General features: G+C 38.5%; 8 protein-coding genes and 1 pseudogene across 15 annotated transcripts; 3 read left to right on the top strand and 6 right to left on the bottom strand.

Annotated features, from left to right (window-relative positions):
- Positions 1-7994: 7994 nt before the first annotated feature.
- LOC131950516 (growth/differentiation factor 2-like) lies at positions 7995-9143 on the top strand. The gene is made up of 2 exons (XM_059312707.1): positions 7995-8181; positions 8320-9143. The coding sequence occupies exons 1-2, from the start codon at positions 7995-7997 to the stop codon at positions 9141-9143; spliced, it is 1011 nt and encodes a 336-aa protein (XP_059168690.1).
- Positions 9144-17518: 8375 nt separating this feature from the next.
- LOC131950515 (uncharacterized) lies at positions 17519-18106 on the bottom strand. Its single transcript, XM_059312706.1, has one exon. The coding sequence runs from the start codon at positions 18104-18106 to the stop codon at positions 17519-17521; it is 588 nt and encodes a 195-aa protein (XP_059168689.1).
- A 4987-nt stretch (positions 18107-23093) lies between these two features.
- Positions 23094-32114, top strand: LOC131950502 (derriere protein). Its single transcript, XM_059312695.1, has 3 exons — positions 23094-24090; positions 26718-26883; positions 31097-32114. The coding sequence occupies exons 1-3, from the start codon at positions 23878-23880 to the stop codon at positions 31975-31977; spliced, it is 1260 nt and encodes a 419-aa protein (XP_059168678.1). The 5' UTR covers positions 23094-23877; the 3' UTR covers positions 31978-32114.
- Positions 32115-39487: 7373 nt separating this feature from the next.
- Positions 39488-61791, bottom strand: LOC131950531 (uncharacterized). Of its 7 annotated transcripts, XR_009388320.1 has the most exons (19): positions 59727-59923; positions 54394-54592; positions 53832-53971; positions 52576-53418; positions 52014-52112; positions 51293-51445; positions 50643-50710; positions 50132-50249; positions 49738-49815; positions 46154-46318; positions 44792-44938; positions 44291-44359; positions 43672-43809; positions 43307-43390; positions 42568-42718; positions 42234-42392; positions 41243-41280; positions 40862-41009; positions 39488-40824 (listed from the first exon to the last, which is right to left on the bottom strand). XR_009388320.1 is itself a non-coding variant. In XM_059312726.1 (18 exons), exons 2-18 carry the CDS (start codon positions 54542-54544, stop codon positions 40914-40916), a joined length of 2697 nt encoding a protein of 898 aa, XP_059168709.1. In that variant the 5' UTR covers positions 54545-54592; positions 61568-61791; the 3' UTR covers positions 39488-40913. The 7 variants fall into 7 exon arrangements, 6 of the variants coding, with proteins under 6 accessions (XP_059168709.1, XP_059168713.1, XP_059168714.1 ...); XM_059312726.1 differs by lacking the exon at positions 59727-59923 and adding an exon at positions 61568-61791 and having other exon boundaries at positions 39488-41009; XM_059312730.1 differs by lacking the exon at positions 59727-59923 and adding an exon at positions 60056-60079 and having other exon boundaries at positions 39488-41009.
- A 5693-nt stretch (positions 61792-67484) lies between these two features.
- On the bottom strand, positions 67485-76229 carry LOC131950532 (dynactin subunit 4). 2 transcript variants are annotated; one of them, XM_059312732.1, is made up of 14 exons: positions 76088-76229; positions 74610-74680; positions 73207-73388; positions 73004-73047; positions 72702-72803; positions 72558-72622; positions 71874-71983; positions 71624-71733; positions 71274-71347; positions 70132-70186; positions 69818-69922; positions 68240-68343; positions 67827-67905; positions 67485-67688 (listed from the first exon to the last, which is right to left on the bottom strand). In XM_059312732.1, the coding sequence occupies exons 1-14, from the start codon at positions 76214-76216 to the stop codon at positions 67566-67568; spliced, it is 1353 nt and encodes a 450-aa protein (XP_059168715.1). In that variant the 5' UTR covers positions 76217-76229; the 3' UTR covers positions 67485-67565. The 2 variants fall into 2 exon arrangements, 1 of the variants encoding a protein (XP_059168715.1); XR_009388321.1 differs by having other exon boundaries at positions 67631-67688; positions 68141-68343.
- A 1760-nt stretch (positions 76230-77989) lies between these two features.
- On the top strand, positions 77990-80946 carry LOC131950523 (uncharacterized). Its single transcript, XM_059312718.1, has 2 exons — positions 77990-78426; positions 79583-80946. Exons 1-2 carry the CDS (start codon positions 78020-78022, stop codon positions 79890-79892), a joined length of 717 nt encoding a protein of 238 aa, XP_059168701.1. The 5' UTR covers positions 77990-78019; the 3' UTR covers positions 79893-80946.
- A 229-nt stretch (positions 80947-81175) lies between these two features.
- LOC131950522 (isovaleryl-CoA dehydrogenase, mitochondrial) lies at positions 81176-87312 on the bottom strand. Its single transcript, XM_059312717.1, has 12 exons — positions 87060-87312; positions 85021-85110; positions 84826-84877; positions 84454-84623; positions 84236-84329; positions 83884-84020; positions 83703-83799; positions 83329-83422; positions 83023-83104; positions 82702-82806; positions 82014-82086; positions 81176-81680 (listed from the first exon to the last, which is right to left on the bottom strand). The coding sequence occupies exons 1-12, from the start codon at positions 87186-87188 to the stop codon at positions 81547-81549; spliced, it is 1257 nt and encodes a 418-aa protein (XP_059168700.1). The 5' UTR covers positions 87189-87312; the 3' UTR covers positions 81176-81546.
- Positions 87313-89407: 2095 nt separating this feature from the next.
- Positions 89408-91446, bottom strand: LOC131950507 (uncharacterized). Its single transcript, XM_059312700.1, has 2 exons — positions 91352-91446; positions 89408-90491 (listed from the first exon to the last, which is right to left on the bottom strand). The coding sequence occupies exons 1-2, from the start codon at positions 91402-91404 to the stop codon at positions 89564-89566; spliced, it is 981 nt and encodes a 326-aa protein (XP_059168683.1). The 5' UTR covers positions 91405-91446; the 3' UTR covers positions 89408-89563.
- Positions 91447-95947: 4501 nt separating this feature from the next.
- Positions 95948-98512, bottom strand: LOC131950514 (sodium/potassium/calcium exchanger 1-like; annotated as a pseudogene).
- Positions 98513-112797: the final 14285 nt, after the last annotated feature.

The following is a 112797-nucleotide window of genomic DNA, read 5'->3' as shown; positions in this document are numbered from 1 at the left end:
TAGACTGGGTCCATTGTTATTATTCTAAACCATCTCACTTATAATGTTTCTAGCTTGATTTGTTTCTTTTATAAACAGTGGATTTAAAAAAAAAATTAGCCTAATCATTAACCTAATAATAATAATGTGGTTATTTGTTGTTGGCTGGTATGATCTAGATTGTACTACTAGGCTACAAAAACTTAGTAGACCAATTACTAGATATGAATTTGAATTTAATTAAACTCAGTCCAGTATCAGATACATATTGCTGTAAAAAGACAACAAAGTAGGTAGGCCTTAGTAATTTATTAAAGCCTTCTACTACAATAATATCAACTACATGCTTGTATAAAGTTTTTACAATTTAATTTAAGTAGCAGATTCTAGATCTAAGTCTAGTCATATAATCTATTTCAATTTCAGAAAATTTCGTTTGCTAAAAAAATGATTAGATAATAGAGCGAGATTTTAGATCTTAGAGACAATTAAATGCTTTATTAGGCCTATTATGACTACTTTTGATTTATTATGGGTGTATTTTGAATCGAATGTAGATCTAAAGTAATTAAATTTAAGTAAAGAAGTAGATTCTAGATTCTATGTCTACCCAGCGGAGCCAGGTATAAGCCTACTATTAGATCTTGTTATTCTTATTAGCCTATAATATTACTTTTGACTTTGTCTTTTACTATTAGTATTTGTGAAGGTCGAGCATATTTGTTTTATTAATAGTTATCTTTTATAATTAAAATGAAGTTTATTATTTTACTGTCCTTACATGAAACAAAGTATCGAGAACTGCATTTGATCAGATTCGGCTACTTTAACTCTAAACGCAAACAGTATTACTAACAGTAATTTTATTTAGAAATTTTGTCCACATATTTATTTATACGAAACTGTCAATAACAGTATAAGGATCTTCAATTCCTAAGAGTTCAAGTTTTTTAACGTATTTTTCCTTTTCCGCGGGTGCGGTTCTTTACATACAGTGAACGCGTCCAGCGCTGGTGAACACGTCCAGCGCTGGCGAACAGCTGATTGTGTTTACGTCTTGTGTACACCACTGTGGCGGCGGGCGTAGGTATCACGAACGGACGTGACGTCATATGAAAGGACTCTATTGTTATGTTAGTAAATTTAACATACATTTTTATTTCCTTTTAAAATATCATTTTTCAGATATAAAGCTTGTTTTTATGTAATAATATTTTATATGTAATAATGTTGCAATTCTATGATAAATATTGCTATTTATAATCTTGTTTCAGTTTACTTCATTTCCTACATTTTTACATTCATTTTATTTTAGTGTGTGCTAAAAGATTTTTGTAATTCTCTGAGATTTAAAAAAAAAATCTAATTCTTTATTTTATACTTCCAAAAGCAAAATGTGTTTGTTATCAACGGGTGTGAGGTGTGTGCATGAAGTCCACACATCAATACTTGATACTGATATTGCTGTAAATAGAAACTTTGCTTGGCTCAAGATTTGACTTCCCCTTTGCTCCATAAAATTTTAACAATGTATGGGGCGTAACCACGCCAAAGTTGGCTTTTTAAGTTTGCTCGGATATAAGGGAAATAATGCGTAAAACATTTTAAAATTAATTTATTCTTGAGTTATCTCTCTTTCAGAATTACTTGATGTTTTTAATATAAGAACAAATGGTTGAATTAAAATGTTATACATTGTATCAGTTATCGCCTCCAAATGTTAGCTAGTACTTGTAATGTCAGGTATGTCACATGTCATGTGTCACCTGTCATGTCAGGTGTGTCATCTGAAATGTCAGGTGTCACCTGTCATGTCAGGTGTGTCATCTGAAATGTCAGGTGTGTCACCGTGGAGAGTGTGACAGACAACAAATCGTATTTCTACATTCCTGTTGACCAAACTCGTCTCTTGTACATTATGTACCTACATTTTGTACGTGTGTACCTTATATTTGTACATGTGTACATACATGTTGAAAGAAGTGAACTCTTCTAATGTACACAAACATTTGAGTTTGTACTGACTGTGTTGGCTGATGTTGTAAGTGATCTGTAGGTTGTGTGTTGTTATTTAGTGCAACTTCTAGTGTATAGGGCTGGGCGTGGTTAACAGACAGTAGGCGTGGCTTATTATCAGTAGTCGTGGGCGTGGCTTACTGCCAGTCAGGTAGTGTGGCTAACTGTAAGATAGTTTGACTGACGTATAGATCAAACTTGAGATACGTCCCTTAGCCGCATATCTGCCAATTGTGCGCGCTATTTTGTTTATTATTATCAAAGATTCTAGAAACTATTTCTTAAAATATATGTGCAATTCTTCGATGTTATATTGAAATAAAGACTGAAATATTTACATCTTTGTTGTGTTTTTTGTCTAATGAAATTAGAATCACTGTCCGAACAAATATAGATCAACTTGTCGGATGGCATTTAGAATCACTGTCCGAACAAATATAGATCAACTTGTCAAACGTCGGATGACATTTAGACACGAACTCCGTTTTACCAGTTAGCACTCTGTGTTGTCCATGTCGGCGCCCGGTTATTTAGCGCCCTAGGCAAAACTAATTAAAACGCCCCCTTTCACACAAATTAATTTTTAAATAATGTGTATTATAAAACAATAAATTTAAATAGACAGATTGATTTATTATTAATTGTATAAACGTTACAAGAAGATTGCAAAATCAAAATATAATTTTTCGTGCCTTCTTCCTCGCAAAAGTTTCTACTAATTCCTTTAATTCTAGTGTCGAAGCGTAATCCCATTCTAATTTCTATTGAAATTGTTGCTGTCCATGAGTCTAGTTTGCGACATAGCAGAACGCTAGTAAGTTTTGATTCATTTCAATTGAAAAACTGCGTTCTCCGCTAGCCACGGACACTGGAAGTATTGATGAATGCAAGTAGATTAGTTCCCAGCCATATCAACAAAATCGATTAGTTCCCAGCCATATGATGATTTTAAAATCTTGAAGAGAAGCCTAGAACAAATAGCCGCCATCAAAGGGAGTCCTCTTTACAATAATTTATTTCGTTTGAAAATGTAAATCTCTCCCTGGCTAATGAGATTTGTAATTTAAAGTGAAAAAAAAACGAGATTTAATAACCCTAATTTAAAAAATAAAAATCGCAGGTGTTTTAGAATACCGCGTCATGCGCTGGAGCGATCCCTAGATCAACATTAAAATTAGACAACCATCTGAAATGTTCAAAATTACAAGATTTATTAAATACAATAATTGTCTCATTATATTATCCTGTCTATAGTTTTTATAATGTAATGAGAGTTATTAATTATTTGTTAATTATTTGTTGTTTTTTAAATAATGGTGATTACACATTTTCGGTGTATCGCCCACATAAATGTGATTTTCACCGTGGTTGGTGTGTACAAAATCGTGAGACACAGACAGAAAACACATGTACACATTTTTAAAAATGTGTTAACTTTTCTTATATGAACACTTTGAGTCCTACTCTTCCTGAGAAGATTTAATTAACTGAGCCAATTACCTTAATTTTACCGCAACAAGTTATCGCTCACATTCGACTTACGTAAGAGGCTGACATCAGGCGAGAGAAAATTAAAACTCTCGTCTGCTTTCACACGCAGAAGATTGGGATTCGGCTGCTGGTGCTATTGTGTTCTACCCGAGAGTTCAATGCCCTTGCAATAACAATCGAGTGACCGTTCCTTGATGACAAGATAACCACGGTAGGTAACTCTAGGTAAATGTTGGCCCTGCTATTGTCGCGTTAGGTACACACCCGCCAAAATGGAGAGCGTTGATGTAAGGGAGGGAACTGATACATCCGGGGAATCCTTTTCTCTGGGTGCGAGTTCTCACGCTTAGAGCGGAGATAAGAACCAATATTTAGACGGCTTCAAATGTTGCTGTCGTCTTGTTTGAGAACTGCTGTCACAGAATTAGTTTGTGTCACATCAGAGAAAATTGGGTCCCAAAGATAGGTGTGACACTGTGATGTCACCAACTGTTACTCCGTCAACTTCTGCTGTTACATGGAACCAATTTCCTGTGGGTATTTCGTTTCGTTGCTTCTAGTTCGTGCTTTTGTCTCGCTCGGATTGAATCTACTATCTACCCTACATAGCTGGATGTAGGCAAGATCAATGCTGATATATATTCTTCACGTGGGGACGGCAAATCTTCTTGATGTCGTCTATAGTGGCGGCAAAAACATTTCCCTGTGAGGGAGGGGGGGGGGGGGGCTGGCACTTCTGAGTTGATGGGTCGTGTTAATTTAATTAATCAAATCAATCAATCAATCAATCAATAAATAAATCATACCTTAACCGAATTGAATGACAGTCTACTATAGTCGTATGCTACGTCATATGTTAGGTCATACGTTAGGTCATACGTTAGGTCATATGTTAGGTTATATATTAATTCATATGTTAGATTATATGTTAGGTCATATGTCACATCAGAAAAACTGAGAAGAAAAAGGACACACAGTGGCATAGGGCATCAGTTGTGTAGCTGGGGCATTAGTGCCATAGGGCATCAGTTGTGTAGCTGGGGCATTAGTGGCATAGGGCATCAGTTTCACGCCGTAAGTTGTGTGAGGTGGGGGAGGGGAGAATAATTTTTTTTTCTACCGCAAATGTTTGCGATATCAAAATGACGTCAGAGATTGTGATACAATGACCTTCACCCTTCTATACTTAACCAGGTTACGACGAATCGGTTATTTTTCTCTCCATCGTCAGCCGCAGCCGTTTGTAACGAATATTTTAATTGGTTGGTTGATTTTAAAAGTACCTACAAGTTACTCATTAATTATCTTGATTGATTAAGATCTTTGAAAGTTTGAAAAAGTTACATCAGTGAATCAGCATTCAACGGATGAATTACATAGCCTAGTGGTTTTTAAATCAGATATTTAATTGTAAGAAAATTACAAGAGTAAAGTGCGTGTGTGTGTGTGGGAGGGGGATGATGTCGGAGGGGGTGATTTGGGGGATGGGGTATGGTGGACGGCTGTAAGCAGGAAGTGAAGTCCTGCTAGTGATGGGGTTGGGGTGTGACTCAGGGTGTTACTGGGGGTGGGGGCAGGGATTAATCTTGTCTCGCTACTAATCTCCCAAACAATGTTTTGTCTCCAAAATTCAAGCAAAACCCTCCCACCTCTCCCCTCCACCCCACCCCCCTGCCTTGATTGAGCCCACCAGTCCCTACACCGTTCTCTGAGGTCTGATCAATGTTCACATCGATGTCCAGTTAGTGAGGGCATGCATGGGACCAGGTCTCGTCCACACACTCGCGTGCTAGGGCGCCCCACACAGATGGTCGAACTACACCCCACACAGATGGTCGAACTACACCCCACACATATGACTACAGGACGCCCCACACAGGCTCTAAGACGCCCCACAAATAAGGAACCAGGACGCCCCACACGGATAGCCCCAAGACGCCCCACACGGATAGCCCCAAGACGCCCCACACGGATGACTACAGGACGCCCCACAAATATGGAACCAGGACGCCCCACATTCAAAGTTCTAGGACGCTGTATCAAGTTGTTGTTGACGGTTATAGTGGCAGTAGCTGGCATGGTCGAGGCTGTGGTTGTGGTGCCCCCATCTGCCCCTCCGTCTGCCCCTCCGTCTGCCCCAGTGGCACCACCATCAACCCACACCACCCACACAACAACCCAACCAGCAGCTGAACTACAGGAAAACGAGGTCTGTGCCTTTAGTTTGACTTGAAACATTCTCATATTAATTTCAAATTAGGTGTAGATTATGCTATTAATAAATATATCAATCAATTACATGATATCCTATTTATACATTACGGTTAATTCATGCTAATTTTATCTATAAAATACAGATAATTATATTAAAAAAAAATGTTTTGTTTAAATCCGAGTATTTTACATATCAAGAATCTTTAAAATACTCGTTTTTTAACAATGTATTTTAATTACCTGTAATTTATAAACAGCATTTCTAGTGCTTTGAGTAGAATTAACCGTCTTAAATGACCATAATCACTGGCAATTTATAGATAAAAATTACCTTTAATTTTTAATAGAATTCAGTTGTTTATAGACCTATCTGTAATTTATAAAATTGCCTTTGTTAACAATCACATTTCTTACTTGTGTACAATCACTGTGGTCAAAACTTTTTCTATTTTTGCTTTTTATTTCTAAAAATGTATTAAAATCTTTTTCTAAAAATGTTTCCAAAAGCAAGTGTGTTCTACTAATTTTTCAATTTTACTCAAGTTTCGGTTAATTTATGCTAATTAATTTACTCTAATTAAAGTTGGCAGATAACGGCACATAATTGTGGAACAATCTTCCTAATAAAATTAAACTATCTATATTTGAAAATATATTCAAAACTAAACTAAAACAACAATTATCTAATGACTTCCTTAACTGACTCGTTGAAACATTTCTCATTCATCAATTATATTCTTATAACTAGAAAAGTTTCCCGCGCAAAAAAAAAAGAAAAATATTTTGGGCCCCCATATATATATATATATATATATATATATATATATATATATATATATATATATATATATATATATATATATATATATATATATATATATATATATATATATATTTATATATATATATATATATATATATATATATATATATATATATATGTATGTATGTATGTATGTATGTATGTATGTGTGTGTGTGTGTGTGTGTGTGTATCCTGCTTCAGTAAATTTTTAATTAATCTATTTCCTAAGTTAGTAGTTAAACATATTTTATTGCAATCCTCGAACAACAAAATAGACAAAAATATGTCCAAATTCATTTCGGGTCTGAAATAATCGTGTTTTAAAACGTTTGTATCCCAATATTTTATGTTTGCCGAAAATAGAAAAAAAAAGCCGGTCAGAAATATATAAGCAAGGAAGCTTGATTTGTGTTATTTATTTTCTTTTTTTTTTTCTTTTCGTTTTTCTTTTTTTTTTCTCCACTGTCTAGAGGCATGCTAGTTCCTCCCGTGCTGTTATTATGTGGTTTTTTTTTTTTAAACGGCCAATGTGGAAAAAGGCCTCCGTGCCTACTGTTGTTATTGTTATCGAATAAATGAATAAATAAATCTCCAAATGTAACTACACCACTAAAGTTTAGCATATTTATAAGCGGTACAAGAATACACTAAAGTTGTTGGCTTGACCTCAATATAATCGACACGGTTAAATTGTTTTTAGGTTTGTTTGTTTTTTTACGGGGATTTTAAAAAAAAAATTAATATTTATATCTAAAAACTGTATTGATCCATATTTTGCCGATACCATGCTTGTTAAACTGTTAAGTGATCCTAGCAAAGTGGATATTTTGACAAGTCGTTGTGACTTGCTGTGTTTTATCTTTTCTCTTCTGCGCGATAATTCTCTAAACCTACTTCTGTAGATACCCTTAACCGTCTAGTTTCCTCTAACCCTAACCGTCTAGTTCCCTCTAAACTAACCCTAACCGCCCTGTTCCTTCTAAGCCTAACCGTCTGGTTCCTTCTAACCTAACCCTAACCGCCCTGTTCCTTTTAACCCTAACCCAGTGGCGTAGCTAGGGGAGGGCGGGTGGGGCGGCCACCCCGGGCGCCGACCCTAAGGGAGCGCCAAAAGGGGTCGAAAAATAAATTGAAAAGCTCATTTTAAGCTGAAGTATTAAATTATATACAGTCAAAGTTACGAAAATAAACGACTTCAAGGCTTTTCACATTTATTTAACTGTTTTCTGTATTTATTTTGTGGCACCGAAATAGAAAATCTAATGGGATAGTAACTGGTAAGAAGATCCACAAACCTTTCCAATTCATTTATTTACTTTGGGGCGGGGGGCGCTTTTTCAAAGGAGGGGAGGGGCGCTTTTTCAAAGACAGGAATAACTATAAATAGAATGGGAGGGAGGGGTGCAAAAATGTATATTCCCCCCCCGGGCGCCGGAATCGGTCGCTACGCCTCTGCCCTAACCGTGTAGTTCCCTCTAACCCTAACCGTCATGTTCCCCTGCCACCCCCAGATCCTATACCGCCTGTACCGGAGCGGCCTGGGCCGTGCGGCCTACCAACGACCGTCAACGACCTTCATTGTCGGTCTCTTCAACCAGCTACAGCGGGGTGCCAAGGTCAAGGTTGGCAGCAGAAGGGAGACGGTCACGGACACGATTCGCAGCTTCAGCGGTCAGGGTGAGTACACTATCAGCTACATCACACACACACACACGCATGCACACACTCACATATGTGTCGTTTTTGTTTTCTTCGTCCAATTTTTTTTATTCCATTGTAATGAAATCTTTGACTGAATTAAATTCTTTGTTTTAGTGTCCCGGCCCTCTAGAGGCGGCCAGCCCGTGCTGAGGTACAAAATACCGACCCTGCCGGAACATGAGACGCTGAGTAACGCGGAAATTCGTTTCCTCCGGAGGTCCGTGGACGCCTGGAACATTCCAGACACGTACGCTCTCAAGGTCAATGTCCGCAAAAACCGGAAGCTGGTCCACAAGTTTGTCATACGGGACCACGCCCCCTCCAGTCACGGGTATGACGTGTTTGACGTCACCAATCACATCCACCCGTGGATCAACCTCTTCCACGGGAACGTGACGCTGTACATCCGAGTCATGCGTCATCAGCACAACGTGACGTCAAACATGGAGTCACTGATCGCGCTGTACCTGGAGGACAAGGAGTTTCTCAACACCCTGGGGCTGACTCATCTGGTCGGCTCTACTGCACCTGCTCCTGTAAACGTGCGACCAAGACGTGACGCCCACCCCTGGGCGCTCCCCCAACCCCCCGTCAGCCCCGGCAAGTGGCGCCGTAACGGCAAACGTAAGCCTTGCCAGCTCTACGACTTCGAGGTCGACTTTGACGCCATCGGGTGGGGCCAGTGGATCGTCCACCCCAAGAAATTCAACTCACGCTTCTGTTTCGGGTTGTGCCAACCCCCGCTGGACGCCCAGTACCAACCCAGCAACCACGCGGTGCTCAAGTCGCTGATGCGGCTCAGAAGGCCCAGCTCGGCGCCCGCGTCCTGCTGTGTGGCCTCCAAGCTGCGGCCCATGAGCATGTTGTACTTCGAGCTTAATGAGATCGTTGTGAGGCACCACGAGGACATGATCGCCCACCAGTGTGGCTGTACCTGACGCACCTGTACCTGACACACAACTGTACCTGACACACACCTGACACACACCTGTACCTGACACATTTGACACAAACCTGTACCTGACACACCAGACACACACCTGTACCTGTACCTGACACACCTGTACCTGACACATTTGACACACACCTGTACCTGACACACCTCTACCTGACACATTTGACACACACCTGTACCTGACACACAACTGTACCTGACACACACCTGTACCTGACACATTTGACACACACCTGTACCTGACACATTTGACACACACCTGTACCTGACACACCTGTACCTGACACAACTGTACCTGACACACACCTGTACCTGACACATTTGACACACACATGTACCTGACACACCTGTACCTGACACAACTGTACCTGACACACACCTGTACCTGACACACCTGTACCTGACACACCTGTACCTGACACACACCTGTACCTGACACACCTGTACCTGACACACCTGTACCTGACACATTTGACACACACCTGTACCTGACACACCTTACTTGACACACACCTTACCTGACACACACCTGTACCTGACACACGCCTGTACCTGACACACACATGTACCTGACACACACCTGTACCTGACACACACCTGTACCTGACACACACCTGTACCTGACACACCAGACACACACCTGTACCTGACACACGCCTGTACCTGACACACACATGTACCTGACACACACCTGTACCTGACACACACCTGTACCTGACACACACCTGTACCTGACACACCAGACACACACCTGTACCTGACACACCTGTACCTGACACACCTGTACCTGACACACCTGTACCTGACACACCTGTACCTGACACACCTGTACCTGACACAACTGTACCTGCACACACCTGTACCTGACACAACTGTACCTGCACACACCTGTACCTGACACAACTGTACCTGCACACACCTGTACCTGCACACACCTGTACCTGACACACACCTGTACCTGACACACACCTGTACCTGACACACACCTGTACTTGACACACACCTGTACCTGACACACACCTGTACCTGACACACACCTGTACCTGACACACACCTGTACCTGACACACACCTGTACCTGACACATCTGTACCTGACACACACCTGTACCTGACACACACCTGTACCTGACACACACCTGTACCTGACACACACCTGTACCTGACACACACCTGTACCTGACACACACCTGTACCTGACACACACCTGTACCTGACACACCTGTACCTGACACACACCTGTACCTGACACACCTGTACCTGACACACCTGTACCTGACACACATGTACCTGACACACACCTGTACCTGACACACACCTGTACTTGACACAACTGTACCTGCACACACCTGTACCTGACACACACCTGTACCTGACACACACCTGTACCTGACACACCTGTACCTGACACACACCTGTACCTGACACACACCTGTACCTGACACACACCTGTACCTGACACACACATGTACCTGACACACACCTGTACCTGACACACACCTGTACCTGACACACACCTGTACCTGACACACACCTGTACCTGACACACACCTGTACCTGACACACACATGTACCTGACACACACCTGTACCTGACACACACCTGTACCTGACACACACCTGTACCTGACACACACCTGTACCTGACACACCTGTACCTGACACACACCTGTACCTGACACACCTGTACCTGACACACCTGTACCTGACACACCTGTACCTGACACACCTGTACCTGACACACCTGTACCTGACATACCTGTACCTGACACACACCTGTATCGGACACACCTGTACCTGACACACCTGTACCTGACACACACCTGTACCTGACACACCTGTACCTGACACACACCTGTACCTGACACACACCTGTACCTGACACACACCTGTACCTGACACACACATGTACCTGACACACACCTGTACCTGACACACACCTGTACCTGACACACCTGTACCTGACACACACCTGTACCTGACACACACCTGTACCTGACACACACCTGTTGCAACTTAAACAGCTTTTGTCAACTTTCGAAAACCAAAGTAGATTTTTCACACACACAAACAGACAAACAAACACATACACACTCATACACAACAATCATGAACCTACATAAAGACACAGATAAGTACAAACAAGCACCCACATCAACTTACAATGACACACATAATCTAGCTGGTTGCTGTTGGTTTGTATTGTAAAACTATTTTATGTGTCGCCATGTATCGCTATGTGTATGTCATGACCATTGAAACAAAGCATATGTTTGTAAATAAAGTAACGAAAACAAAGATAAATCATGTGTTGACATAACAAAGTGTACACGAGCTGGCTGGTAAGTTGTACGGTAGCTGCTAATGTACACCCTGTGTACACTTTTCGCACTTTCTCTGTGAGAAAACGAACATGGTTGAATTAAACTTTTTATATATGGGGTCATTATATCAGTTTATGTAGGTCATTTTTAAATAGCTCAGTTAGACTAGGTCACTTTGTGACTACACCCTTGTGAAATCTACGCCTATATTATATAGAGAGGTGCGGTATATAATATACAGATGTGGGGTGTATAATATACAGATGTGGGGTATATAATATACAGATGTGGGGTATATAATATACAGATGTGTGGTATATAATATACAGATGTGGGGTATATAATATACAGAGGTGGGGTATATAATATACAGATGTGGGGTATATAATATACAGATGTGGGGTATATAATATACAGATGTGGGGTATATAATAGAGAGAGGTGGGGTATATAATATACAGATTTGTGGTATATAATATACAGATGTGGGGTATATAATATACAGATGTGGGGTATATAATATACAGATGTGGGGTATATAATATACAGATGTGGGGTATATAATATACAGATGTGGGGTATATAATATACAGATGTGGGGTATATAATATACAGATGTGGGGTATATAATATACAGAGGTGGGGTATATAATATACAGATGTGGGGTATATAATATACAGATGTGGGGTATATAATATACAGATGTGGGGTATATAATAGAGAGAGGTGGGGTATATAATATACAGATTTGTGGTATATAATATACAGATGTGGGGTATATAATATACAGATGTGGGGTATATAATATACAGATGTGGGGTATATAATATACAGATGTGGGGTATATAATATACAGATGTGGGGTATATAATATACAGATGTGGGGTATATAATATACAGATGTGGGGTATATAATATACAGATGTGGGGTATATAATAGAGAGAGGTGGGGTATATAATATACAGATTTGTGGTATATAATATACAGATGTGGGGTATATAATATACAGATGTGGGGTATATAATATACAGATGTGGGGTATATAATATACAGATGTGGGGTATATAATAGAGAGAGGTGGGGTATATAATATACAGATTTGTGGTATATAATATACAGATGTGGGGTATATAATATACAGATGTGGGGTATATAATATACAGATGTGGGGTATATAATAGAGAGAGGTGGGGTATATAATATACAGATGTGTGGTATATAATATACAGATGTGGGGTATATAATAGAGAGAGGTGGGGGATTGATGATTCTATATTCTCAAAGAGAATGAACACAACCGAGAACCGTCTCGAAATTTTTCGAAAGGCCCATTTATTATTTTTAAAATCATATAAGGTGTGATTAAAATAAATATGGTTATAAAAAGCTCGTCAACTCAATCATGTTTGATTTTGTGGATTTAATACAAGATTGGATGTATTTGATGTTTTTATTATTTTTGTAAATAAACACAATTTTAATGAAAAAGACAAAAAAAAATTATGTGTTTACATTTTAAACACAAATGTAAACAAAAATGGTAGAACTATTTCTTGTGGTTTTAAACATATCGATTTTATTTTATGAAGTGGAGTTCCTGTACATCAATCAATGTTTGTCTTACGAAAGTGGAATATTAGGTTTTAACTTTGGCTTGATGAAAATAAATAGAAATGTAGCCTTAAACTCATCAAAAAAATTACTCTCAAGTTCTCTGGATTATAACATTGATTCTAAATATATTGTAAAATATTTTTAGACAAGGATTTTTTTTTTACAGCTGCTTTGATGGCAAAATCTAAAAAAAAAAAAAAAAAAAAAAAAAAAAAAAAAAAAAAAAAAAAAATGAAAAAATCACGATTTTTACCCACGTTAACAATAATAGTGGAAGGATCATCGTGAACTCGATCGTGTCCATTTGACATGAGCTTAGAATGTCATTAGCCACTAACAGCGACAGCTGCTGTCGCTGTGGCCTGGTGTGTTGTGGTATGGTGTAGCTGTTGTATGGTTGCCTTGGTATGATGTAGCTGTGATGTGGTGTCTGTGGTGTGGCTGTGGTGTGGCTATGGTGTGGCTGTGGTATCATGTAGTTGTGATGTGGTGTGGCTATGGTGTGGTTGTAACCCAGGTCCACACCTCACACCAGTTGTGTTTCTCACGAGTCCCCACCACAGTAAAGCCCCTAAATCCCGCCATCATCCCCCCACTATTTGACTCATTGTTCCCCTCGCCTGCCCTGCTCGACCGCTGCCACCAGACCTGGACTCCATGTTGATTTAAAGATCCCATCCAGATCCACCATCCTGATCCACCATCCAGATCCAGATACCGATACATCCCAGGTCAATTTCCAAACGGGGCAAAAAAAAATTTGATCCAGTGGTTTCCGTACAAGCGCAGCTCCATGTGTCGAGTCATAGAAGGGGAAAATCCGTTTCTTTTGTCCGCAGGTGGACTAGGAGATATATTTAAACATTCGGGAAATCCCGATCACAAAGGGGAACTTACGGTGACCGCTGGGAGGAAATGGTTTTTTAGATAATGACTTATGGAAACTGTAGAATGGAACTTAATTGAAGATGGTTGGATAAGATGGCGGCGATGTTGGATGTTGGACCAAGCGTAGAGAGGGTTGTTGGTGCATGGACAACAGGGGGAGGGGGGGGGGAGAGTCCAGTGACTTTAGGTTTGGTTTTCGTTGGGGCTATTCTGACTCTGACGGCATTTAGGGCGGGGGGGGGGGGGGGGGGGTGACAGCTTTTACAGATACTCAGGGGCAAATCAAATCTCTGTTGTAAATTTCATAAATATCAGAATACATCTCTCAATTTATGTTACAAATCAAATCGACCTGATTAGTTAACATTTCAATAAATGCTTTAAGAATAGACGTCAACATAAAGTGAGTTCAAATTTGTAGAATAAAATGTAGTCACGTGTTCTCTAAGTCCACTCATTCGAGGAATGTTACACGGACATGACTTTAATCCCCAACCCCTTTTTTCTCAACCAACCACCTCCCCAACCACCTCCACAACCAACATATTTTCTTCCTCACCAGTCTAACCCCCCCCCCCCCCCCCCCCCCACACACACACACACATACAACACAGCGACCCCCCCCCCCCCCACTCCTCATGAAATAATTACAATTGTTATCACCAATATCTTTGCCATGATTGGCATGACCGGCATAAAATTGTGGAAAACGTCACCAAAATGGCGACAAATGAACGTCCATAACGCAAGTATTCTGTTGGCTAATTTGTCCCGCAGTCCCTTGGGTGGGGCTGGGTGGGGCCAATCAATACCTGCTCGTGTTTGACAAATGTTTGGACTACAGGAACTCTGTGTTGGCTAGCCCCGGGGGTCGGGTCTTTAGTGTAATCCCCCCAAGTTTGGCCGGCCGGCCGTGCATCCCTACGTGTGACTCTCCGCCACCTCTGCTGGGTGAGGTGACACCCTAGGCGGCAGAAATCTCGTCCTGACATCCGTTATGTGTGACCTGGTGGAACCTGCTGGAGTCTGCTCGCTGGCTGATCGCTGGACAATACACCAGACGATCTGATCGCCTGCCCGGGCCGCAATCGTCCCGTCTCGGCCCTGGGGCGCTCCCGTCTGCTAGATGGGCGGGGAGGGTCAGCTGATCTGCTCGTCCCCGTCTGTTAGAAGGTCCACTGACCCAGGGGCTGAATCTACTCGCACTTTAGACCCTAGCTAGATAGACGCTACCTAGACCCTAGCTAAACAGACGCTACCTAGACCTTAGCTAAACAGACGCTACCTAGACCTTAGCTAAACAGACGCTACCTAGACCTTAGCTAAACAGACGCTACCTAGACCTTAGCTAAACAGACGCTACCTAGACCATAGCTATAATATAGACGCTAACTAGACCTTAGCTAGATAGACGCTACCTAGACCCTAGCTAGATAGACACTAACTAGACCCTAGCTAGATAGACGCAACCTGGACCCTAGCTAGATAGACACTAACTAGACCCTAGCTAGATAGACGCTAACTAGACCCTAGCTAGATAGACGCTAACTAGACCTTAGCTAAACAGACGCTACCTAGACCTTAGCTAAACAGACGCTACCTAGACCTTAGCTAAACAGACGCTACCTAGACCTAAGCTAAACAGACGCTACTTAGACCTTAGCTAAACAGACGCTACCTAGACCCTAGCTAGATAGACACTAACTAGACCCTAGCTAGATAGACGCTACCTGGACCCTAGCTAGATAGACACTAACTAGACCCTAGCTAGATAGACGCTAACTAGACCCTAGCTAGATAGACGCTAACTAGACCTTAGCTAGATAGACGGTAACTAGACCTTAGCTAGATAGACATCATAACCTAGACATAAGCTAAACATACGTTACCTAGACTAGTTGATGACAAGGGGGGGAGGGGGGGGGGTGACAGGAGCTACCTCACACAACCCCACTCTCAATGCTGGATCGGGTGTCGCCCCACCACGGGACTCTGTTTAAAATACCACAGGAGGCAGTCACCCCCCCCCCCCCCCCCCCGTGTTTTCAATATACAAAGAATGCTGTCTTTACCCAACCTCACAACAGCGTGAACTGTCATAAACAATCTTACCTTTTATACGAGAGGGGTTTTTTGTATGGCATGGATAAAGACGTTAGCAGGATATTAATCTTTCCCATTGCGACACACTAATCTCTCCCATTATAACACACTAATCCACTAATCTCTCCAGTTGCTCTAACTGCACCCAATCCTCACAAGATATTTCACCCACTTTCTTCGCCACATCAGATCGCTACAATATAAAGCTCAATTCAGTATGTGGTGGGTGGACGGTAGGACGGGCGGACCTGTTGTAATAAACTGAATTAAGCAAAAAAAAAAAAACAAAAAAACTAAAGTTGATTGCCATTGTCTAACATATCTAAAGTGCTTATTATCAAAATTAATAATTTAAAAAAAATAATTTTGAAGGTTTTCTAAAACAACTTTCATTTTTCAAACTTATAGTGTTAATTGCAGCATGTGCATAAAACATAATTAAAGAAAAATGTATTACCCTTAACAAAAATTCTAATTGTGTCTGAAAATTACTTACTTTTGTCCTTTAGCACTAATTACTTCCCTTGATAAATTACAAAAACACAATTACTTCCCTTCAAAAAACCATTACTTCCGGGGGGTGGGGAATTCTTTTTATTACTTTGTTTTGGTGTTGGGGAAAAAATATAATTGCATTATTAGCATGAATTGTTAAACAGCAATGTGGTAGGTAAAACACGGATATTTTGGTTGACCAGTGCTGTTGTTGACCGGTGTTGTTGACCAGTGCTGTTGTTGATCAGTGCTGTTGTTGACCAGTGCTGTTGTTGACTAGTGCTGTTGTTGACCAGTGCTGTTGTTGACCAGTGCTGTTGTTGACCATTGTTGACCAGTGCTGTTGTTGATCATTGTTGTTGACCAATGCTGTTGACCAGTGCTGTTGTTGACCAGTGCTGTTGTTGACCAGTGCTGTTGACCAGTGTTGTTGTTGACCAGTGCTGTTGTTGATTAGTGCTGTTGTTGACCAGTGCTGTTGTTGACTAGTGCTGTTGTTGACCAGTGCTGTTGTTGACCATTGTTGACCAGTGCTGTTGTTGACCATTGTTGTTGACCAGTGCTGTTGACCAGTGCTGTTGTTGACCAGTGCTGTTGTTGACCAGTGCTGTTGACCAGTGTTGTTGTTGACCAGTGCTGTTGTTGACTAGTGCTGTTGTTGACTAGTGCTGTTGTTGACCAGTGCTGTTGTTGACTAGTGCTGTTGTTGACCAGTGCTGTTGTTGACCATTGTTGACCAGTGCTGTTGTTGACCATTGTTGTTGACCAGTGCTGTTGACCAGTGCTGTTGTTGACCAGTGCTGTTGTTGACCAGTGCTGTTGACCAGTGTTGTTGTTGACCAGTGCTGTTGTTGACTAGTGCTGTTGTTGACTAGTGCTGTTGTTGACCAGTGCTGTTGTTGACTAGTGCTGTTGTTGACCAGTGCTGTTGTTGACTAGTGCTGTTGTTGACCAGTGCTGTTGTTGTCCATTGTTGACCAGTGCTGTTGACAAGTGTTGTTGTTGACCAGTGCTGTTGTTGACCAGTGCTGTTGTTGACCAGTGCTGTTGTTGACTAGTGCTGTTGTTGACCAGTGCTGTTGTTGACCAGTGCTGTTGTTGACCAGTGCTGTTGTTGACCAGTGCTGTTGTTGACCAGTGCTGTTGTTGATCAGTGCTGTTGTTGACCAGTTGCTGTAGTTGACCAGTGCTGTTGTTGACCAGTGTTGTTGTTGACCAGTGCTGTTGACCAGTGCTGTTGACCAGTGCTGTTGTTGACCAGTGCTGTTGACCAGTGCTGTTGTTGACCAGTGCTGTTGTTGACCAGTGTTGTTGACCAGTGCTGTTGTTGACCAGTGCTGTAGTTGACCAGTGCTGTTGTTGACCAGCACTGTTGTTGACCAGTGCTGTTGACCAGTGCTGTTGTTGACCAGTGCTGTTGTTGACCAGTGCTGTTGTTGACCAGTGCTGTTGTTGACCAGTGCTGTTAACCAGTGCTGTTGTTGACCAGTGCTGTTGTTTACCAGTGCTGTTGGCCAAACCATCCAACCAAATACAACATCCAGCTAAAACTTGAACACCCCTTTATAACAGGCGGTACACTTGATCTGTCCAGCCTGGTTACTAGGGAGTCACGTGACTAAGTGGTCACGCCTTCTGTCCACTTGACGTCCGTCAATAAACGGCGCGTGCGGACCGCTGGACACGATTGCAATTAGGGCCTCAGTTTGTGCCGCCATTAAATCACTGGAGCGTGGCGAGATCCCACACAGCGCGGCCTGCACCGTTCCGCTTCAGTGACGTCATACTGTCCCAACCTTGAGTAGCCAAGGGGTGAGTGGTGCCAGAATTAGGTTCAGTTGGAGGTTGCTCACATAGGATATTGATCTAAATTAATTACAAAATTATTTGTGTTGTGCTAGTTAATTAAAAAGTAATTGTATTGTGCTAATTAAGCACAAGTAATTGTGTTGTGCTAATTAAGCACAAGTAATTGTATTGTGCTAATTAAGCACAAGTAATTGTATTGTGCTGATACAGATGTATACCCCACTAGGCGGAAAGAAGCAGGTTTTGTGAAGTAGGTTTTGTGAAGCAGGTTTTGTGAAGCAGGTTTTGTAAAGCAGGTTTTGTAAAGCAGGTTTTGTAAAGCAGGTTTTGTAAAGCAGGTTTTGTAAAGCAGGTTTTGTGAAGCAGGTTTTGTGAAGCAGGTTTTGTGAAGCAGGTTTTGTAAAGTAGGTTTTGTAAAGCAGGTTTTGTAAAGCAGGTTTTGTGAAGCAGGTTTTGTAAAGCAGGTTTTGTAAAGCAGGTTTTGTAAAGCAGGTTTTGTAAAGCAGGTTTTGTAAAGCAGGTTTTGTGAAGCAGGTTTTGTGAAGCATGTTTTGTGAAGCAGGTTTTGTGAAGCAGGTTTTGTAAAGTAGGTTTTGTAAAGCAGGTTTTGTAAAGCAGGTTTTGTAAAGCAGGTTTTGTGAAGCAGGTTTTGTAAAGCAGGTTTTGTAAAGCAGGTTTTGTAAAGCAGGTTTTGTATTTCCCGTATCGCTGACCTTTGAACTCACGAGTCACGGCAATCAAGACGAGGCTACCTGAGGTCAAACGATGACCGTCTGTGCACAAACAAACCGGGCACGCGATCTGGCCACTGGCCATTTCACACGCTGCGGCCACCGCTGACCATTGTAAGGGCGGTAATCCCTGGCTCTCTTGTTTACAGGGAGACAACTCAGGGAGACAACTCACAAGGGGAAGATAACTCGGCCCGTGTAAAACATAGATCAGTGTTGTGAAGGAAGCGACAAGGGACGGTACTCTGATGACGTAAGAGGGGGTGGGGGCGGGGTGGTGGGGTCACATGTAAACGGGGTTGTCTGCCGCTTCTCACGACCCCAGCTGTTGTGATGACACAAATGTTTTCACAGTTGTGGGGGTACGGTGGGGGGGGGGGGGGGGGGGGGGGGGATGGGACCAGCTACCGATAGGAAGGACAAACCAGCAGACCACTTGATTACATAACACGCAGCTTATTGTATAGGACCTAGGGGGGGGGGGGGGGGGGGGTGGAAGGAGAGGGGGGAATCTTTGCTCATGTTTCTAATTCGAATTTTCTAAGATTAAAAACGACAGTACAGTTGTATCTGAACCCAGGATGTTTATATGCTCAAGAGAAACTTAAGATTTTTTTTTCAAATTTAAACTGAATTCATAAGTCACAATCCTATTTAGTAGTTAGGTGAGGGGGGGGGGGTTGCAGAGGCGTCGCGAGGGGGTGCGGACCGCATCGGGTGACACTATTTAGGGCGGTGACACCAAGGCAAAAATAAACAAAATATATGTAGAAAAAATTATCTTTCCAGTTAAATAAATGATTAAAAAGAGTTAAATTGTCATTTAAGAGCAATGTTGACATATCCCGTCAAGAAGGGGGGGAGGGGTGGGGTGGGGTGGGGGTGGGGGTGACACCATGACGTAAACCTGCGATTTTTTTTTCGATAGAGAAAACGCTGCCACGTCCAGCTGTATTAATAACGGACTAAAGATAATCATCGTTTGTATTATCTGTGCACAGCTTAAAGCTATCACGGGGGGGGGGGGGGGGGGGGGGTGACACCAACTTAACTTTGTAACATTTGCCTGAAGAAAAGGTTTCGGTTTTGTAGAGAGTTCTAATAACTGATATGTCTATCGACTTCTGGCGTGGGGGAGGGTGACACCAAATTTAATAATGTACTACAACAACAATGATTTTTCCATTCGCATTTATAACTGTTCTAGGTGGATTAATATAGATTGACGCCATTCGACAAAAAAGTTTGCGTTGAGGAGAGGTAAAGGGGGTGACACCAAAGTAAAGAGTGGATTGGGTTGAAAGTGCATAGAAATTTACAAATCTACATGTCAATAGACAATAAAAAGTTGTCACATTGACACATTTTGGCGCTTTTCGTCAGCCATGAAAAGAGTTGCCAAAAGGTTCTAAAACAATTCTCGCCTTAAATCAGTTTAATATTTACATTTTGTGTATTATGCAATGGAATATGTAAAATTATAGTAATTTGATTACAAATTTAGTATACCCATAAGAGGTAAAGAGCTTCTAGCGGATTCAAACGTTGTAAAAAAAGTATTTGTATTTTGGTCGCTATGTTAATTATTTTCCTATACATTAAAAAAAAAAGCACGAAGTTCAGCCAAAAAGTGCGTAACTTCAAAAAAATTTAAATACATAAAAAAGGAAGATATACTTAAATACATATACACATGCGCACACACACACACACACACACACACACACACATATATATATATATATATATATATATATATATATATATATATATATATATATATATATATATATATATATATATATATAAGCACAAAATATATATGTATAATTTTTAGCGCAATTTCCATACTGACAATTGCGATTATTAATTTGTTCTGGATGGATGTGTGTCCTCCTCACCGAAGCAATATCGAGGACTAGTTCCAAAAGCAATTTTGTTAAGCAAGTTCCGATGATGATTGTGGGCCAAAAAAATTCCCGGAATTCCTTCCTGGATTTCCCGGAAAAGCCAAAATACATAGAAAAAATGCAGTTTATGGCCCATATCTCGGCAACCAGACCACTTAGCGACTTGAAACATTTACCAATCGATTCCTGCCAAAATTTAGAAAAATATTGCCGAAGAAAGTTTTCAAAAATATACTTCCGTTCGGTCACAAAAAATTAATTAAGGAAGTTGCGCTTAAATTGTCACTAGACTTTTTATTAACTTGTTTTCGTTGTGGGGTGGGTGACACCATTAGGTGCCGCACCTCTTGACACCCGACCTAGCGACGCCACTGGGGGAGTGTACGAGTGTTGGGTTGGGGGGGGGGGGTGTGGATGGGGTGCTGCCTTTTGAAATAGGAAGTGTATTGTGTGTGGTCTTCTGACATGCTTCACTTAATATGGCAGCCATTGCATCATGTTATTTTTAATCTTTAATCTGCTAGGGGGCGAAACGACGCTGACGACAGCAAGATCTGCGACTTACAAATACAACAACTGTCTCATTTCTGGTGAAAGGTTGGGCAGCAGTCAGGGAATTCCGGTGACTGGACCATCTTTTTACCTGGGCAGGTTAGTACCACATCCACATTCGCTCTTCATACAATGTACATGATATGTTTGTTATACATACACTTTGTTCGGGTGACACATAGACTTTGTCCTGTTTAGTGGTGACATACAGAGTTTGTCCTGGTGACACAGACGCTTGTTGTGCACTAACCTGTGTTAAATCCCGTGATTTTAGAGAAACTGGTTAGTGCTAAGGGTAGCCTAGTCGTACAATGGTTCACCATTTCATGTGTAGGTCGAATCTTGCACCCTCCCTCCCTCCCTCACTCCCACCCACCCACCCACCCACCCACCCAACCACCCACCCACTCATCCATCCATCCATCCATCCATCCATCCATCCATCCATCCATCCATCCATCCATCCATCCATCCATCCATCCATCCATCCATCCATCCATCCATCCATCCATCCATCCATCCATCCATCCATCCATCCATCCATCCATCCATCCATCCATCCATCCATCCATCCATCCATCCATCCATCCATCCATCCATCCATCCATCCATCCATCCATCCATCCATCCATCCATCCATCCATCCATCCATCCATCCATCCATCCATCCATCCATCCATCCATCCATCCATCCATCCATCCATCCATCCATCCATCCATCCATCCATCCATCCATCCATCCATCCATCCATCCATCCATCCATCCATCCATCCATCCATCCATCCATCCATCCATCCATCCATCCATCCATCCATCCATCCATCCATCCATCCATCCATCCATCCATCCATCCATCCATCCATCCATCCATCCATCCATCCATCCATCCATCCATCCATCCATCCATCCATCCATCCATCCATCCATCCATCCATCCATCCATCCATCCATCCATCCATCCATCCATCCATCCATCCATCCATCCATCCATCCATCCATCCATCCATCCATCCATCCATCCATCCATCCATCCATCCTCCTATTTATCCTAGCCTACTATCTCTCAATTGATCTTTTGCTTTTCTCACTAACTTTTTCTTCAATGACCCCCCCCCCCCCCCCCCATGACAACGTTCGAATTGTTTCACTATACAACAATGACCTGACATAACCTCCCCCCCCCCCCCCAACCCCTGGGTCAAGAACTCGATCCCCTCCGTCACCCGGCCCGCCCGCCAGTGTCCCAGTTAGGGCGGGGTAGCCCTCATCAGGGTGGATCCGGGCCCACCCCCACCCCCACCCGTCCACGCAACGTCCCGAGGTCCGTCCACCCGACGTGTCATTAGACCTGACAAAATCTGACGGCCTGGCCTGCCCACCCTCACCGTCACGTGACAATGATTGTTGTCACGTGACAATGATTGTTGTCTTTAGATCACCCCGCCCCCATTCCTCGCCTAGATAAGACAGTCAGTTGTTCGCCCTCATACACTCCTTCTGATTCACTGTCTTGGTTGTTGTCTGCTGTCTGCTATTTGCTGTCTGCTATTTGCCGTCTGCTGTTGGTTGTACACCAAGTACACTACATCAACCAGTGCACTAAGCCGACCAGATCTATATTCCACTGGATTAGCAATCTGTTAGTTGAAAGGGGCGTCACATTTGTTAATACCTGGAGAGACTGTGTCATGTTTCATGCCGTTAATAATTTGACGTGAATTTTTTTTTGTGTCAGGTGGTTGGTCTACCTTCGTGGCAGACGATATCACGGTAGCAGGCGTGGGTGTCATATGCACACTGATACAGCTGCACTGTCAATTTGACATCATTTAGCTTTGGTTTCAAGAAGCATCTGCGACATTCTGTTAACTGTTGTTGAGTACCTAAGTGTCTAGCCTACACTGTAGAGATTGTGTGTATTTAAATATTCCAAGTTTCCTGCTGCAATCGTGAATTGAAATTTATCATTCTAATTAAAAGTGTTGCACAGAAAATGTCCTTAAGGACAAGATAGGACCGTGTAGCAAGAAAGTCAGGGTGTGATTGGCTATCTTAAACCTGGTGTCGTCTGCCTTCTTTATCGTCCGGCGATACTCGAGCCGGAATGATCTGCGGCAGAAACGCGGCCTGCTGATAGTGATATGGACAACTTCAAAACGGTGATATGTTCGACGCCTTTGTTGATCATCTGCTTCAAGCACTCTCGTGTCGTCTGCGCGGCTTCACTCGTCACCGGAAGTTGACTCGGGCCGGCTATATTTAGACCAGTCGTGTCAAGAGCCGGGACTGCTATGGAGGCGAATGATGGCGTCACACCAGGCCTGTACTCCCTCTCAGTTCTCTGCCTGATGCTGCTCTGTGCCAGGGTGGGGTGGGTGGAGGCGCTGACACCCCGGGGCTTCCACCCCAGTCAGGTGCTGACGCCCGTCTCCTCCCTGTCGTCGGTGCCAGAGAAAGATCTGGTCGTCTGGTCCAGCCCGCCGGAGGAGGTGAAGGAAGATGAGGTAAGTGGGTCTCGGTGACCTTATTGCATTGTTGACCTTTAGCTTGCTAGTAAAGTACTCTGACCTCATTTTAATTATCAACTGCCATTGTGTTTAAATTAGCGCCAGTTGTGCACGCGTTGGTTCATACGGCGAGCCAATTAAATTTGAAAAACTGAGGCGTTACATGGCTATCTTTCTCGCAGTTCACGTCGGCATGTGTTTCAAATTGGAACATGTTTGTTTCTCGCGTTTGGATTGGTTTCAAAAGTTAAAGTCCGACAGTTTTAGAACTTGTGGATATATGACATTAAATAAGTGTAAGGCAATGAAGTCATAAGTCATACATTAATGAAGTCATAAGTCATACATTAGGTTTCAAAAAATTTCTTGAAACTTCGTTATATCTGCCAAACCGCTGTATGAATTATTTTAAAAAAAAACTGTACAGTGCTAGGTATATATTGCTAAAGTATAGGATCAATACCGTATTACAAAACTGACAACAAATATTTTAAAATTACTAACATATCGATAAAATAAGAAGTATTTATCTTTTGGATTTTCGTCAGAAAAATGTCCCTTTAATCACATTTTCTTATGGACGTAAATGTTTAGTAAAAAATTAATATTTTGGGCGGAATTCTGACTTCATAATCTCTTTCACTCTTTCTGTTATAAAACGCAAATTGAAGACGATTTAAAAATCCTGAGCCAGGAAAGATTAGTTGAACCGAATTTTTTTATGCAAGCGATGTTTTTGACTACCGACAGCTAGGGAAACATTTCTAACTAGGACAGGCAACTTGTTTATTGTTTTAAGCTTCAAATCCTGGCCCCAGTTTTGGTTGCTAATTAATTAATCAGGCAATTACTCGGCTATGGGTGCGAACATTAGGATCAACGTACTATTATGTAGGCCCGTTAGTTGCAACATACTTTTAGATGGCCAGACATACTGAGGCGGGTACCATGTGAATTCATCCCGTCAACTCATTAGTCAACCCATTAGGTCAGCCCATTAGGTCAGCCCATTAGGTCATCCCATCATTAGGTCAGCCCATCATTAGGTCAGTCCATCATTAGGTCAGCCCATCATTAGGTCAGCCCATTAGGTCAGTCCATCATTAGTCAACCCATTAGGTCAGCCTATTAGGTCAGCCCATTAGGTCAGGCCATTAGGTCAGCCTATCATAAGGTCAGCCTATTAGGTCAACCCATTAGGTCAGCCCATCATTAGGTCATCACATTAGGTCAGTCCATCATTAGTCAACCCATTAGGTCAGCCTATTAGGTCAGCCCATTAGGTCAGGCCATTAGGTCAGCCTATCATTAGGTCAGCCTATTAGGTCAACCCATTAGGTCAGCCCATCATTAGGTCATCCCATCATTAGGTCATCCCATTAGGTCAGACCATTAGGTCAGCCCATTAGGTCAGCCCATTAGGTCAGCCCATTAGGTCAGCACATCATTAGGTCAGCCCATCATTAGGTCAGCCCATTAGGTCAGCCCATTAGGTCAGCCCATTAGGTCAGCCCATCATTAGGTCAGCACATCATTAGGTCAGCACATCATTAGGTCATCCCATTAGGTCAGCCCATTAGGTCAGCCCATCATTAGGTCAGCACATCATTAGGTCAGCCCATTAGGTCAGACCATTAGGTCAGCCCATTAGGTCAGCACATCATTAGGTCAGCACATCATTAGGTCAGCACATCATTAGGTCATCCCATTAGGTCAGCCCATTAGGTCAGCCCATTAGGTCAGCCCATTAGGTCAGCCCATTAGGTCAGCACATCATTAGGTCAGCCCATCATTAGGTCAGCCCATTAGGTCAGCCCATTAGGTCAGCCCATTAGGTCAGCCCATCATTAGGTCAGCACATCATTAGGTCAGCACATCATTAGGTCATCCCATTAGGTCAGCCCATTAGGTCAGCCCATCATTAGGTCAGCACATCATTAGGTCAGCCCATTAGGTCAGACCATTAGGTCAGCCCATTAGGTCAGCACATCATTAGGTCAGCACATCATTAGGTCAGCACATCATTAGGTCATCCCATTAGGTCAGCCCATTAGGTCAGCCCATCATTAGGTCAGCACATCATTAGGTCAGCCCATTAGGTCAGCCCATTAGGTCAGCCCATTAGGTCAGCCCATTAGGTCAGCCCATCATTAGGTCAGCACATCATTAGGTCAGCACATCATTAGGTCATCCCATTAGGTCAGCCCATTAGGTCAGCCCATCATTAGGTCAGCACATCATTAGGTCAGCCCATTAGGTCAGACCATTAGGTCAGCCCATTAGGTCAGCACATCATTAGGTCAGCACATCATTAGGTCAGCACATCATTAGGTCATCCCATTAGGTCAGCCCATTAGGTCAGCCCATCATTAGGTCAGCCCATCATTAGGTCAGCCCATTAGGTCAGCCCATTAGGTCAGCCCATTAGGTCAGCCCATTAGGTCAGCCCATCATTAGGTCAGCCCATTAGGTCATCCCATCATTAGGTCAGCCCATCATGTACCTGTTTCAAGTATCCCCTCACCTGACCTAAGACCTAACTCTACCAACAGGTGATGTTCCACTTCTACCGTAACCCCTTCAAGTATCCCCTTACCTGACCTAAGACCTAACTCTACCAACAGGTGATGTTCCACTTCTACCGTAACGGCCGCAGCAAGCATGACTACAACAAGCCCTCCACCCAGTTCATGCTAACCCTCTTCAAGGAACTTCAGTCCAAACGGAAATTATTTCTCAGCCAGTCGGAGACCCCCGTCACCGACACGATTCGGTGTTTTTCCGGCAAACGTGAGTACATCTAGCACGCTGCCACATTTCATTAGGTCATCTCATTTTAAATACACGTCTGGTATCTATTTGACGTCTGCCGTCATCAATTTGACGTCTGCCGTCATCAATTTGACGTCTGCCGTCATCAATTTGACGTCTGCCGTCATCAATTTGACGTCTGCCGTCATCAATTTGACGTCTGCCGTCATCAATTTGACGTCTGCCGTCATCAATTTGACGTCTGCCGTCATCAATTTGACGTCTGCCGTCATCAATTTGACGTCTGCCGTCATCAATTTGACGTCTGCCGAATTCAAAAGCTGAGTGCTGATAGCCGTGCGAGTACAAGAGGTACCGAGTAACTAAAGTACCGAGTAACTAAAGTACCGAGTAACGAAAGTACCGAATAACGAAAGTACCGAGTAACTGATGTACCGAGTAACTAAAGTACCGAGTAACGAAAGTACCGAGTAACTGATGTACCGAGTAACTAAAGTACCGAGTTACTGAAGTACCGAGTAACTGAAGTACCGAGTAAATAAAGTACCGAGTTACTGAAGTACCGAGTTACTGAAGTACCGAGTAACTAAAGTACCGAGTAAATAAAGTACCGAGTTACTGAAGTACCGAGTTACTGAAGTACCGAGTTACTGAAGTATCGAGTAACTAAAGTACCGAGTTACTGAAGTACCGAGTAACTAAAGTACCGAGTAAATAAAGTACCGAGTTACTGAAGTACCGAGTTACTGAAGTACCGAGTTACTGAAGTACCGAGTTACTGAAGTACCGAGTAACTGAAGTACCGAGTAATTAAACTACCGAGTAACTGAAGTACCGAGTAACTAAAGTACTGAGTAACTAAACTACCGAGTAACTAAAGTACCGAGTAATTGAGCAATACTTGAAAACATAAGGCCCAGACAATGACAGAATAATTGGCTGCTAACAAATTTTAAACTAGTAAATAAAATAATTAAGGAACGGCGTGACATAGCGGTAGAGCGCTACACTGCTAACTCCGAAAATCCGAAAATATTAAGTTCGAATCCGAGTTCAAGTCAGTAGAATGTCCATGAGTCCACCCAGCTCTGACGGGTACCTAACCCACGTTAGGGAAAGTAAAGGCGGCTGGGGACAATTCTGACCACACTAGTGACACTGCCCCTTCATGACATCCTCAAGCTCCGTACGAAATAAATAATTTTTAATGGACATTTCTAAACTATCAAATTTCTGATTTTTAATGGACATATATAAACTATTAAATTTCCGATTTTTCAAGCTTTAATGAGTACACTGTAATGCGTCTAAAAAGGTCACATTAAAGACCGACAAAAACAGGTTTCGTATCAACAATGCTGAGACCGGGGACAATCCAATACACTAGACACAGACAACCAGACATCCGGATTCTATTTTCGTCTGTTGCTCGACCAGTTTAACACATTCAGAGAAAAAAACATGACGTCATGTTTTTCACACCCTCACACCCACACTCACACACCCTCCCCCGACAGGCTTCGTCTTAAACACATGACGTCATCCCTAACAGACGTGTAACAAAAAGCTGAATAAAATAAAATTAAAAATTGCTAAAATGTTACTATTAAAAATTATTCAATGCCAAATACTTAATACAACTCAATGAACACCACATTTTAAAAATGATTGATTCACCAGTAAATCGATCTTGTTCTAACGATTTTGTATTCCTAAATCATGTTTTATCTCGATCTTTGCACTGAGCAGAGCCAAATACATATTTATCATAACATTTATTTTATGCCCAAGTCTCACGGTGAGCTGTGAAATCTCATTAGAACGTCAACAAAAGGAGAATTATCCCCCTTATCTGGGCCGCCAGAGAACACAGACCGGGAATATCCCAACACACATGCGGTGTTCGGTGAGAAGATACCCGTAGTTAAAAGCCCATCTAACTTCCCCACCATCGCCGGCTACCCTTATCGTGGATTAGTGCGAGATTTAATGCGCTAGTGGCCCAGCAGTTGTGAAATACAACAGGCGATGTATCAGTTGAGCTCAGCTAAATGACTGCGAATTCCCGAAGCTATTTTTAGCGTAATGTGGTTTCCATATAAAAGATTGACCGGGAAAAAATCTGGAGTGTTCAACTAATCCTCGGTCAACAGTATAAAATTCCTGCGCTAATCCCGCGGACAAAACCCGCTCTTCATCAAATTTCTCCAACATTAATAGGTGAAAACCTGGCACAGTCGTTGTCTTGAGAGTTTGGTGTTTGGGGAAAATGGTGTTTGGTGTTTGGGGCAATTTGTGTTTGGGGCAAATAGTGTTTGGTGTTTGGGACAACTGGTGTTTGTGTTTAACAGAAATCTTTCAAACATCGATAGAAACCTTCGCATATATACACACACACACACAGACATACACACAGACATACACAAACAGACATACACACAGACATACACACAGACATATATACACATACATACAAACACATACATACACACAGACATATACACAGACATATACACACAGACATAGACAAACAGACATACACACACAGACATACACAAAACAGACATACACCCAGACATACACACAGACATACACACACAGATATACATACACAGATATACACACAGACATATACACACACACATACATACACACAGACAAATACACACAGACATATACACATATAAATACACACACATTCATATACACACAGACATATACACACAGACATACATACACACAGACATATACGCACAGACACATACACACAGATATACACACACAGACATATACAGACATATACACACACAGACATATACACACAGACATACACACACAGATATACATACACAGATATACACACAGACATATACACACACATACATACACACAGACACATATACACAGACAAATACACACAGACATATATACACAGACACATACACACAGACATATACACACAGACATATACACACACAGATATACACACAGACATATACAGACATATACACACATTCATATACATACAGACATATACACACAGACATATACATACAGACATATACACACAAATATACACACAGACATATACACACACACACAGATATACATACAGATATACACACAGACATATCACACAGACATATACACACACTGACGGGCAGGATTGGAAAAAAAAGTATTTTTTTTCTTGTCCCGGAATGTTCTAAAACGTCAAACTTTGTCAAAAAATCACACTTGAGACGGTCGCGCGATTACAATACATCTTTTATATTCCGTACACGATAAAGTGGGGTGGCGTTAACGTCGAAAATGTCAAAATCTCATTCAATTTGTGTACACGATTACAATACTTCTTCTTCCATATTACAATACTTTCTCTACACGATTACAATACTTTCTCTAGACGATTACAATACTTTCTCTACACGATTACAAAACTTTCTCTACACGATTACAATACTTTCTCTACACGATTACAAAACTTTCTCTCTACTCTGTAATCGAGAGAGTAAAAAGAGAGAGACTGATTCATCAAGCTAACTTGTTATTTCAGCTTTAAAAAGCCTACAATTTACATTGAATGTGCATCCAATTTAAAAAGTGAGCACCGTTTACACTGGCCGGTCCATTAGACGCTGGGACCCGTATGTGTGGGAGGCTGGGACCCGTATGTGTGGGAAGCTGGGACCCGTATGTGTGGGAAGCTGGGACCCGGGTGTGTGGGGGGGGGGGGAGGGGTCCACTCTAACGGTTACAGAAAGTTTTAAAAGATCCAGATAAAATTCCCGCTTAAAAAAAACTATTCTATAACAAGGTTTGGACTGACCTAATGAAAACTATTCTAGTAACAACGTTTGGACTGACCTAATGAAAACTATTCTAGTAACAAAGTTTGGACTGACCTAATGAAAACTATTCTAGTAACAACGTTTGGACTGACCTAATGAAAACTATTCTAGTAACAAGGTTTGGACTGACCTAATGAAAACTATTCTAGTAACAAGGTTTGGACTGACCTAATTAAAACTATTCTATAACAAAGTTTGGACTGACCTAATTAAAACTATTCTATAACAACGTTTGGACTGACCTAATTAAAACTATTCTATAACAAGGTTTGGACTGACCTAATGAAAACTATTCTATAACAAGGTTTGGACTGACCTAATGAAAACTATTCTATAACAAGGTTTGGACTGACCTAATGAAAACTGTTTTGACCACTCAGATTCCTGGACCAAGAAGAAAGGCAAGCCCGTGGCAGAGTTCCAGATCCCCTCCCTGCCGTTACAAGAGAAGCTCAGGACGGCGGAGATTCGCTTCTTCAGGCACGACCAAACCAGCGTCAGGCACGACCAAACCAGCGTCAGGCCGCGCGAGATGAAGCTCCGCGTCAGCGTCAGACAGAACGGCAAGCTGCTGCAGAAAGTCGTGGTCCGGGAGCGCTGCGTTAGACAGAGTCAGTACGACATTTTGGACGTGACTCGACTCGTTCACCCGTGGGTGAGTAGCCAGCACGGGAACATCAGCCTCAGCTTTCGGGTGAGCAGCCGACTTGAGAGGTTGATGTCGCTCAATGCGGGCCCGGACCGTGCCATCATCGTTCTGTATCTGGAGGACAGCGAGTTTCTCGCACATATGTACTCCAGCTTCACGGAGAAAGATGGTAGAAAAGACAATTTATCTGCGCATTTTTCCACCAAAGCGAGGAAAAAAAGATCGGCGACCAAATCTCCCGCTACACCGCTAGCAGGTCAAAGTTCACCGCGCAGGCGCTGGTCGCGTCCAGGGAAAAAAGAAAACTGCCAGTTACATAACTTTGACGTCGACTTCAACACCATAGGGTGGGGTCAGTGGATAATTCACCCCAAAAAATTTAACGCCCGATTTTGTTTCGGGACTTGTCCGTCTCCCGTGGACCCCAAACACAAGTCGACGAACCACGCCATGCTGCAGGCGCTGATGCGCATGAAGAAGCCCAACATAGCGCCCGTACCGTGCTGTGTACCGACCAAGCTGAGTCCGCTCAGCATGATGTACTTTGAGTATAACGAGATCGTGGTCAGGCACCATGAAGACATGATAGCCGAGGAATGTGGCTGCAGGTAAAGTTTGGCCAACTTTAGACATTTTTTAAAAACTGGAATCTTCGATCGAATAAAATTAATGATATTTTAAAAGGCAACTAACTAAAGATGATAATCTATGCAACTGTGCCTGTGTTGTCTCGCATAATTAATTAATTAATTAATTAATTATGAATTGCTTAATATTCCGTCCCAGTACCTAAAGTAAAAAATCGAAATAATTATTTTACGATTAAAACTTACGACTGTATCCACAGTCATATTCGCACTGAAGTATCGTTTCATTAACGATACTACGTCATCAATAGACACTAATGCTCATCCAATTTTAAATGTTAACATCAACAGTTTGTTTTTTAAATTGTTGTTTGTTTTTCAAATGATAAATCCTGTTAAATCAAATTAGTTCTGACATTATATTTGGTGAAACGATTATTACTTTTTCTGTTTATGAATTACGACAACTTTATACTGACGTTATGAAAATGTGCATTTCTGAGGTAGATAGTTGGTAATCAAATCGAGTACAAGAAATAATCGATCACAATCTAAAATAAAAGACAGACTTAGAAACTAGATCCATAATTTGAAATTAGTTTGAAAATATTAAAATCGTGATAAACAATATCTACAAGCGATACCACTCGAATCGATTACCAGACGTCGAATCGATTCCACAAATACCGTACCTCGACAATATTTTAAATCGCCAGCTAATTGTAAATAATGTATGTGATAAAATGTTAATAAAATGTTGATTAAAATGTTAATAAAAATGTGAATCCAACAGTCAGTAACTTTCCAGCCAGATGACCGCGTCTGGTTCTGTTGTTGCGAGAATACTGCGTCGTCCAGACGATACGCGACCAAATTATTTTGGAACAAAAAATAAATTAATATGACCTGCTAATGCACGACCACATTATTGTGGACCATTGATATGACCTAGATTTAGTTGTTCATAACTAATGGTTAGGCACTTCGTGTTTTTGAAGCAGAGTAATTAGAATATTGGTCACTTGGTCACTTGGTCACTTGGTCACTTGGTTTCTTTTGGCATAAAAATCTGGACACCTCCAATATTACATACTTGAATTACAAATTTGAAACTCTCTTGGTAATTGTATTTAGCTTATTCACTTATATTCACTGTTAATATTTGAAAAAAATGTTTATTACATTTCAAGTCGTGATTTTCTGTTATATTGTAAATAATGTGTATTATTTTTTTTAATGAAATAAATTATCTACCTGAACAATTTTGTGTTTGAATTTTGTAAAGTTATTAAAGGTGTAAAAACAAATCCCAACCAGAACTGCCGCATTTTCTCATACCTTTCACCTCTCTTGGTGTGTGTGTGTGGGGGGGGGGGCGGGTGGGAGGGGGTTCGGGCCAATAAACGTAGCTTATTTTGATGTTAAAGTTTGCCTTTTGCAGAAAAAAAAAGTATTATGCTTAAATTTGCACACATTAGACACAGGCCATACCCTGGATGGGGGCGGCACCCAAATATAACATATTGTCGTCTGTAGCTGAAGGGTGACACGAAAAAAAAATCGAGATGAATGTGTTTTCAGGTGTTGAGGTAACATGTGTTAGCGTAACATGTCAGGTGTTGGGGTAACATATCAGGTGTTAGGGTAACATATTTGGGGTAACATGTCAGGTGTTGAGTTAACATGTGTTGGGGTAACATGTTAGGTGTTGGGGTAACATGGCAGGTGGGGTAACATGTTAGGTGTTGGGGTAGCATGTGTTGGGGTAACATGTTAGGTGTTGGGGTAACATGGCAGGTGGGGTAACATGTTAGGTGTTGGGTAATATGTTAGGTGTTGGGGTAACATGTTAGGTGTTGGGGGTAACATGTTAGGTGTTGGGGTAACATGTGTTGGGGTAACATGTTAGGTGTTGGGGTAACATGTTAGGTGTTGGGGTAGCATGTGTTGGGGTAACATGTTAGGTGTTGGGGTAACATGGCAGGTGGGGTAACATGTTAGGTGTTGGGTAATATGTTAGGTGTTGGGGTAACATGTTAGGTGTTGGGGTAACATGTCAGGTGTTGGGGTAACATGTTAGGTGTTGGGGTAACATGTCAGGTGTTGGGGTAACATGTTAGGTGTTGGGGTAACATGTGTTGGGGTAACATGTGTTGGGGTAACATGTCAGGTGTTGGGGTAACATGTCAAGTGTTGGGGTAACATGTGTTGGGGTAACATGTCAGGTGTTGGGGTAACATGTGTTGGGGTAACATGTGTTGGGGTAACATGTGTTGGGGTAACATGTTAGGTGTTGGGGTAACATTTCAGGTGTTGAGTTAACATGTGTTGGGGTAACATGTGTTGGGGTAACATGTTAGGTGTTGGGGTAACATGTCAGGTGTTGGGGTAACATATTTGGGGTAACATGTCAGGTGTTGGGGTAACATATTTGGGGTAACATGTTAGGTGTTGGGGTAACATGTCAGGTGTTGCGTAAGTCTTAATTGTCAGGTTGGGATTGGGAGGGGGGAAGATGGATGGGCGTTGGTTCATGCACCTTTCAGTGTCAGATATCACGTGATTTATCATCTGACACATACAGGTGTCAACGCAGGTAGGGATTTATCTGTCTAGTCCTGATTATGTGAGAACCTGCTTCCATACATCACAAACACAACATTTGCAGTTAAAAGTTACCATGACAACACAAACACAATATTTGGAGTTAAAAGTTTATTCATTAATTAAAAGCAAAGAATAACTTATAAGAAAAAAATTAAACATCAAGTTTATGTATTACACATGTAACGTAATAGAAATTTTTTGAGTTGGAACATTAGTTTCTCCTGTTTGAAAATGATTTAAACGTAGAAAAAAAAACCTGGATAATTAGTGACTACGACTGAAGGATTAGAGTTTTCATTAAATGGGATGTTACAACATCCGGTTACAGTCAATGTTCAGGTCACCACTGAATCAAAGAGTTTATTAGTTGTCTGTATTAAGTAGTGTCTGATCTGTGTGAAATATCAGATCAATATTCCCAGTTTCCGCGTATACTAAAACACTTAAAATTTTTTTTAAAAACTTGTTTAATTGGTCGATATATGACATTTTTAAAAGGCTTGTACCTAGATAATATATTATACGTTATAAAGGGGAGGTAATGATAATATAAAGAGCAAGCAGATGTGCAATACACCAAAAAAATAAAAATTTTATAATAAACGAGCTGTTGAAAAATAATTAATAGCTCCTAGTCAAAGGTGTAATATCCCATAATTGATACGTTTTCAGTACACATTGTGTTTTTTTTTTTTTAAATCATGTTTCAATATCTGTATTGATATATAAAATACGATCTGGTGCAATGTTTCTGTTTACACAAACAATACAAGATTGTACCGTTTTTGTTCTCCCACAATAAATGTTTAGATAAAACAAACAAAATATCAATAAAATAATCAAAATTTAATTTAAAATACACACCTAAATAATAACAAAAAATTACATGTTTTTTTTTCTTTTTACTAAAAAAGCATTGTAAATGTACAGAGAAGAAAAAATTTTTAAAAATAATACATAATTTATTTATTTAAATTGTTATTGTGGGGTTTTTTTTGTTTGGAAAATATTTTTTTATTAAATTAAACATAACAATAATAAATATAAAACAATGGTAAATTCTGTAACTAAAAAGTTAATTTGTAAACATATTGTACATAAAGGGTTAATAGTTAAACATTGAAGTTGCAATATGAAGGATTGGATTAGTAAGATAAAAACAAACAAAAAGAAGCAAGTCAAAAGTAGTGCCTCAACACACAGCAATAAAACAAATTTTTGTTGAAGATTTTATTCTACTAGTTTAGTAAGTGGCGGAACAGTTTGAGGATTCCATCATTTATATGGGGTGAAATTGAATAAGTTTACAGTAACAGATCCAATGGTAGGCCAACTAGAAGTTTACAGTAACAGATCCAATGGTAGGCCAACTAGAAGTTTACAGTAACAGAACCAATGGTAGGACTACTAGTTGGTGTATCCAACAATTAACTGATCTGTGCTGTTTGCTTTTGTGAACATACTCATTATACAGCCCAACACTTGCTTCTAAAAATATTTTTTCTGCACAATTTTTACTGTCATGTCAAAGTAAGGTCAGGGGTTGGTGATGTGAGGGTGGTTGTCTCACAGCAACCATCTCAACCATTAACCATTTTCCTGGTCAAAAAGACTCGTTCTGGGTCTTCTGAAAGAAAAATGGTGAAATGGTTGTCCAGGTGGTTGTTCTGCAACCACCTTCACAACCACCGCCTGGTTGTGACATCATTCAGGGTGGAAACAAATATTTCGGAATGAGTACTGTTGTTGGTTAATACAGCTAGAATGTTTATAAGTGCTGTAGTTGGTTAATACAACTAGAATGTTTATAAGTGCTGTAGTTGGTTAATTCATCTAGAATGTTTATAAGTGCTGTTGTTGGTTAATTCACCTAGAATGGTGCTGTTGTTGGTTTATTTACAGCTCAACAATCAAATGTCCTCTCAACTGTACAATTTTGTGATTTGTTTCATCCAAATATACCAGCTCTTGGGTTTTTATTATACAGAATGTAAACAATGTTTTAGATGGAATCTTTTAAACAGATCTGACCTTTGTTGTGTTGACATAAATTATTGGATGGGAAAAATTTGAGAGAAAAATTTGTAGGCAAAAAAGGCAAACTAGAAAACTGTAAAAACACAAAAATGGAAACTTAGGTGTAACAAAAAGGGAAAGAATTAACAGGTAAAAACATATTTAAAAGACATAATTAAAACATATGAACTATATAAAGACTTGATCCTAAAACCAAAGAAATAAAACAGGCTGAGAACAGTTTGAACAGGAGGGAATCTTTTATCTCCAGTCAAACTGCCTGTTTTTATTTCTTTGTTTTTCTGACCAAGTTTTTGGTCAAGTTCCCAATTTTTTTCTTAGATTTTCTTTTTTAAAACAAACGGCGTATTTCTTATATTTCTAACATGACAAAAGGTTATTTCATATTTTATAAATTAAAGGTGATTTTGTATTGCCATATGTCATCATTAAAAATAGTTTGAAATGTTTGTGAAATCACAACAAACAAGTCATATCAAAACATTGGTCCAAATCTAATTTAGCTAGGGGAGGTAATACATTACTCTGTTATTAACAAATAGTTTTTGGAGTGCACTAATTTTAAAATAATACATTACTGTCATGATGTCTACAATATTTAAAAATATATCATGGAAATTTCAAAACTAAAGTTACCCATACCAAGAGTTCTCTGAAAAAAATATAAAGAAAAATAAATTGCAAATTTAAAATTTTTCTGAATGTTCAGTTTTGGTTGTTTTAGTGTTTAAATAGAATTCAGAAGGGTGAAAAATAATTTTTGTTTAACGTTTCCAAAACCAGCTGCATACAAGAGCTTCCAACTTTTAGAAAAATAACCAAAGTGATAACAGTCTTAACAGACTTCAGTTATGTTTAGAAATATTTTTATTAATTAAAGATTTAATTTAAATTGCAGCTTTGGGTGTTTAAAAAAAATTGCTTATACTGCCAACAAAATATGTGCTGAACAAGTTTCTAAACAAATTCATACATTTGTACATGTGTCAAGTTGACTGTGTCAATTGACTGAGATGAGGCTATAAAAAATTGTTTGAAACAAATTGTTTGACTTTTCTTGCACGCATGTGTGCTCACCTTTCAACTATGTTGGACAACACTGCCAACGTACTGCAAGATTTGTAGCTTTATAAACATAAATAAAACTACAAGAGTATTGCTGAAGAACTCGACAAATTTTAAAGTGAGCACTTTCAAAATAATCAGGTTTATATAAATACCAGCAAATGACAAATTATACACTATGAAGTGTAAAGTATGTCATAATTTCTGGTGTAAAGCATAAGCTTCCAGATAGTGGCATGGCACTGATGTCACACTGCCACTAGACTGACATGCAAGTCATTGGACTGCTATGTGACATGGACTGCCATGTCAGACAGATGACACCATGTATCCAGGTGAGGAGGTGTTCCCTCTAACATGGACCAACTTGTCACTAGCCTTGCTTTATCAGCTCAACCAACAACAAGTAACAAGTATGTCAAGTCTATGTACAAAATAGTTTTAGGCAAACATGGAACAGCCCAACGAAGCTGGGGGTAAAGTCAAACATGGAACAGCCCAACGAAGCTGGGGGTAAAGTCAAACATGGAACAGCCCAACAAAGCTGGGGGTAAAGTCAAACATGGAACAGCCCAACGAAGCTGGGGGTAAAGTCAAACATGGAACAGCCCAACAAAGCTGGGGGTAAAGTCAAACATGGAACAGCCCAACAAAGCTGGAGGTACAAACATGGAACAGCCCAACAAAGCTGGAGGTAAAGTCAAACATGGAACAGCCCAACAAAGCTGGAGGTACAAACATGGAACAGCCCAACAAAGCTGGAGGTAAAGTCAAACATGGAACAGCCCAACAAAGCTGGAGGTACAAACATGGAACAGCCCAACAAAGCTGGAGGTAAAGTCAAACATGGAACAGCCCAACAAAGCTGGGGGTAAAGTCAAACATGGAACAGCCCAACAAAGCTGGAGGTAAAGTCAAACATGGAACAACCCAGCACAGCTGAAGGTATCAAAACTTATTTTATAAGCACATCTCAGAGCACAATTCATGTTGACATTTTAAAATTTGCCTGGTTTGTTGATCAAATGTTAATTTAAAATTTGCCTGGTTTGTTGATCAAATGTTAATTTAAAATTTGCCTGGTTTGTTGATCAAATGTTAATTTAAAATTTGCCTGGTTTGTTGATCAAATGTTAATTTAAAATTTGCCTGGTTTGTTGATCAAATGTTAATTTAAAATTTGCCTGGTTTGTTGATCAAATGTTAATTTAAAATTTGCCTGGTTTGTTGATCAAATGTTAATTTAAAATTGGCCTGGTTTGTTGATCAAATGTTAATTTAAAATTTGCCTGGTTTGTTGATCAAATGTTTTGTAGAGAAGCTGTTGAGCCAACATGTTGGTGGCAGTATAACCAACCATTGCAGACAGCTGAATCCTGCTGTCTAGTTTTGTTGGTGCCAGTATAACCAACCATTGCGGACAGATGAATCCTGCTGTCAAGTTTTGTTGGTGCCATTATAACCAATCATTAGGAACAGCTGAATCCTGCTGTTTTGGTCTCTAGCCTTGAGGATCACGGTTCAAATACTTCCCATGCCAGTACTTTAAAAACCCAATGTCTCTGAGCCCGTTCAGCTCTTAAGTGTTCCCACTCCTCAATGGGAAGATGCATACCCATAGAAACAGATAAGTTGAAATCACTCTCCATTTATGGCCATAAATCTTAAATCTTTTCTTTTTATATGAAAAATTGTAAATATTAGACTTATTGTAAAATTGTTTCAATTTTTTAAGTAGTAATCATTAGATAAAAAAAATAAATTAGTGCAATTTAGAATTGATCTGACATAAAAAGTTAAGAAATCCATGCCTGTTTATACAGTCTTTAGGGAGAAAATGTCCAGTCAGCTGTTCCTATGGAGCATGTTAAAACACAAACTACAAACAACAAACAAAACTGGAACAGGAAAAACAAACGAAATAAATCACAAAAATTACACCAAGCTGCCAAACTTTCAGTTACACAGAATCTTGATATATGAGGCAAAACAACACACACAAAGTGCTTTTTGTTTTGAAATAAATACAATAATTAAAGTGTAGCAAAATAAAATAGACTAAAATGTTATCACAAGCATAAAAGTTTCAAATTTCTAAAAATGTGTATAGAAAGTAAAAAATTTAACCTGAGTAATTGTTAGTGATAAGCTCTTTCAGTTTCAAACAAATACCTATTTTTTTATACCTTACCTACTTTCTATTCAAAACAAATGCATACACACTTTTTATAACTCATTTTTTCTAGTAAAGTTTTTTTTTTAACAATAGACCACAATCATATGTTAACTTTTTTTTTAAAAATCAGAAAAAAAAATCAAACAATCAAATATTTAAATAATCTGATGCTCCAAATGGTATAGTTAACATTTTAAAATTTTCTTGTGAAAGTTATATCTAATTTTAAAATTAGGAGCTGATAGTCATTCATGATAAATTTTCTTTGTTAATCATTAACAATTTTCAGTAAATAAAACAATACCAATGTCTGATATAATATTTCTCTGTCCCCAACTTGTAGGGTATAGGTTGATCACCAAAAACAGTTGCAATTGTTATTTATGTTTGCTGTCTTAAAATCTTGGCGAGGAAATTTTATTCAGCCAAATGTTTGTATCCTTATAGTAAATTCCCAATGAATTATTTCCGGGTACATTAAGAATAAGTTTTTAAAGAATGATGCACTTATGGCTGACACATATCCTAGCTGGCAGAGTCAATACAATAAATGGTGTCTAGTTCACAGCCATTGGTACAAGCACAATCAAGCAGAGATCTGGATTGTTTTCAATCATGGTGGCCACATCCAATGCAACAGTTGTACAACTATTTTCTCCATCCAGTGGAGCAGTTGTACAACTATTTTCTTCATTGTGTAGCAGTTGTACAACTATGTTTTCCACCCAGTGGAGCAGTTGTACAACTATTTTCTCCATACAGTTTTTGTCTAATTATTGGGCTGATTAAAAAAATTTCCTAACAGAAGGTCAGTAGAGAAAATCTTGTTTACTGATGCTGCTCAACGCTTTCATTGGCTGCATGTCACATGTCAGCTACAGCTGAATGTCACATGTCACCTAGAGCTGCATGTCACATGTCACCTAGAGCTGCATGTTTTAGCATACAGAGATGACATGACATCAGATAAGACCATCAGACAGATGATGAGACATCAGATGAGACCATTTGACATATGACATGACATCAGATGAGACCATCAGACAGATGACATCAGATGAGACCATCAGTTTTTTTTATTTCTCCAGTGGTGTGTTGGGTTCACCACAGTCAGCGACGACATCTTCCACATCAAACCCAGCGTGCAGCCTGTCTCCCCTGGAGTGTAGCTCCTGAAGGTAAAACATTTTAAACTTCAGGTTATTCACAGCTTGTATGGTTTGGTCAAATGTACACACAAACTTAACTGACATACAGAGACTATATGCTAGGTGTGAATACATACACAATCAAAACAAGAATGCTTAGAGTAAATGAACATAGAAATCATGAGTTAAACAGACTATGTATACAGAATACATGCGTTGAACAGGCTATGAACATAGAAAACATGAGTTGAACAGACCTGTCCACCAGTTTCAAAATTTGAAGCCAATTCACCATCTGAAATAGTTCCATAGGCAAATTAGTTTTAAAATTTACATAAACAGCTTTTTTCAGATAAATAAGACACTAAATAATTTACAACAAAAACAATCTTTGACTATAAGAGAAACAAAACATTTGTGAAACAACAAGCCTAATCTTGGCCAAGTGTACTAGTGGTACAAGTGCTAAAGTGGTACAAAATAGAATTGTCCATTTTGTCAGTTCCAACTTGGGTTTTTGGATCAAGTCCTTACAACTCAAGACTTACTGCCAGCATTGATGTATCCACAAAACTTACTGCCAGCATTGATGTATCCACAAAACTCAACACTTACTGCCAGCATTGATGTATCTACAAAACTTACTGCCAGCATTGATGTATCCACAAAACACAACACTTACTGCCAGCATTGATGTATCCACAAAACTTACTGCCAGCATTGATGTATCCACAAAACACAACACTTACTGCCAGCATTGATGTATCCACAAAACTTACTGCCAGCATTGATGTATCCACAAAACTCAAGACTTACTGCCAGCATTGATGTATCCACAAAACTTACTGCCAGCATTGATGTATCCACAAAACTCAACACTTACTGCCAGCATTGATGTATCTACAAAACTTACTGCCAGCATTGATGTATCCACAAAACTTACTGCCAGCATTGATGTATCCACAAAACTTACTGCCAGCATTGATGTATCCACAAAACACAACACTTACTGCCAGCATTGATGTATCCACAAAACTTACTGCCAGCATTGATGTATCCACAAAACTCAAGACTTACTGCCAGCATTGATGTATCCACAAAACTTACTGCCAGCATTGATGTATCCACAAAACTTACTGCCAGCATTGATGTATCCACAAAACTCAAGACTTACTGCCAGCATTGATGTATCCACAAAACTCAAAACTTACTGCCAGCATTGATGTATCCACAAAACTCAAAACTTACTGCCAGCATTGATGTATCCACAGATATCACAGACCGTCCTGTTGGGGTAGTTGATGTAGGTGCAGTCCTTACACTTCCACGCCCCCGCCAGGTGTTCAGGGGACAACTGGCGCGCTGGCACCACGGGTCTGCTTGTAGAGGGTGAAGTGGGTCGCACGGCTGCAGGAGAAGAGACAGGCATTTGTTCAGGGAGTTGAAGGAAGGGAAAATTTATTAGCAAGTAGAGAATTATTTTTAGCTCAGATTTATCAGAGGCTAGTTAAATTTTTACTTTGACTTATCTGTGATAGTTCAGAGTGGTAAGATTCATTAATGACTAATTAAATTTTTTTACTTCGACTGATCTGTGAAGGTTCGGAGTTGTATCTCTCCCCACCACTGGTGTAGAACAGGTGGGTGCTGGGCCCGTGGTAGGTGGATGTGGGTGGGTGGTAGCTCAAAGGTTGCTGCGCTGCTAAGGCTGCCTTTCTTTGCTCACTTTGAAGCTGAAATGATTAAACTAGAATGGTCAAGACAGATAAAACAAAAGCTATTGGAGGACTTCAAACTTTTCTAAAGTCTAAAGCTGAGGATTGTGATCAGTGAACCATGGATGTGTCCATGTTTCTGCTCCAGCTTTAGCTGAGGATTGTGATCAGTGAACCATGGATGTGTCCATGTTTCTGCTCCAGCTTTAGCTGAGGATTGTGATCAGTGAACCATGGATGTGTCCATGTTTCTGGTCCAGCTTTAGCTGAGAATTGTGATCAGTGAACCATGGATGTGTCCATGTTTCTGGTCCAGCTTTAGCTGAGGATTGTGGTCAGTTAACCATGGATGTGTCCATGTTTCTGGTCCAGCTTTAGCTGAGGATTGTGATCAGTGAACCATGGATGTGTCCATGTTTCTGGTCCAGCTTTAACTGAGGATTGTGATCAGTGAACCATGGATGTGTGCATGTTTCTGGTCCAGCTTTAGCTGAGGTTTGTGATCAGTGAACCATGGATGTGTGCATGTTTCTGGTCCAGCTTTAGCTGAGGTTTGTGATCAGTGAACCATGGATGTGTCCATGTTTCTGGTCCAGCTTTCCTTACCTGAAGTTTGAGGTCATCAACTTGGTACTGGAGCTCCACATTCTGTCTAGATTTCATCCTGACCTCGCCCTCAAGTGTCTTCAACTGGAACACATCACACTCACAGTGGACAACATTGACAGAATATTTGCTTTCATTTTTTATTGAAAGCAAAAGTTGTAAAGATAGTAGAGAGAAGAAGAAAGAAAGTAATGCTGGCTGGAAAAAATAATCTCACTTTGTGTACCTGAGGGTTAAGTTTTTTTAGTTTGTACCTGGGAGTTAAGTTTTTTTAGTTTGTACTTGAGAGTTAAGTTTTTTTAGTTTGTACCTGAGAGTTAAGTTTTTTAGTTTGTACCTGAGAGTTAAGTTTTTTGAGTTTGTACCTGAGAGTTAAGTTTTTTTAGTTTGTTCTCCAAACTTTGTTTAATGTGATCTTTTTCTTTCCTGTATTTCTCCAGTTTGTTTTCTGCAGTTGCCCGGTCCTGGCGTTCTTTTTCAAAATCTTCGGCAAACAGGGTCAGCTAAATATAGAACAAACATGGTCAGCTAAATATAGAACAAACAGGGTCAGCTAAATATAGAACAAACAGGGTCAGCTAAATATAGAACAAACAGGGTCAGCTAAAGATAGAACAAATAGTGTCAGCTATATATAGAACAAACAGGGTCAGCTAAATATAGAACAAACAGGGTCAGCTATATATAGGGCAAACATAAAATAATAGCTTAAAAATCAGAAAGTTTAGTGATAAGAAAATAGCTACCACACTAATATCATACTAAAGGGAACCACAAAAATGCGCAACAAAAAACTGCACACCAAAAAGTGTGCAAGGGCATTTTGTTTTCATAAATCAATCATTTACAGATATTAACAAAGAATGATCACATGTACATATTTCCACGAAATAAGAGAACATTAAAGTGTATTAGTATCTTTAGATTGTTTTGCATTTTTCTAGGAACCCGGTCAGTGCCATGAGAACAGGCGGACATGTTTACCTGTTGTTTGAGGAGTCCAATCTCAGTGTCCAGGCCTTTCTCTTCTTGAGCTTTTGTCTTGCTGGTGTTCTGGAGGAACAAAGTTGGAGTGGATTCATTTTTCACAAACATGTCATTTTTAAATAGCATATTTTGTTGACGTGGTATTTTTTTTTAAGTTTTCAAATCTAAATTTTGGTGATTTAGCAGTCAAACTTTTATGGGTGTGGTATTGTGGTCAAGATCAAGGGTTGTAAAGATCTAGGCGGTTAGGTAACAGGTGAAGACACAGGTAGTAAAGAAGATGGTGTTTAAAAAAGATGGTGAAGCATCCAGGTGGTAGTGACTCAGTCGTCAAAGACAGAGAAAGGACAAACAGGGGTGAAATAGGCTAAGAAAAAGTAGAATGGCAGAACACAGCCCAGCCAAACTGCTCACACAGCCCAGCCAAACTGCTCACACAGCCCAGCCAAACTGCTCACAAACTGCTCACACAGAAAGACAAGAGATCACTGAGCTCACCTTGAGTGAGTTCAAGTCTGCAAACAGCTTCCTCTTGTCATTGGTCAGCAGCTGGACGTCAGACTTCAGGGACTCAACAAACCTCTCCAGCTGTTTCTTCTCGGATTCTAAATCAAAAATCTTCTGACCACTTTCCTGTTTGTAGGCCTGTTCAAGATGAAAATAATCAGTTCATCCATCAAATGAAAACAGTTAAGTTTTCAAAAGGTCACATGACACGACACCTACCACACAAAGTAGGACATGACATCTACCATTGTGTCCACTAAATCTAGTGACCTACCATTGTGTCCACACAAAGTAGGACATGACATCTACCATTGTGTCCACTAAATCTAGTGACCTACCATTGTGTCCATACAAAGTAGGACATGACATCTACCATTGTGTCCACACTAAATCTAGTGACCTACCATTGTGTCCACACTAAATCTAGTGACCTACCATTGTGTCCACACAAAGTAGGACATGACATCTACCATTGTGTCCACACTAAATCTAGTGACCTACCATTGTGTCCACACTAAATCTAGTGACCTACCATTGTGTCCACTAAATCTAGTGACCTACCATTGTGTCCACACTAAATCTAGTGACCTACCATTGTGTCCACACAAAGTAGGACATGACATCTACCATTGTGTCCACACTAAATCTAGTGACCTACCATTGTGTCCACACTAAATCTAGTGACCTACCATTGTGTCCACTAAATCTAGTGACCTACCATTGTGTCCACACTAAATCTAGTGACCTACCATTGTGTCCACACTAAATCTAGTGACCTACCATTGTGTCCACTAAATCTAGTGACCTACCATTGTGTCCACACTAAATCTAGTGACCTACCATTGTGTCCACTAAATCTAGTGACATACCATTGTGTCCACACTAAATCTAGTGACCTACCATTGTGTCCACACTAAATCTAGTGACCTACCATTGTGTCCACTAAATCTAGTGACCTACCATTGTGTCCACACTAAATCTAGTGACCTACCATTGTGTCCACACTAAATCTAGTGACCTACCATTGTGTCCACTAAATCTAGTGACCTACCATTGTGTCCACACTAAATCTAGTGACCTACCATTGTGTCCACTAAATCTAGTGACATACCATTGTGTCCACACTAAATCTAGTGACCTACCATTGTGTCCACACTAAATCTAGTGACCTACCATTGTGTCCACTAAATCTAGTGACCTACCATTGTGTCCACACTAAATCTAGTGACCTACCATTGTGTCCACTAAATCTAGTGACCTACCATTGTGTCCACTAAATCTAGTGACCTACCATTGTGTCCACACTAAATCTAGTGACCTACCATTGTGTCCACACTAAATCTAGTGACCTACCATTGCGTCCTGCAGCTGTTTCTCCAAGTTCTCAAAGTCTTCCTGTAGTTTCTGTTTCTCCTGAGTGACCTTCTGAATGGTTGCCTCCAGCTCGTCGTTCCTCTCCTGGTTTTGGCGCCGCAAGATTTCCCATTTACTGTGCCAGTCTTTGTTGGCCATGAACAGCTGGGGTGGCGGGGGGATTCAGGGTTAAACAATTAAACAGGCTACAAGTATAGACAGGCCACAAGTATAGACAGGCTACAAGTATAGACAGGCTACAAGTATAGACAGGCAAGTATAGACAGGCTACAAGTATAGACTGGCCACAAGTATAGACAGGCTACAAGTATAGACAGGCCACAAGTATAGACAGGCTACAAGTATAGACAGGCTACAAGTATAGACAGGCTACAAGTATAGACAGGCTACAAGTATAGACAGGCTACAAGTATAGACAGGCTACAAGTATAGACAGGCTACAAGTATAGACAGGCTAGTATAGACAGGCTACAAGTATAGACAGGCTACAAGTATAGACAGGCTACAAGTACAGACAGGCTACAAGTATAGACAGGCTACAAGTATAGACAGGCTACAAGTATAGACAGGCTACAAGTATAGACAGGCTACAAGTATAGACAGGCTACAACCACAAGTATAGACAGGCTACAAGTATAGACAGGCCACAAGTACTGACAGGCTACAAGTATAGACAGGCTACAAGTATAGACAGGCCACAAGTATAGACAGGCTACAAGTATAGACAGGCTACAAGTATAGACAGGCTACAAGTATAGACAGGCCACAAGTACTGACAGGCTACAAGTATAGACAGGCTACAAGTATAGACAGCTAAGTATACAGGCTACAAGTAGAGACAGGCTACAAGTATAGACTGGCTACAAGTAGAGACAGGCTACAAGTAGAGACAGGCTACAAGTATAGACTGGCTACAAGTAGAGACAGGCTACAAGTATAGACAGGCTACAAGTATAGACAGGCCACAAGTATAGACAGGCTACAAGTAGAGACAGGCTACAAGTATAGACAGGCGACAAGTATAGACAGGCTACAAGTATAGACAGCTAAGTATACAGGCTACAAGTAGAGACAGGCTACAAGTATAGACTGGCTACAAGTAGAGACAGGCTACAAGTAGAGACAGGCTACAAGTAGAGACAGGCTACAAGTATAGACTGGCTACAAGTAGAGACAGGCTACAAGTATAGACTGGCTACAAGTATAGACAGGCTACAAGTATAGACAGGCCACAAGTATAGACAGGCTACAAGTATAGGCAGGCCACAAGTATAGACAGGCTACAAGTATAGACAGGCTACAAGTATAGACAGGCTACAAGTATAGACAGGCTACAAGTATAGACAGGCCACAAGTATAGACAGGCCACAAGTATAGACTGGCTACAAGTAGAGACAGGCTACAAGTAGAGACAGGCTACAAGTAGAGACAGGCTACAAGTATAGACTGGCTACAAGTAGAGACTGGCTACAAGTAGAGACAGGCTACAAGTATAGACTGGCTACAACTATAGACAGGCCACAAGTATAGACAGGCCACAAGTATAGACAGGCCACAAGTATAGACAGGCCACAAGTATAGACAGGCTACAAGTATAGACAGGCTACAAGTATAGACAGGCTACAAGTATAGACAGGCTACAAGTATAGACAGGCTACAAGTATAGACAGGCTACAAGTATAGACAGGCCACAAGTACTGACAGGCTACAAGTATAGACTGGCTACAAGTAGAGACAGGCTACAAGTATAGACAGGCCACAAGTATAGACAGGCCACAAGTATAGACAGGCTACAAGTAGAGACAGGCTACAAGTATAGACAGGCCACAAGTATAGACAGGCCACAAGTATAGACAGGCCACAAGTATAGACAGGCCACAAGTATAGACAGGCCACAAGTATAGACAGGCCACAAGTATAGACAGGCTACAAGTAGAGACAGACTACAAGTATAGACAGGCCACAAGTATAGACAGGCCACAAGTATAGACAGGCCACAAGTATAGACAGGCTACAAGTATAGACAGGCCACAAGTATAGACAGGCCACAAGTATAGACAGGCCACAAGTATAGACAGGCTACAAGTATAGACAGGCCACAAGTATAGACAGGCCACAAGTATAGACAGGCTACAAGTAGAGACAGGCCACAAGTATAGACAGGCCACAAGTATAGACAGGCTACAAGTATAGACAGGCCACAAGTATAGACAGGCTACAAGTAGAGACAGGCCACAAGTATAGACAGGCTACAAGTATAGACAGGCCACAAGTATAGACAGGCCACAAGTATAGACAGGCTACAAGTAGAGACAGGCCACAAGTATAGACAGGCTACAAGTAGAGACAGGCCACAAGTATAGACAGGCTACAAGTATAGACAGGCCACAAGTATAGACAGGCTACAAGTAGAGACAGGCCACAAGTATAGACAGGCTACAAGTATAGACAGGCCACAAGTATAGACAGGCTACAAGTAGAGACAGGCTACAAGTATAGTCAGGCTACAAGTATAGACAGGCAACAAGTATAGACAGGCTACAAGTATAGACAGGCTACAAGTATAGACAGGCTACAAGTATAGACAGGCTACAAGTATAGACAGGCTACAAGTATAGACAGGCCACAAGTATAGACAGGCTACAAGTATAGACAGGCTACAAGTATAGACAGGCTAGTATAGACAGGCTACAAGTATAGACAGGCTACAAGTAGAGACAGGCTACAAGTATAGTCAGGCTACAAGTATAGACAGGCAACAAGTATAGACAGGCTACAAGTATAGACAGGCTACAAGTATAGACAGGCTACAAGTATAGACAGGCTACAAGTATACACAGGCTACAAGTATAGACAGGCTACAAGTATAGACAGGCTACAAGTATAGACTGGCAAGTATAGACAGGCTACAAGTATAGACAGGCTACAAGTATAGACAGGCTACAAGTATAGACAGGCTACAAGTATAGACAGGCTACAAGTATAGACAGGCTACAAGTATACACAGGCTACAAGTATAGACAGGCCACAAGTATAGACAGGCTACAAGTATAGACAGGCCACAAGTATAGACAGGCTACAAGTATAGGCAGGCCACAAGTATAGACAGGCTACAAGTAGAGACAGACTACAAGTATAGACAGGCCACAAGTATAGACAGGCCACAAGTATAGACAGGCCACAAGTATAGACAGGCTACAAGTATAGACAGGCCACAAGTATAGACAGGCTACAAGTATAGACAGGCTACAAGTATAGACAGGCTACAAGTATAGACAGGCTACAAGTATAGACAGGCTACAAGTATAGACAGGCTACAAGTATACACAGGCTACAAGTATAGACAGGCTACAAGTATAGACAGGCTACAAGTATAGACAGGCTACAAGTATAGACAGGCTACAAGTATAGACAGGCTACAGGTATAGACAGGCTACAAGTATAGACAGGCTACAAGTAGAGACAGGCTACAAGTATAGACAGGCCACAAGTATAGACAGGCAACTCAAACAAAACTAAAGATGACGGCAACCAGCTGTGCACAAACAAGTTCCAGACCTTACCTTGGCATTAATTTTCTCAAGTGTGTCCAGTTTCTTCATGACAGGATGGTCAGCGGGGAGATTGGCTTCACTGGCCTGCTAATAAATGATTGGTGTTGATTGTTATTGTCATGATGTGTGTGCTAGGATATGAGAGTATGTGTGTTGTGAAAGGATTTTGTATAAATAAAAGATCTTGGCTGTGTGCTGCAGTACATGTGACATTTCAGTGTAGGTTTGTTGTTGCCAGGGAAGAAGGTTAGATAGTCTTGTATCTTGTGGTGTTAGGATGAGGTTGTGAATGTAGTCAAGTCTAAATATTGTTTGTTCAAGACGTTGTATGTATTCTTATAGGACTGGTCCTGATGTTTAGTGGGACTGGTACAGATGTATTGTAGGACTGGTCCAGATTTACCTGATTAGCCACCACTGCCCAGCCAGGCTCCAGAATGTGAGAACCATGACCCTGTCTCTCTGCAGTTAAAAACGCATGCAGCATTTCATTCTCCTCTCTCAGAGATTGGACTTCAGCCCTGCAGAGTTGCATCAGTTACAGAAATCATGGTACCACATATGTCCCCCTGCCCCAGACTAAAGTATGTATATCAGGAAGTGAGTAGGAGACATGAACAAATAATTGAGATTCAAGTAAAACTGAAGACGTTGCTATAGGAAACCAGGGCTAGTTACACACACCAGCTATGTTTGGAGCAAAAAATTTAAAACACTTAATCTTGTTCCTGGCAGAAGTAATATTCTAACTGAGCCTCTCTAAGCCTCACCATTACACAAACATTATGCTTTAGTTCAGGTGATTGCAGGTGGTTACACTATCAGTGAAATCAAGGGCCTTAAGCAAAACCAAGGGCCTTAAGGAAATAAAGAGCCTTAAGCAGATAAGACAAAAGATAAAGATCTTTGCTTACCTCAGTGCTGTTTCATTGCCAGTTTTTGACAAGCTTTGTATCTGTACTTGCTGTCGTTGAATCAACACCTACAATAACATTGACAAGTTTATCTTTGAATCAACACCTACAATAACATTGACAAGTTCATCTTTGAATCAACACCTACAATAACACTGACAAGTTCATCTTTGCTTGTTTTAGACATTGGTTGTTTTATTAACAAAGAATGATTCTGGTGGCTATCAAACAGGAAATTTAAACTTCAATTTGTTAACATTTCACTTTTTCAAGATTAAATCTAATCAATTTCAGATATACACAAAAGATTTTTGTAACTGAGGCCAACAAGGACCACAATCTTGTAGATCAATTAACATTTTCATAGTTATGTCCCTTTACTATTCTTGTTAACTTTAACCTTGCATGTCTTGTAGAGAGTTTCAAAATATTTACATTTCGTCCACTACATAAAAAACAACAGGACTTAAAGTAAGTTCTGACTTAAAGTTAAGTTCTGACTTAAATAAGGTCTGACTTTTAAAAACTTGGAACAACTAGTTTTATTATGGTAATGTGTAGTTTAAATTTTTATAGCAACAACTGGACCGACGGTAATGTGTAGTTTAAAACAATTGCAGCAACAACTGGACAATAAAAAACCAACTGACCTCATTCTCTCGGAGTTTCTTGGCCATCTTCTCAAACTCTTTAGCAAACATGGCCAGCTGCTCGCTGATGCCTGACACAGAGTCACTGGACTTGACCATGCTGGCCATACTTTCTGCTTGAGCGGCCAACTGGGACTGGTCATCACTGGGGAACTGGACAAACAGGGGAGCATTCAGGCATGTCACTTAACTAGGTTAGTAGGTCACTTAACTAGGTCAGTGGGTCACTTAACTAGGCCAGTAGGTCACTTAACTAGGTCAGTAGGTCATTTCAGACAGGTAGTGACCACTTCAGACAAGGTAGTGACCACATCCAACAAGATAGTGACCACATGAGATAAAGGTAGTGACTACATCAATAAATTCACACAATCAATGAACTTGTTTTAAAATCATATTGAAAGTTACTATTAGATCTTAGCAAAAAAAAATTTGCCGATTTTAAAGATGTTTGTTTGAAAATATTTCCTTTACAAATCAAAGCAAATTTAACAAAGTAACACGAGTGATGTTTTTAGCAACACTGACAGAAGCTGGAGAAACACAACAACAACAATATGAACATCTGACCACGAACATTATTTTTTATTTCTCAGATCTAGAGACAAAAACATGAGAAATGGTTGAGACAATGGGTTTTAAATGGTTCTAGTTCTAGAACTCTAGTGTTGTATGGTGCTGTAACAAAATGTAGTTGTAAAGACAAATTAAAAAAACTCACTGTCACACTCTTGTCCTGGCTACTGACATTGGCAGGGGTTGGGATATTCTGCTGGAAGGTAAAGCTGCCAAACTTCATCAGGTCAGTTGTTGGTCCACTCTTCACAGGTTCAAGGAAAGAGGTCAAGTTCATTCAAAAGGTCAATCTAATGGTGCTTAGTTTTAAAGTACCTATCACATGATCTACTATTAACATTTGATCATCCCTAACTTTTTGTTTGAGGCAAGCAAGGCTTCTTAATTTAGGCAGTGTGAGTTATGATTTAAAATATATGATACATGAAACATTGTAAACAGAGGGAAGGGAGGGGGGGGGGATAGTCGCTAATAAAGATTTGTACAGCAAGGATTCTGCTTTATAAATTAAGGTCACACCAAATTGAGGTCACACAAAATTAAGGTCACACCAAATTTAGCAAAAGTAAGCACAACTGCAGCAGGGAGCTCAAATATCACACGTGTGCCTATGACATACTTTAGTGAAAGTGAGTTATAACATAATGTATGCTACACATAATCTATCATTATAATTAGCAAAACAAGGGGTATAAAAGCAAAGTTACCATGTTAAGTAAGTCTTTTTGTGATTCTGCCATTCCTAAAAAGTTTTTGCTGTCTCCACTTAAATTATTCAAGGTGCTTGACCTCTCAGCTGGGGCACCACCAACAACGGAGCCAGGTTTATTTGGTTCAGGCACTTGGAAATGTTGATTCGTATGTGGTGGATACACTTTTTCTTCAGTTCTCAGTAGCGAGTCTTCATACCTTGTTGGCTGTTTTGGGACATGCGTCATTAAAGGTTGCCATTCTTTAGGACGTGCACCTATTCCATAGGACTCCACAGGTAGAAAGCTTCTGGTGCTGGGGTGGGGGTAGCACAAGGTTGGGACATCTTTCCTCTGGGAGTTTTCTGGCTGGGAGGCAAATGTGGAGGATCCTTGGGATGAAACAAAAGGGGAGGCAGAGTTACCTACCCCTTCCCAGTTAAAGAGCCTGCTGGGGTCGACTGATGCACTAGCCTTGTAGTTGTGGGACTGTGTGGATGGAGGGACTTCAGAGAATGACATCTGAACAGGTTCCCTATTCAATTGGGGGAATGGACTTCTTACTACAGCCTGGGAAATATTTTTGTGACCATAATTTTGGTTAGTCTGGAGTGGCTTCCCTTGAATATAAACAGGTTCATGTGTTGTGGACAATGGTGTTGTTGGGTAAACCAGAGGTGGGGGTGAAGTTGGGTTGGATGAGCTGAGTGTTGCCTGTCTAGAGCTGTCAGGGATCTTCTTTGACAGGGGGTCTGACTCTGTTTTCTGGCAACTTAGAATGACAAAAGATGGACTGCGTGTGGTGGTGCCTGATCTGCCGGGTGAGTGAGGTTCTCCGAGCTCTGTTATACCTTGAGCATCCTGAAATTACACATCAATACATTTGGTCAAACATGATAATATGTCAATCTTAGATTAAATTTAGAAATGTATATATTTTTTGTGAGGAAAATAGAAATTTTGTTTGGCAGTTAATTTTGAAACTCAAATAATAATGTTGGTGTTTTTTTTTTAATTTCTCACCTCATTATATCATTAATTTTAATAAATAGTAATGAGTCAATTATGTAATGAGTCAGTTATGTAATGAGTTTGTTATTTAATGAGTCAGTTATGTAATGAGTCAGTTATGTAATGAGTCCGTTATGTAATTGGTTCAGTTATGTAATGAGTCAGTTATGTAATGAGTCAGTTATCAGCAAAGAAAACTTCAACAAAACGTCTTATGACAAAACAGTATGTAATGAAGAGACAGCTCCATTTGTTCAACTTACCTGCAATGGTGATTTAGGGCTTTCTTCTTGAGCATTATTTTCTCTTAGTAGCTTCTCATACACATTCAGTTTGTCCTGTTGATCTTTATTCCGCCTTTTGAGTTCCTTTATGTTTTCTTCATACTTTGGAATTTGTTGCACTGTTGATTTTAAATATGTTTTTATCTAATGCTTATAATGCAGGATCTTAACTTCTAAAAAAGCGTGTATAAATTATATCTTAATTATTAAAAACAAATTATTTCTAATTTTTTAAAAATCAAGCTTACAAAGCAGGAATTAAATTTAACAAATAAAAGTCATAGACCAATATATAATATGTATACATTTTTAGGCCTATACTAGAAAATAAAACTTATTACCAAAGCCTACCTGCCTAAACTTAAAATCTTACTGCTAAGTTAATCAACGGGAGATCAGAGAATACTTTAAAATCATATTAATATTATGCTAATTAATTAATTAGGCCTATTTAAAACAACTTCTCTGATTGTAAGTATTATGCAACTAAAATGTGCAATAAATAATTTTTTAACAAAGTTTTTTTTTAAATGGAGCTTACCAACTGTTTTGTAGCCACTAAGTTTTTCTTCTAATTTTCTGTTTTTCTCTTTTTCATTCAAGTATTTCTTCTGTAAATCAGCATCATCTAATTCTAAAGAGGAAAATGAGCTGACACTTCCTAAAGCACTTTCGTCAGCATTTAAAGACATCACTGAGTACTAACACACATGGGTACTTGTCCTCACACATTATCAGCCCTGAAAATAATAATAAACATTCAGTAACAAACAAAAATAAAACCTATTTTTATAGGTAGACTGAGACTGATCTAATCTAAATCTAGTGCTAGATCTAGTAATATAAGTATATAGACCTACCACTTTACTTTAAGTATAAAATATCAAATGCCTTTTCTTAGCTTATATAAACTGTAAAATTCGGGAATTAAAAAACTTAGGAAATTATGTAGGCCCCTTATTATTTATTTAGTTTTTATCTCTGATTTTGTATGTAAATGATGTTGTAACCAAAATCAACATTTGCGATCTTCATATACCAGAACAAATTTACCAAAACGAGCCAAAAAGAAATAGAAAAAATACTTTAGGCGTATTGTGGCTATTATAATTTCATTTCTTTGTAGAATTTGTTGTTTGTATTACGAATTTACGAATAGATATAGAATTATAGATCTAGATCTAGTAGATCTAGATGTAATTTTTAATAAATAGTTGGTAGCAGTTAAAATAGTCATAAGCATGGGTAGAGTCTACATAAATCAGGTAATATTTGTATTACAGCCTATATTATTCTAAACTAGCCCTGGACTAGATGTACCCCGATTATACGGAAGCGTTATGTTACATTAAAGTTACAATCAGAGGCGTAGCGAGGGGGAGGGGTGGACCGCAACGGGAGACTCCATTTAGCGGGGGGGGGGGTGCCACCAAGGCAAAAATAGCAAAATATATATTTAAAAAACGTTTCAGTTTTTAAAAAATGATTCATTAGAGTTTTAAAGTCTTATAATTAAGAGCAAAATTGACAAATCCGGACAAGGGTCGGCGGGTGGGTGGGTGGGGGTGACATCATGACGTATTTATAACCGACTATAGATGAACATCGTTAGTATTATCTGTGCACAATTTACAGCTATCACCGGGTGGGAGGTAGGGTGGGGGGGGGGGAGGGGTGACACATGCCAAACGTTGCAAAATTTCCCTGAGGAATTTTCTTGAGAATTGTAATAACTGAAACATCGATTCGCCTCTGGAGTGGGGTGGGGGGGGGGGTGACGCCAAATTTTATAAGTTACTACACATTCAATGATTTTTCCACTTAAAGCAAATTATTATACAACAGCCAACGTGTGAGAGTGTATATGTAAGTGTGTGTGTGTTAGTGTAAGAGTGTTGAGGAGGGTAGCTGACACCAGTAGAACAATAGCTGTACATTTGATTGTGATGAAGTAGTTGATTTGTTAACTATGCAGAGTTTCTTTCTCCTCCCCCCCCCCCCCCCCCACCCCTTTAATCAGTTTTATCATTGGATGTTGTATATTTTGTAATGGAATTTGTTAAATTATAATAATTTGATTACACATTTAGTATACCCATACGAGGTAAAGAGCTTCTAGCGGATTCAAACGCTGTAAAAAAAAGTATTTGGTCGCTTTTCCTATACATTAAAAAAAAGAGGACGAAATTCAGCCCAAAATGCGAAGCTTAAAAAAAAATGTAAATACATCCAGAAAAAAAAATTAAATGCATATACACATGCGTATATAAATGTATGTGGCATAATGTTGGATACAGCCTACACTTCTTACAAAAAAATGTTGGATACAGCCTACACTTCTTAGAAGAATGTTGGATATAGCCTACACTTCTTAGAAAAAAATGTTGGATACAGCCTACACTTCTTAGAAAAATGTTGGATATAGCCTACACTTCTTAGAAAAAAATGTTGGATACAGCCTACACTTCTTAGAAAAAATGTTGGATATAGCCTACACTTCTAATGACGGCAATCGAACACCAGATGTACACTTTGTTTATTTACACACTGATTTAACAGTTTTCTGCACCAACTTGTGGCACCAAAATACAAAATGTTACGTGATAGCAACTGGTAAGACGCGCCACAAACCTTTCCAACTTGGGAGGGTGGGGGGTGCTTTTTCACAAACAGAAATAACTATAAATGGAATGAATGAGTCAAAATTCAGAATGGGTCGCTACGTTTCTGCTTGGTAGTTGACGATGTGTGAGTACTTGATATCTTAAAAATCTCAATCGTCTCTCTTACAAGCAAACATACATCAACCCTACAGAACTGAAGATTTAGCACACAAGAGTTATGGAACTTTTATAAGGCGGTTTTTAATTAGCCGTCCGCTGAGGGAAAAATAAAAGGAGGGTGGGAATTTCAGATAATGAATTGTTACTCGATCTACCCCCCCCCCCCCCCAACACACACACGGACACACACTCAGGCAATAATAAATTTCCAAGTGAGCCGTTCATTTAAAATTCAAGAATCTTCTGACACGTGCAAAATATTCAGTCGATGTCAAATGATAAGGTCACATATGTTGCGGTTACATAATAAATGCTGCGGTGACATATGCTGCAATCACATATGTTGCAGTGACATAATAAATGCTGCGGTGACATATGCTGCAATCACATATGTTGCAGTGACATAATAAATGCTGCGGTGACATATGCTGCGGTGACATATGCTGCGGTGACATATGCTGCGGTGACATATGCTGCGGTGACATATGCTGCGGTGACATATGCTGCGGTGACATATGCTGATACATCGGCTTTCCTCGGTTATCATTAATTTCACTGGGACGGTTTGGTCGTATGAACGCCAAAAGTTCAGAACCCCGGGCAGATGAGGCCCGTTAGCAAAGAGCAGCAACCCATCTAGGAGATAGAACTCCAAAATCAACAGCAGCCTTGTAGATAGTCGAGTCTACATTACTCCTAACCACACTGTCAACTAGGAGAGCTTACATTTAGCCTAGCCACACGCTGTCAACAAGTAGAGCTTACATTTAGCCTATTGGAGCAGCTATTAATGAAATGACAACAAATTGCAGACAGGCGACTGACTATACACATAAAATCAATATGCGAACCACTAAATCACAGACTTTATGAAACTGCGAACATGTGCGAGTATAGAACTCAACAAGCATATTGGAGCTACATAGAATATCACAGTAGCTACAATATATACATAGCGCTTTATGTTATTTCTAATTATTCATAATTACTGTATAACCTTATTATATTGACTGCCTATAACGCAAAAAAAATCGCGAAAACAAAATTCACCATGCCGACCAGAATATTTAGTCGCCATGTCAGTTAGATTTAAAGCACGACAAAATCAAAATGCCCCATTACAGACCAACTAAACACGGAAAAATACCAACCAACCACATGAAACAATACAGACCCACTAGACAGGAATAAAGGCGACCGAAAGAAGAGACAGACCAAACATTTAAAATACTAATATGTCGCTGTCTCATATGATTGGTCGGCGCCATGTTTTTTTTCTCCTTTGAATCGAAATTGAAACTGAAAGCGAAGGCGCGTCTTTGAAAACAAAACTAAAAAGATTTAAATGAAAGAAAACAAGACTACAGCTCACAATGCTTGCTAGGCCTAGATCTATATGAATGGAAACAAGACTATAGGTAACAATACTAAGCGTAGGCTTATGTCTATATGAATGGAAACAAGACAATGGTAACAATACTAAGCGTAGGCTTATGTCTATATGAATGGAAACAAGACAATAGGTAACAATACTAAGCGTAGGCTTATGTCTATATGAATGGAAACAAGACAATAGGTAACAATACTAAGCGTAGGCTTATGTCTATATGAATGGAAACAAGACTACTAGGGTGGGAGACGAACTACACACAGTGGCACCAATTAGATAGCGGGACACGATGGCCAAAGTTTATTGCAGAAATGCTGAAGGTTAAGTACTGAAAGGCATTGGGGAGGGGGAGGGGGGGGGGGGGGGTCGTAGGTCAACATCAGGGGTAGTTGGCCGGGGAGCGCATTCATGGATATCTGAGGATGGGATGGCGAACATTGGTAGCACGTTTAAATAAAAATAAAACTCTTTATAAAAGTAAGCTTTTAAATGTACTAATAAAATTAAGAAATAGAACTTGCTTTCCTTAATAAAATGACTAAGAGATTTTAAACGCGACTGATGCTTTTGTTAAAGAAAGGAAGTTTTATTTTAATGTTTCTTTTCATTTTCGGTGCATTTAAATTGCTGATAAGTTGATACAGAACTACACATTTGATATCATACTTATATATGAAATTACTCTATTTCCGATTTATATTCTATTTTAAAAATTTAAGTAAATAAAAATGGATTAAAAATAGTGTCTATATCTCGAGTTGTCATCCACCGTAGTGTTATGTTAGAATATTCGAGAAATTTTAGGGGAGATCACTCAAGGTTTATTTAGCAATTTACTCTTAATGAGATCGACACCATATTCAACTAAAAGTATTCGATTTAAAACCTATCAGTATTACGTATCTCTAAAAGACAGCTGCCCCTTCTTAACGACCGTGGAAACCATCGTCCATGACAAACGATTCACTGTTGTAAACAGGATAATTGAGTTATCATTTGAGATTAAATTATTTTGTTATCTCCCTTCAACTGTTGAATGTACAAGCAGTGATTTTTATATAATTTTGTAAATTACTAATTTCATATCTAATTAAATTAAATATTCTTGCATTATCATCAGAGACAAACTTGACTGGAAAGTGAACGAAATCGCTGCATTAGAAGTGGGTCAAAATTGAGATTTGCCACATATCCACAAACAAACAAATTAAGTTTAAATTAACAGATTGTTTGGTTACATAATACAATAAATGTAGAACCGATCGTAATAAATAAAAATAAAAACACTGAGAAATCTAGTCTTACCGCCTTAATGAAAAACAACGATTTCAACAAAAATGTTTAACACGGATTTAGAAAATACGTTCTTTCGGGTAACACGTGACTCTGTATTGCGTTTTAGATTTCGTCATATTTAAAATTAATTCCCCTGCTGTAACAGTGAGAAACAACTCAACAAAATATGTATCGAACTTTTGACCAATTGATTTATGATCGGCCGATCCTACACATATCTAAGCTACTAAAATAACGTATCTTTCACGTCTTTTGCTAATAAAAGTTACCTTTTTTTGTAGGTAAGCGCCGGCAATCTTATGATATGTCCCCAGATATATCGACTGCTTTTATATTTAAAAGAACGAAAATAGTAGTAATAGTCAATGATTTATAAGCATCTGTTTTTAACTGTTGCGTTGTTACCTTCTATTAACAAGAAATCCGTAAAGAAAATGCGAAAAACTCAAATAAAAGTCTTTAATGTTTGTCGCTTGATAAAATACAACTTTTTCCCTAAATGTTCGAAAAGAAAAACGAAAAATAATTTGTTATCCCCTCCCAAAACTTTGTTCACTTTAGAAATTTTTTTCAACTGATACAGCGATCCCCAAACAGCAGACGTAGGTATCCGTTGGAATAACCCTGTTGAGGGGATTCCCTGTGGGAATTCCCGGTAGTTCTATGTCAGCCAACACTTCAATGACAGATCATTTGCGATGGTTGTGCTACTAATTTTAAAGACCACAACTTACTTTTAAAACACGAACTACACAAAATACACAATTTTATTTTAGAATTGGATGATTCCAGATTGCAAGGAAAATTTTCAATAGGTCTAACCCAGCTCAAATGAAAGGTACGCGAGCTATTTACTACGACGTACAAGTTCGATGTTTGTTTTTTAAAATGGCGATACCACGTCAGTTGCGGTAGTTCTGTAAGTATTTGTAAACATGATGTAGCTCTAGAATCTATTAGCCTGTATGACCAGTCTAGCTACATCATCAGACCAGTTACAGCTAGTATAGGGAAAAATGTAGCCGTTTAATATTTAAACTAATATCGTTAGTGATGGGATTTACTTCGATGCACTTACAAAAATATTTGCTGATATACACATGTCGATTAATTTATATTTATATACTGTAATGGGAACGTGGCAATGATGAACTAACTTAAACCAGTTCGACTCTTATAATACTTTAATACTCTGTAAACTTTAAATTTCTTTGGGTCGGACACTGGTCAAACTATATAGTTTCTGTATAAATTTAATTATTTTTATTTCTTTCGGGGGGGGGGGGGGGGGGCTATATCATCATACTGTTGCTACCAGTGTCAGAACATATCGGGAATACCATGTGACTTTACCAAACCCTTCTATGGGGCAGAACTGTAGAGAAAAGAATTCATCTGTAGAGTAGAACACAGAAAAATCCGTTTTGAGCCTGTAATATGTGACATGTGTGGGTCGACGTTTGACGTCACAGCTGGGGGTGTGGTTGGGGGGGGGGGTTGACCCTGGAACGCGCTATGGATAAAACAACGCATCAAGCCTCATCACATCACAATTCCTGTTCTTTGAAAAAAAAAATAAACAGATCTCTCAATCTTCTATCAAACCAGTATTTCTGAGTCGTCATTATCAACAACTGTGTAGAGTTATGGCACATGTTGTTTAGAGTTATGGCCCATGTTCCCACATTGTGTAGAGTTATGGCACATGTTCCCACATTGTGTAGAGTTATGGCCCATGCTCCCACATTGTGTAGAGTTATGGCCCATGCTCCCACATTGTGTTGAGTTATGGCCCATGCTCCCACATTGTGTAGAGTTATGGCCCATGTTCCCACACTGTGTAGAGTTATGGCCCATGTTCCCAGCGAATGGAAATATAAACGCTTGTCACTTACATAAAAAGGTGCTATTTTTTGTTTATCCAAGTTCAAGGTCTCGCACTGACCTTTAAACCACAACTCTCCCAGAAGTAGCGACCTAGACATGTCACCAAGCAAGTCGCAGGGAGCTCATACTTGTAGAAATGCCATGAATCTCCAGCATGAAGCGTAGGCAAGCCTAGGGCAGTGGTGGGGCAGAAATGTAACGGGGTGAGGGGGCAGATGGGCAGTGTAGAGGAAGAAATTCGGGGGAGTAGATGGGCAGTAATGGAATGGTGTGAAGGGGTGGAGTGAAGGGGTGGGGTGAAGGGGTGGGGTGAAGGGGTGGGGTGAAGGGATGGGGTGAAGACAAAAAGATATTCTAACCTTGTTTGGTCCCTTGTGTATCAACATGCGTATCACACATTTCGGGCAGTCCTTTGTTTCAAAATTAGCAAATACTATCATACGCATTTCCTCGCAATGGCCCTAAGAATAGCATCACGGCAAACTGGAGCAAGAACAGCATCTCTGAATGATTGGATTTGCTAGCTGGGTTGCGCGGACTTCCCTTTTCAAAACTTTACCTTCCCAGGCCAGGCGCACAACGCGGAACAAAAACATAAACAAACTGGGCCAAAAAGGGAATTCCCCGCTGGTAATGTGACTTTGAACTGAGTAGACCCATTAAAATAGCGTGATTTGATTGGTTATAATTCAGCGTACCGTAACGTAACCAGACAAAATCTCGCGTTATGGCTTATTATATCGGGTATTTGACAGTTTTTTTGTGTGGACTTTTTTTTCTTCAAATTTTATCAAGAAAAGCTTGAAGTTTAAACTTTTAGTTTACATGTTAAGTCCTTAAAAATATTGAACTTGAGTGAAAAGACATACAAATATCTAAAGATAGTCGTCGGCGCTTTCCTTTGTCCGCTTGTTCTGAGGGGCAGGTGAGGTGGGGGATGGTGGGTGCAGGTGAGGTGGACCGTGGGGAATGTTTGGAGCAGAGCCGGAAGTGACTTTCAGATGAAGAAATACGATCACTTATACTTATAGTACAGCTACACGATCCCTTATTTTATTAATTTACGATCTCATTTTAGAAAACCAAGACTTTTGTGATGAAACGAGCTATACACACATCGGAAAACCCTGCAGCTATTTTTATGGTGCTTAAAATAGCAACGAATACTGAGACAGCTGAGGTTGAGTGTCACTCGAAAAAGAAAGTCTCACACGTCTACGTTCGGATGTTCATACAATGACCTCTGACCTTTAGACTCTCCCGCCTTTAGTCATAGTCCCGCCCCAAAAAAACGTCATACCACTGAGCTCACAGAGTAAAGGTTCCCCCAACATTGACGCCATTGAATTTTGGCTGTTTGAATCCACTCACTGTATGACCCCCCCTCCCCACATGGATTCCCCAATCGACTTGTCTCACCTGAGGTTACACCTGTGGGTGTAGATGCAATCGTCTCCTTCAAATTTGTACTATTTCAAAATTTTAAACACTTTTTTCATAAACCGATTTTTGCGTCATTTAACATACTATGAAAAATACATACACACATGTATATATATATATATATATATATATATATATATATATATATATATATATATATGATTGATATTTCCCCATGACAATGTCCACGTCACTAGTAAGAAAAAACATATACCCCCAACCATAAGGTGCAGGTGAGCATCTATTCAACGAGTTCGAGAATTTGTCCAGTTTCTCAACTTACCTTACTCTCAGCTTGATTGTGACCATATGTCCGCACAGAAAAATAAAAACATTCAAGTACTCCGTATTCACACATTTAATGGCATACATTTTTAAAACATTGATTTTGTTTCCTCGGCTTTGTTTTTTTTTTCTTGTAGTGTAAGACAACTCGGAATAAGAAATGGTCAAAAATAGTTTTTGGTCCATTTAAAAAATAATGATCTGGCCCCTCTCACTACTCAACCAACTGGGTGTACATCTATAAATATAAAGTGCAAGTTTTGGACTGTAGACGGCTCGAATTTTGTTTAGACCTTTAAAAATAAGTGCCAAACTCATTTGAGCAATATTGGCCAAATATGTTTTAAAGTAATTTATTTTAGAATTAAAAAACAAACATGGCCATCACTAAAACCCATGCGGCACGATGTAATTGGGGCCCTTACAATTGAATCAAGGGAGACCATCTTTACTAAACCAAATAGCCAGGTTTATTTACGGAACAACACCTCACATTTTTCTACAGCTAGTACTCAAACAATGAATGAAGTTTGCTCCACACTAGATCCTGATCTGTAATTATTGTTGTGAATGTAAACAATCCCATCCTGTATGACGTCTTTAACATGCATTTCCTCAACACTCAATGGACACCAGCGAGAAAAGTCTCAAAGGTATTTGAGAGGTGTATAAATTAATTTAAAAATCTTGCACAGCGTAGTTACAATTAATATGGCTATAAAATCCTGTATGTCTGGTTTTTTTCGGACTTTACTAAAGATTGGATGTATTTGATGTTTATAATATTTTCGGTAACTAAATAAAAATTAAAAAAAAAAGCAAAAACAATTTGGTTTTCACGTGTAATGGCGACATAAACAATGGCATCCTGTTATTCGATAGGCCGCCATTGATTTTATTGTACACATTGTAAGCTAAAAATAGAAAACTAGGTCATGGGGTTTTAAATTTGCATTGTTATTTAAAAACTTGATCTGCAAAGTTTTGTAAACAAATAGTTATCGATCACTAAGTTACTGTACAGCCAATCAATATTTGTCTTACGAAAGTGAAACATCCGGTTATAACTTAGGCTTGATGAAAATAAATAGAAATGTAGCCTTAAACTCAACAAATTATTTTCAAGTTCTCTGGATTTGCAACTTTTACAGCATTTATTCTAAAAATATAAAATTTCTAAATTAATTTTAGGCTTAAGTTTTTATTTTTTATTTTTTTTTACGGTCTAAATCTAAAAAGGACGTTTTTATTCCATGTCAACAACATTATGAAAGGAATCTCGTCAACTCGCTCGCCTCCATTGAGAAACCATTTGTTAGCATCTAACAATATATGATAGACAACTGGGATAAATTGTTTTAAGAGTTATGTCCCCTTCTGGTTCTTGTCATTTTGAAACAAGAAAGCTAAAAAATAATGTTGAAATAAAATGACAATACAAATAATTGTGTTTCAAAAATTTATTTGCAACACTAATAATGACAAATATATTACCATATAAAATCCCAAAGAGGAAGTACTACAAATATAAAGCACCTTCACAGATTGAAAAGGGGAAGAAAATCAAGTTACTATTTTAGGACAAGGTAGATAATGTCATTGTAGGTGGTCTGATAAACCTACAGATCCTGACCAGAAAATTGTGATCTAGGAGTGATCTCTACAGCCCAGAGTTTTAAATAAATAAAGGCTAAGCTTACTTAAAGTGTTTAACATTCCATAAAATCAATAACTGTAAACAATGTAGTTCTACATAAATTACTGTACACAATTTTAAAAAAAAAAAGGTTGAAGCCCAAATCCAATTACCAGGAGAAACCAGTCAGCAATTAGCTCAAATTTCAATTCACTTTTTAAAAACATCCAGAAAACTACAGTGACTGAAGAAATTAAACCATGCCATGAAATGCATTGCACAACGCCCTATCAGAAAACTTTAAAAGCAAACATCCACTTTATTGATGACACTTTTTATGACAGTTCTAGTGATTGACATGTCATTTGCTGTCAGACACTAGACATGACATTTACTGATGTCTGACACCAAAATTGACATCTGTGATTATCTAGGTCTAATGATAATTTCAGCTTAATTAATGACAAAACATTATACAAAAAAGACCTGTGTGTGGCGTAATTAAATCCACCAGTAGATCCACCAGTAGAGATCCACCAGTAGAGATCCACCAGTAGAGATCCACCAGTAGAGATCCACAAATCAAGCAACAAACAGGTAGCACCAGCAAGCATAATTCAGTGCATTAATGTTCAACACAATCAAACATCTTGAATACATACGAATCTTTCAAGCCAGAAATTTGGCAGACAATGACCTGGTAGAAAAGGTCAAGTTAAAAACTAATTAATTAGTTCCCTCCTAACAGAAACACTTCAGGCGCTTGAACTTGAGAATAAAGTAACTGTGTTATGGTGTGATTTAAACATGTAGGCCATGTGAGTGGTGTTGGTGCTCTGTGTCCACACCACACCACACCACACCACAATGTGTTGGGCAGGTGAGTGGTGTTGGTGCTCTGTGTCCACACCACACCACACCACACCGTGTAGGCCAGGTGAGTGGTGTTGGTGCTCTGTGTCTACACCACACCACACCACACCACAATGTGTAGGGCAGGTGAGTTGTGTTGGTGCTCTGTGTCCACACCACACCACACCACAATGGACATCAAGCCAATAGGCAAGCTAGACAAGTGGACAAGACAAGTGGACAAAGGACTGAACAGCTGTTCTAGGTTCCTCAGTGACCAGTGTATACACACATCTAGAGTACATCAAGCGTTTCAATTCTTCAAGCACACAAATAAAGCACATACACACATAATTAGGTGAACTACTATGTCCCCTGTCCCATATTGCTAGCAAGGATACGTTAAATAGTTCCTAGTGTTAGATAGACCTTATGCTCCAGATAAGTTAAATAGTTCCTAGTGTCAGATAGACCTATGCTCCAGATAAGTTAAATAGTTCCTAGTGTCAGATAGACCTTATGCTCCAGATAAGTTAAATAGTTCCTAGTGTCAGATAGACCGTATGCTCCAGATAAGTTAAATAGTTCCTAGTGTCAGATAGACCTTATGCTCCAGATAAGTTAAATAGTTCCTAGTGTCAGATAGACCGTATGCTCCAGATAAGTTAAATAGTTCCTAGTGTCAGATAGACCTATGCTCCAGATAAGTTAAATAGTTCCTAGTGTCAGATAGACCTATGCTCCAGATAAGTTAAATAGTTCCTAGTATCAGATAGACCTTATGCTCCAGATAAGTTAAATAGTTCCTAGTGTCAGATAGACCTGTGCTCCAGATAAGTTAAATAGTTCCTAGTGTCAGATAGACCTGTGCTCCAGATAAGTTAAATAGTTCCTAGTATCAGATAGACCTTATGCTCCAGATAAGTTAAATAGTTCCTAGTGTCAGATAGACCGTATGCTCCAGATAAGTTAAATAGTTCCTAGTATCAGATAGACCGTATGCTCCAGATAAGTTAAATAGTTCCTAGTGTCAGATAGACCTTATGCTCCAGATAAGTTAAATAGTTCCTAGTATCAGATAGACCGTATGCTCCAGATAAGTTAAATAGTTCCTAGTGTCAGATAGACCTATGCTCCAGATAAGTTAAATAGTTCCTAGTGTCAGATAGACCTATGCTCCAGATAAGTTAAATAGTTCCTAGTATCAGATAGACCTTAAGCTCCAGATAAGTTAAATAGTTCCTAGTGTCAGATAAGTTAAATAGTTCCTAGTGTCAGATAAGTTAAATAGTTCCTAGTGTCAGATAGACCATTGGCTCCAGATAAATTAAATAGTTCCTAGTGTCAGATAAGTTAAATAGTTCCTAGTGTCAGATAAGTTAAATAGTTCCTAGTGTCAGATAAGTTAAATAGTTCCTAGTGTCAGATAGACCATTGGCTCCAGATAAATTAAATAGTTCCTAGTGTCAGATAGACCATTGGCTCCAGATAAGTTAAATAGTTCCTAGTGTCAGATAGACCATTGGCTCCAGATAAGTTAAATAGTTCCTAGTGTCAGATAGACCATTGGCTCCAGATAAGTTAAATAGTTCCTAGTGTCAGATAGACCTTATGCTCCAGATAAGTTAAATAGTTCCTAGTGTCAGATAAGTTAAATAGTTCCTAGTGTCAGATAGACCTTATGCTCCAGATAAGTTAAATAGTTCCTAGTGTCAGATAAGTTAAATAGTTCCTAGTGTCAGATAGACCTTATGCTCCAGATAAGTTAAATAGTTCCTAGTGTCAGATAGACCTATGCTCCAGATAAGTTAAATAGTTCCTAGTATCAGATAGACCTTATGCTCCAGATAAGTTAAATAGTTCCTAGTGTCAGACAGACCTTATGCTCCAGATAAGTTAAATAGTTCCTAGTATCAGATAAACCTATGCTCCAGATAAGTTAAATAGTTCCTAGTATCAGATAGACCTTATGCTCCAGATAAGTTAAATAGTTCCTAGTGTCAGACAGACCTTATGCTCCAGATAAGTTAAATAGTTCCTAGTGTCAGATAAGTTAAATAGTTCCTAGTATCAGATAGACCTTATGCTCCAGATAAGTTAAATAGTTCCTAGTATCAGATAGACCTTATGCTCCAGATAAGTTAAATAGTTCCTAGTGTCAGATAGACCTTATGCTCCAGCCACACAATCTCTGGTTCCTTGGATTCACTCTGCAGGGCAGCTACCGTTGTGTTACGGAACTCATGTTTCATCAGGAAGTTGATCTAAAACAAATATTTTGTTATTTAAGACATCAGTGAACGTTTAAATACCTGTTATCAATTAAACCATGTCATTATGCCTAATGCCAACAATCAACATATTGTCCACTGGCGAAATAGCAAAAGTAAAATTTTCTTTACCTTAACGTCTCCTTCTTTAACCAAAGGGGTAACCTTTACAACAAAGCCAATCTTGTTACCCTTTCTAAACACTATCAGCCTGGGGAAAAAGAGCATAAACGAGGGGTAACTACTGTAGCAAATAACAGTGCCAGTGGTTATGTCCCTTAGATTTCATTTAGGACACTTAGTTTTGGCAATCAGAACCAATAAATTGTGTAAGGTGGACATTCAACATTTCTTTTTAAATAAAGCTGGGAAAACTATTCCTAAACTGCCTGCTGATCTAAAGCATAGAATAAAAGCTAGAGAGTAAGTAGTTAAAGTAGACCTACTTGGGATCATCCTTGAACTCCTGTGCTTGTGTATTCTCATTATAAACATGCATTGATGGCTCATAAAAGCTAGAGAGTAAGTAGTTAAAGTAGACCTACTTGGGATCATCCTTGAACTCCTGTGCTTGTGTATTCTCATCATAAACATGCATTGATGGCTCATCCCTGCTGGCCAACACTAGCTCCTTCTTAGGCAGCTCAACCTAAGATAACAGACAATTTTAAGCTCTTTATAGTGAGCTCAACCTACGATAACAGGCAATTTTAAGCTCTTTATAGTGAGCTCAACCTAAGATAACAGGCAATTTTAAGCTCTTAATAGTGAGCTCAACCTAAGATAACAGACAATTTTAAGCTCTTTATAGTGAGCTCAACCTACGATAACAGGCAATTTTAAGCTCTTTATAGTGAGCTCAACCTAAGATAACAGGCAATTTTAAGCTCTTAATAGTGAGCTCAACCTAAGATAACAGACAATTTTAAGCTCTTTATAGTGAGCTCAACCTACGATAACAGGCAATTTTAAGCTCTTTATAGTGAGCTCAACCTACGATAACAGGCAATTTTAAGCTCTTTATAGTGAGCTCAACCTACGATAACAGGCAATTTTAAGCTCTTTATAGTGAGCTCAACCTAAGATAACAGGCAATTTTAAGCTCTTAATAGTGAGCTCAACCTAAGATAACAGACAATTTTAAGCTCTTTATAGTGAGCTCAACCTACGATAACAGGCAATTTTAAGCTCTTTATAGTGAGCTCAACCTAAGATAACAGGCAATTTTAAGCTCTTAATAGTGAGCTCAACCTAAGATAACAGACAATTTTAAGCTCTTTATAGTGAGCTCAACCTATGATAACAGGCAATTTTAAGCTCTTTATAGTGAGCTCAACCTAAGATAACAGGCAATTTTAAGCTCTTAATAGTGAGCTCAACCTAAGATAACAGACAATTTTAAGCTCTTTATAGTGAGCTCAACCTACGATAACAGGCAGTTTTAAGCTCTTTATAGTGAGCTCAACCTAAGATAACAGGCAATTTTAAGCTCTTAATAGTGAGCTCAACCTAAGATAACAGGCAATTTTAAGCTCTTTAAAGTGAGCTCAACCTAAGATAACAGGCAATTTTAAGCTTTTTATAGTGAGCTCAACCTAAAAATATGACCATTTTAAGCTCTTTATGGTGAGCTTAACCTAAGATAACACAAGCAATTTTAAGCTCTTTATAGTGAGCTCAACCTAAGATAACACAGGCAGCAATTTTAAGCTCTTTATAGTGAGCCCAACCTAAGATAGCACAGGCAGCAATTTTAATTAAGCTCTTTATAGTGAGCCCAACCTAAGATAGCACAGGCAGCAATTTTAAGCTCTTTATAGTGAGCTCAACCTAAGATAGTACAGGAAATTTTAAGCTCTTTATAGCGAGCCCAACCTAAGATAGTACAGGCAATTTTAAGCTATTTTGGTAAGCTCAAGCAAAAGATGTTACAGGCTATATTAAGCTCTTAGAGTACTAATTATTTCTGTCAATATTTAAAGGTATGAACTCAAAAGAAAAATTATCACTTTAAAAAAAAAAAGAAAAACTATGAAACATTAAAAAACTTGTTACATGAAAGAAGGGACAGTAATCAACAGAATATGTTGGACATAAGATGTGAGAGCTGATGGTTTTCTTACCTTAGCAGTGCAGTAGTCAGTGTCAGTCTCATTTTCTATCTGCGCTAGAGAAACATTGGTGTTGAAAACAGAAGGGTTGCTTATAGTCAGTGTGACCACAGTTTCCTAGTGAAGTAAAGAAGAGCATGATTTGATGATTGGCATCTTTTTTTATTAACACACGGGGAGAAATATTGAATGTAAATAAACCCAAGTTCTAAAACATGAAACTAGTTTAATACTGTACATCATTAGTAATGAAATTTTATAAAGAACAGTGAAGGTATTTGTGTATAGCTCTTGTAAAAAAAAGTTTTTAAAAAAGCAGCATGTACCTTGTTGTAGGTAAATGTAGATGGTGTCATGATCCTGACTTCAGGGATCCAGTGTCTGCAACAGTCATGTAAGGGGGGGGGGGGGGGTTGAGTGGCGTTAGGCAGAGGACATTGCAGGAAATCTATGAATAATTTCCTAAACTTGTTTTATAAAAACACTGCTAGAATATAAAGAGCTGCTGAAAACTGGAGCTATAATAATAACTAACTTCAGGCTTACAGTACAAGTATGATAACTGCCTTGATCTAACCATACAGTAGGAGTATGATAACTGCCTTGATCTAACCATACAGTATCAGTATGATAACTGCCTTGATCTAACCATACAGTATCAGTATGATAACTGCCTTGATCTAACCATAGAGTATCAGTATGATAACTGCCTTGATCTAACCATACAGTATCAGTATGATAACTGCCTTGATCTAACCATACAGTAGGAGTATGATAACTGCCTTGATCTAACCATACAGTATCAGTATGATAACTGCCTTGATCTAACCATACAGTAGGAGTATGATAACTGCCTTGATCTAACCATACAGTATCAGTATGATAACTGCCTTGATCTAACCATACAGTATCAGTATGATAACTGCCTTGATCTAACCTTACAGTATCAGTATGATAACTGCCTTGATCTAACCATACAGTATCAGTATGATAACTGCCTTGATCTAACCTTACAGTATCAGTATGATAACTGCTTTGATCTAACCTTACAGTATCAGTATGATAACTGCCTTGATCTAACCATACAGTATCAGTATAATAACTGCCTTGATCTAACCTTACAGTATCAGTATGATAACTGCCTTGATCTAACCTTACAGTATCAGTATGATAACTGCCTTGATCTAACCATACAGTATCAGTATGATAACTGCCTTGATCTAACCTTACAGTATCAGTATGATAACTGCCTTGATCTAACCTTACAGTATCAGTATGATAACTGCCTTGATCTAACCATACAGTAGGAGTATGATAACTGCTTTGATCTAACCATACAGTATGATAACTTATTTGATCTACCACTCAATTTGTTACTCGTATTCTACAACTCCCACTGGAGACAACTGGCCAACAAAGATAAAAGCAAAAACAAACAGCCAGGACAAAGTTGAAAACAAACTCTTACAGTGCAGTGAGCTGGATTTTAAACTTGATAGAACTTGGGTTAAAGTCGGCCTTGCTCAGGTTATGTTCACACTCCTGTACAAGATAAATATTCAAGTACAGTACAACTAGGGTCAGACATGGTACAACTATAGCAGAGTCACAAGGTACAATACAACTATGGTATAGTAGAGTCAGATATTTTTTTATAGACTTTCTAATAGAATAATTAGGGAACTATTTATGATTTATTCTAATACTTTCTCATACACTAAATGATTTTATTCTAAAACTATCATGTACTCTAATGATAAAATAGTCAAGTATTTTCTCATCAACTAAATGTAGGCCTATTTATGTAAACCGACTTACATTGCACCTGAGAGACTTCCTCATAAGCAGATGCTTGTGTATGGGATGAAGTTTACCCATTTCTTCAGGCTGGTACTCTGGCACTGTTAGTCTATGGGACAACTTGGTGACTGAAATAAACATTTTTAGGCTGAACTCACATCTTTTAAACAATATATGACAAATTTACATTATCAATTAGATTATCAAATAAATGTACCAGTTTTGAAGTGTCAATCAAACATGAAATGATTTAAAATACTGAACTTACTTTTATCTAATGCAGCTGGTTGGGTAAAATAATCATTTGGAAGCGGATCAAAACTGTCCACTGTGGTGCTGGGTTCCAATCCTTCTGGCACCTTGTCTCCTTCCTTTAAGCTACAATAACGGAAATTTTTAATTAGATAATCTGGATTTTAAGATGGAAAAGTATAAATATTTTAATGTGAATTTTCACCATAAATTCATCATTTTGTTATCAGCAAAAAAAGTGTACCTAGTTGTAGAAAACAAGTGATCAAATAAATATTTTAAAATGTCTGCTGTAAGTAAACAATTAAAACAATTTACTATACTAGATTATACTAAATTACAAAGACTTAAAGAAACAACTTGTTAATAAGCAGGTAAATAAAAAAGAAAGTTTATCGCATAGAACTTTGAAGTGAAGTGAAAGGATGTATTTCAACAAAATACTGTCAACATATTAAACCTCCCAATTTGGTATTTAAATGTAAGCACTTTAAAAAACACTTAAAGAAGTGTTGATGAAACAAGATAACCTAGGTGTATAAATGTATGTAACAAAACATGGGATAACCTAGGTGTATAAATGTATGTAACAAAACATGTTATAACCTACGTGTATAAATGTATGTAACAAAACATGGGATAACCTAGGTGTATAAATGTATGTAACAAAACATGGGATAACCTAGGTATGTAAATTTACCTTAGACTAGAGAAATTTCCAATGCCTTTCCTTTTGGCAGAAGATGGTGAAATTCCATACTTTTCCTGGAAATAAAAATGTTGATTATAAATTTATTTATTTTGAAAATAAAATAATGTGAAAAAAGTATGACAAAAGACCTGCCTGTAAATAGAGGTGGTTCCTGCGTTTGACGTATTTTTTACGTTCCCTATCAGCCTTTTCAATCTGGGCCATCATCTTGTAATTCTCTAGAAGGTTGGATATCTACAAGTGACATGAACGTTTAGTACATTACATTGTTTAACAGGGATCACAAAAATATAATAGAAGTGAAAGAGCTAGTAAAGCAATTCATTTGTTCAGCATTTTGAGAATGATAACACATTTAATATAAAGCACATTAAAAGGCACACATTAAATCAAAGAAAAGAGTAGAGAGTAGATTTATGGAAAATAAATCTCACTCTTTTAGAATGTGGATTTTCTAGCTCAGGCCAGCTCCCAGTTGCTGAAACAAAAACAAATAGAAATTGATTTGACTAAAATAGTAAAATATCAAAAGTTTTTTTTCAGAATCAAAAATACTAATTTAGAAAGACAGAATTTTATAACAAGTATTTAAAACTGTTGTAGTGTCAATAGAAATAATGTCTGCCTGTTCTCTCACCAACACTTTGGTCAGGGAGATTGATATCCCTGGTGCTCCAGCGACAAAAGCCACAGGCCATGTAGTACATCTTTCTGGTGACTGGCTTGCTGGGGTCCTCAGGGTTTGCTGGCACGTGGCTAGACGTGGCTCGCGTCATCAGCGTGTGGCTGCACACGGGGCAGTCAAAACAGTTGCTACATCTGTCAACATAGCAGTCAAATCATGTCAACATAGCAGTCAAATCATGTCAACATAGCAGTCAAATCATGTCAACATAGCAGTTAAAACATGTCAACATAGCAGTCACATCATGACAACATAGCAGTCAAAATATGAAAACATAGCGGTTAAAACATGTCAACATAGCAGTCAAATCATGAAAACATAGCGGTTAAAACATGTCAACATAGCAGTTAAAACATGTCAACATAGCAGTCAAAATATGTAAAAATAGAGGTTAAAACATGTCAACATAGCAGTTAAAAAATGTCAACATAGCAGTTAAAACATGTCAACATAGCAGTTAAAACATGTCAACATAGCAGTCAAAATATGTCAAAATAGAGGTTAAAACATGTCAACATAGCAGTTAAAAAATGTCAACATAGCAGTTAAAACATGTCAACATAGCAGTTAAAACATGTCAACATAGCAGTCAAAATATGTCAAAATAGAGGTTAAAACATGTCAACATAGCAGTTAAAAAATGTCAACATAGCAGTTAAAACATGTCAACATAGCAGTTAAAACATGTCAACATAGCAGTCAAAATATGTCAAAATAGAGGTTAAAACATGTCAACATAGCAGTTAAAAAATGTCAACATAGCAGTTAAAACATGTCAACATAGCAGTTAAAACATGTCAACATAGCAGTCAAAATATGTCAACATAGCAAGCAATGAAAAGCCACATTAAGCTTGGTCAAAGTGGGAACTTTTTTTGTTGAACAGAAAAATGTAAAAATTCATAGTACAAAAATAATATTTATGACTGGTTAAGAAACTACAATGTTACCAAGCCCTAAGTTATTGTAAACTGAAGTATTGTCTTGGTGCTGCACTAAGTATCTAGTACCACTAGGGTTCACAAATGGCTTTTGAGACGTAAGTAAAGTTCTCTTTCCATGGGGCAAGTGAAGTAGAGTTCACCTGTTTCTGACCTCGACATGGATTATAAAGGGATAGTGTGGTCAGAACTATGCCCAGCCGCCTTTAATTTCCCTAATGTTAGTCAGGTACCCACCTGCTGGGTTAACTCAAAGAGTTATAGACTTGAACCCAGAAATGAACTAGAGACTTTTGCCCCACCCAGTCATAATTAATCTGTGTACAAAACATACTTATCAAGGCACCAGTTTTATTTCTTTATTTATATCAAGAAAACCAACATGAACGAATATAAGCTTAGGTCTTTAATTACCTATTTTTCTTCAGCTTTGCTTCCCCTGAAGGCATATTTTCCAGACAACTTGGACAGTAAGGTGTGTCCACCTGAAAATAACTGAGGGTTAGCTTCAACAAATTTTGTGAATCTTTAACACAGTTCAGTATTATAACTGAATATTGCTTTATTCTGATTTTATTTCAAGCAGTTTGAGATTATTGTTTAGAGAGTTTCTAAATCCAGTGCTCCTAGTCCTAGTAGTCAGTAGAACAAAAAATTACTATTTTCATTCAAGAATTTTCACAAGTATAATAGGCCTGCTTATGTTCAAATTTTTACAAGTAATGGCACCTTTAATGCTTAGTTTTGTTTGTAGAAATTGATCTTGCCTAGCCTCAGTAACCAGTTCTAACCTGATCCAAACCTTTAGATTTCTAACTGTACTAACTGATCTAACTGTGACTAAAGCATGACTGACATTGACATGTTTATGTTTATTATCAATTGTATCAGAGTATTGTACGGGTATGAGAGTGTATGTGTGTTTTGAAAGGATTGTGCATAAGAAAGAAGTGTAGTACTAGTATCCTTGTTGGTGGGGGAGAGGATAGGGCTGTCGTCAGCACCTTGCTGGGCGAGGGTGAGGAAATATTTGACATTTGGGTAATCTATCGTTTTGGGTACGTAAAATCGCCCGCGATTTGTAATGTGAAAAACAGGTGACTCCTTAAATTTTAATAGTTATTTCACATGTTGAGGAGGATTTATGTATTAAAAAATTCAAAAATGTTTCCTTGATTCATTTATGTACATGTTTTTAAACAATTCAATTAAAACTTTTCCGTAATAAATGAAGACTAGCGATGTTTCCAACAGATGCAACCATGCTCATTTACTATAGCAGCCATCTTGTCTAAGTTTTATTTTTATAAGCTTTTAGTGCCAGATTCAGGGGGAAGCCACTCTATTTTACAAATGGCTGCTGTTTATATAGCAAATCTTGCTCTCAGACACTGCTGTTTAAAGTTAATTTCTGGCCTATATCGATATATTTAGCCATTGATTTAGGTTTATTATTCATTTATCTATAATATTTGACACAAAAGTATGACAATATACTTCTATTAAAGCCTTGACAATGAGGTAACGTTTTCGTACATAAATAGCCGCGAACGATTTTACGTACCCAAAACGATAGATTACCGACATTTGTCTAGCTAGTCTAATCTTGTAATGTGTAAAAAAACTGTAATGTGTATGTTATGTGACTAATGCAACAATATTAATACACAATATAGTGAATATAATGAAACTATTCCAATTCCATCCTGTCAACTACAATCAACAGTACTCAACAACTCAACACTGACAAGTTATTTGACAAATATCTTGACACTTGCTTGAATTGATTTGTCTGTGTTGGTTTTTTTTTTGTTGTTGTTAGTAAATTTTATTTTATTCAGGTAATGACCTAACATCTAGAATCTAAATACTTTTACTAAATAACGACTTACTTCATGCTGAACACAGTCGATACAGCGTAGTTTTAAACAATGTTTACAGAGATACAAACGACAAATAGGAAACTTTTTTTTGCATGTACACAAGTATTTTACTAAATCTATGCTCATATACGTCGCCATCTTGGTGAGACATCCCATTAAAGGGAGTTTACTCTAAATACGCATACATTTTCTGTCTGCAACAAACGTTATCGTTCCTGTAGTCGAGGGGAGGGGAGAGGGGGGGGGGGGGTAGAACAGAGGCTTAGCGAAAAGGGGGAGGGGGTACATATGTCCCCGGGCGCCAAAATGGGTTGGAAAAAAAAAGCGCATTTTAGCTGCAATTTTGAATTATAAACATAAAAAATATATGGGGGGGGGGGGCGCCAAATTAAAAGTTTGTCCCCGGGCGCCGGGAGGGGTAGTTACGCCTCTGGAGTAGAAAGAGATCACTAGACCAAAGCTACACGAGCGGGATGATGTTTTGTATTCTTAAATAACATATAAATGTATTGCCCTTCAATTGAAACAGCAGACGTTAAGGGTCGTGCACTCATTGGGCTTCATATGGTAGGGAATAAATATGACCTCAGTGCCCTACAGGCCTACCCTACACATATACAATTAAGTAGCTTTTTGAGATCGGACGACACAACACCAGAGGTAACCCAGGGTGTCACCCCAAATGACCCCATTCCGTTAATTAATGATTAAAGGCTACATCATGCAGGATAATAGTAAAAATACAGTAGGGCCTATAGCATTAGGCTGTGTCCAGGTGACCTGGGAAAAAAAAAGGGGCCCCCAACCCCAAATTGATATTTTCATTGTGCAGTTGTTCCTCATCAAAGCCATTTTACACATTTTTATCAGAGTTTCTTCCAGGCATCCCTCCGAAGAAAGTCCCCCCCCCCTCCCTCCGGACGAAATGGAATTTATGTAGAAACCCCCGAAAATATCAAGTGCCAGTGGCGTAGCCAGGATCGTCTCAAGGGGTGGGTTCCAATTTTTACCCGGGGACAAACTTTCGATTTGCACCCCCCTACACCTCAAACTTTCGATTTGTATATACCGAGGGGTCTATGGGGGGGGGGGGAATTGACCCCCCTAACCCCCCTGCCTACGCCACTGTCAAGTGCCACCCCCCCCCCCCCCCCCTAGAAAAGTCTGGAAGAAACACTGCGGGCTAGTCAACCCATGTATTTTGTGTAGACCTAAAGATCTAGATCTAAAAATAGATCTATATCTATATATATAATTCTCTTCTGGGAGACGCTAGAAAACAAGCTGTAAGCGCGCTCCCTACCACCCCACCCCTACATGGTCTGGTGAGCTTTGGTTCACGCTAAATATTTACAGTCGTAGAGCCGGGTTTAGTGACGGCTATTAGGGGCAGATAATTTAGTTTGAAACGATTTTAAACTTAGGGGAGGTAACTAAGAGGAGGCTGCTTTCACGGGGGGGGGGGGGAGGGTAGGGGTTGGGGGAAAGGAGGGTGGTGGTAGTATCGTTCTTAACGACCTACTGATAGTGTTTTAAAGCAAATATTTTCAGGGGCTGCATTGGTGCTGTCGAATTCACAAATTATGAATTACTGAAAAGTAGAAAATAAAACAACTAAATAGCGGCGTATGATATGCCGCGTGTCGGCTCGTTCTATAATAATGATATACACAGAATACATATAGATCTAGATTCTAGGCCTATATTTTTTTTCAATAAGGAAAAAAATACCCAAAGCAGTATAATGGAGAGAACATGGAAGTTATTTAGGCCTAGATCTAGATTTTCTAGATCTAGATCAATATATTTTTAAAGATGAAGTTTCAGGTTTCGCTCTGGTCAAAAATTTTAAAAATTTCTCCTGAAAAAGATAGACACATCAGTTCAGTTTTTTAAACTAATGACGTCATAAATACGCAACATAAAAAAAAAACATTCATCATGGCGACCCCCACAACCTTGAATATCGGCGAACCAGCTGATGAACGATCAGTTGATGGCAGCAATGCGCCTGTTAGTGAATGTTCATTTTCAGGGGATAGGGACGCACCGAATGAGGGGAAAAAAGATAGAGATGATGACCAAGATGACGTCTCTTCTCCCAGAAAATCTAACATTGATGATATCGAGAACATGATATTGAACAGTTTGATGGGTTACGAAGACGACTATCAGGATCGGAACAATGAAATGCAAGATTATGAAAACGAAAGTCAAGACAGTGGTCGCTTTTTCCCAGAATTTTTAATTACTCCAAGTGACTTTGGATATAAAATTGCACCAGGAGTAGGATCTGTTTGTTATGGATACATTTCGTTTGCTTGTATGGATCCACTATGGTTTGGCAGGTAAAATTATTAAATTATTAAATTAACCAATGTTCAAGTTCAATAAATTCAATGTTTAACCATTGGCGTAACCATAGTAATCAATATTTATCATATAGATCTAGAATCTAGTATATACTAGTAACTAGGCCTATATTTATTTATTTAGATTCTAACTAGATCTACTATTTCTAGTACTAGTCAGGCAGCCCTCCCAAAATTTTATAATAGAATCTAGATCTAGATTCTAGTAAATTCACCAGGGTAATTATTTCTCAAGTGGACCCTTTGTAATTTTAATATTTTATCCCTAGCAGAACAAACACAAGGTGTGACCTCAACCAACCAACGGGCTGATTGCATTGAATTAAAGTTAAATATAAGCTCAATACAATAATAAAATTATTAAAAATACTAAAAGTATTAGGCTAATATATATAAACATGCTAACAGCTGATTCTAAGTATTAATCATTATCCACCCCCGAAACTAAGCCTTAAATTTTAACTCAAAAGTAAAAACTCTGCAACAGTAATAGTCAGAAAACCCTCAACATTATTTAAATGTTACTGTTATTTTGTGCTGGCACTTTGAGAATAACATAAGGTTTTATCAGTTTATAAATATAATCTACCCAGTAGGCCATGGCTTATTATTAATTTTGATTTAATTTTAATTTTAGTAAGCCTATATTTTGTATTTGTTTTAGAAATTTCAACATTGTTATATATGCTACTGAAAAAAAAAACTATTTAAACATACCAAAACATCTATAACAAAAAAAATTGTCAATAACTTTTGTCTGCTTACAAACCAAATGTTTATTTCCACAATTTATACTGGTGTAACTGAAATATTTCTTTTTATTTGAAATAATATAATCCTATTTTCAAATTGATAAGCTTTTCATCAGCATAAAGATTCACTCCTTTTTTAATTAGCCATACCCACATATTTTAGTAATGTTAGTGGTTAATTAAAAATATCAAATTAATCTTAGACCTGACCTAATAGGATTTTGCTACATTTGTGTTTGTTGTCATTTCAAAATTATCCCTAACATTACATATATTACACTGAATGTAGTATAGTATATGGTAGAATGTCTTGCCTATAAGCATCTCATACCTTAATTAGAATTACATGTTTGCTGAAAGGTTTCTCTAATTATCCACAGAGCGTTTGGTGATGTTCATAAGCTAGTCAGCAATGTTTTATGGATACAAGCTCATCTTGGTATTGGTCTTTATATATTTTCTCGGCGTCATATCAGAAAACTCTCCACCAATCGCGCCCTCTTCTACAGCATTTTCGGATCTGCTTTGTTTAATTTTGGTTCCTGTATGATCTGGGGACTTGGTAGAACACTACTTCCTCCATCTTCAACACTGCGAGTGGCATTCAGTCTCATCTCCAGCTGTCTCTTACTGTATGCCGGACAAGACTATTTACAATATGTTGACAACAGCTGTTCTGAAGTCGACTGAATCATTTAATATTGCTCAGGAAAATTACAATAAACTTTCTGGGAGTTTAGTTCAACAGGATGCAATTGTGTTAGTATTTATTATACATAAAAAAAATTAAAAATAGACAGACATAAACAGACTAAATAAAATTTAGTTTACCTTGTAAGAATTATAATCTCATTGAATCAAAAAGCTACTAGATGGTAAACCTGGTTAGTGTATATGTACAAGACTGCTTTATAGTTTTTTCACACCTTGTTTAGAGCTAGTCAGATTTTGTTAATTACTGTTTTTCATTGTACACCAACATGACAAAATACTTGTAGGTGTTACCAGATTTTTGTGCTGCTAGACATTTTGTTACAGGCAAAAATAAACTATCAATCCAAAGAAACAGCCTTCATCCAGTGTAGAAAGAATTTGTTACTATTTAACTTATATTTGCATTGAATTCTTTACATTGTGGTTTGCATTTAACATTCTAGTTTGACGGTTTTTACTGCAGTTTGGCCAATATTTACATGCACTGCACAGTCATTTTTCTACTTGGTATTTTGTTTTTTAATAAATATTCAAATTACTGGTGCCAATCAAAACTATACACACAAAGTTAAGTAGAAAGGGTATGGTTTATTGAAAAGACCTTTAGATAATTTGTGTCATTTTTAAAATAAATTATTTTATAATGTGTACTCAAAACATTTATTTTAAAATGGTGCTTATTTCTTCCATGTGGTTTTTACTTGTGAAGGTTCATAAACATAATTTCACCCAAGTTTTAGTTTGAAAAATTAGCCAAAGTGCAAACCTCTTAGATTATTGGTTGTGTTTTAATATTTCAAATTTAACCATTTAGTATATTTATTATGATAAGATAGTAATGTTGAGATAACTTCCACCTCTAATCTTAAACTTGACGATTCAGTTTGACATCATATTTGGTGTTAAAGTACATGGTATTTATTTAGAATACATTTTTATTTTAGAATATTTTTAAATACTCATTTGTTTTGTTTTAAATTTTTCCAACTTTTGTTGGTTACATTATAATAAAGTTTGCTGGAGAATTGTTGCTTTTGAGTTACTTTTACTGTAATGATTTAAAGAGGGTCCAAGGGCTATTAGACAGCAGCTGATGAGGGAGGTGGGAAAGATGACCATACTCAAACTTGTCAATGAAACAATGAGGAAAATAACCATGAAAAACAGTTTTATGTTTTTAATATTACACTTGTATACATCAAGAGCATTTGTTACAATAATTTTTAAATCTGTACAAACAGCAATCTTTTTGTTTCAGCACCTGAAACCAAACTAACAATATTCAATGTTTACACTAAATACAGCTATAACAGGGCAACAACTTGGTCTAGTGATACACACTAAGATTCTGGTGTACATCATGAGCATATCATTTATAAACCTGCTGAAAATACTGACTAGTCTTAAAAATATTTCTTCACACATAAAGGAATGCTAAATTATGGCATTTTGAAGTGCTAAAGAAGATATCTGATTGTGAAATAATCCTATACAAATTAAGTTCTTTTCACAGTGTCTAACTCATTGTTCAAGTGTTTATATGAATAAATCACCAGGTAATTTTACTTTCTTTAAACCTAGGTGTTCAGTACAATTACTTATTAATTCTTTAAAATATTTCAAGTATATGTTATCGGTAGTGTGCATTAATGGCACGGGCAATAACAAGCCGTCTAATTTCGCTAGTCCCAGCTCCTATCTCGTACAACTTTGCATCACGCAACAATCGTCCTGTTGGATAGTCATTGATGTAACCATTTCCACCTGATGGAAGACAGCATCAATAATTGTAAGAATTATAAGGAGCAAAACAAGAAGGTGAAATATAACAGGACTAAATGAAGTTTACAAAACTGTTCAGCATAATATAGCCAACTAAAAATCAATATTTTTCTTGCTGATATTTTTCTAATATAATCATTTTCCCTTAAGTAGTGCTAAATAAAAGTGTATGAACATTAATTTAAATACAGTTTTAGATTAACATAAGCTTTACAAATAATACAAAATTTCCTATATTGTATAAAATTTAATAAACCATTAAATACACAGCTATACTTGAACTGTCAAACAAATGTAATGTTTGAATCAACTCACCAAGAATTTGAATTGCATCAAGTGCCATTTTAGTAGCAGCTTCAGCAGTATAGAGAATTACACCTGCACAATTCTAAAGGAGATAAAGCACCTTTGTTTACACAGACCATATTTTAGGTGAATCAATGAAATAGTTAGGTTGTCTAAAGATATAGCAGTAGGATTGAAAGGGGGAAAGAGAATAGTTGCCTTGTTTAGAATATCAAACAAAATGTACAATTTTTATGAATGTTTGGGGTACAAACAGCAATGTTGGACAGTATCATTTGTGTACTAATACTGAGCGTTATACAGTTGTAACTGCACAAGACAATATTTATCTACAATATTATAATGACTTAGTTTATCTCACAACAAAACTTAACCAGAGAACATTGCTCTATTTATTTAAATAGTATCAATCATTTAGATTTTACAACCATGGTAAATGAATGCCCACAAAAAAGCTGCAACACTATGGTAGCCTATATGGTATTGAGGAAGATAACATTAAGTGCTGCAACAGTACGATAGCCTTTATGGTATTGATGAAGCTTATGTTAAGTGCAGCAACAGTATGTCAGCCTATATGGTATTGATGAAGCTTATGTTAAGTGCAGCAACAGTATGTTAGCCTATATGGTATTGATGAAGCTTATGTAAAGTGCAGCAACAGTATGTTAGCCTATATGGTATTGAGGAAGCTTACGTTAGGATGGCGCTCTCCTCTGTCCAAAGCTCTTGCAACATTGTACAAATATGATCTACTTGCATTTAATATTGTGTACATGTCCGCCATCTTTGCCTGAATCATCTAGTGCAATCAAACATCATTAGTCATTTAACATTTTCAAATTTTAAAACAGAAAAACTAAAAGAATTCTGTCTCCCCCCCCCCCCCCCCCATTAAAATGAAGATACATTACAATAATACTTAGAGTACAGTTATGTAAATAGTTTAAATCTACTCAGCTAAATGTTTGCAAATGAAATGAGAAAACATTGAAAATTCAAACATCTAAATTATTACCTGGAAATGACCAATTTTTTCACCAAAACATTCTCTGACATGGGCATACTGAAAGGCTACATCACAACAAGCTTGCATTATTCTAGAAGATAAATATCATACACCACTGTTAGAGAGGGACATTTGACAATCTAATTATTTTTTTAAAAAAGCAGTATTTAAATTTGTGTAAGAATGGATCATTTAAAGCATCTAAAAAAAAGTTACCAGTCATAAACAATTATCAAGTTAATTCAAGTAAAACTTACATTTCTGAGAAGAGATAGAGCTATAAACTGTATGTAATTTAAAGATAGTTGTACATACCCCACTGGTCCTGCAGCAAGGATACATCTCTCAATGTCCAGCCCACTCATCAGCACATACACACCCTTCCCCAGCGATCCCATCACATTTTCAGCTGTGAATACAACTCACTTTTTCAAATACAAGAAATATTTTCAACTGTGAACACAACTCACTTTTTCAAATACAAGAAAAAATTTCAGCTGTGAATACAACTCACTTTTTCAAATAAAAGAAAAATTTTCAACTGTGAATACAACTCACTTTTTCAAATAAAAGAAAAATGTTCAACTGTGAATACAACTCACTTTTTCAAATACAACTCACTTTTTCAAATACAAGAAATATTTTCAGCTAACTTAAAACAACATACTGTACAAAAATGAAGATCTAACCTGGTACTTTACAGTCTTCAAATATAAGTTCTGATGTGTTTGATCCCCTCATCCCCAACTTATCTAGTTTCTTGCCAGTTGAAAAACCTGGCATTCCCTACAGAAGATGGCATAAGGACGTTACTTCAAACTGGTGTTTTAAAATCTTGGCACCAAGAGTATGACAAGATAAAAGACTTGCCTTTTCAACAAGAAAAGCTGTGATGCCATGCTGGGGTTTAGGGCTCTTTGGGTCTGTTTTAGCATAAACAACAAGCACATCAGCATCAGGGCCATTTGTAATCCAGAACTTGTTGCCATTTAACACATAATGGTCCCCTGAAATTACATTATAATAAAAAAATCACAGGTACAACTTCTCAAAATAAAAACATTAGCCAAATTTAGGAAGATCCAATTGGACAAATCAACCAAAGGCAAATAAAAATTACTTTTGTTATTACCTTTGTTGATGGTGGTAAACTTCATTAGTTGTTAGCTGTGAGCTTCATTGAAAATTAAACTAACTTTGCTGATAGCTTAATTGAGATTACCTTTGTTGTTTGCTGTTAGCTTCATTGAAACAACATCTGAGCCAGCATTAGGTTCACTCATAGCCAAAGCGCCAATTTTTTCTCCTGATATTAACTGAAAACAGAAGGGCACATTTACAATATAACATTCAATCTAAAGCTGAGTAAAATACCTACTGGGTTTACTTTTTCCTATAACTGTATAAATAAACATTAATTAAATACACAGCTGTACTTACTCCTGGTAGATATTTGTCTTTCTGTGCATCTGTTCCATTCCTGACGATCTGGTTAATGCACAAGTTGGAGTGGGCACCATAGCTGAGGGCAATAGAAGCAGACGCACGAGTCATCTCTTCCAGGATGATGCAGTGTTCAAGGTAGCCCATTTCTGACCCTCCATACTTACCTTTCAGCAGAAGATAGAGAATTTAAAACAAATTGCTTAAAAGTTGGTTACAATAACATTTCACATTCAAAAGGCTGGACCATTAGGTAAACACCATCTCTCTTCATTCAAGTATACAAATTAACAGCTTTTAAAAATTATTTTAATAATAAAAAGACTGTATTAGTTCCACAAAACTAGTTTAAAGAGAAAAGTATTTTACTTGGTGCAGTGGCTCCATGTAATCCCATCTTTCCACAGTCCAGCCAGAATTGCTAACAAAAATACAAGATTATATTACTATTTGGCAAACAACAATTTCTGCTTACATTATATTAAACTTGCTCAATATTATTTACAAATATTTGTCATTGGCTTTTTTCCCCTCAACCATGAAAAAAAAAAAAAACCACCTTACTCTCATGTCTTTGAATTCATTTGTCCTGTCAATCTCCGCAGCTTTAGGCGCCAGCTGATTTTGACAAAACTGAAACACACTGTTACGAAGCTGCAAAATAAATCAAACAATTTTCACATCTTTCTGTAAAACGTTCAACACTGAATATATGACAACTGAATTAAAAGATTTAGTGGATTCAACTTGATACATTCATCAACAACCCACTAACAAATTACACTGTTCTATTTATGTACATAACCTTAAAGTTTTTAGTCACTAAAATTGCTTAGTTATTTATATCAGTGATAAATCTTACAGTGATTATTTAAACCTGGGTTGTTGAATAGGACAAACAGAAGCATTACAAATATACAAGATACACATGTAACGCCTCTTTCTATCATAAGATGACATTTCAATGATTTCACTGACTTAGATGAGTAAATTATAGTATTGACAGCATGGCTTATAAATACATAACTGATAAGAATAGTGGGCAAGTAGTTCCTGAACCAGCTGTTACAAGAGAGGGTTAACTGGGCTTTCAGAGCCCAAGGACAAGTTAGTGCTAAAATCAACACCTCAGTGCTAAAAGTGGCTTCAATACACAGGTATCACTGCCAGTGGAGTTTAGTAGTACTGTACTGCAGTACAGGCAAATAAAAGATATGCTGTGGGGGAGGATGAAACTAATAAACCAGAGTGGTGAAGGACTGAAGACAACACATCAGGCAGTCTACAAAACCTGACAACTACAGGCTACTTAGAAAGGTATGAAATATTTCAAATTTTATTTCAGTGAAGGGATGCAGGGTAAGCAGGCTCCAATATCTAAATTCTAGATTATTTAAATTTTAGATTATTTACATAATTTAATTCTAGATAACCGTCACATAATTAGAATTTAGAAGCATTAAAAAAATCTAATTTAAATTAAAAAAGTCATCCATTTATAAAAATCCATTCATGAAAAATTTGAACATTATATAGAACATATGGCCCCATGGGAAAGATGAAGTTGAGTTCAGATGTTTCTGTGACCTCGCCATATGAAGGGAAAGTTTAGTCAGCACTATGGCCAGCTACTTGTACTGGGTAGCCTCAGGGACATCTTACAAAGTCAAGCCCAGTCTTTACGGTTAGCAGTCGTACGCTCTACCATCTGACTAGACGGTTGTTACATGTGGAAGTCTTGTCTCAAAAAAAATACTTCTAACATTGTAAACAGTAATTCAATAGCACACAATCAATGTGTAAAACACTAAGCTTGCGGGGTATGAAACTTTTTAATAAATATTATTGTTTATATTTAACTCAATGCAACTATCCTTGCGCAGGACAATAAATTTTAAAATAAATTTGATTAGTCGGCTAAAAATAGCTAACTATGAATAGCTTTCTGAGAGGTATTTGTAGTTAAGTACACTCTCATCTACTATCTAGATCTATATTATAACTTATAAGCAGAGTTTTGTCCAGGCATTTAGGAAAGTGCCGCCAAGCGAACTAAATGGAATTTATATAGAAATTTGATACTTTTACTGTGCCTGCCCCCCCCCCCCCTCGGACGGAGAAAAAAGTCTGAAATAAACACTGATTATAAGTCAGACTAAAAAGATAAAATAAAATAAAATAGAATTGACTCTATTCACAGTACTCAGCCCTGACCTATAGCAATATAAAAAAAAGTTGACTATTTTAGTATTTTTAGTAGTATTTTACTTGTAGAGATCTAAAACTTGAAATTGTGACGGATGATTAGCCAACTTATTGACTTAAGACTTAATAATTGTCTTAATCATGTCAATAATTAATTAATTAATCAATGGCCTACTGCAAGTACTTGAGTTAACTTTTTTAGGTAGCCGATCTAGTATCTAGAGATTTTGATTTATAAATATAATTAGTAGCCTAATAATTAGATCTAATATATAGGGCCTATAGGCCTAATAATATTATTTTAATATTTAATAGGCCTATTAATTTAGATTTTTTTAAAAGATGTTGTTAGTTCACAGTTGTTAGCTAAAATTTAAAAAATAAAATAGGTTGTTAACCTGCTTCTGTTCCTCAGATAAATTATAAAGGGTGTCATCTATAGGGAAGTATGAGCTAGACCTCTTTGATAAAACACTAATAACTGGTTGTCGAAGACGAACACACGATCTAAGAGCTAAAGTTGCCATCACTAACGTCTTATAAATTTAATACTAAAACTTTGCTAGCCCAGTAGAAATCTACTAAAATCAAGCCTATAGGCCTAGAGTGAAATGAACTTCGGATCAGGATGACCTCCCATTTTTCGTTTCGTTAGTTAGCAATTTTGCGCAATTTATGTTTTAAATACTTGATGTTCTATTCTAGATTTATATTCTCCATCTATAGCATATTATAGACTCTAGATATCTAGATCTTACTAGATCAAGATTTTAGACATAGAATAAAGAACTTAAAGCTAGTGTAGCAGAGTAGCCACATTAAATTTAATAACAAAAATAAATATTAGGCCTACTTATAAAATATACATACGTGTCATGATGTAGCCTGGTTAAGATTGCAGCACTAAGCCTAAGCTATATCTTTCTTATATTCTTTTTTTTTTCTTAGCCGTAGATTAGATTGAGAAAATAGTGTTTAATAAATAATAATAAATATTTTAATAGATTAATTGGGGTTTCAGTACTTTTCAGCCTTGAGATCTTGTTTTTTGGGAAATAAAATTACTTTAACGAAAACTAGGCACACTGGTGGTGTAGTGAAAATCTTGATAGTAGTCACTTTTGTGATAGCTATCAACGGACCATAGGTGGAGATCTGTCAGCTTTAAACATTCTAGACAGTAGCGTAGCAAGGATCGTCTCATGGGGGGTTTACATTTTTACCCGGGGACAAACTTTCGATTTACACCCCCCTCAAACCTTTGATTTGCACCCCCCTCAAACTTTCGATTTTCACACCCCCCTCAAACTTTTGATTTGCACCCCCTCAAACTTTTGATTTACACCACCCCCGTCATACTTTATATATATATACCGAGGGGTCTATGGGGGGGGGGGGTATGACCCCCCTAACCCCCCTGCCTACACCACTGATTCTAGATAGGTTATTAATTAATATGCCTTAGGCTTAATGATGTTGATTGAATTAATTGGACCCCGAAGAAATGGACTACGACATGCTTTAGGGGGGCAGCATCAAGATGAGAATGGTGACGTGTGGATTTGAGTATACATTTTTAAAAAAAGTCCATGTGGATTATGCAGAGGCGTAGCGAGGGCGGGGGTGCGGCCGCACCGAGTGACACCATTGGGGGGGGGGGGGCGGGGGTGACACAATGGCAAAAAAAGCAAAATATACAGAACAAAAATGTTCTTTTGCCAGTTCCATTAATGATTATTTTAAAGTTAAATAGTCTTGTAAGTACAAATCGACAATTATTACAAGAGGGTGGGGGTGACAGCATTATGTAAACGTACTAACTATAGAGAAAACAATGCTAAATCCAACTGTATTATTAACAGACTATAGATAAAATCGTTACAGTTAAGTCTGTGATTAAAGCTTATACACATACATGTACGCGTATGCGGCATATATTTAAATTATAGGCCTATGTAGGCCGACACACACACACACACACACACACACACACACATATATATATATATATATATATATATATATATATATATATATATATATATATATATATATATATATATATATATATATATATATATATATATATATATATATATATATATGTAATTCTCTTCTGGGAGACGTTAGAAAACAAGCTGCAGCATTGGTACTGTCGAATTCACAAATTATGAATTACTGAAAAGTAGAAAAAACAACAACTAAATAGCGGCGTATGATACACCGCGGGTCGGGTCGTATACTTTATTTCTTGGGGGTGACACCGCGAAGTGCCGCACCGGGTGACAACCGACTTAGCGACACCACTTGGAATACGTATTTCCTTCTATCCATACTCCAGATTTGTGCATACATTTTTTTATAAGCCCTTGGCCTAGTATTAAATAGTAGTGTATTATTATATATTTTAATTTTAAGAAAAATAAGTTATATTCTACTTTTTAGTGCATTATTACATAAAAACTTGTTATTAAAACGTTTTTATGAATTTGTTTCAATTAGACACACATTATTTGCATGTGCACAATATATAAGTCATATTGTGAAATGTGAAATATGCTGCACAATACATGTCACATTGTTAAATGTGAATTATGCTGCACAATATTTAGGCCCTATTCCTAGATGTGATATAATAATATGTTGTACATAGACCATACTCCTAAATGTGAAATATACTGAACAAACCACGTATGCCTAAATGTAAGAGCTGTTTTAAAGACAAAGCAAAAAATCCAAATTTGCTGTAATTTTTAGGTCACTGTTTATTGAATTTTAATCATGAAAAGCGAATAAATAAAATTCACTTCGTAGTTTTGTCCGTATAACATGAAACATAGTGTGCAGAATATAATATATATTTTTAAAATATTATACAGTAAAAACAAATTGGTTGACTGGTTTATCTTCGTTTGTATGGAACAGAAAAAGAATAGTATTTTTTGAACATAGGAATCTTGCTTAGAATTGGTAGTCTTGGGTCTGTTTTAGCGATTGCTTCAACACCAAAGAACGGATCAATCGTCTTCCCGTTCTTGTCCACCTCGTTGGTCTTTGGGGCGTAGACCGTGACCGTCTTGTTCTTGGCGTTGTACGTCATCTTGGCCAGAAAGTCTGGGTACTCGTCTACTTCAGCCGCGTTGTTGTAGCTGGCGCTGGAGGGACTGTTGTAGCTAGGGTTGGAGGGACTGTTGTAGCTAGGGTTGGAGGGACTGTTGTAGCTAGGGTTGGAGGGACTGTTGTAACTTGGGTTGGAGGGACTGTTGTAGCTAGGGTTGGAGGGACTGTTGTAGCTAGGGTTGGAGGGACTGTTGTAGCTAGGGTTGGAGGGACTGTTGTAGCTAGGGTTGGAGGGACTGTTGTAACTTGGGTTGGAGGGACTGTTGTAAATTGGGTTGGAGGGACTGTTGTAGCTAGGGTTGGAGGGACTGTTGTAGCTAGGGTTGGAGGGACTGTTGTAACTTGGGTTGGAGGGACTGTTGTAGCTAGGGTTGGAGGGACTGTTGTAACTTGGGTTGGAGGGACTGTTGTAAATTGGGTTGGAGGGACTGTTGTAACTTGGGTTGGAGGGACTGTTGTAAATTGGGTTGGAGGGACTGTTGTGAATTCGGTTGGAGTTAGAGAGAGTGTCGTATCTAGGGTTGGAGTTTGCAGGCTGGGTATAAATTGGGTACTCATCCAAGTCTAGTTGGCTGGGGTCAATGAGTACAGGCGTGTTGTAGGAAGCTTTACTTGGACTGGTGTAGCTGGGGGCGTTGGGGGCGCTGGGTTTGGTGGCGGCTAGGTTGCTGCCCCAGCCTAGAGTTGGGGGGTAATCTAAATCATAGGACCTGTCACAAGAAGAAGGAAAATTTAAACATTTCTAAATCATAGGACCTGTCACAAGAAGAAGGAAAATTTAAACATTTCTAAATCATAGGACCTGTCACAAGAAGAAGGAGAATTTAAACATCTAAATCATAGTTTGACATGTCAAATATGTTATGTTATAAATTGACAATTCGACTATTTATAAGTGTAGGCCTACTACTGGAAACTCTTTCATATAAATTATTAGAATTAAATTTAGATGATGATAAAATGTGTCCAAATTTAAAAAAAGTAAACATTTCGACTTTTACATACAACGGATAATCCAAACTTCCTTTAAAGTCTAGAGATTATTTTTGCTGTCTCCAAGACTACAGCTGTTTATTGTAAATAAATACAGCCAATGTTGGGACCCTAACACAACTACTGACCAGAGTTTCTTCCAGGCATCTCTTGTGGGGGGGGGGGGGGGGGGCTTTGCCCCCCCCTCCCCCGAAGAAAGTCTACCGCCCCCCCCCCCCCCGAACGAGATGGAATTTATATAGTAAACATACACTTTTACTAGTGTCCGCCACCCCGAAAAATGTTGACCCCCCCCAAAAATATCAAGTGCCCCCCCCCCCCCCCGGCCGGAGAAAAAAGTCTGGAAGAAACACTGCTACTGACTAGCAGACTTCACACAATAGAATTCATTATTATTTAGTAGTTTCCCCTTGATATGTAAGCGTCAAACACATACATTAATTAAAAAGAAATGTGACATAAATTAGAAAGAAATTTAAAAAAAATGAATTTGTGACATACAATGGCGGAAAATTTTAAATATATTTAATGTAAACTTTTAATCTAAATGAGAAAGAAATGAAAAAAGTCCACATACCCACAGAAGACCCCAGCGAAGAGCTGGACTAAAACAGTGACTACAGTCCTCATGTTTGGTGACACTTCACGGTGACTGTCGCACCACGCTTTATAAAGGTGGACCCCCTCGACAGGTGGCGCTCGTTCAGGAAGTCCTGTACTGACTATCTCCCCATCGCTGACCGTGATTTATGGCTGACAGCTGGACGTTTATGTCAGTGATTGCCGCATTCGATTAGGTCATACTCTTTGTTTCCCACGTTGACGGGCAGTTGGAGAAGGTAACAAAGACGTCACTTGATCGGAGATTTGCGCTGATACACGCAGGCACACCTCGCTTTGGGCATGGGCAGCTTTTGATTGGCAGTTGGGAGAGTCAGTTACCGACGTAGTTTAGTTTGAATGCGTTTAATACATACTCTATCCCATAAGTTTCAAAGAGGAAAACTTACAAGCAAGCGTACTTGTGAAATATCTCGTCGTTATATGTCGACGTTGAGCGAGGTAACATACATGACGTGAGCTCAAATCTAACGTGACTGGCGTCGTTATCATGGGGTGAACTTGAAAGGAAATATTTATTGAAGTTTACATGTACCAAGCAGGGGCGGAACTACAGTGCCGCCAGACCCCGCAATGCGGGGGGGCCCACGCCATTTAGGGGCCCACAGCCGACCAAAATAAAACATTTATATTTAAAAACAAATAAAATAATTTCCTTGCTTTTTTAACTTGATGGCTGTTTTGTAAAAAAGATTACCGTAGCTTCTATAGACACCATCCCACGCTCTTGTATATTTTTCCCTTTGTTTTTAAACCACTGTGAAAGCCAAGTCCTCTTTCTCCTACAATCAAACTTATCAAAGCTAAGCAAACGTTCAAACCACTTCCATGACTTATTTCACTTCTTTAAATAGTCAAATAAGCGTGATCATATTCATATGCTCCTTTTAATAGATTTGTACTAAACAAATTAAAAAGCAATTATTTCTCTTAATTATTATTTTTTTGTAAAGTACTTACTTATTAATGACATTGTATAAAAAAGAAATGTATTTAAAATTAATAATATAAATTCGAAAAAAAACATGAAAATAAACATAACACAAGACACCATAACTTACATACAAAGCTTTCATGGTTTATATTCTTTTGAACGACTAGAGGTGATGAAGCCTTATAGTTATAGCAGAGATAAAATAAAACTGATTTTTACAAAGCTCACTAATGCACTTACACACATGGCATGATGTTGTAATTTGTTTTAATTGAAAAAAAAAACTACCATTTTTTTCAAAACCCGAACAAGCCAGCAATGAATATCCTATGTTCGTATGTAGTGTTTGATATATATATATATATATATATATATATATATATATATATATATATATATATATATATATATATATATATATATATATAGGGGGGGGGCCTAAAAATTTTTTTTGCGGGGTGGCCCTTTTTTTCTAGTTCCGCCACTGGTACCAAGCAGTTTTTCATGTGTACAATTAATAAGCCATTATGATTAATGAGATATTTGACCAGTGGAGTCATTAGGACAAAACACAAGGAGATGATTCATTGTGTGATTCCCCAGATTTCCACATATTTGGCCATGGGTGTACAGGGACTACAGAAAGCTTGACGTCATTGACGTCTCCCCCATGTAACGCTACACCATATAACTGATAGATTTTGTAGCCACCCCCTCCTCGCACCCCCGTGTAACGCCTTTAACCTCTACACCATATAACTGATAGATTTTGTAGCCACCCCCTCCTCGCACCCCCGTGTAACGCCACTAACCTCTACACCATATACCTGACAGATTTTGTAGCCACCCCCTCCTCGCATCCCCGTGTAACGCCACTAACCTCTACACCATATAACTGATAGATTTTGTAGCCACCCCCTCCTCGCACCCCCGTGTAACGCCACTAACCTCTACACCATATAACTGATAGATTTTGTAGCCACCCCCTCCTCGCACCCCCGTGTAACGCCACTAACCTCTATACCATATAACTGATAGATTTTGTAGCCACCCCCTCCTCGCACCCCCGTGTAACGCCACTGATCTCTACACCATATAACTGATAGATTTTGTAGCCACCCCCTCCTCGCACCCCCGTGTAACGCCACACCATATAACTGACAGATCTAGTCAGTGAATAAATCCCTGCAGGTACATCTAGACATGTTAATCTACCTGTCCCACAGGTGAGCTAAAGTACAGCCAGAAAGCAAATAACAAAAAGTGCAGCTATCGGATCTAAATATGGGGGATAAACAATATGGCCGCTCGTTTGGTCGATATGCTGATGTGTATTGACTGGGAGTGTGGTTTAACATATAAACAAGATGTGGCAGTGTGGACAAACATGGTGGTGTGGATAGTGTGGATAGTGTGGATAGTGTGGACAGTGTGGATAGTGTGGACAGTGTGGATAGTGTGGACAAACATGGTGGTGTGGATAGTGTGGATAGTGTGGATAGTGTGGATAGTGTGGATAGTGTGGAAAGTGTGGACAGTGTGGATAGTGTGGACAGTGTGGACAAACATGGCGGTGTGGACAGTGTGGACAAACATGGCGGTGTGGATAGTGTGGACAGTGTGGACAAACATGGCGGTGTGGACAGTGTGGATAGTGTGGACAGTGTGGACAGTGTGGATAGTGTGGACAGCGTGGATAGTGTGGATAGTGTGGACAGTGTGGATAGTGTGGACAGTGTGGATAGTGTGGACAGTGTGGACAAACATGGCGGTGTGGACAGTGTGGATAGTGTGGACAGTGTGGATAGTGTGGATAGTGTGGACAGTGTGGATAGTGTGGACAGTGTGGATAGTGTGGACAGTGTGGACAAACATGGCGGTGTGGACAGTGTGGATAATGTGGATAGTGTGGATAGTGTGGACAGTGTGGATAGTGTGGACAGTGTGGACAAACATGGCGGTGTGGACAGTGTGGATAGTGTGGACAGTGTGGATAGTGTGGATAGTGTGGATAGTGTGGACAGTGTGGATAGTGTGGACAGTGTGGATAGTGTGGACAGTGTGGACAAACATGGCGGTGTGGACAGTGTGGATAATGTGGATAGTGTGGATAGTGTGGACTGTGTGGATAGTGTGGACAGTGTGGACAAACATGGCGGTGTGGACAGTGTGGATAGTGTGGACAGTGTGGACAAACATGGCGGTGTGGATAGTGTGGACAGTGTGGATAGTGTGGACAGTGTGGACAAACATGGCGGTGTGGATAGTGTGGACAAACATGACAGTTAGGTTACCACCGTGGATATGTAGACATTACAACACATTTGATAAAGAAAAGAAGAAATGATAAGGTATCTTCAACCTTTCATGTTCATACTCAAAATTATATATATATATATATATATATATATATATATATATATATATATATATATATATATATATATATATATATATACAAAACAACCCCGTCAAAAAAGGCAGCAATAAATGAACACCGTCATATAAGTTCCCGACATTTAGTCTCCCGACAAAAGGGCTTCCCTCAATAAGGATGAACGTTTGGTGAACAGAAAAAGTCCAAACTTAAATTGACGCTGCATAAAACGGCCCAGGGAAAAAAAAATTCATCTGATTGATTGGAGATGCATTCTTTATTTCTTGAAACTTTTCAAACCGCTCAGAATCCTACTTTTATCCTTGCTATCTTAAAAAAAATCTGAGTAATAACTAGATATAAAAACCGTTTGAAATCAGCTTGTTAAAAAAACCAATCAACTTAAAGTGTAAAGAAATATTTAGATAACAATCTAATATTAAATCCACGAAGATATGTTAAACTTTTAGCAATTCTTCAAAACAAAAACGTTTGTATACAGTGTTTCTTTCAGACTTTTTTTCTCAGGAGGGGAAGGGGGGCACTTGAAATTTTCGGGGGGGGGGGGGGGCGGACACTGTTAAAAGTATATATTTTCTATATACATTCAATTTCATGCCTGGAAGAAACTCTGTATAAATATTATACAGACACACATACACACAATCACCCACAGACACTAACACACTTTTATATATAAATAATAAGGGGCGATTATTCTAATGCCCAGGCTTGTTCAGTTGTTCCTCCATTGGCTATGCTGTGGGTTCGTGTGGCTAGTATACCTAATCTAACTTCAATTGTTTGTTCAATTGTTTGTTCAATTGTTTGTTCAATTGATAGCTTCAATTTTGTTTCTCTGAATGTGATATTCTGTTCATTTTTATATTAAAAACACCTTGTCTTCTAATCGTGACTAATTTTTTTTTGCTGTAAATTTTTGTTTAAAGCATTTAATTTGAGAAATCTTATCCGACTGATCTAAAAACGAGGAGCTAAAAAGTTGACGACAAAAATGGGATCACATTTCCTGTTTTTGTTTCCTAGCACGAGAGCGGATATCACATGCACTAAGACTCGTGCTTATTGCGGTAAACGATACAGAAACTACTCAAGGCTCATACATCAAATAAACACGATGCTTATTTCCTCGCACGGTAGAGAGGAATTAAGCGCGTTGTTTCATCTCTCTTTTCTTTACAAAATATGTCTGGGGTAAAATAAAAGGTATACATGATACGTCAGTGCTATAATAGATAATTATTCATTAATCAGTTAAAATTCTTTATATTTTCTATGGTTGAAATCATTAGCAATATTTTCTTAGACTAACCCTAACCCCTAACCCCTAACCCCTAACCCATAACCCCTAACCCCTAACCCCTAACCCTAACCCTAACCTCAACCCCAACCACAACCCCAACCCCTAACCCCTAACTCGTCGGATATAATGCGCTAAAATTATATTAATGATACCATCTGAACTATAAAAACAACAACAACAAAGAGTTCTAGACAGTTCTGAACCTAAAACCGACTTGAAAGCCGCCGTTCTCTTGATTCTACACATCAGCCATTAAAATAAGCCTAAACAAATAACACTTCATGGAATAAAACGAACATCCGTAAAAAATTTATATATTATGTATGTTTATAAATAAAAGTTAAATATAGATTAATGTTGAGAGGAAATACGCACATTGCTTATTTCCTCACAGTGAGACGGTGGCCTGTAAGCACTTCCCAGACTAACTAGGTAAATCGTTCTATAAATAGATTCCATTTTTACTTTCTCGTATTTGGAGTTTAATGGAAAAAAATTTAATTGTGCAAAATTTGAAATCGAAACTCGACTCACGACATTTAAAAAATTTTTGAGTTAGAAAAACCAAATTTTGTAATCTTGTCTGGATTCGTGTTAGTCTGTATGTTTGCCAGTCTGTATGTATATGAGCACTTAAATCTGATTGTGCCTTGAATTTTAGTTATGTGGACAAAATATCATATTTAAATATCAGATGACTCAAGTATGTTTTAACAACTTTAAAGCGGTTTCCGGTAACCGGAAATGGTACTATACTCTATTTCCGTTTTCACAAAAACCTTCAGAATTTGATTATTTGATACGATATTATCATGAGCAGCCTATTCTAAGAACTTTTCACCTCTATGCTTTCTCGCAACATGAGAGGGTTTTCCCCAAACTTACCCACAACTATTCTACCCGGTTTGCACTGAGAGTACAGCCCCCCCCCTCCCCCAAGAAAAAAAGTCACAGTGAACGTGAATTTGAACCTTCTAAATGTGAAATGGCAAACACATTTTTTGCTGCCTCCCGTCCCGTCCCGTCCACCCCACCCCCTAAAAACACATCATGTGGTAGATGGTTTAAAACGTGTTGCACAAAGTCGGACAGCGACACTGATAGCAGCTAACATCAACCCTAACATCACCACTAACATCACCCCAAACATCAACCCCAAACATCACAAATAACATCACCCCTAACATCAACCCTAACATCACCACTAACATCACCCCAAACATCACCCCTAACATCAGCCCTAACATCACCACCCTAACCTCACCCCAAACATCACCCCTAACATCACCCATAACATCACCCCTAACATCACCCCTAACATCACCCCTAACACCACCAACCTAACATCACCCCTGCATCACCCCTAACATCACCCCTAACATCACCCCTAACATCACCCCTAACAGCACCCCTAACATTACCCCTAACATCACCCCTAACATCACCCTTAACATCACCCTTAACATCACCCATAAAATCATCCCTAACATAACCTCTAACATCACCCCTAACATCACCACCCTAACATCACCACCCTAACATCACCACCCTAACATCACCCCTAACATCACCCCTAACATCACCCCTAACATCACCCCTAACATCACCCCTAACAGCACCCCTAACATTACCCCTAACATCACCCCTAACATCACCCTTAACATCACCCTTAACATCACCCATAAAATCATCCCTAACATAACCTCTAACATCACCCCTAACATCACCACCCTAACATCACTCCTAACATCACCCCTAACATCACCACCCTAACATCACCACCCTAACATCACCACCCTAACATCACCCCTAACATCACCCCTAACATCACCCCTAACATCACCCCTAACATCACCCCTAACACCACCAACCTAACGTCACCGCTAACATCACCCCTAACACCACCAACCTAACGTCACCGCTAACATCACCCCTAACATCACCACCCTAACATCACCCCTAACCTCACTCCTAACATCACCCCTAACATAAACATTAATATCACCACTAACATCACCCCTAACATCACCCCTAACATCAGCCCTAACATCAGCCCTAACATCAGCCCTAGCATCACCCCTAACATCACCCCTAACATCACCCCTAACATTACCCCTAACATCACCCTTAACATCACCTCTAACATCACCCCTAACATCACCCCTAACAAACATCACCCCTAACATCACCCCTAACATTACCTCTAACATCACCACTAACATCACCACTAACATCACCCCTAACATCACCCCTAACATCACCCCTAATATCACCCCTAACATTACCCCTAACATCACCCTTAACATCACCTCTAACATCACCCCTAACATCATCCCTAACAAACATCACCCCTAACATCACCCCTAACATTACCTCTAACATCACCACTAACATCACCACTAACATCACCCCTAACATCACCCCTAACATCACCCCTAATATCACCCCTGCATCACCCCTGGTTGACCATAAGGTCACCCATCCCCACACTATAGAGCCCATAACCCAGCATGTAAGGCCCTTTTAACACTCCATCAAATCGTCCACTTCAAACAGCATGAAAAGTGTGATGACCTCTAGTGAAGGAAATCAAAACCGTCATGTGTAGTTTAAAGTTTGTGAACGTCACTAATTCTAAATGAAATGAGAACAAATCGATAGAGACAGATTAGAGAGACTCAGATAATTGATTAGATCGATATGGACACCACTTACAGGTAGTGTTAGTTTTATACTGCTGCAAGAGTCAACACTGAGCCAACGGTCAACTTGTCAGCACTGAGCAAGCGGTCAACTTGTCAGCACTGAGCCAGCGGTCAACTTGTTGTCTTGAAGTAAAAAAAAAAGCCACGATATCTAGAGGCATACACTTCTAATTGTACATTTTGAAACGAGGCCCACATTCTACTAGAAACTGACTTTATGATTAGAATCAAGAGACTAACCGACCAGCCACAGCTCCCAATGAACGTCTCTCTACTTGTGCTGCTAGTTACAGCTTCAGCCTCCACAGCCGTGGACTGTTACACGTGTTACAATGATTGTTACGGAGATTGTTTAGCAAGTAAGTGGATTTCTTGGCCCAGTGTTTTAACAGAAAGTTTTTGTTTGGAAAAAGTGATTTGATTTTAGTCGTCTATTTCACCTTCTTCTACAAGCGTTTATCAACATAAGAGGTTCTAGCTCTCAATCTTAATTTCAGCTTCTACAAGACTAGTGTTGGTTAACACGACAGCCTCTAAATTTCAGTCTTTATTTCAGCTTCTACAAGTGTTTGTTAACATGACAGCCTCTAAATTTCAGTCTTTATTTCAGCTTCTACAAGTGTTTGTTAACATGACAGCCTCTAAATTTCAGTCTTTATTTCAGCTTCTACAAGTGTTTGTTAACATGACAGCCTCTAAATTTCAGTCTTTATTTCAGCTTCTACAAGTGTTTGTTAACATGACAGCCTCTAACTTTCAGTGTTTATTTCTCCAACTTCTCCAGTTTGCACACGTCCCACCTTCATACGCAACAAAAATAAATGCATGCATCACTGCCTGTACCGAGCTGTGAAGGTCTACTATTGGTGTATATGTACCAAAGTCGAGGAAATCGCCGAGTAATGTCGGTGTTGCTGTAGTGAAGTGGTGAGACAGGATTATGTTGATGTAGTGAAGTGGTGAGACAGGATTATGTTGATGTAGTGAAGTGGTGAGACAGGATTATGTTGATGTAGTGAAGTGATGAGACAGGATTATGTTGATGTAGTGAAGTGATGAGACAGGATCATGTTGATGTAGTGAAGTGGTGAGACAGGATTATGTTGATGTAGTGAAGTGGTGAGACAGGATCATGTTGATGTAGTGAAGTGGTGAGACAGGATTATGTTGATGTAGTGAAGTGGTGAGACAGGATCATGTTGATGTAGTGAAATGGTGTGACAGGATTATGTTGATGTAGTGAAGTGGTGAGACAGGATTATGTTGATGTAGTGAAGTGGTGAGACAGGATTATGTTGATGTAGTGAAGTGGTGAGACAGGATTATGTTGATGTAGTGAAGTGGTGAGACAGGATTATGTTGATGTAGTGAAGTGGTGAGACAGGATTATGTTGATGTAGTGAAATGGTGAGACATGATTATGTTGATGTAGTGAAGTGGTGAGACAGGATCATGTTGATGTAGTGAAGTGGTGAGACAGGATTATGTTGATGTAGTGAAGTGGTGAGACAGGATCATGTTGATGTAGTGAAGTGGTGAGACATGATTATGTTGATGTAGTGAAGTGGTGAGACAGGATTATGTTGATGTAGTGAAGTGGTGAGACAGGATTATGTTGATGTAGTGAAGTGGTGAGACAGGATCATGTTGATGTAGTGAAATGGTGTGACAGGATTATGTTGATGTAGTGAAGTGATGAGACAGGATTATGTTGATGTAGTGAAGTGGTGAGACAGGATTATGTTGATGTAGTGAAGTGGTGAGACAGGATCATGTTGATGTAGTGAAGTGGTGAGACAGGATCATGTTGATGTAGTGAAGTGGTGTGATAGGATGATGTTGCTGTGGTAAGACAAGATGATGTTTATGTGGTGAAGTGATGAGACAGGATGATAATGTCTTAATTATTAAACAAACCCATTTTAATTACATGTAATCTGTCGAAATATTTCTTGATATATTAATTGTAACTTTTTAAAAAATATAAAAGGTTATTTTTAAATGATGATTTGATATTGTGACCTTCCTATACTTATTAGATTTATACACGTCAACCAAGTAAAAGTATATCTCTGATCAAATACAAACACCTCAAGTGGATGTGTCGCATTTAAATTGGTGTCTGATGTCCAAAAATTAAATATTAGAGAAGTACGACAGAATATTGTATAATAAATGGATCAGTGTGAAATAAAATAACAAAAAAATACGACGAGATTTAGTTTATTGTGACGTCAGTACACTGGGTCTTAGTGTAAACAAATGTTATTTATTACCACTTAACCTAGCTCTGGATTAGGGATGCTCAAAGCCCACACAAACAAAATTCTCGTTTGAAATTTTCTATATTTGGAATCTATTTAGGTTTTGTTTCATCTTTTACACAGCTTCATTAAAAATCGTCAAGATATGATACATTTTAATTTGTAAGAAAACCCATTTTTTTTGTGAACGATTATATTCCATTTTCAAGTGCATGCTGCTACGTGCCTCAGGAGGCTCCACCTTCATCATTCCCACACTTCCTGCCCAGGCCACTGAATTGTCACAGAATCTACATTAACCCCCTCACAACCAACCAATGTCACACCTCCAATCGTCCATTAACCCCTTCACAACCAAACAAAGCCACACCTCCAATTGTCCCACAATCTATATCAACCCTCTCACAACCAACCAATGCTACATCTACAATTGTTACTGAATACATTAACCCCCTAAAAACCAGCCAATGCCACGCCTCCAATTGTTACTGAATCTACTTTAACCCCTCATCAACATCCCAGGCAACGACGTGACTTCTACTCCTACTACACGAAGCCGGTTGATAGAGCCATTGCTCTCAGCTGTAGCAGCAAAAAATATTCGAAATATTTCGAAATAGAAGATGAAACAAATCTAGATCTAGAAATTGAAACTAGAAAATTAGATTGGGAAAGTTGAAATTTGATATCGAGATTTGTCGTTGATCTAATAGGGAACAAGCATATCAAGTATTCCAAAAACAATCGCAACAGGCACGCACAGACTTTAATCTAGTTTGTGGGCAGCACACATGATTAGATTTGACTGATTACAAACAGTTGGGGTTACAAGAAATTGCTTTTTGAAATAAGTCCTCATCTGAAACTTGTGTTAGTCATATTTTAATTTTTTTTAGATTCCATCGTTTTACGTTGTCACGAGACATAGCCCCAGACGCTTCTAGTATTTGTTATGTACCGGGGGAGGGGGGGATATTTGACATTTACATACATTAGAATACATGACATTTACAGACTAAAATATTTCACATTTACAGACATTAAATTATATGACATTCAAATATTTGTATGTTACAAACATAAAAAAAAATGCTAGAAACAAATGACTTTACAGTAAAACAACGAAGTGACCATCGGTGTAACTAAAAAACGTTTTTAAAAGTTCTGACAAAAATGCTTGAGCCTAATTTAACCACAGCCAAGACATACATTTGCAAATTTAATTTAACCAAGTACAGTCACCAAAACGGTTTTTGTAGTGAGCTAAATGTAAAAATTACTCGTTACCAGAGTATAAATGTGTGCAGCACCCAATCACATCATTACAAGGTGGGAACATGCAAACCTCAACATAACCTCATACAAGAGATAGCTGGGGAGGAGGGTTAGCCATTCGACAACACGATTAAATAGATACTAGACTACCCGATATCTAGTTAGATAACTGTGGGTTTGGGGGGTCATCCATATACGACATCACGTCTGTCACTAATCATCACAAAATAACCAAACCCCACATTAAAAAGGCGTCACACTGACTTCGTCTGACAACATACTCTTTTCATATGCTGAGGTCACAAAAACAGGTCAACTCTACTTCACCTGCCCAGTGTCCTCCCAACTCAGACATGTTTTTGTCTTTGAAAACACAGATTTCGGCTGAGCGTGGGCCTGACCACACTATCTCTTCATATGCTGTCGCCACAGGTGAACTTTACACGTACCCAACACTACTTCACCTGCCCAGTTTTCCGCAAAGTCTCAGACAACATGTTTTATCTTTACAAAAAAAAAGATTCCCGCCGAGCATGGCTCTGACGACACTATCCACGTTATATACTGAGGACAAAGGAACAGGTGAACTCTACTTCACCTGCCCTGTATCCCGCTAAGTTCCAATAGGCAAAGGCAACATTATCATTCACAACTAAAAAAAAAAACAAGAAAAAAACAAAACAACAAAAACAAAAACAATAAACACTGCCATGTCTAGAATCCATGCCATCCGCTTGGTAACCTAATGTGCTAACCTCTTAGCTATATAGAGTTGTACTTTCGAGAAGTAAATAACTTATATATTTTTCTTCTAAGCGGCGTAAGAATCTACGCGAATCGGCCCTAGAATTAGATCTAGAATTATTTCAAATTAAATGTTTTGTATAATAAAATAAAAAGAAAGGTTAAAACATTGATAATAGTGTTGAAACGTAATAAAAATAGCAAACGGGCGTATTGTTAAAGTTATAGCCGACAGAAAATTTGTTTAAGAACGCGTTAAACATCTGAATCGGCAACTAAATCTTGGATTGAAGTCGCCATTTATTGTACTAAAATGTAAACAAATCACGTGACGTCACTATTCCCAAAAAGTAAAGTCAATGTTTTAAACTTTTAAAATTAATGTGGTCAATCTACCTATGAATAAATCAATAAACTAATTAACGTCTTTAAATAAATTTGTGATTAACAGTCTGTCTGAAAAGAAAAATTTTCTCTACCTACATACTATTTTACAGGTCTATCCATATGGCAGATTTATTCAAATTTCAAATTTATTAAAAAAACGGTTACAATTGTAGGCACAAAGGCCTTTTTTCACATTGGCCGTTTAAACAAATAAAACAATTTAATAACACATAGCAGTAGCATAGCACTAAAAATGTGGAATAAAGAAACAATGTTACATAGTTATAATACAAAATGAGATAAAAAAAGAGAATATAATAGATGAATGAGAAATGTTATAATGAGTCAGTTAGTTCATTAAATAATTTTAGTTTTAGTTTAGATTTGAATATATTTTCAGATCTAGATAGCTTTATTTTTATTAGGAAGATTGTTCCACAAATTAGAACCAGAGTAGGCGAAGCTCTGTTTTTGGAAAAAAGTTGAATATGGGAATGGTAAATTAAGACGACGATTTAATTTTATGTTAAAAGAAAATAGATCTTATAAGTAAGAGGGGCTGTTTCGTGGAATATTTTATATAAGAAAATTGATTTAGTATATATTATCTTTTTATTTAATGGAAGTATTTTAGTTGTAAGAAAAGAATCCAGACTACTAGACAAGCCAGTAACCAGTTTTATAGCCCTTTTTTGTAAAGATAGAAGAGGACGCTGCTTAGTTATAAAGCTGCCGCTCCACAATACAGAAGCATAATCCAACCTAGATTGAATAAAAGCTTCATAAAAAACGAGCCTGCTCCTATAGTCGAGAAAGTTCTTTATCCTTGCCAATTGAAAAGTTGTCTTTAATAAGGACATTCTTAGAAAATGAATATGGTCGGACCAAGTGAGGTTGTGATCTATAAACAATCCTAGGCATTTGTAACTATCAACCTGTTCAATGTTTGTATTGTCAATAGTAATGTTTAATGCGGTGGATGGAAGACGAAGGCGTTTCTGATGAGTTGTAATAAACATTGACTTGGTTTTATCGGGGTGAAGTTTCATTTTGTTAAATTTTGTCCACGTAGCAAGCTGATTGGCACACGTTTGAAGTTTGTAACTGAGTGACACAGCACTGTCTGCAAAGACATGTAAAGAAGTATCATCAGCGAACATCTCGCACTGACCAGCGTCAATGTGTAATGGAAGATCATTAATGTATAAAGAAAAAAGTAAAGGACCTAAGATTGAGCCCTATGGAACCCCTATATTGACATATTTCTGTGAAGAAATGGTATTAAGGTGAAACACGCGTTGAGATCGGTTAGATAAAAAGGAGTGAAGTAACCTAACTGTAAAGTCGTGGAATTTGTATGGAATTAGTTTTTAGCGCAATTTCCATTCTGGAGAATTGCGTTTATTAACCCGTCATTTCTGGATGGATGAATGGATGGATGGATGAATGTATGAATGTGTGTCCGCAGCTTTAAGTCGTATCTCCTCCTCAACGAAGCAATATCGAAGACTAGTTTCAAAATCAATTATGTTAAGCAAGTTACGAGGATGAACATAGACCATAAAAATTCCGGGTTTCTTTCATGGTTTTCCCGGAAAAGCCAAAAAACCTAAAAAAATGCAGTTTTTGGCCCATATCTCGGCAACCAGACCACTTAGCGACTTGAAACATGTACAAATCGATTCCTGCCGTAATTTAGAACAATATTGCCGAATAAAGTTTTCAAAAATATGCTTTCGTTCGGTCAAAAAAAAAATTTTGAATTGATTAAAATTTGGACCGAATTAGTAGGCATTTTTTATCCAACCACACCACACGCGTCATCACGTTCAATATCTGCGCCATCACGTTCAATGGCTGCGTCATCACGTTCAGTAGCTAGGCGCGCAATGGTTTTTAGTCATGTAACTCTATTGTAAATAAAACATGTATTTTAACCAATGGTTTTACTAACCCTGCTCTTGATTTACGCTACGACAGAGCTATTTTTAGATAACATAAGGAAATTGCGCTTAAATGTCACTAGACTTTTTAATTAACTTGTTTTTTTTTAAGAAGTATGGTGTGATCAATAGAATCAAAAGCTTTTCTGAAATCGACGAACAGCGAGCCACAGAGTAGGTTTTTGTTAATATTTTTAAGCCAGTTTTCATTCATCTTAATCAGAGCAGTGTGACAAGAATGAAACTTTCTAAACCCAGACTGATTACTATGGAAAAGCTTGAGCTTTTCTCGGTAATTTGAAATGCATTTGTTTATATGTATTTCTAGTGGCTTGGAGAGGGAAGAAAGTATAGAAATTGGCCTGTAGTTATTAGCATATTTGATGTTACCTTTTTTGTGTAGTGGTATAACCTTAGCATGCTTAAAATGTGTCGGGTAATAATGCTTGGCAATACAGAGGTTATAGACATAGGTTAAAACTTCGGAAATTATTGGAGCTGAAATCTTCAATACATTATTAGAGATATCATCAAACGAAGTTGTTGAAGACGGTTTAAGAGATCTTAGGCTAACATATACTTCATGAACAGTGAGAAGCGGAATGATCAGCTCTGTCCTACCACGGTGAGCAGAATTACAAATTTTTTAAAGCTCCTCACTGATTGTGTAATCAGCATCTGTGTTGAGCGCTACAGATGATATAAAATGATTGTTAAAGTCATCAGCAGATATCTGGCAATGTCCAGCTGTATTACATGTGCGTTTTTTTTCTAATTATTTGATTTATGGCAGTCCAGATAGATTTGGAATTAGGTTTGCCTGACAGCAGCTTATTAAAATACTCCTTCTTCGACCTACGCACGAGCAGTTTGACATAATATTCTCTCCAGTAGTAAATCAGACAAACAAATAAATATTCAAACATGTAAACAAACTTGAGTTTTAGTAGTACAGAGATGAATAATAAGGAGAAATCACTTGTCGACGAAACTTGGACTAAACCGCCATTTAAAAAAAATTAAATCCACAGTTTGGTGTTGTTTGTGTGGGTGGGTTGGTGTGTGTGGCCAAACCTTGCAGCTTATTTTCGGCGCCTTTTCATACTTTCCAGTTACATTCTTTTCAAATGACAACTCTAGTATACCTCATTTTCAATCCACTAAAGATATGAACTTAGTCATTAAAAATTAGTTTAATAATGAAAATATACAATAACAAAAGCGAAGAGACCTATGTATTGTAATACTGTTTAAAAAATATAGAGAATAAAAATAAATAAATATCTGAACTGGATGCTGACGGGAAGGAGTGGATGCGCATGTCAGAAAACGGCACGTGATCACATGCGTAGGAAATGAAGACTGCGCAGGCGATGCAGCAGAAGAATGTAAACGCGTCTGTCTCACCACTTTTCCAGGTTCTTAGTTTTTGTTTTCTTCACGTTACAACAGCTTCAATGGTAACATCCTTCAAGGTGGTCCGGACTCAGAGATATATCAAATCAGACTTTAAGAGAAGGACGCTTTAACCCATAGAGTAAAAAAAAACTGTGATGAATATATTTTTGATAAAATTGAAGTTCTAATTTAAAAAAAAAAAGAATAATAAATGATATTCTGACACAGAGGATTGCGGTTTCTATAATGTAATGGCGTTTTTTATTTCAAATATTTGCATTATTGGCATCCTGACAACTGTTTGCAAGTTTGATAAATTTGAAGGACAGATGTTTTTTAGCGATGTCTCTGGAGTAAACCAAGGGATCCACATTCCTGCAAGACGAGGAAGGGAAGCCCCTAATTTACAGCAGAGAGCACCACCAAATTCCATGATTTCAAACTACCACACTTCACCTAGGCCACAGACGAATGACTCGACCAATAAAATGATGCCTTTCCCATGGAACAAGACTCTGATTTCTCCCCTTGACTACCAGCAGAGTTACTGCCCCATGAGATGTAAGGGAGACAATGTGGTGTATATCAACAACTTGTTGCAGATGGCGTGTAAGACATTTTACTGTGCTCCTTGTAGCTGCCACAGGCCATCTTGTGAGATTTACGACGTCTGCTGTCCTGACATATCTGAGAATTACCTCCCCCCACCCGGCCTAAAAAGTGAGAACTTTTCCTTGCTAGATTTGGAAACGAAAGAGGATTTAATGGACAATCCTAATGTTATCAAAGATTTTATAGTTTTAGGAAACATATCAAAAGAGAAATTGAACAGAAATAACACGAAACGCCCAAAACTTGCTTGTGAATCTGAATTTTTTACCACGAACTTCTTGTACGTCCGCTCATGTGCCGAGGACGACCAGGGTGATGTGGTCAAGTTATGTGAGGAAGATGTTTCACCTGAGGAGCTCACATTGGATTTGATCACTCGTGTTGTAGACACTGACACACAAGTTGTCTATAGAAATAAATTCTGTGCACAGTGCAACAAGGTCACACGGGTAAGCTTATTAGAAATATATATATATATACGAGCCGACCGCGGCGTATCATACGCCGCTATTTAGTTGTTTTATTTTCTACTTTTCAGTAATTCATAATTTGTGAATTCGACAGTACCAATGCTGCCACTGAAAACATTTGCTTTAAAACACTACCCCCCACCCTTTCCCCCAACCCCTACCCTACACCCCCCCCCCCCCCCGTTCTCCTCTTAGATACTCCCTGTAAGTTTAAAATCGTTTCATTATCTGCCCCTAATAGCCGTCACTAAAAGCGGCTCTACGATTTGTAAATATTTTGCGTGAACCACAGCTCACCAGACCATGTGGGGGTGGGGTGGGTGTGGTAGTGATAGAGAGGAAGAGAGGGGACTGCAAGGCGCGCTTGCAGCTTGTTTTCTAACGTCTCCCAGAAGAGAATTATATATATACGAGCCGACCCGCGGTGTATCATACGCCGCTATTTAGTTGTTGTTTTTTCTACATTTCAGTAATTCATAATTTGTGAATTCGACAGTACCAATGCTGCCACTTAAATTATTTGCTTTAAAACACTTAACCCCCTCCCCCCCCCCCCCCCCCCCCCGTGAAAGCAGCCTCCTCTTAGTTACCTCCTCTAAGTTTAAAATCGTTTCAAACTAAATTATCTGCCCCTAATGTGAGGAGGGTGGGGGTGGGGGTGGGGGTGGGTGGTAGCGATGGAGAGGAAGAGAGGGGACTGCAAGGCGCGCTTGCAGCTTGTTTTCTAACGTCTCCTAGAAGAGAATTATATATATACGAGCCGACCCGCAGCGTATCATACGCCGCTATTTAGTTGTTTTATTTTCTACATTTCAGTAATTCATAATTTGTGAATTCGACAGTACCAACGCTGACACTGAAAATATTTCTTTAAAACACTATAAGTAGCTCGTTAAGGACCATAACCCCCCCTTCCTTCCCTCCCCCCCCTCCTCCCCCTCCCCTACGTTTAAAATCGTTGGCTCTGCTTGTAAACATTTAGAGTGAACACAGCTCACTAAAACCATGTAGGGGTGGGGAGGTAGGGAGAGCGTTTGCAGCTTGTTTTCTAACGGCTCGAAGAAGAGAATTATATATATACGAGCCGGCCCGCGGCATAACATACGCCGCTATTTAGTTGTTTCTAATTTTCAATAATTCATAATTTGTGAATTCGACAGTACCAACGCTGACACTGAAAATATTTCTTTAAAACACTATAAGTAGCTGGTTAAGGACCATAACCCCCCCCCCCTTCCTTCCCACCCCCCTCCTCCCCCCCCCTACGTTTAAAATCGTTGGCTCTGCTTGTAAACATTTAGAGTGAACACAGCTCACTAAAACCATGTAGGGGTGGGGAGGTAGGGAGAGCGTTTGCAGCTTGTTTTCTAACGGCTCGAAGAAGAGAATTATATATATAGATATATATATATATATATATATATATATATATATATATATATATATATATATATATATATATATATATATATATATATATATATACTTATTTATTTATTTATTTTTACTACTCGTACCGGCCATGCCCTTTTCTGGCATTTGAGATAAGGGTATCTGTAAAGGGCTGTGACTTGTGTGCTCATTATGCAACATACAAATCTGCGCTGCCGGGGCTTGGGAATGTATAACATTTTCACTTAAAGGTCTATTTTTAAATATGGACTTTCGAGAAAATATAAACACTAACGCATCATAAAGGCGCCCCGGCGGTTGAGTGATTCAGAGCGCCCGGGCTCTCTCGTTAGCACTGTTAGACATGTTTTCTGACGCCCCAGCAATGTGAGTTTTAGCACTGCTGGCTCTGCTGTGAGTCCTAGGGTGCCTAAGTTTGTTTTAAAAATGCATTAAACTATGAATACAATGGGATACAATAATCGCTTACTAAATCGTTCTCTGGCGCCCCTGCAGGGGCAATTTAGCGCCCGAAGCTCCCCCTAGAGCACGATGGCGCCTACGTTCGTTGCAGTGAGCTCGATATACTATATATATACGATGGGCTACTATAAACGTTTACTAAATCCTCCAGTGCCATAGCGCCTACGTTCGTTTAAAGAGTGATGCACTATGGATATAATGGGTTATTTTAATCGTACACTTAATCAAATCAGGGGCGTTCACCGGTGCACAGGCAGTCTTCGATTCGGCGTTTATAATACATATGGTAATGATTTTTTTATTATTCTTATTTTTTTAGTTGATCTAATCAGAAAGTGAGATTGCGCGTCTAAAAATATACAATTAGTAAAGTGAACAGGTCACGTCAGTCAATTATTTCTGTATAAGAGCACATAAAAAAACAGTTATGTGCACTATTAAAAACGACTATCATAAATACATTTTTAGCTAATAAAATTGGCTTGAGGGAGAATGGCGCCTTGTTATGAATGGTATTAGCGTGTTTCAGGGGTACTAGAAAATGTGTTGCGACAGGTTTTGTATAAATCAATGATGGTAAGTTTATGATATGGTGAACAACATTGTGACCTTTTAGTGTAGTATCGTTGCTGCTAGGAAAGAAGGTTATGGCAGGCTTTGTGTTATCGTACTTGGGAGATGTTGTGTTAGTCTTACTATCTTACTAAAAAGCGTAATTCACTAAGGACACGCAGTGCCGGCGCAGGTTTATTTAGCGCCCTAGGCAAAGCTTATTAAAACGCCCCACCCCCTTATTGGATTGTTGTCTAATAGTGGATATACTTTGCAATGAAATAGGTTATCTTTTAATTTAAATTATTTGCCTCAGTAATTAATTTCAATTTTCAAAAACTGCGCTCTCCACTAGTCAAGGACAATGAAAAAGTTAATAGTATTCTTAAGGAAACAACATTTGGTACACAATCTTCCAATTTTCGTTGTGCTGTATAGAGAAGCACATATTACGGCGACATAGGCTTTGGAAGCCTTCGAGCTACTACTTGAAGCTCATTGCAAAGATCATCAGCATCAATATCTGTATTAGCGTTATGAATTAACGACGTTTCTTAATGTTTGCAGTCAGTAAGTATATCCGCAGGTGTCTTTTTGTTGATATTGGATACATCATAAAGATAGCCAAATAGAATATTATGTTGTTCTAATTGTTGGAACCTCTCTTCAATAGACTGTAAACCCATATCCAAGATAATGTAATAGCATTCTAATTTAAATTCTGTCTAGGATTTTGAGGAGCCAACAATTAATTAAGTTTGAAAAGCTAAATCTCTCCCTGGCTATCGAGATTTCTAATTCAAAGTGAGAGAAAACGAGATTTACAAGCCCGATTAAAAGTCTAAATTGTGTTTTTTTACAACGTCGCGTCATGCGCTAGAGAGATCACTAAATCAACATTAAAATTAGACAATCATCTGAAATGTTCGGAATTAAACGAATTAGATTAAATACAAAAATTATATTATTATATTAACAGACGAGTGGCTAGGGAAGGGCCGACTGGGCGGCCGCCATGGCACCGACCCTGAGGGGGCGCCAAACGTGGTAGATAATAATAACAAAAGCTCATTACTGAATTATCTATATACTACTAAAACTCAAGTTTGTTTACATGAATATTTTTTTTTGTTTGTTTGTCTGATTTCGTACTGTAAGGAAACTGCTTTATATGGGGGGCTGTAAAATAGTATGTAGGTAGAGAATAATTTTTTTTTTGCAGACAGACTGTTAATCACACATTTATTTAAAGACGTTAATTAATTTATTGATTTATTCATAGGTAGATTAATCACATTTTTTTAAAAAGATTAGAACAACCACTAGACTCGACGAAACAGTGACGTCACAGTTTTTTTTTGTTTACTTCTTAGTACAATAAAATGGCGGCGTCTATAGAAGAAGATAGTGTTCCCATTCCAAAGTTTAACGCGTTCTAAAGCTAATTTTCTGTCGGCTATAACTTTAACAATACGTCCGTTTGCTGTATTTATTACGTTCCAACACTTAAAATCATTTTTCAACTGGCTTTTTCATTTAGTTTTACAATAAATTTCTCTAGATCTACAATCTGTCCAAGCAAGTTATTTATAGATCTAGATCTAGAATCTAGGTCAAATCAAAGATTTATTAGTGATAAATACAATCCAAAAAAAAAACGAGACTTAAGCAAACCAGTCGTAGATCTAGAATATAGATAATTCTATCTAGATTTAGATAATAATGAGTTTCTATATACTAAACTATTTTAGACCTTTATTATTTTGTATAAATCTTTGTTTCGACTATGCTAATTTTGAAATGCTTGATCCAGGGCCTATTTGCGTAGCTTAAGATTCATACGCGGCTTTGATACCGCTAATTTTGCTAAATTATAAACGTAAATTCTAAATATAGCTCAGTCGTAGATCTAAAATATAGATATATAGTATATATATATATATATATATATATATATATATATATATATATATATATATATATATATATATAGTATAGGAACGGATGGTCCGAAATCGGTTTTTCGGTGTTTTTAAAAGATAAAAAACGTATTTTTGAATGTGGGGTCTGTTTTTTGTGACGATAAGTGATACTGCAGTAGCGTAGCGAGTGGGGTGGGGGGAGGGGCATATGTTCCCGGGCGCCGACCTTAGGGGGCGCCAAAATGGGTTGGAAAAATAAATTGAATGGCTGAGGGGGGTGCAAATCGAAAGTTTGAGGGGGGGTGCAATTCGAAATCCTGAGATGGGGGGGGGGGTGGGGTTACATCAAAAGATTCGAAATCTTGCGGGGGGGGGGGTTCAAATCGAAAAGTTTGTCCCCGGGCACCCGGAAGGGTCGCTACGCCTCTGAGTGACAGACGTGATGTTTTTTATGGATGACCCCCGAAACCCACAGTTATCCAACGGATGACGGGTAGTCTAGTATACAATAAAAGTAAAGAACATAGACTGCTACTTAGCATTACGGACTTAATTAATTGTTTTCGACATCAATTGTGAGATACCAAAATTAAAATGCAGTGTGACGTAAAAAGCGTCCC

The sequence above is a fragment of the Physella acuta genome, unplaced genomic scaffold, assembly GCF_028476545.2.
Source record: "Physella acuta isolate Inbredline_101_S28 unplaced genomic scaffold, ASM2847654v3 ptg000769l, whole genome shotgun sequence".
Classification (NCBI taxonomy): Eukaryota; Metazoa; Mollusca; class Gastropoda; family Physidae; genus Physella; species Physella acuta.
This window is presented reverse-complemented; position numbering and strand designations above follow the sequence as displayed.

What these genes read in the sequence shown, in the direction of transcription:
- LOC131950515 (XM_059312706.1), bottom strand. Translation starts at nt 18,106, where the DNA reads ATGGTTTGGCCAACAGCACTGGTAAACAACAGCACTGGTCAACAACAG.
- LOC131950523 (XM_059312718.1), top strand. Translation starts at nt 78,020, where the DNA reads ATGGCGACCCCCACAACCTTGAATATCGGCGAACCAGCTGATGAACGA. An exon ending in GATCCACTATGGTTTGGCAG is followed by an intron (nt 78,427 to 79,582) that starts GTAAAATTATTA and finishes AATTATCCACAG; the next exon opens with AGCGTTTGGTGATGTTCATA.
- LOC131950507 (XM_059312700.1), bottom strand. Translation starts at nt 91,404, where the DNA reads ATGAGGACTGTAGTCACTGTTTTAGTCCAGCTCTTCGCTGGGGTCTTC. An exon ending in TTCGCTGGGGTCTTCTGTGG is followed by an intron (nt 90,492 to 91,351) that starts GTATGTGGACTT and finishes TTCTTGTGACAG; the next exon opens with GTCCTATGATTTAGATTACC.
- LOC131950532 (XM_059312732.1), bottom strand. Translation starts at nt 76,216, where the DNA reads ATGGCGACGTATATGAGCATAGATTTAGTAAAATACTTGTGTACATGC. An exon ending in GGAAATTTCTCTAGTCTAAG is followed by an intron (nt 71,984 to 72,557) that starts GTAAATTTACAT and finishes CCGTTATTGTAG; the next exon opens with CTTAAAGGAAGGAGACAAGG. An exon ending in AAAATCCAGCTCACTGCACT is followed by an intron (nt 70,187 to 71,273) that starts GTAAGAGTTTGT and finishes TGACTGTTGCAG; the next exon opens with ACACTGGATCCCTGAAGTCA.
- LOC131950516 (XM_059312707.1), top strand. Translation starts at nt 7,995, where the DNA reads ATGTTCCCCTGCCACCCCCAGATCCTATACCGCCTGTACCGGAGCGGC. An exon ending in TCGCAGCTTCAGCGGTCAGG is followed by an intron (nt 8,182 to 8,319) that starts GTGAGTACACTA and finishes TCTTTGTTTTAG; the next exon opens with TGTCCCGGCCCTCTAGAGGC.
- LOC131950522 (XM_059312717.1), bottom strand. Translation starts at nt 87,188, where the DNA reads ATGGCAACTTTAGCTCTTAGATCGTGTGTTCGTCTTCGACAACCAGTT. An exon ending in ACATGGAGCCACTGCACCAA is followed by an intron (nt 84,624 to 84,825) that starts GTAAAATACTTT and finishes TTCTGCTGAAAG; the next exon opens with GTAAGTATGGAGGGTCAGAA. An exon ending in AAAAAATTGGTCATTTCCAG is followed by an intron (nt 82,807 to 83,022) that starts GTAATAATTTAG and finishes TGATTGCACTAG; the next exon opens with ATGATTCAGGCAAAGATGGC.
- LOC131950531 (XM_059312726.1), bottom strand. Translation starts at nt 54,544, where the DNA reads ATGTCTTTAAATGCTGACGAAAGTGCTTTAGGAAGTGTCAGCTCATTT. An exon ending in GGGCAGTGGTGGCTAATCAG is followed by an intron (nt 49,816 to 50,131) that starts GTAAATCTGGAC and finishes ATCATTTATTAG; the next exon opens with CAGGCCAGTGAAGCCAATCT. An exon ending in ACCTTCACAGATCAGTCGAA is followed by an intron (nt 42,393 to 42,567) that starts GTAAAAAAATTT and finishes CTTCTCCTGCAG; the next exon opens with CCGTGCGACCCACTTCACCC.
- LOC131950502 (XM_059312695.1), top strand. Translation starts at nt 23,878, where the DNA reads ATGGAGGCGAATGATGGCGTCACACCAGGCCTGTACTCCCTCTCAGTT. An exon ending in AGGAGGTGAAGGAAGATGAG is followed by an intron (nt 24,091 to 26,717) that starts GTAAGTGGGTCT and finishes CTCTACCAACAG; the next exon opens with GTGATGTTCCACTTCTACCG. An exon ending in TCGGTGTTTTTCCGGCAAAC is followed by an intron (nt 26,884 to 31,096) that starts GTGAGTACATCT and finishes TTGACCACTCAG; the next exon opens with ATTCCTGGACCAAGAAGAAA.